Source organism: Amblyomma americanum, chromosome 2, assembly GCF_052857255.1.
Source record: "Amblyomma americanum isolate KBUSLIRL-KWMA chromosome 2, ASM5285725v1, whole genome shotgun sequence".
Lineage (NCBI taxonomy): Eukaryota > Metazoa > Arthropoda > Arachnida > Ixodida > Ixodidae > Amblyomma > Amblyomma americanum.
This window is the reverse complement of record NC_135498.1, coordinates 48,776,261-48,920,439: the sequence shown is the minus strand read 5'-3', so window position 1 is coordinate 48,920,439 and position 144,179 is coordinate 48,776,261. Positions and strand designations below refer to the sequence as shown.

Sequence of the window (144,179 nt, the reverse complement as noted above, 5' to 3'; positions counted from 1 at the left end):
GCTGAGAAGGCGAGATACAACGGCGTCCACTAAAGAAAGAGCGTACGAGAGGAGAGCATCGACTTATCAGCGCTACACTTTCAAAACTATATATATATTATATATTATATTACACTTATATATATAAAGTGTGGGTTTCGAGAGACGCAGCCTTTTAATCGGATGCAGGCAATCTGTCTATGATACGATAAAGCTACAGTTTATTTTGGTTTTCCTTAACTTTTGTTTCTTTCAGTACGTGCTCAATATTGCCAGCCGTGGCGCAGCCAGGCATTCGGACTACATTAGTTCGCACGCGACTATCCTCGATATACACGTTGAACCCTGCAAGCTTCACGGCCATCGCACAAGTGGCGGTATACCCGCATCGCCACCAAAAATGTCACTGAAAATGGCGAACTCACGGCACAAGCCGGTGCAGGAACGAAAGCGAAGAAGCCGACAGGACCTAGGCTATAGGCGGCAGCCGCCAGCTAATGTCGTCCTCTAAAAGTCCCGCGTATCACGTATACGATGAACAAAATTGGAGGTGACACTTAAGCCCCTTATGACCTCGACTGTACCAGAAGCTTGGAAGAATGCAAACATTATCTTAATTCATAAGAAGGGAGACGCCAAGGACTTGAAAAATTACAGGCCGATCAGCTTACTATCCGTTGCCTACAAAGTATTTACTAAGGTAATCGCTAATAGAGTCAGGGCAACGTTGGACTTTAATCAACCAAATGATCAGGCAGGCTTTCGGAAAGGATATTCCACAATAGATCATATTCACACTATCAATCAGGTGATAGAGAAGTGCGCAGAATATAACCAACCTCTATATATAGCTTTCATTGATTACGAGAAAGCATTCGACTCAGTGGAAACCTCAGCAGTCATACAGGCATTGCGTAATCAGGGGGTAGAAAAGACTTATGTCAAAATACTAGAAGATATATATAGCAACTCCACAGCTACTATAGTTCTCCATAAAGTCAGCAATAAAACTCCAATAAGGAAGGGCGTCAGGCAAGGAGACACGATCTCGCCAATGCTGTTCACCGCATGTTTACAGGAGGTATTTCGAGGCCTGAATTGGGAACAGTTGGGAATAAGAATAAATGGAGAATACCTAAATAATCTGCGATTTGCTGATGACATCGCCTTGCTGAGCCACTCAGGAGGTGAACTGCAAATCATGATCAATGAGTTAGACAGGCAGAGCAGATCGATGGGTCTAAAAATTAACATGCAGAAAGCCAAGGTAATGTTCAACAGCCTAGCAAGGGAACAACAGTTCACAATTGGCAGCGAGAGCCTAGAAGTTGTGACGGAATACGTCTACTTAGGGCAGGTAGTGACAGCTAATCCGGATCATGAGAGGGAGATAACTAGAAGGATAAGAATGGGGTGGAGCGCATATGGCAAATTCTCGCAGATCATGAGTGGTAGTTTACCAATTTCCCTCAAGAGGAAAGTGTACAACAGCATAATCTTACCGGTACTCACCTACGGGGCAGAAACGTGGAGGCTAACGAAAAGAGTTCAGCTTAAGTTAACGACAACGCAGCGAGCCATGGAAAGAAAAATGATAGGTGTAACGTTAAGAGATCGGAAGCGGGCAGAGTGGGTGAGGGAACAAACACGGGTTAATGACATCCTAGTCGAAATCAAGAGAAAGAAATGGGCTTGGGCAGGGCATGTAATGCGAAGGCAAGATTACCGCTGCTCCTTAAGGGTAACGGAGTGGATTCCAAGAGAAAGTAAGCGTAGCAGGGGGCGGCAGAAGGTTAGGTGGGCGGATGAGATTAAGTAGTTTGCAGGCAAAGGGTGGATGCAGCTGGCAAAGGATAGGGTTAATTGGAGAGACATGGGAGAGGCCTTTGCCCTGCAGTGGGTGTAGTAAGGCTGATGATGATGATGATGATGATGATGATGATGATGATGATGATGATGAAGATGATGAAGGGTGTGACGTGATGTTATAGTGGGTTAATTCCCATATGTGCAGAAGGTCATTCTCTACTTTACATCCGTAGATTCCTGGGAGTCCGAATACCGCTCCTGGCGCAGTGGTGCAGCGGTTAAGCGATGTGGCACTGCCCTGCGATTGCAGGTGCTCTCAGCGTTGGGCCTTGTTCGGTCCAGGTCGCTCTTCCCGAGCGACCAATCATTAACTTAACTGCCACAACCCAGTATGTTCACTATCAGGTAGGCAGGTTGTGATGACGTCACAAGGTTACGAGACATAGGTGGCTCACCTGCATCGTAGGTTGCTTCTCCGGGGACCACCTCCCAGAGCCGTGCCCGTGATTTTACGCTCACAACGCCGACACCGACACTGCCGACACCGAGTTTTCTGGTGAACAGGAAATTTAACGCTATCGCGTTAAATAGGCACGAGCGTTAACAATCCGGCAGTGTCTATAACGCATACAAAAGATACTGTCAGATATAGTTCTGAAATAGCGTTGAAGCGCCACTCGACGCTCCAACCCTGAAAATTTTCTTTAGACAGTCTAGACTTTTCATAGAGTTCTGTCTGTAAAGTCTATAGACTGTCTATAGACAAAACCTTGAGAATACTGCATAGGCAATACGAATCGTATGGACAGTCTACAATCTATTGAATAATGGCCATACACTTTTAGTAGACTTCTGTATATAGACTGTCTATAGAGCATGAACAGACAAAACGAAATATCTATAGGAAGGCAATAGAGTCTATAAGAAGTTTATAGACTGTCTATAGACCATTTTTATAAGGGTTAAGAACGCATTCAGCGTTGTCTCGCGCTTCTCAACAGCAGTCTGTGTCGGTAGACTGAGTGGCCCGAGTCATCAAGTGCAGCAGTTGAGCTCCGTTAAGGCATATAGTTTCAGGAGAAAACTTTGTCCTGAATATTTTATTAAACTTCTCCAACACTTTACTAATTATTCGTGCGCACGCGTGAAAACTGTTATTGCTTTAGATGAATATGGCCCAGCGCTTACAGTTTTGGTTAGTGGAACGGTTATCTTCAAGACAAGCGAACTGCAGGCGTTAAGGAAACGTTGAGCACTGCTCCATCAATTTTTTTTCTTAGTTAAAATTGATTATATCACTCTTTATGTGTATGTTTATATTTGTTCAGGCAGCAAAAGACGGATTTTTTTCCTTAGCAAATTTTAATTAAATGTATTCCCTCCTCTTGCTTGAAACACTTTACGTGTGCATGCATCGAAATGACTCCGTGATAACCGTCTTCAAATGCATGCCTATATAGCCTAGCATGTGTTATCAACGTTAAAAAGAAGTGTCGACAAGGGCGGATTTATGGGTCTTCTGCAGTGGACGGTCCCGTTTACAATGAACAATGTATTTCTTGGACATCTTTCGTATGGGTTTCAGCATGCTTTTCTTACGTATAAGATTCCTCGCTTGTCGAGCCCCCATTCGACGGTTAGCGAGAGAGAAACCTTCCGTTAAAACAAAAAAAAAAAAAAATGTTGCGAATATTGCAGGAAATTGAAAAGAACCGCGTATCCAGGCTACACGCTAAGATTGGCAGCGTGAAGTGCCTCTGTAACGGGTCGCATATAGAAAAAAACAGTTCTGGTTTCTGTCCGGGTCACGGTGGAAGGAATCATTCTTCCATCGTTGTCTGGATGCAGCGTTTTTCATGTGGATAAGCTTAAAAATATTGTGTTAACGCCCATGCAGCCACTTTCTTGTGCATTGGCAACAAAACTGCGTAACATCCTAAACCCGCGGTGTGACAAATTGCGACGATTTTAGACTTTTAATCATTAAAATTACGGACTTCCCAAGTCCAGCTTTCCTGGGTAAAAATTTTGAATATTGGAATATTGTAAGGTAATATTATGGAAATAATGAAGGTAATGATCCACTTTCTGATGCGTAGCAAAATCTTTCAAGTTTTTCCACCGCTCGCATGGAGTGATTAACACTGCCATAGAAAACCAGCAGGGAAGTTTTTTGACGATAGCAGAAACGTTAATAGCAAAGCAATGCAAACCTGCCGAGGAGATTTCCGCGGATTCAGTCATGCCGCGTTAATATGACCCTCGGTAATATGGACGACTCGAATTATGTACAATTTTTCTGGGGACCAAACTTTTTCAATGCATTTCATCATCATCAGCATCATCATCATCATCATCATCATGTATTTTTGCCCCGCTAATATGAACGATTATAACAAAATCCCCAGTGCCACTGCCAGATGTTCCGCTCCTTGAATATATAGTGCAAAACACCGTCGAAAGCCGAGGTTAAATTGAAAATGCCGTATTATTATTATTATTATTATTATTATTATTATTATTATTATTATTATTATTATTATTATTATTATTATTATTATTATTATTATTATTATTATTATTATTATTATAGTTATTGTGATTTCATGCTTTACTGTGGCAAGGCGCGTCAGCGGGGCGCATTTTTACATTTGCCGCATTGCATCAAAATTTTTTTCTGTGAGCTACCTTGAAAACCACTTTCAGCAGGTGAAAGCCACGTCAGTACAGAGTTCTTGGGATGCGAGCAGTCATTAGGAGATGCTTCATAACACCAAGAGGCGCTATCACGCGTCTCAAGGACCACTAGACCCTCCAAACGTTCTAAAACGTGAATCCCATTTTAAAGATAAAGGCGACCCAAATAATGGACCTGGAGTTTGCAAGATTGCCCGATTTCCACTTCACTGTCCGCTACTATGCAAAGGAATAGTCCGTAATCAAAAAACTTGTTTTCATATTTTTTTTTTTCATGATTCGTTATTACGGACGGCACGCTATATGGACACTTTTGCTCGGCAACCAAGTGTCCATATTAATGAGGCACGGTTGTACATTGATTGTTACAGTGAAATCCTACAATATATGAAAAAAAAAATTGCGTTCATAAACTATTTCCCGTTGAAAAATGCTTTTGCCCACAATTTCTGGGTATGTAGTGAGCACAACGCCTGGACGGTAACAAATGGTTCTGCGCCATCTGTTTGTTGATGTCTGTGAATAATAAGATTACCGCGATTATTTGCAAATTTGTGTCGCGTTTTGCCCCACTGATATCCCCTCCATTCTTGATGAAATGGTGGCTGCATTTTTATTCTTGTATTCTTGCATACGGATCTCCTAATTTGAAAAACAAAAACTTAAATCACGCGCACATCTGTCACATACAATTAACGGTTTCAGCTCCAGCTGTATAAACCAAGCGACGCGTATGCATCTGCCTCTTAGGCGTCGAGGGAAAGGCGTACACGGACACGTGTACTGCCAACGCCCAGGTCGAAGCCGCAGCTCGGCCGAACGACATTAGCCGTTACGGGATAATGACCGCGGACAACGCGAAACCCGTTTAACCGGCGGAGCCGCTTGTAGTCATAGCAGGCCTGTGCTCAGCCGCCGCGATCGACACTGCGCAGTGCACGCTATTGGCTGCAGGATCGAAGAGGCGTGCGTATGGCGACCGCACGCGAATAAATTGACGCAGGAGTGCCGCGGTCGCAAATACATATCACTCTCGCGAGAGGTCAAGCGGCTAAAGAAACAGAAAAAAAAGAAGTGCACACATTGAAGGTTCGTGAACTGCGGTGCACAACTGCTGTCACGCTAAGCCCTATGCAAAATCCCCCCCATATGCATTTTGCGCAGCGGAGGTTGTGCAGCTTATAGTAAATGTACAAGGAGAGGTATACTCTAGTGTTTATGAAACACAAAATTAACGAAAAAAAGTTTATCGCCATATTTGCGCACAGCCTGGAGTAGGTATGTGGAGGTTTTGAGGGATCCAAATTTACATGCATATATGGTACATCTTTAAATGACAAGTAATGGGCCCCGGAGGCAAGAAAATTAATTTCGTCACCAAAGTGACACCGCACACTTTTATTTATTTAATTATAATATGTGTACGTTCGCTCATTCGTTTGTTTGTTTGCTTGCTTGTTTGTTTGTTCTTCAAATGTTCGTGTACAGGGGCCTTAATATAGTTTCGGGTGGCGGGTGTAGCACCGCCGCGTATGGGAGACATATCTATTCCTGGTCCATTCTTTCGTTTCTGTGTCATTAGTCAGCAGTTAACACGTCTTCGATCAGGAGCCAGCAGCTCACGTTTGCTTGCTGGATATGTCGGTCCTGACGCTCAGCGCAGCAAGCATTTATAAAGACACTGTATAAAATGAATCGGAAAAATATTGGCTTTCAGGAGGCTATATAGTGCCTGCCTGTCCTATACGTGTATCTCGAACACGCGCACGCACATGCACACGCGTACGGCCTCTCTTGTTAATGAGCTGTACAGCAAGTTCATCCTTGTTTACACGTGAAATGAGGCGGCATATATAAGAAGAAGCGGCGCGGCACCGTTCGCGCTAAGCGCGGGCCTCCTCAGGCGCGTCGTGGAGTCTTCAGCGCGCGGGTTTTGCCGTTGAGGGGCATCTGCAGTGTGTGTGCGTGAGTTGCACCCGCGAGGCTTTTTGCCGTTGCGCGGCCATCTGCGATTGTCGATATCGATAAGCGAGCCACAAGGGGACCATTCAGCTGCTCGCCTCTCCCTCCTCTCCCGCTTATTACACGGACGCGCGCTCTCCGAAATCCCAGCATGCCCAGCGAGAGCGCGTCCTTGTGTCTGCGCGCGCTTCAGCCTATCGGTTATGATATTCGGCCCACAGCGCAATGAGTAATGCGGCACATGGATTAGACGAGGGGGGGGGGGGGGGGAGCTATTGAAAAAGCGAATAGAGAAAGAGAAAGGGAAAGAGGGATAGATAGAGCGGCCAAGGGATAGAGCCAGTCAATGGCGCGGTTGAATCGAAAAACGCTGGAAAGAAAGAGCGTTTGAAAGAAACGAAGAAATGATGTAATCGCGACGGTGCACGACTCAGTTACGCGTATAGAATGTCCTCTCAAATGCATAAAAACTGTTGTGCCGACTCCGAGCTCGTGAGAATGAGGTTTGAATCTCGGAGTGCGTGGGTGTGATTACGAATCTCTCACTAGGCTCAAGAGACGTAACGCAACCCGCACTCGCACATGGTTATGAGCAAACGTTGCGACAGCTGAAGCAGCGCTTCGTATGAGGTTTGTCAAAGCAATATGAAGTCTGTTTTAAGATTGTCTCTGTTTGAGAAGAACTGACGCACGCATGGCTCACATTCAGTTGCGCGATATCTAATTTTGGCCGTAGAGAATGCAGTCAGTGCTTCGAGCGCTTTAACGGTTCCTTAGTATTTATAGAGCCTTAGAGCCGGTTCCTTAGTATTTATAGAGTCTGCGCAAGCGTGTTCAGAGCATGTGTCCCGGACAATGCACACTGTATCGAAATGATGCCCTTCCAAATGTGGCTTCAGCTTGTGAGACAAAACAAAAAACAAATTAAAGATTCACGGAGCCCCTCCGGGGCTATATGGGGGTTGACAAACGTCCTGAATCGATATTCCATTAAAAAAAGACTTTTCGCCAAGCAGTCAAATGAGAATCACCGCATTCTCGTGATGAAGGGATCGGTAAAACGCCGACCTACCTCACCAACCATGCGCGCGCAGTCCTAGTCCCCAAATGATTAAGAAACTTCAACTATAACTTTTCTTCTTTTGTTTAACACACACTTATCGTAAAATACTTTGTCGAGCACCACAGTAAACGGTCACCACAATTTCATTCTTAATCCGTTCAGGCGGGTGTCTTTCCGTGGTTATAGGAGACGAGTCTGTGTGGTACTCTGCATTTTGTCTTACCTTCTAACAATGTTACGCAAATAGCCAAAATTCATTTCGAGTGAACACTTGGCTCGACATATCTGCTTTGAGAAATATGTTATGAAAAGTGATGCTTAAACTGTCGAAAATACTGCTATGAAGGACTCACTCAGTACATAGCGGACGGGTTGCGGATTGATTTCGGCCACGTGGAGTTCTTTAACGTGCACTGACACCGCAAGCCAGCACGCGGGCGTCTTTGTATAGTCGCTACTGGGACGTGGCTGACCACCGCACTTCACTGATGACGAAAAATTAACGACGCCGACCAAAAGAGCACGGACGCTGGATGAAGTTCCAGACGTTTCGTCATCCTTCGCGGCAACGAATCTCGATACCTGCACCGTAACCTGCGTCATCCCAGGAGAGCGCATTCTGGACTTATGATTAATGAGCAGGTGAATGTCGCAGTTTTCTACAACGACATAAGACACCAACTGCAATGCAGTTTAGCACTGTGAATGTGTGCTTACAAATTTAAAACCAATGTGCCAGCACCATGTCGTACACTCAAAACAGACATGAGTACTACCATATGACATGACATAGACATGAGTACCCTTTTTACTACCATATAGGCCTACTTGTGCTTAGAGTCTATATAACCGGTTTACAATGCAACTCAGAGCCTTCGCTTGCTTTTCTCCATGCAAAGACGGCAGTCCAATAAAGGTAACCTCTGCCGTTCCGGAGCGGCGTGATAGGGGGGGGGGGGGGGGGGGGAGGGGGGGGAGACATTGTACAAATGTCTTCGTTTGTTTTAACCACACAGAACTGAACGAACTCATCGCACAACCCGCAGCGCATTAAGTGCAAATCCGAAGAAAACAGGCGTATAAAAAAAAACGTGAAACGACGCTATACATAGAAGCACAGCCGCGCAATGGCGGAGTGGGCGGCGGGAGGCCAATTAACATGCGGACACGCCCACCCTGCTCGGCGGGAGATAAAAGTTTAAAAATTGGTCCCTCCAGAGAACACGCGCGATGACAAGACGGCGCGCCCGGCGCGTACGACGAGCGCGTGTGCCGCGCATACCAAAACTTGGCCATCTGCCCGACAGGTGGCGACTCTCATTAGCGACGGCGCCTCACGTCAACGCCTCGGCTGCCCACTGGGCACTCCTGTAGCCTCGCAGCGGAGATTTTTTTTACGGCTCTGAAAAGTGCCCGTGTACACCAGGACACTTAAAAACGAGTATGAGCCGGCCATTACACGAGCGACGCCGTTATACTTGAGAGCGGCGCGGAGGCGATCGAGGGACGGAAGAGGAGGAGTTCGTTTTCCAGCCTCCTTCCCTTCTCGCCCTTTGCTTGAGTTTTTTTTTTCTTCTCGGCATTTAGTTTTTAGAAGCGGCGAGTAGAGGGCTGGCGTATATGTTTATTGCCTCCCCTCTTCCACTCAGCTTTCGAACGTCCTCGTATACAAAAGTCAGCAGAATTTGATGCTGTGTGTGTGTTTTCTGAATGTGCGAAGATCCGTTATCTACACTAAGTATCCGAATTTTTGCTTTTTGGTCACAATGCCATTGTGTATTTGCATGCAATTTTTCCTGCCCCTCCATGGTAAAGTCTGTATGCCAGTTTAGAACGGACTTCTGGCAAATATGCAGTAATTTTCACTAATGTGTCGCCCATGATGGAAGCTTCGTAGTATCCCTTTGTTACAGAGTTACTGGTGCAATAAATATTACAGAGCATATTCGCTATCCGCGCATAATGCTGGCTATGAACAGCTTTCATAATTTGTCAAGCAAAGCCTTCCTCCCAGCCTGTCTAAATCATCTATGACGTCACATGGCCATCATAAAACGAAGAGTTAATGCACTTCCTTCGGGAGTCCAGTGTGTATCTATATTTGTAAATAATAATTTTTGCCAGCAGGCGCACTGTCGCAATAAAAAAAAAATAAAGTGCTTCACCAGCGTGATACTGCTTCACAGACGTACGTAGCGTTTTCATAGGAACCACATGAACATATTCCGCTGGATAAAATACATGAACTACGGCAATAATTTTAAAAATCTGTTGTTCCTACATTAGTAAGGCAAGCAGAATTGTGGTGCAGCCGACTTAACATTATGAAGGGGTCGGGCCCTTCTTCGGCTACGTGCCGGATTATGCTTACTAATCCTGCGTGGTAAAGCCTATATTACATGTACGTTTATATTACTCTTTCTTGGTATGAAGTCAGTTTCGCCATTGCGTTGCTCATGATTAAGTTTCCGTGTACATCCAATCATGCTCAGTCTACCTTCATCGCGCTATTGTTATCATGACAATGGAAAATAAACGCGTCTCGTCTGCCGGATGTTGTCCAGACAAAAAAGCTTTAAATTTGCTGCCGCCTCTATAAACAACATAAACTGCGTCGCACGCCTTACTTGCTAAAAATGAGTTCCTTTCATAAGTGTCAAGGGTTTCAATCCGCAAACATACCTCAGCATATTCCTCAAATTGAATAATAATAAAGTGATTCGTATCTGGTCACGCCTTTGCTCCGTCACTCGTGTTGCAGTGTTAATAAGCAGGAAATAATGCGTCTATGAATATGAAATGCGATGAGATTTCTTTATTTTTCAGAACGTCCATATTCCATTCTAAAATTTTGTGCTTATTTCTACTTTTCACTTTAAATTACGGATGAAAAGGTGATTTCAGTGGAAAGGGATGATAAGGTGATCAGCATGCATGCAAACAATGCCAAAAATACATGCCGAATTTATACGCTTCCCGAGCGCTCGCAGATGCTTCAGCAGTGTATGTATAACAGTTGAGAAGAAGGCTAATATGTGTGTGTATATATGGGTGTATGTGTGTGTGTGCGCGTGTGTGTGTGTGAGTGAAGCCAACAGGCACCGAAACCAAGAGAAGCATAAATAGGGGAATATTTCTACCTTTTTTCGACTTTCTAGCGCCAATCGAGGGGAAATTAAATGTAATTATTTTACGGCTCAAAGATAATTGCTTAAAAAGTAGTAGAAAAAGCAACCACATGCTGCCGGTGGGATCCGAACCCACGACCTCCGGATTTCGCGTCCAGTGTTCGACCAACTGAGCTACGGCGGCGGTTGTCAGGTCTTAAGTTCGTGTGTGATAACTCTCTCTCTCTCTCATATATATATATATATATATATATATATATATATATATATATATATATATATATATATATATATATATATATATATATATATATATATATATATATATATATATATATATATATATATGAGAGAGAGAGAAAGCGACTAAAAAATTTGAAGTTTTGCTTCCGGGCTTTTTCCTACGATTAAAGCGTCGTCGGTATTTAGCTCGCAGTGGATTCTTTGGCAGTGTCGCATGCAGTGGGCCGCGTGGCCGGCGCAGTGTTGGGTTTAATTAAATTTCATTTGTTATAGGGGAACGATTTAGGCGAGTGAGACGTCGCAAAAAGGAGCACAGCAAAGGACACAGCGCTTGTCGGGTGTCCCTATGCCTGTCCCCCTAAGTTAGGTGAGCCTTAGGTCAGGTGTCCGATGAACATGTGGCACGGCCAGCACACGCCTTTTCCACTTCCTTTCTTATTGCAGGTATTCTACTTAAACCACGACCACCAACGTCACCCGACGGATTGGGAACGCTGGCACTTACACTCTTCATAGGGTGACAAGTATACGCAATGAGCGCCGCGCAACGGAGATTCCCGAACTAATATATATATATATATATATATATATATATATATATATATATATATATATATAGGAGGACCAGCCTTTTTCGAGGCTGGTCCTCCAGCCGAAACGGCGTGAATTAAATCCTGTTATGTTTCTTCAATTTTTGGTGATTTTATATATATATATATATATATATATATATATATATATATATATATATATATATATATATATATATATATATATATATATAAAATCACCAAAAATTGAAGAAACATAACAGGATTTAATTCACGCCGTTTCGGCTGGAGGACCAGCCTCGAAAAAGGCTGGTCCTCCTATATATATATATATATATATATATATATATATATATATATATATATATATATTAGTTCGGGAATCTCCGTGATTTTATATATATATATATATATATATATATATATATATATATATATATATATATATATATATATATATATATATATATATATATATATATATATATATATATATATATATATATAAAACTGCGCTCAGGACCTCCCGCGTGAACTCGCCCTCCGCAGTGCACTCCTCGCCGTCGCCGCTTCGCTGTGGGAAAGCAGCCCCGGAAGACGACAGGCAGCTGGCAGCGTTTAAAACTTTTACTGCCGGCAACAGATTTCGCTACATCGGTCCAGCGGCGCGGCAGAGGGGCCCCGTTTAATTAGGGCTGCGCACATGCGCTCTCTCGTTCTCTCGTGTGGTATCCGAACCCGCTCGTACAGGCACACACTGCGCACGCGCACAAACTAGCGGACTGCGCGAGTCGTGCAGCGGTGAGGCGAAATTGGCCCCCATTAAAACGCGCGCGGGGAGAAAGCCGACCAGCGTCCATACACGAGAGAGACAGAAAGAGGGAGAAAAGAAAGATGCTATCTGGCTCGATTGTTGAGCGCCCGCCTAAAGCGGACGCGCTCTGGACCCCAAAAGTGTTCGAGGGTCGACGCACAAACTGCAAGCTCGAGTGTCGAGTTTGTGTGTTGCTTCGTCCGGTCGCGATCGAGGGGTGTTCGCTCGCATGCGGGGCTTCGTGGGCAGTTGCTCGAAGCGTCTAAAATAATAATTGGTCTTATTAAGTGCCCAGTTTGCGATGAACTAGCTAGTATAATAATACAATGCAGGAGTGAATAATTCACCAAGTCGAAAACAATTCATGTTACTATTGCAACTGCGCAACGCAGGATATGCTCTAGAATTTCTTACGCCATTCAAAGTGTAAAAAAAGGTGTCCTGCAGTGTCTCAAGGTTAGCACCACAAGTGTCGCGATTTGGGATCGTTGGTTACTGACCATATTTGAAACAGCGTAAGGACGGGACACAGTAAGGAGCGCTCGTGGTGTCTCCTTACTGTGTCCTGTCCTTACGCTGTTTCAAATATGAGGTTAACACCCTTCAGGGGGGTTATAAACGCTCTTGTGGTGTCCATGAACACCCTTAGGATTTTCATGAACGCCCTAACACCATAGAGTGTTCAATAATACTCTTAAGGTCTCATTAAACACTGTTAAAGGGTGTTAACCATGGACAAAGCCGTTACAAGGTTAGCACCACAAGTGTTGCGATTTGGGCTCGTTGGTTACTGACCATATTTGAAACAGCGCAAGGACCGGATACAGCAAGGAGCGCTCGTGGTGTCTCCTTACTGTGCCCCGTCCTTACGCTGTTTCAAATATGAGGTTAACACCTATCAGGGTGGTCATAAGCGCTCTTATGGTGTCCATGAACACCCTTAGGATGTTCATGAACGCCCTAACACCATAGGGTGTTTAAGAATACCCTTAAGGTCTTATTGAACACTTTTGAAGGGTTTTAGCCATGGACAAAGGCGTTACACCTTTAGGAATGTAAAATACTTTAGAGTGCAGTGGTGGAGAAACGCGACGGCTGCAGGGGTGCTGTCTCTGCAGGCAAAGAGCACGTGATCAATGATAACTCTGTGATATACACTTTTGTCACTAATGCAAGTGACCACCGCATGGATTCTTTGTTAACAATGAGCACATAGTGTTATGACCCAGTTGGTAATGCTGCGGGGTGATGGGTGTGCAGTCGCTTTGCTTTCACGTCGTATAACCGTAACTATACCGCCGCTTGTACTGTATACGGTTCCTGTATCACATTGCCAGCCTCAGTCAAAAGTAAAGAGACCGATGGGGTTTACTCCTAAGTGGTGTGTAGTGAGCTGTCGTAGAATCTATCTCTCGAATCTTTCGATGGCGAGAGAACTAAGCTGCTTTCACATTTAAGCTGAACTGCGCAGGTGAGGCATAACCAGCAACGCAGTGTGAGCGAAGCAAACCCGTTATCCCCTATACTTTTGACAAAGGGCGCACACGGCAAGATATTAACAATCGTTACGAAATACTTTTTTCAAGTGCATGTATACATCCGGCCAGAAAAGTTCAGAAGCCTTGAACGCTTCGAAAACTAAAGAAAAAAAGTTATTGACCTTACCGTGCATCTTGCATGTATGCAGTTGGCATTTGAGTGCCGTGCACTCACCCCACCTTTCAATTTTCGATATAAAACCGCTTATGTACAGTAGTGAGCGAAAAGATATGGTATTTCAGTTTTCCGAACTTCTTTTTACCGCACTAAAACTTGCGCACGTTGTTCGTCGGAACACAATTTCAGAATTTTTACACAACAGCAACCAATATTGATCATCGTATTAAGCAACAATTTGTTCCCACAGCAAATTTATCGAAGAACTGCTTTCTGCGCAGTGTTTTCTATTACAAAATGAGTTAACAATGTCAAGAATGCATTTTCACAACAAACTAATGTCGTTTGTACTTTTCAAACAAGCCTTTTCCGATATCACTGCTTCACATCTCTGAAGCATGAAGTATGAAGATGTCAGTGAACGTCTGCCGTGTGCTTCCCCACTTGAGATGGTCAACTTTCACCTCGGCGATGATGGCTTTTTGCCCCTCGGACGACACGCAGTGCTCATCCAGAGACGTGTAATTAAAATAATCTCAGCAGGCTGGCTTGGCCGTTCCACGAGGTACACCAGCCTCTTCTTCATCCAATTTTTCGCAAGCATAGAACAGCGCTTCGGATCTTAATTCTGTTAAATTACACACCCAAGTCCCAGATTCTCGCATGCATATGAAAGCGCAACATTTTCAAGAACGCCGTGATAAAACTCTTAGCTCATGGTAGTTTAAATTCAGCCGAGGAGGAAAACTCCATGAACAGAGAGTCATACCAGTGCCGTTACGTTCCCGCCTGTGCGGCTTAACGTGGGAAGGTGATAACGAAGTCCACATGAATTGCGTTTGGGGCGACGTGTGCAAAGAATGCCATCTTTCCTGCGCCACAAGAACTTCGGTCTGTCTAACGAAATCCCTTTTCCATTCGTCACCAATTCACACCACGTGTTCCTTTACCGACGTCATCCTGGAAACCGAATCATTTTCACAGATGTGCGACGTTTGAGCTGGACTCGTGCGGTTTAGCTTAGCACATTGCACATGACGTCTCACAGGTGCATGTAGTCATTCTAGAGCCTGATAAGAGTGCTCAATCTTCGGAAATATCGATAACGGGCAGTCTAGAGGGGTCTAGGCTTCTTTGTCGACAACTGATTGGTCGCTCAGGTGTGTCTCCTCAGAAGACTGAAAAAAAGACTCATCTGGTACTACACGTCTTCAAAAGTTGTGAAGGCGTGGACTGCGCTACTCTGAAATCCAGCTAAATCTGATGGGTGTTTCAATCCATAGCTCTGGCCGCGGATAATTACCATTTGATCAGTCTTGATGACGTTATGTTAACCTCACACTCCAACCATTACTTATAAAAATACGTTATAAAAATACTCAGTAATACCACTGACCAAAGAATATGTCACTTGAAAACGACAGCAAGTTAATAATAATTTAGACCAGACGGAAACTGAACGCAGTGGGAAGCGGCCATGAAAGGACAAAAATGAAAAACGAACTGGAGGTGAATAGTTACTCCCCCAACAACTCCTGGAGCAAAAAGGGGCCATTATTGCATCAACATATGCTAAAAAATAGCAAATAGGTCTTTTCCGCAGCGGCCGCGTTTCGATGGAGGCGAAACGCAAAGGTGCCCGTGTGCTGTGCGATGTCAGTGCACGTTAAGTATCCCAAGGTGGTCGAAATTATTCCGAAGCCCTCCACTACGACACCTCGTTCTTCCTTTCTTCTTTCCCTCCCTCCTTTATACCTTCCCTTACGGCGCGGTTCAGGTGTCCGCCGATATGTGAGACAGATACTGCGCCATTTCCTTTCTCCAAAAACCAATTTTTCTTTCACATCTCTGGTATTTTAATTTATGCGAAAAAATTGAAAATAGCTTGCTGTTTTGTTCACTACTGTATATGCATGCCACTAGGTCTGAGGAATATTAGGTTTTCCGAATTAGACCCCAGTAATCAGTTCATCTTGTTTTTCTTTGGGAGGAGGTGGTGTAGTTGGTTCGTACCCCCAGAGACGTCTTGCTGAACATCTCAGACCAATACCTCCCTCTACATCCACCTCCACCTCACCTCCCCCCCCGCTCAACAATTAACGGTTCGCTCCTTCCTCAAATTTATGCCCAGCTGCGGGCGATTTCACAAAGCGCGCGCGCCATGTTGCCCAATATTTGCACCCTACTCAGAACTGCGAAGAAGTCCATCCACGCTTGTGTGCGTGTGCGCTACACAAGGCCACAGCGGCCGTTAAAATGAAGGCCCTTTGCGTCCAGATAAATCAACACAAGGACACTCTAAGCACAAATAAGCCTATATGGGTGTAAAAAGAAAGTAAGCTGTCCTCTAGAGCACACCCTTTTATAAAAGGGAGTGCTCTAGGGGACATACTTCCCTCTTTACACCTTTCTGTTTAGACAGCACGGTGCGCTACGCTGGTTTCTGTCTTCTTTCCAAATGTGAATCGCAGGATTAAAGCTCTCCCTACACAGGAGTGAAAAGGCACGCTACCAATAGGAAGTCACAAAAGTATGAATGCGAATAGGAAATTTAACTATCGAACTTTTCCTTATAATCAACGCGCTAATGTGAGTTAGATGTGCTTATCTTCCAAAACATTGTCATCTCCGATATTTTAACAAGTTAATAGAAATTACTACTTAAGCAAGGCGATTTAGAGTAGTCGACGCTTCTAGATGAGCCAAAACCGGCTACAACCTATTAATATAAAAAAATTTCCTCTAAACTATAGTATTCCTAAGCCGTGTTAATTCGGCTGAATGCTTATACAAACTGAAATGTTGTGGGGTATTGTAAGGACGTCACTTGCCTATGGTTATGTAGGGTGCTGTAGCTGGACCATGCACAAAACTGTAATGTTTCACGCTCAGAACACCCGGCCGTGATCAACGCAGTGGCTAAAGATTACATACCGATGTAATGACGTCACATGTAAATTTATGTGCATGCTCGTGTTTGCAGAATGTACCTCGCCACTCAAGACTTGTCGAGATTAATGCAAGCCACAGTGTACTATGTATGCCGCCAAAAAAAAAAAATCATACAGATTGATTTTAAAAAATTTCCATCCTTTTCCTCGTACTCGTTAATTGGCGTCGAAAGCCGAGGACTCCGACCACCCACCTAATAAAGATATTTCAATTAAATTTACTGCATGTATAGTCGAACGGCATCATAAAATTACAAATATAAAACGGTGCATTTAAATACTCGATGGTCTCTGAATTATTCAGGAGGGTAGATGCTTGGGCTTGTTACTGCATGATTTAGGGAAAAAAACCCAGCACAAAAAAAAAAATGACAAGGACTGTGTCCGTCTTTCACAGCCCTTATATTTTTTGCACTACATTTTTATTACCTGGGTCTCTTTTGGTCACCCCTCCCCCCTCACCCAGCCTTTTATTTCTCTTTACTGTTGTGTGCATTGTGTGTTTGCACACAGCGACGCCGTGCGTCACCAATGTTGCAAAAGTTTCAGCTCTAGAAATTTCAATCACCATTTGCAACATTCACCATGGCAAAATGTTTTCAACTCATCAGTTGAAAGCGTGCTGATGACGCAAGTTGATTAACTGGAGCGTTACCGGATTTCCTTCAAAACGGCGCAGGCAGCCGTTGGTAAAGGCGCATACGCTTCCTCTCGTACACAGTAATCGACCTCCAAGGAAACGTCACCACACTGTACGAGAATAAAATGAGTGTTAACTGTTTCTCCAGGGAAAGAAACAACTATGTTGTCATAATAATTGGTTTTTTGGGGAAAGGAAATGGCGCAGTACCTGTCTCATATATCGTTGGACACCTGAACCGCGCCGTAAGGGAAGGGATAAAGGAGGGAGTGAAAGAAGAAAGGAAGAAAGAGGTGCCGTAGTGGAGGGCTCCGGGATAATATCGACCACCTGGGGATCTTTAACGCGCACTGACATCGCACAGCACACTGGCGCCTTAGCGTTTTTCCTCCATAAAAAAGCAGCCGCCGCGGTCGGGTTCGAACCCGGGAACTCCGGATCAGTAGTCGAGCGCCCTAACCACTGAGCCACCGCGGCGGGTTACTATGTTGTCATTGCTGAAAAAATAACCCAGGTCAACCAATCATCTTCCGAACCACTCCAGATACGCGCCAACTTAAAATACGAATTGTTCAAGAAACTCTACAGTTCCCCCCCGCCCCCCCAAAACCCGATTTTAAAAAAGAACAATGACGCAACACGCATTGTGAAAAAAAAAAATTACATTCACCGTCCCCTTCGGAAGCACAGAATTCAGCAAGGTGCGACGTGTCCAGACACGAATTCGTGTCTACACCGCGTCAGAAATCGCACAGCAAACTGTTAACATTCCACTAACGTCCACTGAGTAAAGTTCACATGCCGCTAACGTTTTTCGAGGGTATCCGAACGCGAATAAAGAGAGAAAGAATTACAGAATATATACACACGCCATAAGGCCATATTATATACATACCAGTGCTCTCTCATCGTGCCACCATCCATCTCTCCTCCGGCGCAGTCGGTGACAGGTCAAAGGGATCAGCTGCCACTGCGGTTACGTGTACACTATACCCCCTTGCTTCTACGCGCCATCCGTGATCGATGCACGCGTCAACGCGACCCGGGGTGCATATCGCTCTATACCAGCGCTCCCTGCAACCAGCATGTGCGCACCGTCTTCACCGCCAGGTGTTTCTGCGCCGCGGGTGATTCGTGCTCCCGTGGCCACGACAGCGTACACGGGGGGCGTATGCGAACACACGCACGCACAAACACACGCGCGCTTGCCACCGCGTGTGCGTTGAGCAACCAGTCGGTGTTGCAGGTGCGTTCGACCCCTCAGCACTTGCGGCTTGCAGCGGCGCACATACGGGTTTTTCCTGCATGTACCACAGTTTCATCTTTGGGCTGTCATTCGGACCACTGCAGGCTGCCCTCGTTGTTACTGTCGCGCAACGTGTCGAGGAGGGAGCGGAGGCGAAGCACTCGGGTGTTGTGCAGGGATCGGTTTCGCGCGCCAACGAGCTTTCTAACGGTGTTTATTCTCTCCTCCTGTTCCCAGCAGTCGTGGGTTACGGATGCGGGCGCATCATAAATTTTGCTGTTCGCGTATATATATGCACATTGTAAACGGCCGCGTACGCATGTGGACCGTGCGAAGTGAATACTTGCGGGGTGTAGTACGTGCGAGCAGTTGCAAATTGGAGCGGTGAGAAATGCGCGCGTAGAAAGGCGACGTTTTCGCGAGGCTGTACACGCACGTGCAGCTACATGTGCGCGCCCTGTGCATATAACTGTATACGGGTGGATTGCCGATCTGTCTTTGCTGGAGCGCGCGACGAGTACACCCTGCTTGTTCAGGGTGAACTGAGTTGCGAATGTTGCAATAATTTATCAGCGATCAAACTGGCCCCCGCCGCGGTGGTTCAGTGGTTAGGGCGCTCGACTACTGATCCGGAGTTCCCGGGTTCGAACCCGACCGCGGCGGCTGCGTTTTTATGGAGGAAAAACGCTAAGGCGCCCGTGTGCTGTGCGATGTCAGTGCACGTTAAAGATCCCCAGGTGGTCGAAATTATTCCGGAGCCCTCCAGTACGGCACCTCTTTCTTCCTTTCTTCTTTCACTCCCTCCCTTATCCCTTCCCTTACGGCGCGGTTCAGGTGTCCAACGATATATGAGACAGATATTGCGCCATTTCCTTTCCCCCAAAAACCAATTATTATTATTATTATTATCAAACTGGCGGCCGGAGATCTATTAGAGTGCCTGAGGGGACGCCGATGGAAAGAAAATCTGTTAAAAAGTGGTCAAGGGGCCGAAAGAGTCGGTGAGAGATAGTGAAGTTTGCTGGAATAAATGGCTGTATACAGCTGGCCCGGATAGGACAGGAATTATTGGGAGGTCACTCTGCCCCTTGCCTTGTAATGACTCAACGTGCCCGGTGATGACGATGTTGATGACGAAGAAAAGAATGGGAAAATAAGAAGAAAGATAAGGCGTTTGCATAAATGACTGTCCGTGGGGATTTAAATGTCGTCAATGTATTTTGTCGTCACGAAAAAGTTTCTCGTTCTCTTTTTCATTAAACAGAACGTATATATGCATGCAGTTGAGCCTGAGCTTATCAGATGACACTCGCGTGAATGTGCTGTTATGTGCCCCCTGTGTTCTCGTGATTTAGCTGAATTCCACGGAGCAGGCACAGTTATGGAAGAGAGGATCGAGATAGAGGGCGCGCTGCAGCCGTCGTTGCCGCTTCTTCGAAAATTGGGAGTTTTCATGACGGTTGGCTTCTCCTAACCTTCTATCAAGCCATCGTGAAGTTATGACCACGTTTATTATGCCACCTTCCCAATGGTGATAAGCTTCGTGTCTATTAGACTGGTGATCCGCCATATGCATAGACTTTTCGCGTAATAGACAACAGTAGTTGTTCGCTAATATATGCTCCAAGAGTCGGCCTTGGTACTCACGACAGTTTCTTGTACGGCATTCTGAAACTGGGGCAAGGCGCAGTCTATGTGTTCCGGTTAGAGGCGAGCTGCATCTACAGTAGTTGCTGCTGCGCGGGAAAAAGGCGTCCGTAGTTCAGGCTTTCCTACAGAGCTGCCCTTTACAATACGTGCATGCAGCTATAGCAAAGAATGCGCACAAGCCCATGCACCGTATACAATGATTCGGCGGCTATGGCGATCTTTGGTCCTCGCCGCGAGGACACCCGTGCACCAGGTCTCTCATGCCCGGATAATTCCACGGCATGGTACGTAGAGCTCGATGAACGACCGAAGAAAGGAAAAAAAGACTGAACACATTGTCAACGCACGCCGAAAAGCCACTAAACGGGCAGCAAGGAAACCCACCGCCCGCGGCATGTATCCGTTGTTCACGCCACCTCAAGCCGAACATATTCAACGTGACAGGTCCCATTTCCTGCTGACCACAGCAACCTACTGCGTACAAGCCGGGCCGCAGAATACCTGCTTTTGAGGGGAAAATAAATAAAAGAGAATAGGAACGACAGGGATAAAGTCACGGACCGGCGCCAAACAAACGATAAGGGTATACACTGCAACTGAAACCCAAACAAGTATAGCGGTCAGTAGGAGACCCTCTACGCGGTTCGTCTCGTACGAAAAAGACGCGGGGCTCGCGCGAGCGGTGTGCGGTCCCGAGAACAGAGACGGAAGACAAGACTGTACTTTCTCGCTCACTTCTACCCAATGCGCTCAAAAATAAATAAATAAATCAGCGAGTGAACGCACGCGGAACCTTCAAAAGATTCCTCTCTGAGCCGAGCCGCCGTTCGGGCGATCCTACTGGAGCCTCCGAGTCGGCTGGACATGCTGTACGGAGATCTGCGCGCATATAGTCTGTCTCCAGTGACGCATATGCACTGTGCGCCGCCGGCCACACATGCCTTTCTCGTCGTCCCCCTTCGCCGGCGGAGAGTTTTCGATATCCTCTTTTTTTTTTTTTCTCGAGCCCTTTTTCTCTGTCGGACAGGGACGGCAGGGGGCGCCACGCACCGCCGTCGGCGTCTCACGGCGGCTGCCGCTCCGCTCGCTGTTCAGCCAGCCAAGCGATGTCTGCTCGAAGGTCTCGCTTCGAAAGAGATTCCCCCCTTTCGTTTCTTCCGAACGGGGTGGTCATTAGGAGACGACGACTCTCGGGGCGAATTACTCGGACAACGGGGCATCTGAAGAACCCGACTTCTAAGCCGGCCCAGCGAGTCGGAAAGACAGTGATCCGAACGAAAGATTAAGAACCCCATCTCCACCGGGACCATCCTTCCCCACTTGTCCCGCGTAGCGCTTCCCCCTCTCCCTCGCTCGCCTTCACCTTTACAAGCGTCTTTCGGACTTGAGAGCCGCGCTCCATTCCGCCAGTGTTTCCAAATCCTCTCTGGTTTTACCTTTAGACCATTTCTTCCCTTCGGCCTGAGAAGTGAAGCGCCTAGCCGTCGCCCCTTCTGCACGAGCAGTGCGCGTATAAATATACACACATAGAGCAGGGTACAGACGCAGAACTCCTATGCAGGAAACTATATGCGCTCTGGTGCATACGTTCGGATACTACAACGCATACACGTGCACGCATGAAATGCGGCTCTTTTGGATCCATAGCGCCGCCCTCGCTGGTCGCTGTAGTTCACATACGCGTACACGCCCTGTATATTCACATGCCATTGAGCTCTGTTCGGACAGTGCACATAGTGCCTTCGCAGGCTGGTCGAGGCTTCCGTTTCACCTGACTGGAATTAGTTTTCTGCTCCTCTTCTTTTTGCGTACATTTTCTTTCTGTCGTTTCTTTTTCACCACGACAAGACTTGTATGTGAGGAGGGAAGCTCGCAGTTAATTGCTGAGCTCGCTAACTCACTGTGGGAAGGAAAATGTGTGCTTTGAAAAGAAGATAGCATACGAGGGAAGCGACGAAGAAAGAAAGAAAGAAAGAAGGAAAGAAAGAAAGAAAGAAAGAAAGAAGGAAAGAAAGAAAGAAAAAAAGAAAGGAAGAAAGAAAGGAAGAAAGCGCTTCCGTACACACGGAGGTGAAACCATGCGGAAAACAGAAGATGCCGAAGACACTGCCCTCGGCTCTCTCTTGTGTCCCGGGAAGACTTGACTATACAAGCCGTCAGACTGGGGACTAGCCGCTTCTTTTTGTTCGCTGTCGGTGGCCTCCTTTAAAGTCTGACTACTTTGTTATCTGCATTATTATTTTTCTCACTATTACTTTTTTTTCAGACAGAGTGGGAAGATGATTTCTTGGTAGCTGTTTCTGTCCCTCCCTAGGTCGCCCCGTTCTTATCTGGTACCGACGGGGGAGTCCGAAACGAGCCCGCGAATTCCTCAACTGCATTGTGTCTCCCTGCCGCGCTCGAGCAACGCCACCTAGACGCGAGTCGATGTTCCTCGAAGCTATGCATATTGCCACCGCTGCTGTGTCGGCGGGAGGCGGATATCCGTCTCGGTAGGCATACCGCCGGTTCGAAGCGGTATTCCTCCTTGGCGTAAGGTGGTCTTGAAACGCGATCTTTAGAAGCTCTTGTTGAAGAGGAAGCACCCGTGACTGACAACTGCGATAGCTGTATGCCGAAAACTGAGCTGTTCTTTCACTCCCTCCTTTATCCCTTCCCTTACGGCGCGGTTCAGGTGTCCAACGATATATGAGACAGATACTGCGCCATTTCCTTTCCCCAAAAACCGATTATTATTATTGTTTATAAGTATTTCGTGAGTACGAGGGAAGCTGTTCGAGACATACAAGGCGGAGACTGATTGCAGCCATTACAAAAAAAAAGTGCAGAGCTGCGTTAGATTTTGCAGGATTTAAAGATAGCGAATCTGCAAAACAGTTATCACATTTGCGATAAAGACTGCGTATATATCATACAACGCATGGACTTGACATTCGCTATAGGCCTTGTTCGCCGGCTAGCGAGCAGCCGCTGGTGACAGTGCCCCGATGCTTTTACATGTAACGAAGCGGTGTTTTTTTTTTTTTTCAGCACAGCCCTATGCATTTCTCCGCTGCATTACGTAGACTTCCGAAAATTTCGCTCGTTGCGCTATCGTCCCGTATACCTTTTAACGCGATAGAAAATCCGGCGTGTGCGTCGCTGACAGTGAGGGAAAAATCCATGAAAAATCACAAGAAGCAACCTAGGTGACAGGTAGGCCCCCTAGGTCACGTGGCCTTGTGGCATCATCACAACCTGGCCCCTGGATTGTGGGCAACTGACCATCATGGTAGGTGGCAGTCAAGTTAATGACTGGTCGCTAGAGGTTGCTCGGCAAGAGCAACCTGGGCCGCATAATCCCCACAGGTGGCAGCACCTGCCATCGCAGGGCAGTGGCGCATAGCTTAACCGCTGCACCACTGCGCCAGCAGTGATATGAGGACTCCCAGATATCTGTGAACGTTAAGTAGTATTAATGACCACTTCTGCATATATGTGCATTAACCCATTAAGCTATCGCGCCACCCCCTTAAGGTGTAACGGAAGTGTCCGCTCTATTTTTGTAGCGGTAGCTACATAACGGTAGCATTTCGAACCTTCAGCGTGGCGGCGCCGCCACCCTGTGGCTGCGCTGCCACGTGGTTGGTCACGTGGTGATGTGGAGCAGCTGCCGGCGGCGCGGCGCCGTGGCTGATCACGTGGTTGGTCACGTGACCAGCCACGTGGTGCGGAGCAGCTGCTGCTGCCGGCGGCGCGGCGCACCGGCGAAACCGAGCAGCCAAACAGCTGTGCGCATGCGCCGTGTCAAGTGGGACGAAGATGAAGAAGGAACGCCCAGTGAAACGGAGTGGCGAAAGACTGACTTTGGATTTCAACTGAGCAAGTTCCAGCTGTAGCTATCGCCTCACTCCAGGTTTAACCACAGCTAAACCACCGCCAATTTTTTTTTGTCTCCGCTCGAGCGTACGCAGTGCGGTATACAGGATGAGATTGGGACGACACAAACGACCGCCGTGAATTGCAGCGCTTATCGTAAAGTATCGGAACGACCTCTGCGAGCTATGGCTGTTAAAAACTGGTCGAACGTGCTTTGAAGATATCTTTGTACATAGTCTGTAAATAGCATTTCCCTCTCTCTTTCTGCTTCCCGTTTTCCCCCTTCCCTCGTTCCGATGTCGTTTTACTCATGCACTGTCTCTCCACGTGTCCTCCCCGTCGACCGCCGTTCAGGCGACTGTCTTGCATTTGTTTTCTTTAATCAACCGCAAACTACGAACTCTGCTATAGCTGAACTTAACGCGATTCAACTCTGTTTTGATTCTTAAATCGCGCTACCATTAGCGCCATGTGTGTCTGCGTGTGTAAAATAGCTGCCCCGTGGTCCGTCCTGCAGTGCTTCGATTTGAAGTTCAAAATACTGCCACAGCACGCACAATTTACTGCACTTGTGACACATTTTTACTGTTGGTGCGGTGCATGCTGGTCTAAAGTTCATTTTTATTATTCGGCGCTTGACGAATATTGTCCTTCGGAATTCGCTTATTTCAATAAAGAAAATACGGAGAGGTGGTCTTTTTCACTCACATAACGCACAGACCTCGGAAGCTGAAAAATTAAACGAACCAAAGCCCTGGTCTCAACTGAATAATACATTGAAAACATAGCTGGTCAAAGAGAAAATTTATTATTGTTCGTATTAAGCGAACTTTCGAATTATCCGAACTTGAATTATTTCGAGTCGACTTAACATGGAAACTTCCTTCCAAATGTGAACCCGAGTTAGCCATTGTCCAACGCCCCGGAGCCAACCGCATTCGCACGCACTTTGCACCACACACATAAGCGCGCATAAACAATCTATTTCTTTATCTACGCGCACGCAACAACAGCCACCGCACCGCGCAACTAGCCACGGGGTCACGGCAACGGCCAGCAGCGCAAGCGCGGTGGCGGCCAGCGACATCAGCGCACTCGTGTGTGTATATATGGCGTGCGCGCCTCCATATACACGCATATGAACGCGCAGCCCAGCAAGCACCAACGGCGCCCATAGAGCGACGCGACGAGATAAGGCGCGCCGCCGTATTCACGGCTGGGCTTCAGCGCAAAGACCCAGCAACCAACGGGTGCTGCTACTGCCCATTCTGCTGGCAGGGGCGCCGCGCAGTACTATATACCTCACCTCGCCTCCTGCGCCGCCGCCACTAATGGTTTGTCCAAATGGGCTTTACATGGAGATGGAGCAGGTGCGGCGCGCGTCCCCCCCTCCACGCGAAGAGAGATGGGGAGGGGCCATCATTCGGCAATAGCGACGACGGCGACGCTATTGCAGCAACGGCCCTCATCTATATACGCAAGGGGGGAGGGGGTGAAGACGGAGGTGCCCGATAACGGCAGAGAACCAATTTGCGAGCCGCGACGCAGGAAGTGTCGAAATCGACGGCTCTGTCGCCGCTGCCTGGGCCAACTGAACGTGCTCCATGGTGCAGCCGTCCGCCCTTCTCTTCCCCCCTGTCCTTTTTCCTTCGTTTTAGCTCTTTTTGCTTTACTTCTCGTTCGTTTCCACAGGAGCTTCCTTCGAGCGAATAGACAACATCGCCAGGCTTCTCCGAGTATCTGTCTTTCAGTCGCTGGGCCCATGGCAGTGCGCTATAGCAGAGTCCTGGCTATAGCTTGTGCGTATACGTTCAGGATTGCGTGAGTTGAGCCACGCTCGGGCTGCTGCTGCCTGTTTGTGCGTTGGCAAAATACGTCTTTTGTTGAAGCCTTCTTTTCTTATTGTTATTGCTTTTGGTCGTTCAAACGCGGACGGCCGTTTGTGGTGGCCGGCAAACGGCGGTGACTACACGGGCAGAGATTAGGCGCCGCATGGTTCCTGCCGTCTGCGAGGTACTGAACATGACGACGGATGAACGCACGAAGATTCCTGTCAATATGCACGGACGCGACGCTGCAGTGCTTTGCACTGTCACGTGTCTGATTCTTGAGATTCGCCGCAGAGGCACTATGGCGATGGGTCCTTATAACGACCCGCGAGGAATCGATTGCTATATTGAGAAGAGCGAACCTGTATACGCATGCTGAATGAAGTTTCGGCACGTATACCGAGCGCTGGGGATTGCCGAAACCACGAAATTGAAATCGATTGAAGGTGTCGCGTTATTATCAGCGTGTTTGCTTTAAAGTGCAGGTGGAATTAGTGGCGGGAACTTGAGCGTATCAGTCGCACTTGCAGTTTGCGTCGCAACAGAGGCCTCTCGCATGAATGCTTTTGTTCACGGGTGTCACTGTCGTTGTCACGGACAGTGACGCATAAAATCAATCGCTAAACCGCTAGAAAGATAATGTTCATTCGCATTGGCTATTCATGCATCCGCCGAAACGTATAATTGTAGATTTGAGCGTGACTGCACATTACTCTGTTGAAAGCTGTCGATAGGCATATATATATATATATATATATATATATATATATATATATATATATATATATATATATATATATATATATATATATATATATATATATATATATATATATATATATATATATATATAGAAAACAAACAGAAACAAGCTAGTGGTTATGTCCAACGTCCTTAGTTATCGGTTAAAAGCTTACTTTTTTCCCGATTTCTGCACCTCCAGTGTGCCTTACCGTAGTCGGTCTAAACCGAAATTTTGAGCAAGTTAAGAACTGGCTCATGTTGCTTCAGAGCTCTTCTGTATTCCAAATAGCGGCTGCGACGCGAGTGTACGAAGCCAGAGTTCATATACAGTATACACGCAGGGACCAGGAATGCCCATGGGCGCTCATATGCTTTGCATGAATGAGAAAGAGTTTTTGAAAACAAGAGAAGTGAGAAGTGAATATGCATATCAAGAAAATTAACGCAGGCAAAATGTGGCTGAGTAATTTTTATTTCTTTCCCGCTTTGATTTTGCAGGTTTTATATGTAATTAAATAAAGTAATAAGAAACATTAAATGTTTAATTCATGCATGCTCCACGCTTCTCTTCGCTGTAAAAACCACCCCCCTAAAAAAAACAAAAACAAAACGACGCAATAGTGCATTTCCTGCTTCGGAGATGCTACTCGAAGACACTTTTTCCTAAATATATTAACAATGAAACTACAGCTATTACCATTGTTTTTTATCATGATTTCAAATCTGCAATTATTTTTATTGTGAGTTGCATAGTTTTTATTCTGTGCCACGACAAAGTGCAAAATGTGCATATTTTTGCCCCTACTCTTTCTCACACTAAACCTCCATAATTACAGGCCATTGATGGCTCTTATCCATATAAACTGTAGAGCGTTGAAAACTATTTATGAAATGCATACAAAGTATTATAATATAATGCCCCGCCGCGGTGGCTCAGTGGTTAGAGCGCTCGGCTGCTGATCCGGAGCTCCGGGGTTCGAACCCGACCGCGGCGGCTGCGTTTTTATGGAGGAAAAACGCTAAGGCGCCCGTGTGCTGTGCGATGTCACTGCACGTTAAAGATCCCCAGGTGGTCGAAATTATTCCGGAGCCCTCCACTACGGCACCTCTCTCTTCCTTTCTTCTTTCACTCCCTCCTTTACCCTTCCCTTACGGCGCGGTTCAGGTGTTCAACGATATATGAGACAGATACTGCGCCATTTCCTTTCCCCCCAAAACCAATTATTATTATTATTAAGTATTATAATACGTAATAAAAATTGGAACCTGCCAAGTCTACATTGCCAAGACACCACTGAGTAGAACTTGAAATTTGTTGGCAAAAATGTGATCAATATTGATGTGTAAAGGAGATAACTTGAGACAAACTGGTGACTCCGGACGTCCGCTGGAACACCCGCTCCCACCATGGCCAGCGCCGACGACAACGCCTCCGCCATGCCCGGTGACGAACCCTCCCTTCACCTTCCCCAGTTCTCGAAGGGCGATCCTCAACTATGGCTCGCTCAGGTCAACAGCCAGTTCTCTATTGGCCGCATCACCATTCAGGCGCAGAAGTTTCATCACGCCCGCGTCACCAGTTTGTCGCACCAATCAGTATGAGGCCGGCACGGTGAAGGAAATGATTGATTTACTGGCTGAAGTGCTAGAACGTCTGATGGCGGGGAGCCGAACGGCGCGTGACGCCGGCACAAGGAGGGAGCTCACTTCCGCTGCCCTTCGGCGTCCCCATCTTCGGCGGCTGGTGCTGCTCTTGCTGCGTAATTCCGCTACTGCTGCTACACTCCTCACACCTCAGTTCATGCAGATCTGAGCATCAGAAGTACCAAAAACAAGGCGGGCAAACTCAAAAAGTTGCCCAAATTTTGATGGTGAATAATAATAATAATAATATTTGTTTTTTTGGGGGGGGGAAATGAAATGGGGCAGTATCTGTCTCATATATCGTTGGACACCTGAACCGCGCCGTAAGGGAAGGGATAAGGGAGGGAGTGAAAGAGGAAAGGAAGAAGGAGGTGTCGTAGTAGAGGGCTCCGGAATAATTTCGACCACCTGGGGATCTTTAACGTGCACTGACATCGCATAGCAGACGGGCGCTTTAGCGTTTTTCCTCCATAAAAACGCAGCCGCCGCGGTCGAGTTCGAACCCGGGAACTCCGGATCAGTAGCCGAGCGCCCCAACCACTGAGCCACCGCGTCGGGTTTTGATGGTGAGAAAAATGCATTTTAAAGACAAATTACATATTTATTTACAAAAGGAGACTTACTTCCTAATCAAACTTTTACACAAATGAGGAAAATTGTCCCTAAAAAAGCCGCTGCCACTAGAACCTTCCTGCACCGTAAGTTCCTCCTTCATGGTCCTGTCGAGCGGATTCCTCGACACGCGGGTTTTTCGCCTGTGGTATGCGACGATGTACTCGTGCTTCTGCTGTCTGCTTGATCGACATTTCTTTCTGCCGTCTGCTGTCTCTGGACATGCCAAGCGCAAGAAGGCCTTCAGATGGAAGCTCGTCCAGCTCTTCAAGGACGCTCTCAAAGCTCGTGTGCCTCCTGTTAAACCTGAGGACAGCTATGACAGTAGCCATTTCCACTACTTACCTAGAGGCAAATCTTGTTTTCGAGCAGAGAAGCCAACTCTTGCTACTGAGCAATTCAGCAGCGTTTCTGCCTCTTTCCCTGACGTACTGCGGGCCAGCAACTTGTCGTCAGTGAGCCGCTTGCAGATGGCAATCACTGCCTTTCCCTGGGCTGTATGGGCTGGTGCAAAGGCTTCAGCACGCCTATGCATGCTTACACCAGGATGTCGCTCCTTCTGGGAAATACTTGTCGCTGCTAGCACCCTCGGACGAGCAGGAATGAAGGTACGAGTCCCAAATTGCTTGATACATCCTTTGGACGTGGCAGTGTGATAGTATATCTCTGGAGTTTCTGAATTTTAGGCTTGTAGTTTTTCTCTTCTTGGCAGGGGCTCCTTTATTTTCCGAAGAGCTGTTCTGAGGCGCTTTGCAACGTGGTTCGTGCAGACTTCGATGCTTTCCGATATAGGCGCCACTGTACACATTGGTGTCTACAACTGCTGCATAGGCTTTGGAGTCCCCATCGCCGCGTAACTTGCTCAAATGCAGCGTTGTACTATACGGTTGGCTCATTCGCCATATGCGCGCTGCAGCTTCAGTCTCCGTGGCGTGGGACAAGCAGTCCACTTTTTTTTTTCGCATACAGGGCGATCAAAAGCCTGCCAGATTTCTTCCTCCTCTGGCAGGGCACTGTGCCGGCTACAAGCAAGGCAATAATTTGACAGGGCCTCGAAGTCCAGGCATACTCCGGAGTCAAGAGAAACAACTGTCCCAACGCCGTTGTGGCTCTTGTGACCACGTTTCTGCCACGTACCATTGCACATCACGCAATTTTGTCCCCGCCTGCATCACTCGTCGCTGCCTCCCGCGATTTCCGAAGATTTTCGGCGACGGCACTCATAGCAGCATCGCGAACTTTACGGCTGATTGCAACAAAATATTTACGACGCATTGGTTTGCCCAGTCCAGTAATTGTACAAAACCGCGTCAGCTGCTCATACCTAATTCCGATGGAACGGGCCGCTACATCAGCTTTCACATTGACGGAGAAGCTTTCACGCGAGCTCCGGCTGTCGTAATCTGAGTTTAGTGGCACGGGCGGGGACACTTTATTTTTCGCTCTTTTTATTGCCCCACAATAATTTTTTGTCGTTATCTCAGAAGAACGAGCGCTAAATGACAACGGACAACAATTAAGTAAGGCATTTCTGTGCTGTGCTAAGTTCTGTGCTCGAAATGAGGCATTTTGTCTGTAGATTTTCGCTTCCAAAGTGAAAATAGATGGTAACCGTCAGAATTTCCAAAGGGCAATATATTTACCTGCATATAACCTGAGCCGAATACACTGGTGGATGCCCTATATACACCCATGCACCACAAACAAAGCAAGAATTCCGCGATAATATGCTGACTTACCACTAACGTGCATATGGGTAAGTAGAATCGTTTATGTAAAGGCCAACTTTCTCAACCTTTAGTGTATCGGTGCCCCCCAACGGATTATCGTCTTCGCTCTATCTTCTAAAAAACCGTGTTTTATTCCTTTGCATCAGATTTTTCTGGAAAGTTTTTGTTTTTGTCATTCAAAACGTACCAGACTGTAAAGGTCGACTCTTGTATTTTCAAATTCATAATTCTGAAAAAGAAGAGAAGGTCAAGCTATACGCGGATTAATACGCTAAGACTTGAAAACGAAGGCTAATAGCATTTAAAACTCCACCGTTCGCATGCCGCGCGACCCTTCTAATGAGTGAGGGAAATAGCTCGTAGACGAGACACAGCGCACACTGCTTTCATCAAAAATGCGAGTAGTATCGGCCGGCCCAGATTAACCTTATCACATGTGTACACCATCGGGTCAAAGTGTAAGCCTTTATCCTTCGCGATGGGCTATGTCGTTCTTTTAATTCACACAAGCACGATGTTATCTTGGCTTTACACATTTAAATGTCGGGCATGTTGACTGCTCAATTAAGGTGGACTCCGACGGTGGATGCGCATTGTGTGCGCACTTAGTTGTTGACAGGCAATGCATCCACTTAAGCTGAAAAGGGTAAAATTGGAACTGTTAATCCACGGGGAGATGATTCCTTTGCAATCAGTCGTTATGGAAGTAATGGATGCTCTTTGAGGATCTAAAGGTTCATGGCAAAGCAGTTGTTCTTCATAGGGGTAATGGTTGCTCTTTGGGGGACTAACGGTATGTGGCAAAGCAGTTAGCCTACGGGAGTAATGGCTGCGCTTTGAGGAATAAAGCCTGGACTCCATGTACGCGAAAACTCACGCGAACGCGAAGGCGACGGCGGCGGCGACGGCTGGCGTTCGCTCCGTCGCTTGTGGGCAACCTCCATGCAAGCGAAGGCGGCAGGCGACGCACCCGCGACGTGCGCAGCGGACTCCGTGCTTTGCGCACTCAAGCTCAGAAACACGCCCGTAACCTGTTCTCTCTCTTAAAATTTTGTGAGTGTGCCTCATAGTCAGGGCCAAAGGAATATTTCCTCTACGGCAGCGGTGTAGCGGCAGTGGAGATAGCCAAAGGCGTGCTTGCGGAGACGAAGTCACATCACGGGGGAGGTGTGCTTTCGTTCGGTGCCTGTGCACTCCTGCTTAGTAAAAACTCTCCCATAAACTGTCACCGCAACCTGATTGTAAGTGAGCAAACTATAATATACCACTGAGAATGCGCGCCGCGAGTGTTTCTGCACAGTTGGAGCGCAGCGGCACGGTGGATCGAGCGCCGGTACCCGCGGCTCGACACGCATCTCTCCCTGCAGTACGCCCGCTCGCGTAGCCCGCTCCAAATGCTGCTAGCCCTCCGCACCCAACAAGTAGATTGTTTTAATTATTTAAATCGTGCGGGTCTGCCTCTCAGCTACAAAACCAAATATTTTCTCGGCGGTGGCGATGACCAAGACGACGGGCTGGTAGGGTTTCGTGAGATGTGCCCGTGAGAAACCGTGGACAAACCGGAAACGGCTTTGGGGGGCTCTGATTGGCCAGTCGCGTGGGGGACTTCCGGGCGACGAGCGAAATTTTCTGTGGGTGCAGATCCGAGCGACACGGCAAGCGACACATGCATTTTGCTTCGCGCGACGGCGTCGCTCGTCGCTTGCCGCCGTCGCCTTCGCGTTCGCGTGAGTTTTCGCGTACATGGAGTCCAGGCTTTAACGGTATGTGGCAAAGCAATTAGTCTCCATAAGAGTAACTGTCGCACTTTGAGGGACAAACATCATGTGGCAAAAAAGTTGGTCTCCATTGTAGTGGCAGTTGCTTTTTGAGAGACTAGCGGTATGTGGCAAATCAGTTAGTCTATGGGAATAACGGCTGCGCTTTGAGGAATTTACGTTATGTGGCAAAACAATTAGTCTCCATGAGAGCAACTGTTGCACATGGAGGGACAAACATTATGTGGCAAAAAAGTTGGTCTCCATTGTAGTGGCAGTTGCTTTTTGAGAGACTAACGGTATGTGGCAAATCAGTTAGTCTATGGGAATAACGGCTGCGCTTTGAGGAATTTACGTTATGTGGCAAAACAATTAGTCTCCATGAGAGTAACTGTTGCACATGGAGGGACAAACATTATGTGGCAAAAAAGTTGGTCTCCATTGTAGTGGCAGTTGCTTTTTGAGAGACTAACGGTATGTGGCAAATCAGTTAGTCTATGGGAATAACGGCTGCGCTTTGAGGAATTTACGTTATGTGGCAAAACAATTAGTCTCCATGAGAGTAACTGTTGCACATGGAGGGACAAACATTATGTGGCAAAAAAGTTGGTCTCCATTGTAGTGGCAGTTGCTTTTTGAGAGACTAATGGTATGTGGCAAAACAGTTAGTCTACGGTAGTAATGGCTGCGCTTTGAGGAATTTACGTTATGTGGCAAAGCAATTAGTCTCTATGAGTGTAACTGTTGCACTTTGAGGGCCAAACGTTATGAGGCAAAAAGTTGGTCTCCATCGGAGTAACAGTTATTTTTTGAGGGACTAACGGTATGTGGCAGAGCAGTTAGTCTCCATGAGAGTAACTGTTGCACTTTGAGGGACTAACGGCATGCGGCAAAGCAGTTGATCCCGAAGTATAACTACTTTTATACCCTGTTTAGCACAAACTGCAGGCGTATCAGCTTGTGCTTCGTAGCTCTCGCGCATATCTGTCATTTGCCATTACTGTGATATGACTCTACGAAGCTGTCCTCGCGCTCTAGCTTCTTTGGGTGTACTGTTGTAACCCTCTGACTCACCGCGGTGGCTCATTTGGCTACGGCGCGCAGTGCTGATGAATAACTTCGCCTGTGCAAGAACTCAGCCACTGCGGCCGCATTTCGACGCACGCTAACTGCAAAAGCGCGCGAGTCTGTCCTCTTCAGGCTTGGCCGGCGTCAGTGAACATATATTTATCGTGCCTGTGTGTTCCCATCAAAGTATAGACAAAAGAAAACTGTAGCCTTGGGTCAAACGATTTTTTTCTCCATATATGACCTTTCTCCACACTGTGTGCTAAAAGTAAATCCATTCAGTTCATAGTGAGGACTTCGTCTTGTCCTTTCTTCTGTCCTTTCTTGTGGTGCTGCCACATAATGGACAATTAATTTGCACAGCACTCCCCTACTGCATTCATTCGTATACCTCATATCGCTCATGCTGCTGCACCCACGGCGAGCAAAATTTCATTAATCAGTCGTTGCCGCGCGCAGGGTCCAGTGTAAATTAAATTTAACTTGCGCAATATCTCTTTGTTCATGGCTGCAGTGCGTATAAACTGGAACATAATGCGAGGGTTTTATTGTGGATTATTTCTGAGACTGTCGATATCCAAATCGGTGCCTCGTATATATCAGCCGTTGGTGACTGAGTGGTCAAACCGCTCGGTTGCTGACAACGACATTTTATAGGTTGAAATCCCAGCAGCTGCTACATTTTGACGGAAGCGAAATTCAAAAACGAATTTGTGCTGTGGGATATGTCTATAGTCTCAATACCTGGGTGGTAGAAGTTGAACATGAGCTTTCGACTATATATGGCGCCCGTTTCTTTCTGCCTCCTTTCACTCTCTCCTCCATCAGTTTTCTCACTGCGTTGCACACAGGTGTCTACCTAGAGTGCGGTAACTACTGCACACGCCTTTCCTTTTCTAATGAAACATTTACATTCTGCATTTTGGCCTTGTAAATGCTGTATTTGTCGACCTAACGCGGGATTTCCAGACGGCAAGCATAAACGGAAGATGAATGCACCTCATTAGCATGTTACAAGAGAGGCGACAAGCAGCGACAGCGAGTAGTTGTGGAATGCGGCGATGATTAACGTTTCCACACAATAAAAGGTTTCTGGTTGCCTTACTTTTATTATTATTATTATTATTATTATTATTATTATTATTATTATTATTATTATTATTATTATTATTATTATTATTATTATTATTATTATTATTATTATTATTATTATTAATTGTTTGTTGGGGAAAAGAAATGGCGCAGTATCTGTCTCACATCTCGGCGGACACCTGAACCGCGCCGTAAGGAAAGGGATAAAGGAGCGAGTGAAAGAAGAAAATAAGAAAGAGGTGCCGTAGTGGAGGGCTCGGGAATAATTTCCACCACCTGGGGATCTTTAACGTGCACTGATATCGCACAGCACACGGGCGCCTTAGCGTTCCGCCTACACTCGTCAAAATGTTTCCTTTGGTTGATCCCCTGTGTCAATACGGAAAGTCACATGGTGCGGTAGACGCAATGTTCTAAGATAGAAAAGAAACGATACTTTGCATTTAGTGCCTTTGGTTAAAGTCAGCACGAATGCAACAGGCCTTCGTGCCTAAACGCTGCCCATTGCAGTTACGCGTACGCGTTCTTAATTCTTAATATATTCAATTTGATTCGCTAGTTTACAGAACTCCCTGCCAGCCAACGTTCACTACAGAGCTTTGTGCGCTTTGCTAGGGAGAGAAATAAAGGGTAAACAAAAATTAAGCGGCACTGAATCAACCATGACCAGCCACTCATTACGCATGCGCAAATGCTCACTTCTCCTCTCCTGTCCGGGCATACATAGAGCAAGCAGACACTGGCATGGAAGGCAGGCAGGCATGGCAGGGCCGTCCACAGGTGAAGCCCATGGCTTCGCTGCACAAGAAGCCCTTTCCCTGCCACCACCCCCCTCCTTCCAAAATCCCGGCCGGCGCAATTAAGCTGACTTTTCCGCTGGGAGCGTCCACGCCCGTCGCGCGGTGAACGTCGGCGGCGCTGCCTAATCCCCGGCGCGTCGGCGCTGGCGATTTGGCGTCGACAGCGCTAAGGCCCCTGCCGACGAGAGAAGCGCTGCTGCTGCAGGGCTTGTTGAGTCAACGCGCTTAGCCGAAACTTTCCCGCTGGCGCTGAGGAAGGATGGAGGGGATGGGGGAGAGGTTGGATTTAGCGGGACTGTCTCGCGCCGCGGGCTTCAGCGCGCTGCTCTGGCTGCTTTGAGCTCCCTATAGGCGACGGCTGCGCGGATTTCGTTAAGCCCGCTGAGATTTCTCAACTGCGACGTCACCGTCTCGCCGCTGCTGGGATTCCATGTTTACTTCGTGGTGCCTGCTTCGTGCTGTGCGAGAGCCGGAGAGAGAACAAGGAGCATATCGGCTCTATACCACTGCTGGATGCCCACCCTTTATTTTGTTCATCGGCCTTTCCTTTCCATAATTTTGTCTGCCTTTATTTTTTTTTTCTGGGGGGGAGGGGTGACCTATAGGAGCGCAGTGCCGAGCTTTACGGAAAGACCGCGCCGCGCAGTATATAGCTTGTTAGAGTGCGCTTGTATACTTAAGCCCACTATACGTGTGCACTGGTCAAGGAGACTTTGCCGGAGGATTCCAGGGATGGAGGATTTTGTGTCTCACGGAGGCCTCCGCCTCGTTCTTCTTACGTAACAGGCCGACCAGTGTGCCTGAGCTATAAGTCGGGTGCAGAGCGAGAGAGAGAGAGAGACTGCTGTATCTGTATAAGTACCAGCCTTGTTAAAAACAACCGGGACCATGCTTTTAAGCAAGCTCAGAACGACGGCGCGTGCTACGGTTAAACTCAATTCGTGTCCATCGTGCTCTTGCAGAGCTCTAGCCAATTAGGTGCTAAGCTTGAAGTGGCCCCAGATGGACACAGTTTGTTTTTGTGCGCCTTCATACGTCCACGCGTGCGTGCACGTGCATTGCATATGTGCATCACTTACAGCCCAGTCCGGTACAGCAACATCGTCATAGTACTGAAAATCAGGAAGAGGAGTCAAAAATTAAGGCTTCTAGGCTAATCCACGCAATGCATATACCGGGTATTTCACCTAATGTTCTGCAATTTAATAAAATAGGCTTTTTTTTAATTAGAAGAGCGCTTTTTTGGGCATAGCTTTATCAGCTGTGTAGCGCATAAGAATACAGCTAAGACGTGCTAACCAGTAGGCTGACTAACTAATATTGAGTAGTTAAATTTTAACTATTACTTTTAGTATCTTAATTATTGATAGGAATGTAGCCCACCGTAAGTAATATCCATATCAATTTTCAGAATTTCGAAAACGCAGTTACCCTCGGGGCTGTGGCTCAATAAATTTTGCCTACGTCGCGTCAAAATGCACGCCCTTTCGAAAAGCTTGCGGGCAAAGCAACCCCGCAAGGCTTTCACAAGCAAACTGCGGTGCGTCAAGAGAGGCTTTCACGCGGATCTCTGAGGCTAGCGTACGCCACCATTTCTTTCAAAATAGTGATCACGGAGTCATTTTTCGTGTCGACGTCACGAGTTTCAATCGAATGGCAGCAAAATTTTTCGCAAACAAATTTCACAACAAGAAATGCCTATTGTGCAACCGGAAAAAAATCATCATTGCCAAAAAGAGCCCCAGAATCTATTTTTACTACAAAAAAAAAGGATATAGTCGCCCTCGGGGTACCTAGAAAAGTAAAATATCGTCTGCCGGGAATAATAATTAATGCAGTCCAGACTTATTTTATAATAAGAGGAGATTCGGATTTAAGTCTTAACTTAGAGGCTCGCGTTTGTGCAAGCGGGCCCAGATTTTCCACCTTCCGCCGGAACAAAGAACTGACAGCAAAAGTTATATACTCAATCCCCTTCAATTTACGCAGAGGCCAATGCACCAAACGTGGCAGCTAGCTAACCTTTTGTGAAGACAAGGTCAGCCATACGGGTTGGGAATCGCCTACCTTTACTAATTACGCTATTAGTTTTCTGCTCAAATCAACACCTCCAAAAACAGAAACATTGCCCGCTGCTTTTCATATAGTTTGAGTGATTTGGTTTCTCCTGTCACAAAATGTGGCAGTCTATGGTGCACTTGCAGTGGCGATGGTGGGATGTGGTGCAGCGGCCATCCTTGTTAGGTGGCAAGCAGAGCCATCAGGAATTACCAGCGAAAACCAATGAGTGCGGATCACAGAGCGGTTACAGGCAGACCGCGAGAGTCCAGGGGTCGAGGAATGCTGTACTGGATACTTCAACCACATGTGTTTGTTGATCAATCAACATACATCCACGTTCAACGCACCGGGCTTAATTTTACTGTCTGGACATGGGATGTATAGTAAGGCCTTCTCCCGAATCCGGGATGCCTACCTGTCGCCAAACCAGTGAGAGACGTGCACCCTTAGAGAGGCGTACCTTTATATTTGAAAAAAAAAAAAACCAGCAAAAAGCACGTGTTTTTCCTCGGGAATGTTGTTTAACTCTGCCTTGGTGGCCCCTTTAGAGGGAACCTGAAATTTCATTAAGCGTTGCAGCGCAACTGCGGCTCAAGGTCGTTGATCCCGTCCCAAGGAAAAACTAGTATTAGAAACTCGAGCCCCATTCTGGGCCTTGTGCACGCTAAACAAATTCCGCAGAAATATGGTCACTTTAAAAAAGCGTTTTCGATAGGAATGAGTGGAAACCTGTGCGGAGACAACGGCAGACTTCACGGACATTTCATATACTACACATAAATCGTGCAGCCGTGGCAGAAGTTGCGGAAGAGTGCCCCAGGAACGTAGCGCCGTCCTCTTAAGTATACCAGGATGTATGTCTCGAAAGAGTTCGGGCTCCTATTATTCCTCGAGGTGTGTCCACTGTGCACCTCGCATAGAGCGTGGGGTGTGTGTGTGTGTGCGCAAGCCGCAGCCAACACGAGAAGTTCCCGCATTTGGCAGCCGACGAATGGCAAAAAAGGAGAGGGACAACCTCAATGGACTCACGCCACGCCATTCTGTCGTTCGCTCCCCCCAACCTCTTTCTCCGGTCCCGCACCCTTGCGCGCACAAATGAGTCACGCCGGCCGAGCCTCGACTACGGCTTCTCTCAGTGCAATGTTTTTTTTTTGTTTTTTTTTCCTATTCGTCTTCAACCCCGCGGCACCGTCCGGTGGCGGGGCCGTCCTCGCAGGTTCCACATGGCCGCGTCCCTGCAGCCAGCGGTCTCGGCCAATGGCTGCCCTCCACGTTCCGCCGGCCTCGGCCAATGGCGGGGCGAGAACGCAGACGCCGCGGGTAAAGCGCCGCACACAGACACTTTCGTGCGTTAGTGCGTCGGTGTTGGTGCGTGCGTGCGTGTCGCGGCCGCGCGAGGAGTGCGTGTCACACAGCCAGCGGCGGCGGCGCGCCATTGTGCGAGCGCTGGCAGCGGCACAAAGGGCGTCGCGCCGCCGCTGCCACCAGCGGCGGCTGCAACCTCGGCCGTAATTGCCTCGCTCGCTGACGCAGCCTTTGAAAGGGGGGCGCTCGTGTGCCGCATTTGCCGCAGCTTAAGAAGCTCTCGTTTTTATACACTCGAAAGGTGGGGGTACACGATCAGCTAATCAATACGCCGATGATTCATTCGCAGTTGACTGTAGGTGGGAGAAGGGGTAAACAATGCGCAGGTGTACTAGAGAGATGCTGTGACAACAATCCCAAACTTTTATAATGTTGTAAGACGACACGTCGACTTGGTTGTGACTATAGCCTAGTACGCTGCGGGCGTTCATAAAGGGACACGCAATGCAATGACCGCCGGACTTCAGGAAACAGAAAATCCGCAGAATGAGGGCTGTTTTTTTATGATCGTGTGTCGTGGTTGGTCGTGGTCATCCATCCAGCATCTTTACTTCGACAAGACACTGTAAGCGTGACAGTGTTAGGGGCGTAAACGTAGAGCTTTTTTCGTAGTAGACCTCTGTAGCGTGGAAATGACGTCAAGATCGAAGCAGCAGAAAAATCAGTTCAGCTGCTGAGCCATGGTGAACGCGGTGGTATATTTAACCATTTTTTTCGGTGCTGCGTTATGATGTGGCATGCCCCATCTTGTGGCATGACTTGACGGGAGGCATACGGAACGCGCCCATCAAGAAGCCAACGCATTGTGCCACAGCGGGTCCTCATATAGCAGCTATTGAAGCAGCCTCTTGCAATATTACCTAAAAGCGACAAGTGGTTACGTGAGAAGCTTTGCAGAACCATGAATGATACGATCGAAAATAACGATTAGCAGATGACGACACTTGAACTATATCTTCCATGCATAGAATACGGCTCTGAATTACTCATGAACGCTACAGACCTGTAATTCGCGCAGTGACGAACAAAGCAATTGAGACCCTGCCGTAAATTCAGGCAGACCGGCGGGCCCAATAGACTGCGTGCTTTAAATAAGCTCGACGTTAATTTATTTGCTTAGCGCTCTGCACGTGAGCAACCACGGACAAAAGAAGGGCGCCTTATGAGCGATGGAATGCGGTACACTAGGCCTGCAGCGCCTGTGCAGCACGCTCTGCGGACGCCATGTCGTTCTGCTTTTGTGCGGCGCGTTTGCTCTCCCGCTCCTTTTTTCTCTGCGACGAGGCGGTCCTTTCTTCCGCCCCGCGGACCACGGTCTTTCTCGTCTCTCTTTTAGTTCTTCCCCCCCCCCCCCCCCTCTTTCACTCGCGCGACTCAAAAGGTTCGGCGCGGACATCATCCGGGACGGACGACCAGACGACAGGGCACAGGCCGCCATTGTTCCGAGAGGGTCGCAAAAAGCAGACGAATAAGAAGAAAATGAGAACGGGTACACACACACATACTCGGTGTGTCGTCTGCTACGCATGCGAGCGAGCGACAAAGTGCGAACAAAGGGACCTGGCACGAAGGTTGAACGTGACCGCTTTCTTGATCTGTGTTTTTGTCGGTAACCCATATAGACCCAGTGTCGGACACGTTGTTAGAAACAAGACATGGAGAGATGAGCTGTTCACACGGTATGTCATTCTTTCAGCCGGCCTTGTTCCGTGCGTTGTCGAGTCTCTCCAAATTGCATTGAGGCAAATGAAAAAGAGGCGCTGCGGTCGTTCGTCCACAGAGGGAATGCCGGGAAGCGTGAACCTCGTACTTGGCTTGGCTAAACAAGGATTCACTTGCAAAAATGCAAAAGTGCGCTGTTCTCGGGGCGAGCGTCCAAGTAGTTTCTTTAGGGGGTACTCACGTGACGTCACGGGCGCCATTTTGTTCCAGGGATAAAAATGAATGCAAATATGAGAATGACCTTCTACTTATATAGGAATTAACCCATTACCCTTAAGTGCGAGCTACCCCTCCAATTTTTGTGTTGACCATTAATTTTGTATTTACTGTCCATTCATTCCTCCCCCGCTCATCGAGATTACGTAATACCTTGTCAGGAACCCTCGAGGGTTACGTGTATCGTATGGGGTGAGGATAATTTTATGGGGAAGCAACGATTGTAAAATCCCTTACAAAAATTTCTTTAGACAGTCTATAGACTCTCCATAGACTTCTTTCTGTAAAGTCTATAGACTCTCTATAGGCAAAGCCTAGAGAACAGTCTATATGCAATACAAATCCTATAGACAGCCTATCGACAATCTATAGATATATGGCCATACACTTTTAGTAGACTTTTCTGTATAACAGCCTACAGACTATGAATAGACAAAAACAAATATCTATAGGAAGGCAATGCAGTCTATAAGAAGTCCATAGACTGTTTATAGACCATTTTTGTTAGGGATATGTTAGTCATATAAAGCTCAAAATGCACAACACCAGACAGAAGTGCGCGTCATTGATTTCGCATGCGCGCACTGGATGGGATGGCGAGAAAGCAGAAACAAATTAGCATATAGGCTATCGCTCATTGACACACCATCCAAGGACAGGTCATAATGGAAGGAAGAAGCAGGGTGAATGGATCGCTGCTTCCTGTGTTCCCAGGCAGCGCTCACGCCGGAGCTCGAGCTTCAACCCACCGAGCACCGCAGACAAAGGAATCAAGGGGGCACATAACGTCTATCTATACCTCTATATTTATACCGACCTATACCCACCACTCTGTGCGTAAATCGCTAGAAGTTTGCTGGCGACAAATTGAAACCAACACCCTTCGATCCTCACCCTAACTTACTAAATAAAATCTGCCCTCCCTAACCGATCGATGCTGTGTATGCATCAACTACTCTAATCTGCTACACACGACACAATGTCACTCCCAAGAGAATACTCTCACTAACAAACAGTGTGATACCTTGCTGCTGAGCGCGAACTCGTCTGTACAGAAGAAGACCATGAGCCGGGCCCGGGCTGCCGCTCAGGCCGAAGAACTCCTTTAATCATGCCGCACTGTAATAACCAATAAACGAATTCACCAGCACCTGTGTTTATATGCTCTTTTCTGTGTGTCCTGTGTGTGCTGCTGATCAAGTAAAGATAAATTCCTGTAAAACCTATCCAAGGCCATGAAAAGACAAAGAAAACCCAAAAGGAAACAAAATAAAAGAATGTTAAAGAAAAACTAAGCTTATATACGTGAGAATCGTGTATACTTCGCTAGGCTATAGTTCGTCTCGCATCGTAGCACAGTGTGTGGAGTGCGTGCACGACGACACCGAATGACAAAAAGTAAAGAGAGCCGAGCATAGCGCCTGCGGTTGTGTCGTTTTTTCTAGGTTTGTGCCTTTAACCGCTGGAAGTATTTTATAACATAGCCGGTATCCAGAACACGTAGAGGCTATAGTGACGTACGTAGAAGCAGCTGATGATCACAGTGAAAGCGCATATTACCATGCCGTGCGCTTGACAACTTTGCGAGTGATTTATAGCTGTATTTCTAAATGTCTCGCGCTATACTGGAAGGAGCTCGCTCTGACCAAGCGCATTAATGGGACATGCGAACAAAGCGGGCGGTGGTGCCCGGATGTCACCGTCTCACCACGCTCTTCCTCACATCACTTGACCCCCCCCCCCCCCCCCCCTTCCTTTTCCACGGGTTAAGCACAGGCGGCACAAGCTTTCCATCGTGGTCCGCCGCCTATCTTCAGTCGTTTGTCCTAGGGGCTACAGCTGCCAGGCTAGCCGCCGCGTCCATGTTCTCCTATACGTATACAGGAACATACGTGCTCTTTTACATATTGTAGCTCCATATAGACACCCATATCTATAAGGGTGTCTGTATCTATGCGGGTGTCAGCGCAGCTTTTGTCTTCCGTGGAGCCGACTCGAGCTATTTCTTCGCACGACGTGCACGCGTGCTTGCACTGCCTCTAGCGAGCGTGCTATGCTGCATGGGCGCTCTAGCAGGCCTGTATGCTATTCGTCGCATGGATACCGCATGCATACAGGCGCAGCCATACACGAACGCGAAGGCACGCGATATGCGAGATATGCACGAAGACACGCGTGCGCGCATCTGAGGCGACATGCATGCCCGGAGAGGAGTCAGCTGCTCGTTCTGTATACATGCACGCGCGGTCCGCTGCAGCTTGCGCACAAAACGGTGCTCCTTTGTGTGGCCGGCACAAAGCCTCGCGTGGCCAACGCTCTTTGTCTTCCTCTCTCCCACCCTTCTCTCTCTTCTCCTTCTCCTCCTCCCTCTTTTCCTCGCCGCAGAGTGTCGCGTAAACGGAAGCGTATAGGCGGTGGCACCGAGAAAACGCGGAAGCGCTGTGGTTCACTGCGGGATAGCGTCGCGACAAGGAAGGCGCCCGAAGGCAGTGCATATATCAGTACTGACGCCTCGCATGCATGTGCGACTCCCGCCGGGTGGCGCGTGAGCGACTTGCGCGGGACCCTATACCTCGCCCTATTGCATGCGTTATCCGTATACTACGTTTAAACGTGGCATTCACGCGCAAATACTTGCACTTAATAGGACAAGCGGACTCCCCGGAATGTACCACATGTGGCCTGCTAGAGACTATAGAACATGTTTTAGTGGCGTGTCCAGCGTATGCACGTGAAAGACTCATACTCGCATCTGCTCTGAAGCCTATGGACACATCGCTCCTCTCTGAGGATTTGATCCTCGGCGCTTGGCCAGATAGTTTTAGAACTGTAAAGGCAACGCGAGCGCTCTCACGCTTTTTGAGCGACACGGACCTTGTCTCGCGTTTGTGATGTCAGAAAGTGTGCCTTGTTTTTTCAAGTAGTTTTTCATCTGCCTCCTCCCCTCATCATCGTCCCCCATCGTGACCTTCTTTTATCTCCTCTTCCCGTCCCCCAGAGCAGAGTAGCAGGCCAGATATTTATTTTTCAGGCCAACCTCTCTGTCTTTCCTATCAATAAACCCTCTCTCTCTCTCTCTTGCGCGGGACCCACCGCTTCCAGGTGTACCGTGTACGAGCGATAAGAACGGAAAAGGATACGCCTTCAGAGCCAGGTACACACGCGTGCCGCACGATGGCTAGTCAAGAGGTGAACAACTCAACTACATGGCACACGCGACCGTTCACAGAGCATTGTGAAGGCCACCTTTACCTCTCCTATAACATATACTAGCCGCCGCGGTGGCTCAATGGTTATGGCGCTCGGCTTCTGACCTAAAACACGCGGGTCCGATCTCGGCCGCGGTGGTCGCATTTCGATGGAAGCGAAATGCTAGCGGCCTGTGTACTGTACGTGCGATGTAAGTACACGTTAAAGGACCCCAGGTGGTCGAAATTATCTGGAGCCCTCCACTACGGCGTCCCTCATAGCCTGAGTCACTTTGAGACGTTGAGCCCCATAAACAAAAGCAAACCTATATATATATATATATATATATATATATATATATATATATATATATATATATATATATATATATATATATATATATATATATATATATATATATATATATATATATATATATGGTAACATTTAGTGCACTAGCACTAACACTTTCAATTTCGAAAAAAAAAAGTTGTCTAAGATTGGAGTGCGTTGTTGGGTGAGCCGGTCAGTCATAATGAACAAAATGTGCAGTGCACATGCAAACAAGTACCAGAAGGGTACACAACAAGCGCAGATGGTTTGTTTTTCTGAAGCCAGCTATACCTGCAGAAATTATATAAACATAGCCGTATTGAAGGCTATGGAAAGACAATGGCAAGACAAGAGGAAACAAATAAAAAGAATGTTAAATAAACACGAACAAAGCCTATATACTTTAATCTCGCATCGTAGCACAGTAAGTGAAGTGCACGCACAACGACACGGAATGACAAAAGGTAAAGAAAATCGAGCTCAGCGCCTGCGGTTGTTTCGTTTTAGTGCAAAAGCTCTACTTCACTAGCAATCCTGAAAAAGGTGATGTCTCCTTGAAGCCTCTCAGGTGCTTGCCTGCAGAAATAAAATTGCCGCGACTGGGTTTCCAACCCGCGGCAGTGCGAACAGTCGAGCTTGGCTGGCCACTCCATGAGAGGAATATGCTATCGCCTTTTTTATCTTTTTCAACATGGTATATACTACAGTGACGATAACATGTTTTATACAGATGAACTACATTCGGAAAACAGTGACAACCGATCACGCCTCGTGTTAAACTGCAACACACTTCTTCTTCTTCTTCTTCGTCCTCTTAAGGCATGGCACATACAACACACTCTCGCGCTGTGCATTGCACATCGTCGTCTTCATCAACTTCCATCTGCGGCGCGAACAGTCGAGCTTGGCTGGACACTGTCCGAGAGCACTATATCGCCCTTTTTTCAACATAGTATTCCCAATAGTGACGATGCTATGTTTTATATAGATGAACTACATTAGGAAAATAGTGACAACCGATCACGACTTGTGTTAAACAGCGACACTCTCGCGCTGTGCATTGCACACTGTTTTCATCAACTTGCATCTGCGGTGCGAACAGATCAGCTTCGCTGGCCACTGCACGAGAGCACTATGCTATCGCCTTTTTTTCAACACGGTATTCACTACAGTGACGATGCTGTTTTATATAGATGAACTACATTAGGAAAAAAGTGACAACCGATCACGCCTTGTGTTAAACAGCAACACTCTCGCGCTGTGCATTGCACATCGTCGTCTTCATCAAATTCCATCTGCGGCGCGTACAGTCGAGCTTGGCTGGACACTGTCCGAGAGCACTATATCACCCTTTTTTCAACATAGTATCCCCTATAGTGGCGATGCTATGTTTTATATAGATGAACTATATTAGGAAATAGTGACCACCGATCACGCCTTGTGTTAAACAGCAACACTCTCGCGCTGTGCATTGCACATGGTTTCATCAACTTGCATCTGCGATGTGAACAGATCAGCTTCGCTGGCCACTGCACGAGAGCACTATGCTATCGCCGCAACCGACCACCTCTGTTACCTCTGTTTAACTGGCACTCTCTGGCGCTGTGCATTGCAAGTAGTCATCTTCATCAATTTCATCCGTGCGCAATGGATCCAGAACACACCGCGCCCTCTTAAGGTAAGCTAAGCGGCCCAAAAAATTTTGTAGTGCTCTACCACAATGGTCACCAATCACCCATTTCGCCGATCTTTGCGTGAAGCTTGCCTTTGAAACCCTAGCCTCGAGCGTAAAGCGAAATAAACTCTCCCGTGTAATCAACTGCGAAATGTAATACCCTATACCAGGGGCCTTTGAGGCATCAAATAAAGAGAAAACGCCACGTGCTAGCAAACATATTTTGCATTTGGCCAAGTAAGCTATAACGGCTAAATTTTTTTAATCTGTAAATATTTTTATTTCAAAAACTGACAGATACGTCGGTGCGGTCAGTTGCGCTGGACTGTACCTCAAGACAGTTATTACGTACTTCATATAGATCAATAATTATACGATTAATTAACTTAATAAAGTTTCTTATTTTTTATTTTAGGGGGCAAGGTTTTGTTGTGAAATTGATGGCCGTCAACATCGAAGGTGAGCTGAGTTTTTAAATTTTCTTAATCGGCAATGTGTTTCAATATATCGAACTTCAAAAATACGCATTTGATTGCTCGCTGAGTTGACTTTCCCGCATTGCATACTAATAAAATGGGGTATCTCGCAGTTGTTATGCATCAAATACAGGCGCAGTTGGTGTATTTGACGATGCTGAAGAAGTTCACTTGATTTCAGCGACGATACCGCGCACAGCGACGCCATTTTATAGTAATGTAATGCGGGAAAGCCAAGTCAAGTTTTCGAATGTGTTCGGTATTTCGAACTGCCGACTAAAAGAATTATAAAAACAGGGCCTGCCTTCGATGTTGACGGCGATAAATTTTGCAGTAACCTTGCTCCCTAAAATAAAAAGTTTATTAGCTAATTTCAGTTAATTTTTCGCCTAATTATTGGCCCAAATGACGCATACAGAACGTTTCACCTAAGAATTTACACAATTTTTAAGAATAGGCTCTTTGAGTTAGAAGAATGTTTTTTTTCGGCGTAAAATTGTCAGTGGTGTAGACCATCAAAATACAGCTGAGACATTCTAAGTAACAGGCTGGTTAACTTATTGAACAGTTAATAGCGCGGTTACCCTCGTCGCTGTGGCGCAACAAATTTTGGCTATTTCGATGGTCAGTTAGGAGCACTGGAGAGGTTGCTTTGCCTACAAGCTTGTCGGCAGCGTATGTATTTTGGCATGATGTAGACAATATTTGCTGGCTACAGCGCCGAGGGTAACCGCATTTTCGGAATTCTAAAAACTTACACGGATATTAAATACGGTGGGCTACATGACTCTAGGTAATTAAGGTGCCTAACAGGAATAGGTAAAAAGTTAAATATTCAATATTAGTTAACCACCTTGCTAATTAGCACGTCCTAGCAGTATTCTAATGTACTGCACAGCTGGAAATGTGTGCCGAAAAGCACGCTCTTCTAACTCAAAAACCTTTTTTTTTTAATTTTGTAAAGTCTCAGGCGAAACACCCTGTATGTCGACTTCATTATGCCCACAGAAGCATACTTAGTGCATCCACATGCAACTGAATGCACGCAACATGAAAAAATTGGCAGCGGATTAGCTCGGCTATGCCAGGATATACGTAGCGAGAGGTACGTTCCCCTGGCTGAGCTTGTTGTAGTCACTGCATAATATTTAGCAATGAGAGACATTGGGCTCCATCTCGGCGGCTATGCGCCGTCTATTACGCTCGGCAGTCTGGCATCTCCGTTTGGCAAGGCGTTCCCCTCTCTGTTCGGGCGTCTCCGCTGCTCTCTTCGCCTTCTGATGCTCATTCTCTCTTTGTTGAGTAGCCAAGTGCCAGGCGACAACCTCAGGGTCGGAAGAGTTAATCTTCCCTTGTCTATACAGCCGTTTAGCAGCGGCTGGACTCATGTGAAACGTTGTGATACGCCCATTACATCTCCGCCTTTTATACGCAATTCGGCGCATACGACGCGCGGTGCGGGTGACAGAGCGGCGAGGCGGCGACGAAGCGCGCGGCGCGCTTCGTTGCGACGGTGGAGCGGCCGCGGCGAAGCGCACACCGCACTTGCTCCTCCTCTCCGGTTGCCATGGTAACGGCGCATGCGCACAACTGGCCTCTCCCAGCCACCGGGAAATGCTCGACTGGTAGCCCAGTGTAGCTCTCGCTACAAAATCTGCTTTTCTCGAATCCCCCCTTCCAAATGCACGTGCGCACACTGCGCAGTCGTCAGTACGCCTGTCAATAGAGCGGTGGAGCAGTGTGCTACGTAACAAACCGAAATCAGCTATTGCTGATACAGTGTAGTTGTCACGGCAAATTGTTTGCATATACTTCTTCGCTCCGACGCAAGCATTGTCTCTAGAACCGTATACCTGCTTTAAAATTTCTCTTCCTTTGTTCGACTGGGTGGCATTCGAGCGCTCTCGACAGGCGTGCTGACGACTGTACAAGGTGGGAAACTCTGGTCTGTTGCACTGAATTCCTTTCCGTGCGCACATCCGGCCGGCAAACATACCGCGGCCGTGGATAGCTTGGCGTATACATATGTAAACCGAGGCGCCATGGCAGATGACACAGCATCGGAAGTGAGCGCGTGTTTCTACGGTTAAAAGCGTTCCAAAAGACTGCAAGGAGACACAAGCAAAATATGAAAATAAGTATATCGAGTATCCCTATTGGTATACGCGACAAACAAGCTTGGGTTCGTAAACTCACTAGCACTGATAACCAGACTGCCAGCAGGCGCAGATGACGTGAGGGCCCAGCACGTTGCAGTGTTTGTTTGCATATGTTCGTAGGTGTTTTCATGTTCGGCGTTCGTTAGTGGTTACATTGGCTACATTAGTACTTTTGGTGTCTTGTACTGTAGATAAGTGCTGAAATGTCCAGTTTTTCGCAGTTAAGTCGTTACATATCATGCGCGCATTTTTAGGAATGCTGCTGCATTTACTTCATTTTATTTCACTTTGTTGTGCAAGAATTCGTTATTGTAGAGTCGTGCACCGTAACAACGGTTGCCCAAGTCAATCGGGGACCATTCACTCATCAAAACTGAAAATAAAGCAAAGTAGCCTATAGCTGCCTATAGATTATTATTATTTTTTACCATTTCTTCAACCGTATATGTCAGGCGTAAGTGAGCAAAAAACAGCCGTGTTACTTGCTGATCAAAAGAACTGTAAGCAGTTAAGTATACGAGTCATTCCATGCAAAACGCACCAGAGTTTGCGCTCGACCCCCTTTGATCTTCTCAATAAAATTTGTGGCTCTTTATTGAACCGGGTAAAGCAATTACCCTTAAAAACTTCGGCGAAAAAAATTTCCTGCTCATTTGACAGCCCTTCGAATTCACAGGAGTGCAAAAAGGTAATGTCAGAAAAAAATTTCCAAGAATCAAATATTTTACTTTTGGACTAGAAAAGTTTTTAGAGATAATGAATTTGCGTTGTGGTTTTTATTCGCACAGCAAGAAAAATTTGTAGCGCAAATTTTTTTGTGTTGCTTTGTTTCATTATTTTCACCAGAAAACACCGTTATTGAAATTTTTTGTATACTATGTCGCGACATTGGAGAGCAACATCACATGTTTCGCCTCTTCTCTATAGGTAATATGTACTCTCTCATGAAATGGTTTAAAGTATGATACAACACAGTATATTTCAGAAAAAATGCCGAACTTAAAAAAAAGTGAGCTGTGCAGCATCTTCGGGCATAATTTTACAGAGGCGTTCCTAGTAAAAAATAAATAAATTGTAGCTCAATTGGTAGCTAGTTGCAGTGAAATTTCGCTCAGCGTTTTTATCGAGCCATTTTTATCGAGTTTTTTTGTTTTAAGCGAGAAAAAAAAAATTGAAGTTCAGCGCTACACTTCGAGCCATGGTTGCCCCGTACCGCCACTGCACTGCAGAATAGGACACCATAATCACTCAGCCAACACGGCGGCTAGTAGAAAGAGAAAAGATGTGTCCTATATCTCGATCAGTTATTAATAGTATCAGCAGCTTAAAAAATAGCGCCACTGCGCTTGTGTATTATCAAAGAGGAATTTTCATCATTGACTTCATCAATCCTGCTGGGGTACTAGTGGGGTCATGCATTCTTGATAACGCGAGGCGACTGAATATTGAAGCGGTAGCAACGGATGCTGCAATCCAAACGCGCTGTCCTATAGCCAAGGCCCCTCGTTTCATGGCGTGTGCTAGCGTCGCAAGCCCACCATCGCACGTCGCGTCGCGAGGAGCATAGCCTCATGCAATTCCCGTTTAATGTATGGTCTATATTACGCTAATAGCCGGAGGATAACTGAAATATGGTGACTTACCTCCATGACGATTGAGTTGCTTGGATAGGTTCTCGTGTTGTCTCCATAACCACTGCCGAAGTCACGAAGTAGCTGATGTCTTACATACAGCGCACAGCCTACTAAAGTCACCTTTCTGCAGATATGTAGTAGTAGTAAGTGTCACCGCTTTGGCGCTGCCTAGCGATCGGCGCACGTAGCACTGGTGACGGCAGAATTTCTTTTACCTACGTCATGAGGACTCAGCCACTGCGATTAAGCCGTCGCGAAAGTTGTCACGGCGCCGTGGACCGATTTTGATTTTCCAGCCAGCCAACACACAGGCTCCGTTGACGACACAGAGCCCCTTGGAGCACTCTTATCTCTTTAACGCTCGCTGCAGCGCGTTTCCCGGACAGCCTATGGCTCTCGGGAACCGGAAAAAGCATGCCGAACAGTGCAGTGGCGGTACGGGGCAACCATGGCTCGAGGTGCAGCGCTGAACTTCAGAATTTATTTTTTTTTCTCGCTTAAATAAAAGAAAAGGCTCCGATAAAAATCGCTGATCAAAATGCCACTGTAACTGGCTATCAACTGAGCTACAATTGACATCTTTACTAGGGTTAACGCCTCTGTATGAAAATTAAGCCTGAAAACGCTGCACAGCATACTTTTATAAAAGTTATACACTCCTTTCTGAAATATACTGCGTTGTATCATACTTCAAACCATTTGATGAGACCGTACATATCATAGAGAAGAGGCGAAACATGTGACGTTGCTCGCCAATGTCGCGACAGGGTATAAAAAAGTTGTAAAAACGGTGTTTTGTGGGGGAAAAATAATGAAATAAAGCAACACAGAAAATTTACGCTACAAATTTTTTGCTGTGCGAAAAAAACTATAATGCATATTCTTTAGCTCTAAAAAAATTTCAAGCTCAGTAGTTAAAATATTTGATTTTTTTGTAATTTTTTTTCTGCCACCAACTTTTGCACTCTGGGAAACTCGAAGGGCTGTCACATGAGCAGGAATTTTTTTCGCCAAAGTTATTAAAGGTAATTACTTTAGCAATGACGCGACCCAAATTTTATCGAGAAGATCGAAGAAGGTCGGGCGCAAACTCTGGTATGTTTGGCATGGAATGACCCATACACAAACGCCAAGATACATATAATGTCTGCAAAACTCCCGGGTATACACCAGGTGTTACAGGGAAGACTAAGTAATATTCAAAAATAGGTTTTTAGCGGTAAAATATGGTTGTTGGCGGACACCAGAAAGCAGAGGAATTTTCTTAAGCAGTAAGCTGGTTAACTAATTTCTGATAATTATCTTTTTAACTATCACAACTAGGCAACTGGTTGCTACTAGAGATTTGTGGCCGGTCGTTAGTAATAGCCATATCAGTTTGTAGAATTTAGAAAATGCGGTTATCCTCGGCGCTGTGGCTCGACAAAATTTGGCAACATCGTGCCAGAATACATGCGCTTTCGAAAAGCATGCAGAAAAAGCAACCTTTCCAGTGCATGTAACTAGTAAAACAAAAAGCCAAATTTTGTCGAGCAACAGCGCCTAGGGTAATCGCTTTTTCTAAATTCGAAAAACTGATATAGCTATTACTAACGACCGTATACAGACCCCCAATTGCTACTAGGCGCCTAACATCATTAGATAGAAGGTTAATTATTAAAAATTAGTTAACTAACTTACTACTTAAGAAAATTCCCCTTTTTCCGGTGTCCGCCAACACTGGTAATACTATGTCGCAAAAGCCACATTTTTACTCCAAAAAACCTATTTTTTGAAAATCACTTAGTTTTCCCTGTGACACCTGGCACACGCTGTATATACGAAACGAATAAATCCTTGAGTGCTCAAACGTGGACACAATGCGACATCTCACGGGAGTGCACGGCAGTGCTGGCTGCGCGTCAAGCCATTCAAATGCACGCGTAATGCACAATAGCGCGTTCAGTGGTGCCCCCCCCCCCTCTCTCTCTCTCTCTCTCTCTCTCTCTCTCTCTCTCTCTCTCTCTCTCTCTCACGACAGATGGCAAGCGGGAGTGGGAGCCTGAAGCCCCTGTGCATGATGGCCGCGCGAAGCCTATTTCCGAGCCTCCATGTTATTTATTTACTTATTTATTTCATAATACTGCAGGCCAATAGATTGGCCCATGCAGGAGGGGCTATAAAAGGCATTGAAAATGACAAATACTAAGAAAATACATGGGGTTACAAACAATGAGCAGAATAACGAAATACAACGCTCATTTACTCGAGAAAATGCTTCTCAAGAGCTGTACTAAAATTTGAGGACTGGAAAATGGCCTCGGGAAGAGAGTTCCAGTCGGAAACAGTCCGTGGAAAAAAACTGCGCTTGAATGAGTCAGTCTTTGCAAAAATGGGTTCCAGCAAATGAATTCGTGAATGGTGTGTTCGGCGCGACAATTGTTTGAGAATTTCAGGGCGGGGTATGTTTAGTTTATTTGTACATACAATATATATATACATACATACATACATACATACATACATACATACATACATACATACATACATACATACATACATACATACATACATACATACATACATACATACATACATACATACATACATACATACATACATACATACATACATACATACATACATACATACATACATACATACATACATACATACATACATACATACATACATACATACATACAATCACACAACAGCAACGAAACTTGCGGGTGGAGAACGCTCATATGACTGCGTCCGATTTATTCATGAGAATGTGTGCAAAAGGACTGAACTAAGTCTACGTGTGCTATAGAACAGTGACGATGGTGATGTAGCGAGTGTCGTATTTAGTGTGCGGCGTCATGAGAAGCTACCGACTCATAATGTTTATAATCTTGGGCACGAATAACACTCGAGAATTATGTAAGACTTCCAAAACTATCCGAGGTAAAGTAACTTGCGTGCGTGGCTGATAGGGCTAGCAGATGATTCATGTCAGCAAAGGAATACACCAAAGCGCAACTTTTAGACAACGACGAAGAAAAGAAGTGGTGCGCCATCTTTTCAAAGTCCTCGTCTAAAATTTGCGCTGCGTTGAATTCCTTGTTGAAGGATTTGTGGTGCGGTTTCAAGCCGCGGAAAAGTGTTGAACTCCGTCCAATCGATGGATATTTTAAACCGGTGGTGATGTTTCGGGCATTAAAATGTAGGCTGTTAGAAGCACAATTCATACCAAGCTTGCGCACGCCCCCCCCCCCCCCCCTTTTTTTTTGAGCGCACGGAAATATACAGCGTATATGACAGTGGACACATCGGCGCTCTACGCCCGAGCATGCAGGCGCATTGATGCGCGTATTCTAACGCGATAGCGTTAGAGCTCCCGTTCTGAAGAAAATTCGGCGTCGTCGGTGTCGTCGCCGTCCGCGTTATGGGTGAACAGCAGGCGTCCAACTTGCGCCACCTAGGACACGTGACCTCGTGACGTCGTCAAAACTTGCCCACCGGATTGTAAGAAAACTGGCCACCGTGGCAGGTGGCTGTTAAATTATCGATTGGTGGCGAGAGGTTGCTTGAGAAGGGCAACCTGCGCCTCACAAGCCCCACCAGTGGCTGTGTCTGAAACAGCCACTCGCTGGGGCAGTGGCGCATCGCTTAGCCGCTGCACCACTGCGCCAGGAGTGGAATGATATGGCTCACCGCAATCCAATAATGATAATTGGTTTTTTGGGGAAAGGAAATGGCGCAGTATCTGTCTCATATATCTTTGGACACCTGAACTGCGCCGTGAGGGAAGGGATAAAGGAGGGAGTGAAAGAAGAAAGGAAGAAAAAGGTGCCGTAGTGAAGGGCTCCGGAATAATTTCGACCACCTGGGGATCTTTAATGTGCCCTGACATCGCACAGCACACGGGCGCCTGAGCGTTTTTCCTCCATAAAAACGCAGCCGCCGCGGTCCTGCGTTTTATGAATCTAAATTATATAATGACCGATTCCATATATATGGGCATATATGGATGTCTACAAAGCGATATGACAAGAGGAACCCTAGGTCGCTGAAGGAACCCATTAACGAACTCGCGTCATATATCTTTCAGCGGAGCTTTAGTGTCCCCTCAAGTTTTTCGTGTTCCTTCTCGAACGCCTGGCTTTCTACAGAGAGTCGCATCACCTTCATATTATTTCACCCCAGGAGCCGCTTACACAAGCACTGTTACACGACAATGCTTTGTGGTACTTGTGGAGCACTTGTGTATAATTGTGATGCATGTAGGTGTATCCAAAGAATAGAGATCGTTATGAGTAAGTTCAGTGGCCAATGGGATCTTATTTACACGCCACTTGTATTGCATGCATTATAGGAGAGCACGAGAACTCCGTAAACCTCCGGCGGAAGCTAGAGAATAATATAGCTTCTTTTTTAGCACCATAAACGAATCGCTTCTCGAGTACTGTCGGAGTGCGTACTAAACTCCATACTCCAAGCTTTAATGTGTGAATAAGCAGGCAGAAAAAGTTATCCCGAGTACGAAAAACCTGAACATGTTCATGACCAAGGTGAACACCAGTTTAATCGGTTTATAAGAGTGGTTAAAGCCTTATAGAGATAGGGCAAAAAAAAAAAAAACGGTTAACGCAGTCTGCCAAACCCTTAAGTTCTAAACGCTCAGTCTGTATTTGTTGCGCATGAGGAAGATAAATTTCAAGGATAATTCCTCAGTGTTATCAGCATTTGAGGTATTGCATCGCGATCAACAGTTTACGGGATGCGTGTTGTCGCAAAAAAAGTTTAACAGTTCTGCCTCCAGACCCAGTCGCGTATAGGCTATATACTGGTTGACTGAGCATGCAGATCCCCTGATACCTTGGCACGTTTCAGGATTTACGTGATTACGTCACCGCGCCAAAATAAACCTTTTTCCACACACTTGTGCCCGTAAACTTTTGATCGCGATAGTATGTATAAGCAGAGTGCTTTGTCCAGAGCTTACAACAAACGCATTTCCTCACTTGTTGAGTGGGCTGGGCGTAAAAAAACATGCCTCAAGTTCCGCTGCAAGCGCATAAAATTCACGTTTTTTGAACGAGGTGAGCAGAATCCTTTTCGTGCCGTTCTGATAATACTATCAGTCAACATGTGCTATGAAAGGGAAACACCGATAAACGAGCGTGCTTCGCCTCACACAGAGATCAAGGCAACATTTATTTATTGGTTCGTTAGTTAGTTAGTTAGTTAGTTAGTTAGTTAGTTAGTTAGTTTGCAAACCGCAGCGGCTGTTGCAGGAGTGGGGCAGAACGCAAAGAAACAACATTACTAAGAAATAAATAAAGGAGTGATACAGCATTAAGAAAAGGCTTGTAAGAAATCTTCTAATTATAATGAACGGATGTTGCTACTAAGGAATTACAGACTTTAATGGTATGGTTTGGTTTATGGGCGTTTAACGTCCCAAAGCGACTCAGGCTATGAGAGACGCCGTAGTGAAGGGCTCCGGGAATTTCGACCATCTGGGGTTCTTTAACGTGCACTGACATCGCACAGTACACGGGCCTCTAGAATTTCGCCTCCATCGAAATTCAACCGCCGTGGCCGGGATCGCCGCGTCTTTCGGGCCAGCAGCCGAGCGCCATAACCACTCGGTCACCGCGGCGGCTTAGACTTTAATGGTATGAAGGAAAAGCTGGTACTTAAAGAAGTGCGAGCATAAAAAGGTGAAATGTGTAGGGCCTGGTGGCTCCTTGTAGATGAAGGTTTTGAAAATGTCAGATGATTATCTAGCGAAAGAAAAAACGAAGTGAAATGGCTTCGTAATCGCAGCAGCGCACATTCGTGGGATGTGCCCCTTGATTGCAGAAAACACGTATTAACATGCAGATCTAGAGTTTCAGACATCGCTGCGAAATATAAGGGTTCAGAAATTGTTCCAGACGTCTGCGCCTAATCCTGGCATTTCGAAAGCGCTTATTAAGTTACTTAAGCTCGAGGCTGTTAGTTCAATGTTATCCCATTTTACATATCATTGCGTTTCTGGAATGAAATATCGATGAGTTTGATATTTCTGCTTGCATTTCTCCACGCTGAAATGAAGCGGCTATAATACTGGCGCGACGCGAATTCGCGAAAAATGTGCGCAACTCGAAAGCTTTAGGATAATTAGCAAAACTTATTTCTTATACAGAAACCTTACACTCATTTTATTATACATCATTGCTCGACTGCACTAACTGCAAGAACAGAATACAGGTCAAGCCTTGACATTTTTCATAATTCGTGCAGGATGTCACGAGCATTATCGGTATACCCGAGAACGGTTTCCATCTGCGTATAGATATGCGTGATCAAAGCATAATTCTTCTTTCACGTTTATAAAAGGACGACAATGTCTTCAGGCCCTGTCGAGCCACTGACGCAAGCGTATATACTAGATTTCGAATTAGAGGCGGGACGTAGAGTTCGAAATGTCCTTTCGAAAGCGTCTGGTTAGTTGAGCAACCAACTCACGGTTCTGTTTTTTGGCTACACGCGTGGCACCGCTTGCCTAATGCGTCTAGACATTTCTCGTCTACACGTGCGCCGCGGGGCTGTAAAAGTGCAGTAATGCTGTGCGGTCATTCATCAGGAATACGCAGTCGCAAATACTGCGAGAGCAATAATATCTGAAGAAAAAACAACGATATATTGTATCACGCTTTGCGCAAGAGCATTAATCTCTGCATGGTGAACACAAAGAGCGTTTATTATGTATGCAGTCTGGCACGCAGAGCATTGTTTAATTTACACAAAAAAAACATGGTCTATCTCTGCAGGCATTTCATGGCGTATACCCCGTGGAATAAATAAAAAAAAACTTCGGCGGCTTCATTTTTCTGCCTACTCATTTTTCTTGCTAAGTTAGATCCCTTTAAAGACCCAGAAAACTCACTGTAGCACTGAAATACCCATACGCTTAACATCTCGCTGTCCACTTTAGTTGTTTCTGAGGGAAATGCAAGCTTCTATACCGACCGTCTGATATACCGCGCAGGTTACCGAAACCAGAGTCCTGCTTGTTTTTTCTTTTATTAATTTGAATAGCTATACGCATTCATGTGATCGACGAGTATTGTGTATTGACCCATACAAGCACAGTGCCACAGAAATAAAGGCTATTCCTTAGTCGCCTCAATTTCAGTGCATAGGACCGCATAAAGAAATCAAATAAAGGAAGCATATATGGCGTGCATTTCAAGATTTAGAAGCTGTTTTCTTTTTTTTTCTGAGTGGGGGATTTGCGGGGGGGGGGGGGGGGGGGGGGGGGGGGCTCGTAGAAATTTTGTTTTAAAAGCCGTGAAAGGTGAGTCCCTGCTGTCTGTTTCAGGTGCACTGTACGGCAATGCGAACGATATATAGAGTGCAATTAAATAACGGTCGATGAAATAAACTTAAACTGACGTGCTTTCAAATTTAGGTATCGGGGCGCAGGTTGATATTGTGGAATAGAGGCTCGTCAACAATGAAGGCCAGCCCAGTGTTTAAAGTTTGCATGAGCATCGTGGTTTGAGATGTTGAACGTAAAATTATGCGCACGAAGCCAGCCGTTATGCAGAAATCAAACGCGCGAGCTTAGCCCGGAAGTACTATAGCGCCGCATCACACCAGGATGGTGAGGAAGGGGGGGGGGGGGGGGGGTAATGGACGGGGAACAAACGAAGTTGACTTGGACATCGGGCCATCATGTCACCCTTGAAGCTGATGATTTGCAAGGGTGGCGCCGCGAAACAGAACTAGATAATTTTACTTACTTTACCGTCTTTTCATACTCTATCACGGGCCTACTGGCCCCCTTCCGTATAAGCCACCTGCACATACCGTACAGGCGTACGTTTCACGGCTTCTAATAAAAAAAAAATCTGCAGTAACTACAAAAAATGGTAGGGTTTTAACGTAGCACAACGGAGCAGACGCGCGAAAGCATGTGTTTAGCTTGATTGGCTCATGCATGGTTTTGCTTTGATACGTCGTCGGCACATCTGGCGACGATATTCGACTCAGGTTAATTAAGCTCTGATCGAGGTTAACCTGATCTGATCTGTTCGCACCGCAGATAGAAGTTGATGAAGGCGATAATGTGCAATGCACAGCGCGAGAGTGTGTTGCGGTCGAAGCGTGATAGGCTGCGTTGATAACGTATATAGTGCCCTCGGGCAGTGGCCAGCGCAGCTGGTCTATTCGCGCCGGCCTCGGGTTGGAATCCCAGTTGCGGAGATATTTGTTCGTTCATTTATATAATGTCAATGTCAGGGTAAAGGCTTCAGCGATGAATCAGCTTTTGAAGCTTTGGTCGTGATGTAGAGCTTTCGCTCCGAAAGTAAAAGAGCAAGACGCAAATTGGGTTAAGATGTGAGCACCTCGTAGATGCGCGATGTTTAAAGCAGAAGCAAGTGCTCTTTGTTGTTTTTTAGCGCTAAGCCGCTCGTCCGCTCATCACCGGTACAGAGTGTCATGAAAAATGAGTCTGTGGTGAGGTGGTAAATTAGCTGCAACGAGGCTAAAGAATGGGAGCAGTTAGGCACGCAATCTAACAGAGTACGCGTGAATGATAGACCATGCTCACGCGGATCCACACGTGGCAGCTGTTGTATAGGCATGCATGCATGCGGACAGCCTCATGCGTTCAGTGATATAAACTTTAACCCCTGATTATGATAGCACACAAATGAGCAACACTCTGCCACGGTAGAGTAGTTATATTCAGATACAAGTTAAGAACAGCATCGCCTCGCCACAATGGGCCTTGACCGGCCCTATACTCGGATACAACTCAAGAACGAAGCGGCAAATGCCCCTCAAAGGAGGTCCCCCAGCCAAAGGCGTCGACCGATTTTCATGACGCCGCGGTAAATGCGATTGAGTGGTGGTCATTCACCATTCATCTGCAACCCCCTGTGATTTCACTCCAGCCGGTCCAAAAGAATCGGTCAAGGGAGAGAATCAGTCGACGCCTTTGGCTGGAGGGGCTTCTTTGAGGCGCATTTGCCGCTTCGTTCTTGAGTTGTATCCGACTGGTTAATACGCCAGCCAACTAATGAAGTACGATAAAACAAGCAAACAACCGAAACGGCCGGTGCTTTCGTCACTTTTCAATAAGCCCAGACACTTAAAACATCATTAAAGCTGCATTTAGAACACGCGTAAATGCACTATAATTTGCTTGCTGTGAAAAAAAAAGAGCTTCACTAATGAAATGTAAGGCATCGCGGAGGAACAGCAGCATGTATTTAAGAGTACTGGTTATAACAGGCGCATGGCGGTTAGCTTGATGCGGTTCTAAAGTTTGTAGCTGGGAGCTCGCTGATCGCGGCAGTTTGTCCTGCAGAGAGGTAGCGGGGGCCATTTGTGCGACGCCACAAACTATAGAATCCTATAAAATTTGGGAATAAATTTCAATACTCTACCAAAAATGCTTGAAAATTTCATTGTTTTTCATAGTTTCTAAACGAAAGTATACTCCCTCCATTCATCGATTCAAATAGGCGGTTATTCGATTAGTTATGTGAAATTTTCGAATATTCGCATATCCAAATTACTCTCCTTACACGCTGTTATGTTGAGAACATACTCATTGCTAGAGTCCTGGTCTGGACGTGCGCCAAGGGTACTGCACGGCTGTCTGGTTTTTTGCATTCACGTTACGAATGATTCATCGGGCTGGCTGCTAGTGTTCTAAACAAACTCTGATCACATCTGGGGCTCGAAAGGGGTTCAATTAATACGCTAAAAAAAAAACGGGAGCACCAAATCCAACGTCCACACACGATTCGGAGCGAACTTTATTATCCTGGGCGCAACATGCACAAAAGTGAAAGTGTATCTCGCCCTGCACCGCCTGGACGCGTTCCTCCCAGCCCGCTCGACGACAATGCCGAGCTCGGCAGCCAATCGGCACCTCCGAAATGACGTCATTTCCTGACCAATAGGCGCGAAGCGAGCGTGATTCGTGCCGGCGGCGATGGATCACGATCGCCCTGAGGCGCCATTTTCTAAGCCCTCCTCCTCCCCGAGCTCCCATTTCGACCGCCTTTCGGAACCGCTTCCTTCGGCGTCTCTTTTGAAGCTGTGATTCAGCGGACGGAGGGCAGGAACTCGGCGGGCAGTGATGCGGGAGGACAGGGGGGGGGGGGGGGGGTAAAGGACTGGCGCGCACTCATCCCTTCGACGGGGAGCCGCCTTTTGTGCGAAGAACTGCGCCCCAGGAGAGAAGCCTGTCGCGCCGAGCTCAGCAGTGGAAAACGCTGCTCTGGCACGCACACAAAAACGCACACATAAAAAGAGAGCGCAGCCGCGCTCACGTCAAGGACAGGCACGTCGGCGGATCTCGTTCGTGTGTTTGTACGGTTCGTGCGCAGTTCTCGCGCCCCTCGACATTTGCGAGCGGTTGCCGCGTTCTGTGCGCCGCGTTTCCCCTCTCGCGTCCAATGGTGGAAGCGCAGGGTCCCCCGCTTTCTCCGCCCGCCTGCTCGTATCACATCACGCCGCGTCGACGACCGTCCGGAGCTGTACACAGGCCGCGTGAGGAGGGGGATTGAGCGCGCGCAGCGCCGGCGGTAGAAGAAAAAAAAATACAAAAACGAAATATTAAAAAGAGTCAGAAAGAGAGTCGCGGGTTGGCTGAAGAGGGAAGCAGTAACCGTTGGGAATTGGGGAGAGGGAGGGAGGGCGTTGCAAGCGGCTCGCGCTCTAGTATTTCGCCCCTGCACATCGGTACTTTCCTCTCGGGCTGCTGCACAAGCACAGCCCGTCGTCGCCGTGACGAGTGAAGAGAGCCCCTGTCGCAGCACCAGCAAGCTGCCCGCGCGTTTATTTCTGGCGTTATGTGCTCCCTCCCCATTTGAGCCAGGCGCTGTCCCTTTACCTTTTTTTTCTCCATTTCTTTTTTTCTTTCCCGTCGTCTGTCGCTCTTTGCGTCGAGGACCGCCGTCATATTTCCACTTCTTTCCAGCGCCGCCATACCCGTCGCTCGAGGCAGCAGTAGCAGTTCCAGCAACAGCAGCAGCAACCGCGGGTCAATACAAGAGGATGGATGGGGAGCGGGAGGGGAAGAAAGGAAATGGAGGAGCCATCCAGCTCTGAAAGCGCTACTTCTACGTCACCCTCCCCCATTCTTTCCCTCCTGTCCCCTCCTCTTTGAGACGCGCTGACGTGCCGGATTTGATGCCTGCAGCGTTTCCGCGCTGCCTCTCAGCGCGGGTGATTGGGTCTCCTCGGGTTTCCACGGCGCCCCTGGTTATACGTGGCGTGGGTATGGAATAGGGAGGGGAAAAAATGGGGAAGGCACAGACGGCGCCGTGCCTCACCGCGCTCCCTCGCTACAGCGCCGCGACACCGCTTCGCCAGCTTCGGTGATGGACCGTCGATGCAACCAGAGATGGAAAAGAACGTTGAAGCGCGTGGCCCAGCGACCGAGAAGTTCCTGCAGCTCGATCCGAGCCTGGGGAAAAAGGCAAAACGGCAAAGCTAAGAATAAAGGGAAAAAGGAAGTGAGGTTGGGGAGCACAGCAGAGAGGGAGGCAGTAATGAGGATGGCGAGGGAAGACGGGATAGAGGCAAGCGGGGAGGCGGCGACGGGATTCAGACGCGACGTTCCGGTGTCAGCGGCGCGGGTTCCTGGAAGAAAGACCTGGCCCCGGGGAGGGGGGAGCCATAGGGACCGGCTGCGCTGCCGGTGGGAGGGTGAGTCGAAGTCGACGCAGGGCTTATAAGCGCAAAGCGGGATCAGCGACGACACTGATTTGCTTTTTTCGCCTCGCGGCGTGCTTTCCTCCGCATCCTCCCGTTTTCCCTTTTATCATTCCTTTTTCATCCTTCCCCATGCATCCAGGTTACTTTGTCCCCTTTTTGTTTCCTTGCATGCTCTCTTATTCTTCGTGCCTCTGCTGCTGGCGATAATCCAGAACATGCAGGCGTACATATATAAGAGCTGAAGGGAGGTGGTCGGCCGGGGAAGGTGACGGAGAGTGGGAAGAGGTCTGTAGATTGGGGGCAGAGAGAGAGAGAGAGATCGAGGCTTGAAAGCCGTGAATCATCCTCCTGTGCTCGCCAGGCATTCATCCCCACATTTTTCTGCCTCAGGAGTCCCGAGTGCCGAGCCAAATGAATAAGAGAGAGAGAAAGAAAGGGATATTGAGAAAGAGCAGACGGGAGCTTGCCTCTCATTATCTATCCTTGCTCTTCACTCTTCTTTTTTTCTTGTCTGCGCTTATCACTTTCCTCGGGTTCCACTCACCTCTCTTCCCCACCTTCGCTTCGCCATTTCTTTTCGCCTTATGGCGCCAAACCATCGACCGCGTCCTCTCTCTCCCCTTCCTATTGATCGCTTTCGGAAAAAAAAGGAGAGAGAGTGAAAGGCGTACACGGACATTCATATTTCTCCGGCATTCAATATACGCCACCGCATTGTGCCTGTATTCTGGCAGCACAAAAGCTAGTCTGTGGCAACGCCGTGAGAGGGCCCTGATAAAAGGCCACTGAAAAGGGAGATACTTTCTGGCTAAAGATTGAGGGAAGGGTGCCGGCATTGTCTCTTCTTCCCCCGACTCCTCCAACCTTCCCCAGAGGCACCAGGACGAGCTCGCGAAGTGATTCGGCTGTACTCACAGGAGATTGGGGGGGGGGGGGGGGGGGCTCAAAGAGAACGCCGCGTACATGTAGGCCGAACGAGATATGACGAGCAGCAGGCGGCATTTACTTGTTGTCAGTCAGCTATAGGAGTCCAAATCGCCGAGGTCCTTCTTCCGTTTTGCACGGCGGCGAAACGTCGCCTCGTCGTGTAGAATTTCGAGCCAGGCGGTGTGCGCGGCGCTTTTGTAGTTGAAGCCGTGCGGCGCCGCCGCTCGACTTTCACAAGAAAGCCGGCCGGCCGACCGGCTTCGCGCGGTGAGCCTCAGCAAGTCGAGCCAAGCTGAGGTTCGTGCATACGATTCAGAGGAAGTCCTTTGTTGGCCCTACGTCCGCGCCCTGTCGTCTTCTTCTTCCTCTTATAACCTGTATGTCGCTTTATTCGTTTCTTCTTTCTCTCTTTCTTCGTTTCTTCTTTCGCTCTTCGCTCCTTCCTTATTTCTCTGGTGAGGTAGTGACATGGTGACGTCGTGATCCCTGCATATTGTAATACGCTCGAAGGCTACAGACTCAATAGAAGGAAATCACCACCCCCAGACAAATCGCTCCGACTAAAGGAAGCAATGGCCTGGAGGAAGGTACAAATCGGAACACGTACTTTTCGCCGGAAATCTTGGGTATGTATACAATCAGCGCAAGGTAGAGGGCAGGGTTTGTAAATACTGTGGAGCTAAAGGTAATTTGGCACGCATAACTATATAGAATATGGCAGCTCCCCAGGGGCTGCGGAGTCCAATCATAGACAATTTGCAGCGAAGCTAGGATCCCGCTACGCGGAAAAAAAGTCATCAGCCTGGCGGCCGAGGCTCCGGCCCGGTAGCCCAACCCCAGGGCGCTCGGGTTATGCTGAGGCCCACGGGGGAGCAAGCTACCATCCTTTGGATAAATAAAGTTGATTGACTGACTGACTGTAATAGGCTCATTATCCCTCGATGCTTGATGCACTTACTAATGAAAAAAAAAAAAATTGACAGGCCAGATTGCAGTCGGTGGCTTCACTGTTTTTAAGTTGTGCTTTGCGGAGAAGAACGCACTTTCAGACTGTGAAAGGGAGACTGTGCTGAAAAGATAGTGTGCGTTCCCATAGTTTTATTTTAATGCGCACATTAAATTTAAAAAAATTGGCCTTTACAAAGATGCGAACGAAGTAGGCAATGACATCCCGTATAGAGCAAGTAAATAACCTCAACTAGAACAGCCGAGGTACAAGTGTGTCGAAAATAACAAAATAATCAATATGTTGTACCCATAGTCAGCTGGTAAATATACAGTCGAGCCCGGATATATCTAAACCGGATATTTGGAATTATTGGCCATATCGAACATACAGATTATCCGCTTAAAAGTCCCTTCGACAAGTATGGGAAAGTCGCGCGATATACCGAACTCCAATTTCGCCGATCGTTCGATATATCGAACGGCGCCCCGCGCATCTGCACGTGACGCTTCTCCATACAGCGCTTGTCGACCATGCTTCGCGCGTGGAGACGGGTCATCTGGGCAGCTTTGGCCACCTGTTGGCAGCCCTTGTGTTGTGAAGCCGCATGAGGATGTTAACGTAGGGTGTACCTGAGTGTGACCTTCGGTCTCATGTATTCATTTTTCACAACGCATTGTCGTCATGCCGTGAAGACAACCTAATTAACTAAAGCTAAGCGGCAGCCCCTGCTTAGCGTGCTTCGCCGCCGAAGAGGTTGAGGGAACCAACTGTCCCTTAATTTAATGAGCGATTATTCTATTTATATCGTACTGGTAATAGGATTAGAGATCCTATTATAGGCAGTGACTAGTTCCAAAAGCACTGACCGCTGCGCTGTCTGGCCGGCGGGCGGTACGGTGTTGCAAGAAAGGCATCACTAGCCTGGATGCAATGTATAATTGCTTCTATAGGTTACAGGTGGGCTTATCGACTGTCATATTTTATATAACGAATTATCGATATATCCAACTATTTCGCCATCCTCTTCGAGTTCGATATATCCGGGCCCAACTGCATTACAGATAGTTAGTAGTATGCGGAGTTAAACGTTCCGAAGGTGAACGTGGGGTATGAGGCACGGCGATTTTTTTACGCCACCTGCGTGGAGTCCTTTAACGTACACACTGACATCGCACGGAACACCGGCGTGTTTGCGTTTTGCTTCCATCGAAACGCGGTAGGGACTGAACCGGCGACCTTGGCTCAGGAGCTGAATGCCACAAAACGTTGCAGACACGTGAGTGAAGTACGGCTTTGCTTATTAAAGCACGATCGATGCCAAGGCACTTGAACACAAAGATAGTGACGTTTAATGCACTTCCTGTAGACATCATCACAACTTTTTGCGGAGAGTTCTTTGTACGTATATGTGGAGAAAGCCGGGAAGTGAAACGAATTCACCTATACTGTCTGTACGATGCAAGGCGTAAGGAGCACATTATAACGGTACATGTATTTATGACTACATACCCCGAATCATGTCACGATTGTGTGAGAGCTGCTCCACACGCGAGTTTTATTTTAAAGATTTCAAGTTTTGGAAATGACCCCGGCTGTAATTTGGAGTTTTATCATCGTGTTGGGAACGGTCAGTTATGCTTGTGCATCGATTTTAGTGTATATATAATTATAATTGGTTTTTGGGGAAAGGAAATTGCGCAGTATCTGTCTCATATATCGCCGGACACCTGAACCGCGCCGTAAGGGAAGGGATAAGGGAGGGAGTGAATGAAGGAAGAATGAGGTGCCGTAGTGGAGGGCTCCGGAATAATTTCGACCACCTGGGGATCTTTAACGTGCACTGACATCGCACAGCACACGGGCGCCTTAGCGTTTTGCCTCCATAAAAACGCAGCCGCCGCGGTCGGGTTCGAACCCGGGAACTCCGGATCAGTAGTCGAGCGCCCTAACCACTGAGCCACCGCGACGGGTCGATTTTAGTGCAAATCGGCAAACTTTGGTGGTGGCCTGAGCCAAATTTTGGAAATGGCCCTGGCCAAATTGGAGGTCACCATCGTGTTGCGCATGGTCAAATTCGGGGGTGGCCCGGCTAAATATGGAGATATCTATGTGTTATGCTTTCTTTTAAACTTACCATGGCGTGTCGGCACAAGATAGGACGGGCAATATTCTTGGTCGGTGTTAGCAAGAGTACGAGTGCTTTTGCACCAAAACATTAACCAAGCTTTCCTGTACAGCTCCTGCGCGTTACACGCTCTGTACTGCGTGCGCTTCTTAACGCGGAGGCAGCGCCCGCCGCGACAGACCGAATGACAATTCATGTTCGGCCGACGGGTTCGAGCGCTTCTTCCCAAGTTTGCTCGTTAGCGGTGTCGTTACGCCGGCTGTGCGACCCGTCATAACATGCACGCAAGGCCTTTCAGCCCTGCCTGCGTTCATTATACATCGAACCGTTGAAACTTGTGGGTTCGAAGACGCACTCACCGTTGCATACAAATGCAAATAGAAACTCAACGCTTGCGCATACTCAAGCAAACTATGTACGCGAAAAAACAAGCAGGAGTGAGGGAGCGAAAATTACACAGTGTACACACCACACAGGGTCAAGGTTTTTTGAGGCTTGTATGTTATTCTTATGAGCCCACTTTCAAATAGAGGGGAGAGACATGCGCCTCTCTGCAGGAGCGGGTCTGCGAGCAGGTGCGCAGATGTTCGCGCGAGGACCCAGCGTGTCTGCGCTTCTTGTTACGAGATCATTAGCGCAGCCGGAGCGCTTGAGGAGGAAGGGAGGCTGGAACGCGTCGAAAATGAAACAGGAGAGCTGCTAATTAGCAGAAGAAAAAGAACAGATAGGAGGAACACGACGCTTCTTCTGTGCTACATATACGGCCACGTATATAGAGATGTATAATATACCACGGTAAGAATATCGCGTGTTCGCGCCGGCATGGCATGCCAGTATACGGCAGAATGTGAGTGGACTGTGTTTGTGTTTGCGCGCGTTCTACGGCACTGGAAAGTTTTTATATGCTGTTAAAGTCCACGGGCCTATTAAGGGAAACCTTTTTACTGACCTTTGCTTTTTTTTTTCCTTTTCCCATTCAGTACGCTGTAATCATTCCCGGCTGATGAATTGAGTGTAAACTACGCGTTCCGTATTTCTATTACAAGACGAATTCGCTTGGAGTACCCAATAGCAGTACGTTCAGCCTTGCCCCGATTCGTTCCCAATTCACGAGCGAAACAACACTTTTTTTTCACTGGAGGTAGACAAAATTTGCAGTCGTCTACTTACCTTAGTGTGCGAGGCTACATAAGGATAGCACTGGTGACATAGGCGAGCCTTTCGATCTCTTGACCTCCCCACTCCATTGTAAGGCCACGGCTATATACAGCGATACACTGCCGACGATTATTTGGAAGCGATGAACGAAAGACTGGCGAATGGCGAAAACTACGATTCAATATATATATATATATATATATATATATATATATATATATATATATATATATATATATATATATATATATATATATATATATATATATATATATATATATATATATATATATATATATATAGCAGACAATGTAAAGTAAATGAGGGGCCCGTTTGACAAACTTATGAAGGGAGCCAACAGTCACCGAAACCAAGGTGCATAGGGGAACGTTATTTTGTTTTAATGTGTTGTGCTTATCAGTGGGGTAATATTACTTAGATTAATAAATCGCTTAAAGAAAATTACTTATAAAGCAGCAGAAAAAACAACCATGCCGCCGGTGGGATCCGAACCCACGACCTCCGAATATCGCGTCCGGTGCTATATATATATATATATATATATATATATATATATATATATATATATATATATATATATATATATATATATATATATATATATATATATATATATATATATATATATATATGCGCGTGTGTGCCCGTGCTGCGGCGGTGTCCGTATGGTCTCATTCATCAGAGAAAGAACAATGAATCGAATTCCGCTTGGGGCTATATAGTGCGGGAAAGCCTTTTCCAGCTGGATTTACTATTGGACGGAAAGTTTCGGAATTTTTCGGAAATGTACCGCTCTAAGTTCGGTATAAAGTTCGCTCCAGTTTGAAAAGAACGCCAGCTGAAAGCCTTTCATGCTAAAGAGAAAGAAAGAAGCCGAAGAAGCAACTGAACGGGTTTCGCACGTATAAACGTGAAGCAACGCAGAAGGGCTAATTGTATGCACTGCGGCTTTGCACGCGTACGCAGGTACGCACGTTCTTGAAATTAGGACATCAGGATCTTTCTGAGAAAATAAAAGAAATAACTGCAGGAAAGGCATAAAAATGCACCAACGGCGTAGCAGGTTCCAGGCGCTGTGTAAAACTTAAAGACATTAATAATAATAATAATAATAATAATAATAATAATAATAATAATAATAATAATAATAATAATAATAATAATAATAATAATAATAATAATAATAATAATAATAATTGGTTTTGGGGGAAAAGAAATGGCGCAGTATCTGTCTCATATATCGTTGGACACCTGAACCGCGCCGTAAGGGAAGGGATAAAGGAGGGAGTGAAAGAAGAAAGGAAAGAAGAGGTGCCGTAGTGGAGGGCTCCGGAATAATTTCGACCACCTGGGGATCTTTAACATGCACTGACATCGCACAGCACACGGGCGCCTTAGCGTTTTTCCTCCATAAAAATCTATCTCTGAAAAATTTTTTTAAATGCTTCCTGGCATGTATAGACGGTCATTTACGTTTTTGTTTCTCATTTAATAATACTGCCGTTGTACCCTCTCACGCGACCTATTATTTTGGGTGTATTAGTAGACTGAAATTCTGGTTACTTAACATGTCCACCGTATTTATGCAGTCATGCTTACTTCTGAGGGTGTATATTGTAGGCTTATTATACGCTGCAGGAACTTTATGAAGCAGAGCAGCTTGATTCAGTGAGCCCAACGCGCGGGAGCTGCAGGAATACTTGTTCCGACGGGCGCTCCAGGTAGTGGTTTGGTTTGGTTTATAGGGGTTTAACGTCCCAAAGCAACTCAGGCTATGAGAGACGCCGTAGTGAAGGGCTCCGGAAATTTCGACCACCTGGGGTTCTTTAACGTGCACTGACATCGTACAGTACACGGGCCTCTAGAATTTCGCCTCCATCGAAATTCAACCGCCGCGGCCGGGATCGAACCCGCGTCTTTCGGGCCGGCAGTCGAGCGCCATAACCACTCAGCCACCGCGGCGGCTTCCTCCAGGTAGTGACCACTTCTGGAACCCTGGGCTCAGCACTGCACTCAAGTCCAGGCTAATCCTATCTAATCAGTGCAGCTTCTTTCTCTCTCTCTCTCTCTGTAGAGAATCTTTCTCCTGGATGTTAAACTAAACCGACAAGTACACACACCTCTTGAAGTGTCCTCGCCATTATCCCACAAAGCTGTCTGCGACCAACATAACTCTTCGCTAACAGGAATGAATCCGCCCCAACGCAGAGCTTTGGCCGATGTGATAATGACAGCAAACTTCCATACGAACCGCCTGCATAAATAGCGAATCCACGCTGCATACACTTTGCCACACTCGCGTGCACGTAATGAGGGTGTTCCAAACCCTCGGAGCCAATGCGTGCGTTTGCATGCTGCACGGTTTAAGTCAACAATCGCCCTGCAGGGCACTTGGTTTCATCGCGTAAGGCTGCAGCATTAACCAAACGCACTGAACGCGTTTAGTTTATGCGAGAACAACGTGAAGGCACGCGTTGAGAGCATAAAACTGCATTGCGAGCGTTGCCCAAGCGCTTGGCCTGCATGGCTACCGACGTCAAGTGATAAGCGGCTGGGACATGAAGAGAGCGATAAATGCATTAAAGAAACCTAGTTGGCATGAAGCGCAAGCTACTCAAAGTGGAGCTTGCACGCACGCATACATGCCCCGTGCACTCCGCATTTATCTTTCGACACACCTGGTCTATAGATGTACACATGCGTGGTATATGCACGCAGTCTCCTCGGATTAACGATATCAGAGCAAACTATACTTTATGCGGCTTCTGGATGTTGCGCTTTAAACGGTATCACAGTGTTATCGAGCTATACACACAAAACTGTACGTAGGAATGGCCTCACTGCCTTATCTGTTCCTTGACTATATGCCTCCCTAGAAAAGCGGTAGAGGGGGTTCTTTAACGAAGAACCGCGAGGAAGGAACTCATGGAAAACAAAACAAATATAAATATACATTAAACATCTGGCCCACACAGACGCCGCGGGTTGTCAGCAGCGCGTGCATATTGTCGAGGACAAACGAGTTCCGAATCGTTAGCGGCGAACGTGCAGATAGGACACACAAGTGGCACGAAGCACACAATTGTAAACGCACCTATTCGCGAACTCACTGGCGACGCTTTCGCGTGTACCCACCACGATGCACTTAGCTTATCGACGTTCCACCGCTGCGCTTACAGCTGGCAGCGTGCATGCCCTCGAAGCGTGTACCGTAGCGACGCGTGTATAAGCACCCCCCGGGTTACTGTACGCACCGCGTGCATTACCACAAGCACCGCTCTCGTGTTGACGATCGTGTATCGAAAAAACGAGAAATATTGACGGACGATCGTACCTACTTATGCGGCGAAGCTTCGACAGCATGAGGCTCTTGACCTTCGCTTTACATTAGCCGCCCTCCCGTTGGGTCTTTGAATTGGATTTCACCGTCACTTATTCGCTCCACTGCTGCGTAGGCTTTTGGTGGGTGGCAATGGCTGGAGTGAAGCATTTGTTCTGGTGCATGCAGCTTAAGGGTGAAAATCGAAGCTGCTTGAGGGTGTCCGATATGTAAACACGAGGACATTGAGGCCGATATTCATCACTTACTGTGGGACTGCCCAGCTCTCAAGCCTACAAGGATCCGGCACCCGATGGTAGCAGGTCTTTCACCAAGCAACCCTGCTTCATACACTGCCTGGACGCAGGGACTGTACCATCGTTTTCTACTAGACTCATCAAATCAGCTAGCCTTTTTTCACTCATTTAATCACTGCTACATATTTCATCACACCTTCACCCATTATTGACGCCCTGCGGCAATAAATTTCGCTTTAAAAAAAAAACCGCAATTTGACTTAAGAAAACTAAGAACGAAATGGAAGTGAGGGACTGGCTTCTGTTCATCAAAGGCGCTGACAAAAAGGCTGAAAAGGCGTGGCAAGGGGGGATGAACAGACGGTATTGCATTGCGTTTGCTGCATAACAGATGGCGACACCGTGCAGTTGTGGCACTTCAAGCCCCCAGTCATGCCCGCGGACTCCAGCTTCACAACTGAACCCCACAACAAAGTGAACTGCGCGCCCACAATTGCTGCGAATATAATTCTATCTAGGTCCACTTTAATGCTTCGGGAAGCGATTGTGGGTTTGCGAAATAAACAAACAACCGAATGCGATCAACAGAGCATTAGCTGGCCGCATCTTAAATGCAAATTAGATGCTGGGAGCGTTACTTCGACCGAAAAGTTGAATGCGTACTTAAATGTCACGCAAATGTAGTTTACTTTACGACTTCGCAGCTACAAAGACCAAAAGGAAGCGCAAAATATTTGAAAAAAAGTAAACTATTACGTTAAATTTGCCCGTCAATTCTAATCATGCCTTCTCCAACGCGTTCCATCGTTTAACCTTCCCCGGTTTGGGCAAACAGAAAAAGAAAAACAATGTGAACGCGGTGATGTTTGTGTGGGAGGAAAGAGCAGCTGCTTAAATTCGTGCTAGTGCGGTATATGCCGCGCCACTCGCTCGCTCCGCCCGTATTTTACGATCGCGATACGGGCGGGCAGCCACTTCGTGCGCTTTTCGGAAGCCGCCGTGTCTCGACGCAAGAAAAGAAAAACTATAAAGTAGGCGACTTGCTGGGTCCGAAAGTAGTAACCGTCACGGGGATCTGTCCACACCATAAATCGCCAAGTGGCCCCCGAACGAGTGACCGCGAGGCTACGTATATGTATACGCTCTAAACGGCAGGCGAATACAGCACGCGCGATTGCGCGTGGGATGTGAAGTCGTGGAGGAATTGCACACAGTGCCAAATGCAATGCGTATACGAGCGTGATTTACGCTCCAAGAGAAAATGGCGGGCCGGTACGATGACTTCGTACTGAGGAAGTGATAACAACAAAGACGCGTGCGGACAGGCTGCATGGGACAGGCGCTTCAGCCCTTGTCTCGCCCGCGCATCTTGTCATCATCTTTCCGGTTCCTTTACTTTTATTCAGTGATAGTTGGGCTATCAATCCTCTCCGGAGTAGACGCAGTTTTTGTAACAGTACGTCGTAGCCAATACGTATCGCGTTTCGTGCTGTACAAGGAGAATGTTGCCATGTTTGGCATGGCGATCATAAAAGCGGGAACGTGTGGTTAGGTAAGGGGCATATAAGGGCCACAATCAGCATATGGTTCCACAAGGAAGATATAAGGGCCACGCGGGACCTATCACTCCATAACAGACATATAAGAACCAGCAGGTACAAGGGGCATACAAGGTCGCAAGGGAAGGCACATATGGTTCCATGCATATAACGAACACATAAGGGCCACAAAGAGGCATATAAGAAAAACAATGTACATAGAGTTTCATCACGTGAGAATAAGGCCATAAGGAACATATACCATCATAAGGAACATAAAAGGGCTACGATCAACAATGGTAGAGAGCGGTTGGTCAGATGGTTCTTGATAATCACAAAGTGAACAAGGCAAGGGAAAACCTCAGTGTGCTTGCCAAGAGGACCTGTCTCTTGTCTCAAGAGGACTGTCTCTTGAGGAAAGTACTCTTGTCGAAACGTTAGCAAGCGTATTGAGGTTGCCCTTCCCTGGTTCATTTTGTGATCTACAATCTACAAGGTAGATATAGGGCCACAAGGGACATATCGTTCCATAACGGACATACGATGCACAACAGGCATATAAAGATTACATTGGACATATGGCTCCCCACGGGGCATATAAGGGCTCAAGGAAGGGAACATACGGGTCCATAAGGAACATATTGGCGATTCTCACGAAATAGACGCCACGATGCGGCGGTGCCGCGAACTCGTCTAAGAATGATCGGGGCGTGGAACTACGCCGTTTCCTCTATTACGCGAGCGGTTCGCCGGGACACTCTAGCATTGTTGTCAGACTTTTGCTGTAAAAATACATCTTAGTCTCGAGATAGAAGAGCCGGTAAGCGTCATTGCGCGAATTTTCTGGCGCCAGCAGTACAGAGAGTGCATGGGCACGGGAAGTATGCACGCTGCAGTGGAGCGCTTGCAGGAGAGCGCAGTTCTTATCAGGCACAGTGCCTACATCTCTAAAGGGTTGATTTGCGTGGACCTGTGTGAATACGAGGAGCCATTTGTTAACAACCATCGTTGAGCACACATGTCTAACGGGCGTACGCCTACAAGGTGTGCGTGTATAGTGATTTGTTATCCACAAAGAAGGGGGGTCAGGGGGCGATAAAATGCTTTATTTCAAGTCCATTTTGTTACATTTGTTTTTGCCCTTGGTTATTCTACCGTGCCTTTGCTGTGACTGGAACCATGCACTAGACAGGTCGATGGTGAGAAACAAACAGTATGGCACAAAAATAGTACATACACTTCCATTCACTGCTTACAAATAGAGTTCGCAAGAGGCGGTTGATCCGGGGAAACAGTGCACGGGGAAGTTTTATAAAATTCCCGCTTTCCATCTGCACACACAACTAGAAATCTGTATTCGATCTAAAGTAGCCCGTGGTCATTAAGATTTATGATAACGAAAAAACTCAAAACGGGGTAACTTCAGCCCTTCAAAACTCATGCGAGAGTGAGAACATTACCAGCTTGTTTTCTGCGCAAGCCGCATGATAGTTGCTCAGTCTTGCTTACCTGCAGCGCTAAATGCAAAACACTGCGCTTATAATTTTGTCAATCGCTCGTTGGAACTCTCCAACGTCCATGCTTTTATTTTAAATTCTGTCCAAAGTGAACGCCCGCCGTCGGCCGCTCCACATTCATGCCAGCCGTTTCTGTACGCGAGACACGGACTTCCTTTTTTGCCTCTTATTTGTTCCTCTCACACCGTCAATCACCGAAAGACCGATTCGCACGAGGTCACCCCCATCGACACGCAAGAGCAAGTTTATCGTGAAATTTTAAAACAAGCACTATTCTAACTAGCGTGCGCCCTAGATGCAGTCCTCCGTAGCGCGGCCATATATTGGATGAATTGAGGCGCCACCTGTAGGTCGTTAAAATCGCCATAAAGGACACAGAAGGACCATAATGGACATATGCCACCACAAGAGAAATGTAAGGGCCACAAGACACATATGCGACCAGGCAACTGAAGAGTATACAGGCGCCCTCTTGAATATGTCATATCTTGTAGTGGCCGGGAGTACGTGTGGGTGCGCTCTCGGATGTGCATGAGGAGGATGACGATCGCGTTACAACTATCGATGTCATCTCGTATCCCGGAGAAGGGCGCAAAACTTTCTTTTTGTTTTCTCCTTCCCCTGCTGTATTAGAAAACTTTCTGCACAAATCATAAAATTGTTGCCGATGGTTGTGTTCCCTATCATTTATCTGCAATCCGCGTGACATGGCTATGATTCAGTCTGACATGAACGTTGCTTTTAGGAGGCGTGCTGGATCCTGAGGTATTGAAAGGTAAGATAATTCCTCTCTCGGGTTCTCAAAAAATATTACCCACATATGTATGTATAACTTCTTATCAGACACAAAGGCACGCAGTTTCGTACAAATCTCTTCGTGTATTTGTAGCCTATATTCTTTCCTGAAAAACATGAGTAGCGGACCACGGTGATGTGGACTGCTTTTTTACTGCTAATGCAATTGTGAAATTAGTGCTCCACGAAACACTACAGTGACTTCAAAGCTGTAATTCGTTTCTTCTTTTGAGACCACTAGGATGCAACACTGTAACTTTCCTGAACCTGTTCAATAAAGGAACGCTGAGCATTTATCGTTTCTGGCTATCGCACATGCTAAAGAATCCATTAAAATAAGCTTCCGTTTCCCCGACGGAGATATGCGTCGCAGGTATTATGGTCTGTTTATATTCTATGAGTTTTTTATTATAACCAGTTTTTCAAGGACATATATGTTGATACTTTGCTCATTGCAGGTACTATTCCGCACTGGCCGTCGATCAAGGTAGGTGCGCCAACATGCTGCATGCACTTTTAAGCCGATTCATTCATCGGAAGAGCCTCGAAAGACTCAAACCACCTCCCTCCCTCCTAATTAGATGTCATGCCTGATGTCACGCAATTTTAAGAAAAGTCGCTAGATTTTATATATTTACGAAACTCCTTTCTGTAATGCTTTCTTGGCCTTCAGAGAAAAGAAAATGACTAAATGAAAACACACGCTGCGACATAATAGGATTAGTGCAATTAACTGGAGCTGTAGAGAGGGACTCATGGAGAGTCACAGCCTAAAACAAAACGGAAATCGAAAGACATGGTACAGTACTCACGGATTGAAATAGGACATTCGGAGCGCTAGCCTTGCAGTGCCACGCAGGCATGTGGTAAACCACAGGCCGGCTGATTGGCTACTGGAAGGAACAATTCTGCTTTGTAGATGTTCTCCCTCTCACGCCATACCACAATGCACCACCTTGGTTCCATGAGCGTCTACGGGCGGCGCTCCATGAAGCGACGGCCACGCGCTCCGAATGTCCTATTTCAATCCGTGAGTACTGTACGTTTCAAGTCAGTCACGTGCGATAAGAAGGCAACCTAGTAAAATATATTTGCGCAACTCGCCGCTAGTACGCAATTTCGTTTACGTCATGCACTGCTCTAAATGCTGTGGAACGTCTTTATCGACTGCTCATGTACACCCGTTGGGAGGAGCACCCAGGACATATAAAGGAAGAAAGTCTACGCATGCGCATTGATACTTTTCGATGTCATGTGACTGTCACAGCACCGCAACGCCTTTTGGGGGGCAGTGGAGAAGAGGGGGATTTAGTAGTGTGACACGGAGAAAGCACGGCACAACTAGGGTTTCTAGGACACTAAAAAAGCACATAGAACTGGGCTATGCTCAACGATCGCCATAATAGTCACAAAATGTTATCGCCATTATATGTCTGTCGTAACTACCAAGGACTGCTCCCGTATAGAGTGAGTTAATCCCCTAATTCACAATGAAAAAAAAAAGACGCTTTCAGGGAACTAATTAAAAGTGGTTTAATGAGGAATAAAATTTACTTCACTAAAAAGGACAGACACTGTCAGTTACAACTGGCCACAAATGCACAGGGCTACTGCAGTCATACACCTACCGGACCATAAGAAGCGGCCTGCAGTGATAAAGACGGAAATACACAAATGCGTTCGCCCCGCTTCTGACGCAGATTTATTTTTCTCATTATCCCTAGCCGTTGTGGCTATAGTGGCTAAAGAACACCCAGTTGAGCGCTGACTAGCGCGGGTTCTGTCCGACGGCCGGGTATCGATGGAAGGGGAATGCACGAAACGACTATGTACTGAGATTTCTGTGTACGCCAAAGAGCCTCAGCTGCTCGAAATTAATCCAGAGCAGTCCCATTACACGGCGTGCCACCTGACAGCCATCACGCGTCACGCTGTTGTTTAACTCTTCCGTTAACGCCTTGGCAAGTGCAAGATTCATTCCGCTAAGTCCTTCGCCAAGACGTGCATGAACTATCGGGGGTTAAAGTAACTGCGGTCGCCCCCTGACGATGCACTCCTTGTGTCAAGACCGGCGCAGTGACGATGCAATCTTGGTGTCGAGACCGGTACTGCGCCCCCTGACGATGCAATCCTTGTGTCGGTCTCGACACCAGGATTGCATCGTCAGGGGCACAGTACCGGTCTTGACACCAGGATTGCATCGTCAGGGGGCACAGTACCGGCCTCGACACCAGGAATGCATCGTCAGGTGGCGACCGCATGCAAAGCGGCCTGGTTCGGAACTTGGAGGAAGGTCGGTTACTTTCGCCAGAAAGCTGCAAGAAATATACGCTGGCGAGCGCGAAGCGTGGTGACACGTCTCCGCGGTTCCATAAATCCTTACGCATATAGTCATCGACGACGAAGTTTTCGTGGCCGGACCCCTCGAGCGCTGCATGCCACCTCTACGGGCCTCCGATGCTGGCAGGCGGGTCACGTCGCGTTGATGAATCACGAGCACATTTGAGGCCGAGCAGTCGTAAAAACACCTCACCGCCGCCACATGCAACTATACAGTGGAAGAGGCCAAGGAAGAATGCCGCAAAAGGCGGCCTTTCGGCTTCCCGCTCTTCAGGTCGAGCGCCACGGACATATAGAACTTCTCCCTGCCCTCACACTGCAGTCCGGCGCTCCCCGGCCACTCTCCCTTATCGGACCAATATTTTAAAGCGGCATCTGATAACAGCTCCGGATGGATGTCGCTCCGCGGGACGTGTGAAGCTGGCAGTGCCTGGCAACGGCGCCGCTCTTGGACAAACATGAGGAGCTGCATGGAGGAGAAGGCCACTGCTCGTATATGGGCGTCGTAGTCGTTTGCTCTGTCCGTGGTTGAGATGCACGCGATGATGCGACGCGGGGGGACGGGGAGCGAGGGGGCGAGAAGGCAGAGAGGTGGGCCGGAGCACGACGCGAGCACCTCGAAGAGACTGAATACTCTGTGCAGTTCGTATCGAGAGATGTTCGTGCATGTGCACGCAGCCGGAAGGTTGGAAGCGAATTGATGCGTAAAGTTGATTCTGTGTCGGCCCACAGCTCCAGCTTGGAGCGGACATTCTATACTGCATGCTGCATGGCCCCTAAGTGGTCCAGCGCTTGTGACCCGAGTGTTAGTACTTCCTTCCCCTTTCCTTTCTGTTCTCTCTCTCGCTTTCTTTCTCTCTTCGCCCTCTCCTTCCTTTCTGTTTGTTTTCCTTTTTTCCTCCCATTTCTTTTCATATCTGCCTTCATTTCTACCTTTTCTTCTTTCCTTCCCTTTTTTCTTTATCTATTCTCCTCCCTGTTCCTTCCTTCCTTTCCTTATCTATTCCTTTATCTTTTTCTTCATTTCTTCCTTTCTTTCCTGCTTTCCTTCTTTCCTAGCTTTCTCTCCTTCCGTCTCTTTTTTGTAATAATTAATCAGCACACATGTTTATATTTAGCATACGTCATGTCAGCCTGTCTCAAGATTACTTCTTTTGTCCGAAAATTCGAAACTATTCTTGCTGCCGTTCGTTGAATATGAAGAATAAGCGGCTATATAACGGGTGTTACAAGGAAGACTAAGTGATTTTTAAAAATTGGATTTTTGAGGCAAAAATATGGCTTTTGCGGCATTGTATTGTCAGGGTTGGCGGAGGCCAGGAAACCGGTGAACCATCTTAACTAGTGAGTTTGTTAACTAATTTCCAATAGTTAAATTTTTAACTATTAGAATGGCGTCTAGTTGCAATTAGAGATTTGTAGCCGGCCGTTAGTAACCGCCATATCAGTTTTGGAATTTTATATATAACGAAGCCAAGAGCCATCGAAACCAAGGAGTGCATAGGGAAATGTATTTTTTCAATTTGTTGTGTTCATCAGTGGGAAATTGATTAGAAAGAGGAAGAAAAACAACCGCATGCCGCCAGTGCACCCAAACGCACGACCTGCGAATTTCGCGTCCGTTGCACTATATATAGTACGCACTGAGCACAGCTTGTGGCAAAAAAAAAAAAAAATCCCCATGTAAACTATCTTTCTAGTGCGTCCATTTGACTCTGAGACAGTCTGCCAGATCGGGCTATTTGAGTTCATGGTAGATGTTCACATGCGCAAAAGAAAAATGGGATGCTGCGTTATCTCCTTCTTTCTTATCTCAACTATTATGAATAACGTTGCTGATACCTGATCATGGACACACCGCCAAGTGCATCTATCGGCCTCGATAAGCGTTGGAACAAATCAAAGAAGTTGAGCGTGTAAAATATATACAGTAGGTCGGTAAAATAACGCAAAATATCTTCTAGATTCGGCATCTCTTTGGCCGCAACTCCCACCGATCAGATGAAGCATTCTGTAGGGTTACCAAACAGCTACCAAAGCCGTTGCAGTAACTCGCGCTAAAATTTGACAGAACACGCGTTAGCAGTCTATTGAAGGCGGCGAAAGCCCATACATTGTGAAAATAATGTCTTTCCCCGCTATGACTCTGTTCACCAAGTGCACTGTTTTGTCGCCTGAAACCCCGCGCTATGCGGGCACGGCATAGCGCAAGCAAAACTGTCAAGGGTGCCGGCCCGTGCGCGGTCATCGTTTCAGAAAGTTCAGTCACCTCATACACGTGGGCCGGCACAAACATGTCTGGCGACGTATCAGTCATTGCCTCGCACTCCGCGTTAACGACCATCGCTGCATGGAGCATACACAACATGCGAGAGCATGCCGCTGTAAGCGGACTCCTGGTACGCGCGCCCGACAATCGCGGTGGTGGGCAGACTCACTGCGCAACTTGCGGAGTTTAATCTTTGTCTGCATAATTTGCCGTCCTTAGCTTGGCAGGCAGAATGCATCGATGTTCCCCTAGCGCGGTCGTGAAGATGACAAAAAGGAAAAGGAAAAGAGGGATGGGACCAGGTGCTTCTTGAGGCATGCCTTGAACATGCACTCGTTATTCGAAACATGCCGGACGTTTCATCGAACATTTCCTAAATTTTCAAAAATAAGCTTTTTTGGGGTAATAATGTGGCTTCTGCGGCACAGTATTTACTACCAGCGTTGATGGACACCAGAAAACCGGTGAATCGTCTTTAGTATGTAGTAAGCTGGTTAAGTCATTTTTAATTACTAACTTTTTAACTAATAGATTTAGGCGCCTCGTCACACTTAAATATTTGTAGCCGGTCGTTAGTAATAACATCAGTTTTTAGAATTTCGAAAACGCGATTACCCTTGGCGCTGTGGTTCGACAAAATTTGGCTGTTTCGACTAGTTAAGTGGACGGGAGGGGATGCTTTGCCTGCATGCTTTCGTAAGCACATGTATTTTGGCACGATGCAGCCAATTTTTTCGAGCCACAGCAGCGAGAGTGATCGCGTTTTCGAAATTCTAAAAACTGATATGGCTATTACTAACGACCGGCTACAAATCTCTAATTGCAACTTTGGGCGCCTAACCTTGCTTGTTAGAATTTATTAAAAATTAGTTAACCAGCTTACTGCTTAAGACGATTCACCGGTTTTCTGGTGACCGCCAATACTGTAATACTATGCAGCAAAAGCCATACTTTTACCCCAAAAAGCCTATTCTTGGAAATTTTTGAAAGTGTTCGCTAAAACACCCGGTATGTGTACAGTCCAAGATGTGTGCCCATTAGAACTGACTCAACAAATGCATCCGATTCGTTTAATGGGACGTTAATTCACGCCAGCCGTTATCCGAGTACGTGATGACGGACGAGGCTGAGCAGTGAATAAAATCTCAGAAAGGCGTATTGTGAACCTGAGAAATTGGACTGGTGACGGCTCCTGGAATAAGACGCGGCAGTCTTAAGTAGATAGTAAAGTTAGTTTTGTAGCCTGCAGCTAAACCGCAACAGTTTTACCGCACGTCAGCCGTCATTTGAACGATCGCAAAAGAATCTACAAATAAGAGGCGTAATTGTTTATACATACGGCTTTACTTTTGCTGTGCCCCCTACACAAGTAAATATTTATTTTAGTAGCACGGCCTAAGAAACACCACGCTCGGAGCTAAGCACTTTCAGCGATGATGAAAATGATTAAGTTGCTGCTCACGTATCTGCGATCCGTCACACCGCTCGATAGTCGTTGATCTTCCTGATGGCCGTCGCTGTTCCTTCACTAGTCATGGTGGCTAGCATGGAAGCTAGCCCAAAGGCAAGCATATGCTTTAGATTACCTAACTGCTAATATAATTGGTTTCACACTGGAACAGTTGCCGCAGTTCTGTAGCTCCTATAATTAGAACACTGTCTTTACATTATTCTTACTTAATCCTGCTATGTTTAAAACAAAGCAAGACTGATACGACAGGCTATGACTCCCACAGTGAAATCAGGTGTAAGAGTTACTCATTGCAACTCGAAACGTTGCCACCTTTACCGGTAAAGTTACTGTGAAAATCACTTCGTGCAGCAACATACTGGAACGAAAGAACAGACGTGTGGCGCCATCTAGGAACTGAGCGGCTGACTCTATGGCCAGCGCGGACATTATGAAGGCCTTCATGCAACCCATTGCACTAGGTGAATGTTTTGGTGTAAAATACGAGTCATGCAGTGAAACTGACCGTCTGCAAAGCGTGAATGAAAAGTGTCGAGAAGCTATGATGCTGAAAGGAGTTTAATGAAATTGCTTCAAAGCTGCTCAAATTAAGTTCATTTGACTTCGTTCTTCATTATCGTAGTTTTTGATAGTTTATCACACTACCTTTTGGGCAGACTGCTTTTGTATGGTAGTGAGTTTGGAAAAAGCAGATTCCTGTACAGAAGGGATCATTAGCTCACATTTGTCTTTGCTGTGGGTGGTGACATGCCAAGTTTCGAGAAGCGTATACGTTATCGGCTCTAGTATAGGACTAGAATATAAGAGCTAAAGAAGGCAAATAAATGTCAACGAACCATCGCTAATGATTTCGATCAGGCGTCACACAATGCCCCTATCTAAGTGCTGTTTCTGTAAATTAAGCAGTTGATCGGAGATGGGCGCGCCAATTCTGTATGCTTGCGTGTACAGCCGCCGTCATGCCGATGACGTCATCTACACCTATCTTTCTCTTCCCATAGACTTTTAGCTGCTAATAGTCGCTCGTTTCCGTCTTCCTCTTTTATAATCCTTCTAGGTGCTTCAATTTGAATAATATTCTTGAAACGCGCTGTTCTTTTCGGCGGTATTTGCCCCACACAGCTACAGCGCAGTGTTTCCCATACCATTTCTCAGTGCAGTGGGTTCAATTTCCAGGTTAATTCAAGCCTGAACGACCTTAGTGCGCGGAATGCGAGTAGGGTATTCATTTATGAGATTCTCTCATGAGATCGCCCATAGAAGTGAGTGTATTTTTCGAGGTTATGTTCTTATTCGTCTATAACTTCTTGTTCTTCATTTTCTTTTTCCAAGCTGACTTGGACAAAATTATTAGCCTATCTTCCTTCCTAGGTGGCCACGCGCTGCGCTTGCTTTAAGGAACACAGGGTGTTATTTTACGCAACGGTGTTCTCTATTCTAAGCTAACCTGGGTCTACGGTGTGTATCGATACTGAGAATCAAAATAAGAAAAAAATATGTGGACACCGGACAGTCGAAATGTGGACGTTAAATTCATTCCAATTTCATCTCCCAATAAGTAGAAACTCTCGTTACTAATGCATATTATCCGCGCCTTATCTTTCTGATGGACGCACCAAGGTGCAGCGCACACACTCTGCAAATCGAACTGTCTATAATAAGTGCGCACGCAAAGGTAGCGAGGGCCCATTCGTGTGTCTCCTCGCGAGGCAAAGAGGAAGGCAGTGAAGGACGTGGCAGGTCACGTGGGTCATATACTGAGACGCGATACGGGATGCTCGTCCGCATAAGAGGGGCGCAATAACTGGCCGCTTCGTCATCGGCGTAAATGCACTTGTCTCGTAGGAAACGCGCCTGATGGAACCGAGTCGTTTGCCTCGGTTCACTAAGCCACCCCTCCGGGGAAGCAGATGGGTATCTCGGCGTTTCGCCGAGGCTCGAGACGCAGTTAACCTTTGCCCCGTCATTTCTCATCGCGACGATTTCCCGCCAAATGACCGCGCCTCTTGATGGCGTTCACTTTGTTACTTATCCTTGTTCTATGCGCTCTTGGAAGTTCATACGGGTATTGAAAGGGAAGACAAAAACAACGGACGCGATGCCCACCCTGAACAGCTACCAACTACTGCCATCTGGTGGCCGTTAATGGAGGCCACTGCGCAACTTTTTCGGCCCCCGTCTTCGATTATCAATTTACTGCAGTTCTCGGAACTGTCTCCCTTCAGAAGGTCATGCTTTATGGTCGTGGTGTCAACTTAATTTGTGCAACATATGCAGAACAATACAGCAATCATGGGAGACGTTCGTGTCAACCTTTTAGGCGATAAGAGTTGTGGCTAACTATACGAAGATCGTTTTTCACATAAGGTTGTGAATCTGTAATAACTAGTTATGTTCCTGAGACTTTACGCATCCTCGTTCGCCGCTTAATTTTGAATTTCATCCTTGCTCGAGACTACGGTGTTCCTCAAGTCTGTATAACTGTCTTCTTACTATCAAATCTATAGTGTGTGCATAGCGTACCTTTCTGCGAAACATTATTTGGGAAAAGCCGTTTCATTCGCTCTATCAGTCACTTCGCTGTTTTAAAAGTTCGTACATTAAATTTTAACTACAATGGAGTGTCTATTCCGCCCCCCCCCCCCAACCCTTGAAAAGAAAGGAAATAAAGGTCCTGGTTACACATAATCCCTTAATCTCTGGTTACCTTATAACTTACTGAAATGCATTCTGTGAAGAGGAAACATGGAAAAGTTAAAAGCACCCTTTTAATAATGAACTTAAAGAGCCACGCCGAGGATTCTGTAGCATATTTTTAGTCAAATATCGCATATAATTCCTTCGAATCCCGTCTCTTTGTAACATAAAATCTTTTTCTGAAGTATCGATTACAGTAATTTTAAAACAGCGAAAACCAGCAAAACTGAAACAAAAACTTAGCTGATCGTAGGTGGTACTTTGCCTGACGCAGTTATGGCGTCATAAAATTTCTGGAAAAGTTCTGGCATGTACATTGAATGGCTAGTAACTGTAAACGATTACTCCGTTCACAAAAAGGCTGAGATAGCCTGACATAGCCTGGAAATCCTTATCAGTTAGTGAAAACCAAGTATCAACGCGCAGGTAATGTTTGTGACGTAGTAAACACAGCGCTGCCCGTGTAAATCTCTTGAACGGAGGACACTAAAATGGACAACTAAATTTGATTTTCACAGAACCAAGACTCCATAAAGCTGCGTAATTTGTCGAACATTATGATGACGGAAAGAAGAAGCTATAGTAAATGCTTTTTTTTTTCAAAATACAACAACCCTGGAAAACTCTGGAGCTGTTTTTGAATTCTCATTAGTCTGACTACTACAATGCGCACAACAAATTATAAAAATGCACCGGAAGAAAGTAGAACGCAAACAACATAACTGAACCTGCAAACGAAACGAATGAGCCATAAAGATAGGCAACTCTGCCAAGAATGTGCACACCATATACATATACTACTTATACAGCGCCAGCTGTTAATGTGAAAGCCCCTGGTCAAGGCGTGTTTGTCGTTGTCGTAGTAGTAGTAGTCAGAAAGCGTCCGTGCAGCCGAGACTGACCTATAGGAGAGGGGCGGAAGGGGGGTCAGTATATAACGCACTCCCGAATACTGGGCGCACATAGCTATTGCCTTGCTAACGCGTTGTTGAAAGAAAACTTAAAAAGAGCCCAAAGAATCATGCAGGAAAAATACAGCCTTCTTGTTCAGAAACAAGAGAAGAACGTTGAATTTACGAGCATCTCTGGGTCCAGGAAGTGACAACGATGTCTGCCCCTAAACCTCCTCCGCGCCTCGCTATATCCATTGGGGCTAGTGAATCTGCGGGTGCGCTCAAAGCGCTATACAGGGTTTAGCTCGCAATAAAAACATTTGCCGTGAAACAGCCCATAACCATGACTGAGACGTATCGCAACTACAGCAAGGCGCAGCCACGCGTACTTGACTTGATATCTACATGGTCTGCCATTCAGCGACTCCTGCCTCGTTTGACGATGTAACGGCAGACGAGCGCTAGGCGCGCAAAGGTTGTGCGAGGAGTTGGATAAAATTTCCTAAAAGTTCCAAGGGTAGAATTCATAGCGCAAAAAAACATGGACACAGAAAGACGACACCACCTCCTGTGGCAAACGGTATGTAGGCCAAACAGGCAGATGCCTGAATGATAGGCGGAACATGGGCGTGACGTTAGTGATATGCGTGGGAAAGGTTTGTCAGCCCATTGCCGTGTGTGTCATTGTATACCACTCCTAAAAAAAATGCGTGGTCTTGAAAATGCACAAAAACCGCTTAACACGAGAGATAATTGAAGCGCAATAGATTTCCTTGTTGGAAGATGACTGTGTGAGTAGCCCTTCAGTAGCTCTGTTGCCAAAGGAGATCTTATATATGTCTGATATGCTTTGCTAGCTGTGGTTTGATAGTAATTGTATGATAAGTCAGTATATAAAAAACCACCCTTCTTTTACGAAATAAATCTTTGTTGGAAGTTAGCGCTCTGTGGTGTCGTCTTTCTGTGACCCTGTTTTTTTGCGCTATGAATTCTACCCCTGAAATGAACCAACAAGCCGAAGTATCTACCCTTCCTAAAAGTGTATTTCACCTGCCATGCTGCCCGTCTGCAAACACCTGGCTTGTTTTTTCTCAGGAAGACATTAGATGAAATTCGAGGTGCAACGTGAACCCGTCCATAGTAGGTAGTCAACAAGAACTGAATAATGCGCATGGTTTAATGAAACATTACCCTTGGTAAAAGAGCGCTCCTCAGCAACAACTACACTACAGCACAAGAAGACTAATGTGCCAGTGTGCACTTTGGCAGATGCGGTGCATCTAAACTCTAAGCAAAGTCGGTCTGTTCGGTCTACAACATAGCTTTAATTTCTTTATTTCCAAGCAGTAGATTCTCGAGGCACAAATGGCAGTAAAAAGCCCCATTACACGGCTTGACAAAGTTCTCATTATCTGTGCTTAGTCGGCGGAGCAGCATGCAGCACTAAGAATGTGAGAAACAAATAAACTTTGTGCACACTGTTACAAATTAGGACGACATAAAATAGAAAATTACACTCATTATCTAAAGGAAGTTTGTGGAGAATATTATGACCGCATATTTAACTTTAAATTTAAAAAAATAATAAAAAAGAAACCAAGCAAGCATCTCGCAAGTATCACGGAATCAGGCACACCATGCGCCTGAGAAACATTAGACAAACAAGTTTTGTATACATTTAACTTAATAAATTAATACGAAACAATTAATTCGTTTCAGAATGCAAATCTGTTTACTGTAGAAGGTAGGGCATACGATAATCTTTAGAAAGCATAATTAGTGCTTGAGCTGGTGGCGTGCCAATATTCATGGTGGTGCGTCATGTGATGTGCGGTATTTGGTTCTAATTTAGCAATGTTTGAAAGAAAACAGCTGTTACGGCGCAACCGAGCCTTACACATGGTTAGAATATGGTACTCATATATGTCGGTAACATTCAGGATTCGATATATTTAAATCAGATGACTCGATTACGATATTGTTCGGGCATCAGTTATAGCTTTTAATGCGCCAATCTGCAATATTATAAGTTTGTTTTTATTTATGAATGTTGTTTTGGCCCAAACTAGAACACAACAGGCCGGCATTGAAGAAAACAGAGCTTGGCAAATCAGAAGCTTAGTTCTGGGCGGTAAGGTGCATTGGAATTTCAGAAGGATGCCAAGCATCCAAACTAACTTAGTTTCTGTATATAATCCATATGATGATACCAAGCATTAATCGATTTAAAAAAAAAGAAACTTTGTGCTTTATTAAATTTACTATCATTACTTCATTTCCCCCAGTAGGCTAGATTTTACATGTTTTCCTCAAAACATTATAGCTTTATTTTTTTTTTACATATTGCTCATTATAATAGCATATCTACAGGACCACGCATGTAGCTTGGACAACAACACATCGTTACCTTTCCTAATCATACAATTAGCATCTGTTCCGGCAAGAATTAAAATAGTTCCGTCGGCGTATATGATATACTTTACTTCGTCGTCTATTTGAATTATGTCGTTGATATAAACATTATATAAAAGTCGCCCAACTATACTACCCTGAGGCACTCCACATTTTATTGATTGGTATTGTGAGTAATAAACTCCTAATAAGAACAGATTTTGTTTAGTCGCAAAGATATCTTGTGAGTTTAAATGCTGTATTGCGTACAGGTTCGTAGAAAGTCAACTTTCCATCTTACAGCCGAAAAAACAAAATTGAACACATATGGCTTATTTCTCCCATGCGCGGCTGCTTCTTCAATATATACTTTATCATGGCACTTTCTCACCTCACTAGTGCCGTCGTGTGCTCCTCGCCGAGATACCTGCCGTAACAAGCTGCTTTGAGGATGCATTGCAACTAATCGCGGTTGAAGTGCTAAAGGCAGCTGGTGGTAGGCCGGCCTCCTCGTCATCATCATCTTCATGATATTCTTAGCAGTCGAGGAGTGCTTATATTTCGCGTACTGTAATGACTCTGCGATGTCGGCTTATCATCCACGCTAACCAAGTCATCGTGGACGACTTAATATGACACATTGCCAGAATTACAAGTACAGTCTTGGTCGAAAGTCTTAAGGTCATAGCGTTCAGCTGCAGCGAAATGAATGTTCCTAGAATGCTCCGTGTAGCGGATCATTGAAAACGCAAGTCAAGCAGGGAGCTTCTCTACCGCAAGAAGAAACCTTCTGCTAGCATTTCGTGGGAATTAGGTCTGAAATAGTGCCGTAAAGGCTCTGTTATGCAGCTCAAGCGAGAAGCCTTTGGCCTTGAGACTTTTGATCGAGACTGTACGTCTCGCGTAGCTGTTTGAGCGCGTCTTCAATCCTACCCGGGTCCATAAATATCTGCCCCACTCAAGCAATTCGGGATGCACTTCACAGTCAGTTCCATACAAGCTGCCTTAATCATTTTCACGTCGGCGAACAAAGAAATCCTAACCAGGACGTCACCACATGGTCTTTCACTTACTCTGTGCATAAGCTGTGACGCGTTGCCGATAGGACGCCTAGAGCACGTAAATGATGATCGCGTCGAGTGGCTGGGCTTTCATGTCGCATTCGGCGCCACGGGAGCTTGGTCACCGCAGTCAGAGAGGGCAGCCCGCGGTGCTCCACACTGTTGTCGAGCACGAGCAGGAACTTTTCTTTGCTTCTCTGTGCCATGTAGTGCTTGATATGAATAAAAAAACTCGGCGAACAGTCGCGCGTCATTCCTAAACTAATTGCCCAGTTTGCAGACTAATTGCAAACTCGCCGAGCAAACAAAAGTCGCTTGTCATTTGGACTTTTGTGCTGTATTTGTAGCTTACGAGAGCTCAGCCCGCAGAGCACCTCAGCCTGCGAGAATTGCCGCCGACAAACGGTAGCCGTCATTCGCTGCCGCCGATGATCGTGTATACAGAAGGACGGTGACGCGAAGCTTGTTGTTCTCAATACCAGCGCAAGCGTCGCCTTTCAACTCATACATTTTGACGGCCCTATCTGGAAAACATTTTCTTATGCGTTGTTTACATCCCGCCGTTATTACTACTTTCTCTAGTGGCTAAGTTTCAAGGTAAGTGAGGAGGTTGTGCCACGAGGATTTGGAGACGCTCCTCGGTCGCTGCCGCCGCGGGAATCGCGAGACTTTCCGGGTGGAGTTCGCGGCACCTCCTCGTTCGCTATAACCGAGCTGTGCGGCCGTCTTGTTCGTTGTATCTGTGACGCAGTGCTATGGCCCTAATACATATTTTGACGGTAGAAATGTCCTCGTTATTAATAAGCGAGCGTTCGTTATAACTGCGGCCGTTACAAGTGGGCTCGACTTATTGAAAACTTATGTCAGGACCAAATGATTCATGCTGTTAAAGATAGAGAAATCTGTGAAAATTCCAGCTGTCAATTCATTCGTGTCTATGTTTAATTATCGAATATTTTTTCTTCAACAATGCCAACTCCGTCAAAGACCTTTGGCGACATCGATATTGCTTTTCGGTTATGATATCGCGCCTATAAAAAAAGCTAGAATGCATTTTAAATGATATTTTGATGGAGCTTTAATGAAAACTGGCGGAATATACACTGGCCTATAATTAGTGACGGTATTTCTAGGACCATTTGTATGAATTAAGATCACTTTATCGTTCTTCATTGCCGTCGGATTAAATTCCGTACTTATCGAAGGATTACATATATAGAATAGTATAGGTAGTATGGCATCTATACATGAAGAACAGTAGTCAGTGATAAGTCTAATCTTGCTTCACTCTTACATTTTTTTAGGATTTATATATACTGGCAATATGTCCCCATCACAAGAAGCCAGCAGAATACTATTAATATTGGAGCTCGGAATGATTTCAATTGGAGTAGGATCATGCTGCTGTTCACAAGTGTAACTGAATACTTATTGAATTTATCTGATAGCCCTTTTCAACATTCGTGACTCCATAAATTCACAACATTTCAAACGCACCTTGTGAATGCGATTAAATAGCCCTTTCGAGTAAAGGTGGCTTTGCCCCAATAGAACTCTTCATGTGGCGAAAGCAGCTTTAACGAGAGGAAGGAATTCAAAGTGAGCGAGTGAGTGAGTGGGAATGAGTGAGTGAGTGAGTGAGTGAGTGAGTGAGTGAGTGAGTGAGTGAGTGAGTGAGTGAGTGAGTGAGTGAGTGAGTGAGTGAGTAGGAATGAGTGAGTGAGTGAGTGGGAATGAGTGAGTGAGTGAGTGGGAATGAGTGAGTGAGTGAGTGTGAGTGAGAGTGAGTGAGCGTGAGTGTGTGAGAGTGAGTGAGTGAGTGATTGGTTTGGTTTATATGGGTTTAACGTCCCAAAGCGACTCAGGCTATGAGAGACGCCGTAGTGAAGGGATCCGGAAATTTCGACCACCTGGGGTTCTTTAACGTGCACTGACATCGCACAGTACACGGGCCTCTAGAATTTCGCCTCCATCGAAATTCGACCGCCGCGGCCAGTGAGTGAGTGAGTGAGTGCAGGAGTTAGTAATGACTTAATGAAATCTGTTGTGTTGGTACTCTTCTACCCATGTAATAACTTTATTATTGATGTTCATGCTGTTCATTTTATATTTCAGGCGATTATGGGGCACACGATCAAACGCGTTTGCGAAATCGATGAAAATGGCATCAGTCTGCATCAACGGTTATAAATTCCGGTGAAGGTCTGTAGTCAGTCCGAACAGCTGGGATTCACAAGAACGCACGCGCTGAAATTCATGCTGGTTCGTAAAAAGGATATGATTCTCAGTGATATATTTCATTTTGTGTGATGATATAACATGTTCTAATAATTTACAAACAACTGACGTCAAAGATATGGGTCAAAGATATGCCCACCATCGGAAGCTTGATCGTGTTTTAACCATATTTAAAATATGGTTAAACATGAGCAAGCTTCCGATAATCAGGAATCTCAGCCGTATCAAGCGATTGCTGAAAGATGAGTGCCAGGATGCGTGATGGTTTTTGTAACTTTTAAAAGTTTTGTACTAATTTCATCCGGGCCTCGGCTCGCAAAAGTAGGCAAACGTTCAATAGTCACCTCTATACCCTCAGAATGTATTGTTATACCGGGCGTTGTGCATTCAGTACTAGATACGTGTCCAACAATAGACAAATGCTTTCCTTGCTCAAAATTGGTGCAGAAAAATAACTTAAAATGATCGCACAAATCAACTGAGTCTATTGAGGTACTATCCGGAGAAACTATGTGCGGGAGTTCCTTTTTGGTGCAGGAGAAATCACTTTCCAAAACTTTTTGGATTTTTTTTTTCAAGAAGTTCGGCATGTCAAAATTAAACAATTTATCTTTCGCTTCTTCAATTTTTTGCTAGCATGCCTTTGCAAAGCACACGTACGCGGTCCAGGCCACGTGCACTTCAGTACGCATAGCTTTCGCATACAGGCGTTTGATTTTGTTTGGACATCGTTTGATATCTCTCTTGAACCATTCATTATTCCCTGCCGTTGAAAGCCATCCTTCAGGAATGTATTTCTCCCGCAAATTGTTCAACATATAACGAAAAAGTTCCAAGTTTTCAGATACACTTTGATTAGAACGCGTAGACTTAAAGAAATAACAGTAGCTATCAAGGTCGTAATTAACACTGTTCAAGTCTGATTAGGCAAAATCACAAATCAATTTTTAGCATATACCTTCGGAGCGGCTGACTGGGACACCCGGTGGTCACTGATACATTCAAATACAGTTATAGAGGCATGTTCGGGGTGAGTTGTGAAAACTAAATCAAGTATGCCATCAGCCCTTGTCGGAGAAGAAACAGGCTGCGTCAGTCGAAATAAATGCAACAAATTGAGAAAATCAACAGACCCACGGGGCTGAATAAAATCAGCAATTGAAACAGATGACCAACTGATCCATGGGAAGTACTATCTACGGTGGGAAGTCTTGTACGTATGTCTTTTCGCACAGCAATCATGGAATCTCCACCTCTTTTATCTGCTCTGTCTTTGCGAAAGATAGAAAACAAGTTTGAAATCTGAAGTTCTGAACTGTAAATTTCTGGAGTTAACCACGTTTCTGTTCCGACGATGGCGCCAGCAGCGCAAGTATAGATGAAGGAAGCAAGCTGGTTTTGCTTATCGATAATGCATCTAAAATTTGCTGAGATGAACGAAAACGGGGTTGTTTTAGCAGCCTGTTGCCCGGCTGTAGCTTGTCATGGTTGGCTGCTTTGATTGTCGACTGCTTCGGCTGGCGATGGTTGGCGACTTTGCGCAGCGCAAAAACAGACATTATCACTCGCAGCATCATGTCGGTACTGCTTCTTTGATAGAATAAATTTGTCAAAAGAATACCTGGATTTTTCGTTTGGATCACGGCTTACACGAGTGAAATCTCGAAGTTTTTCCAGGCAAATTGGATCCCAGGTTTTTGAAAAGTCTTCTTCAATATAAACCTCAGAGTCCGTAACGTCTTTGAGCTTAGATGCATTATCAAGAATCATGCGTGTAGTTTTGTAGTTGAGGAATTTAACAATTATGGGGCGGTTCTGTTCTTTCTTTCGAACACTGATGCGATGGGCGCGCTTAATATCATTAATCAGTTCAAGATGCTTACTGCAAAAGTCGACGATAAGTGACTCTGAGGCCCTGTAACTTTCCTTTTCTTTTTCAGGTAAGCCCTTGAATATTAAGTTCTTTCGGCGCATGCGGTTGTTCATGTCATCCACAAGGTTAACAACGCTGCTTTGATCGTCACAGGAACGGGCAGGAGCCAGTACGTCTGTGTCATGTCGTCGACTGCGTCCTTAACATTCGAAACATTTTCAGAGCTAGTTCTTCCAAAGCAGTCTCAATATTCTAAAGACGTATCTTGATCTCAGATATACCGGCTGGCATATGCTTCATTTTACCTAGTAGTTCTTTTTGAAATTTATCTTGTGTTCACACAACATTTTTCAAAGCATCAAGGACTTGATCATATTTGTCGGGACCCGGGTTCGTCTCGACGTCTCCACAACAGATTAGTAGATAAGACGAACAGAAATATACCATGACAAGCTTGCCTTCAGGGCAGTATATTTAGTTAAAAGCAAAGCGCTCGCACGGTAGTGCGACGTCTCAACATGACGAGACGGCACCGTCTCATTGAAGCAGCCGATTCGTACGCGGTATGTCGCAGTGTCAACACCCATTAAAAAAAAAAAAAACGCACAGAGAATCGTCACACATGCATCGGCATTTGCGGCAAGGACTTAGAAGGAATTATATTCGGACACAGTGTTTCCACTCACCCAGAACACTGAAGGCACTGTTTAGTGAAGCACACTGTCGCCGCAAATCCCAAGGAACCACAAATTTCGAAGGCTTCTGTGGCGGTACAGTACAACCGACGCAGGTGCCACTAGTCGGTAAAAATGAGGCGCAGTGCGCTAGCACGCTGCGCCGTCGTAGTTTCCACGCATGACTGCGGCGACGAAGGCAGGAGATAAGATGGCAACTATAACGTCACCACCGCTGTAGCACGTGGATCACGATAAGCAGGATGGTCCGTCGAGGCGTTCACTAGAACAGTGAAGGACAGCTTAGTGAAGCACACCGTAGCCGCAAATTACGCGTCCGGTGCTCTTCGCAGGCCGTGGCTATATATATATATATATATATATATATATATATATATATATATATATATATATATATATATATATATATATATATATATATATATATATATATATATATATATATATATATATATATATATATATATATATATATATATATATATATATATATGACTAGAAAGACTAGCGGTTTTCCCGCGAAGCTAGCGCATTCAAAACAGTGAAGTGTTTAAACGGCCTGCTGCGTAAAGCGTTAAACTCGGCGGAAGCTGCTGCTAGTGCCTAAAACCTGCATCAACCTGGCCTGCCACAAATATCGCAACGGGCGCATGGTCACGTGACGGGATGTTGATGGTCTACGCTGTGGCTGCAAATACGACAGTGAAAGCGACGTATGGTAGCTTTCGCTGGAAAGAATTTGTCGCCATTAAAGTTTGGTTCTCCATCCCGTCGTCGTCGCCTTCTGTTCGGACTTGCGGGATTACGGAGACTAGGTAGAGAATCGGCTGCAAAGGAAATGTTCGCACATGTATTCACAACGGCTGACATCAAACGACTGTCCTGGCACCTCCACGGATATTCGCGGCTGCAACTCGGACGTTCTCCTCATCCAGGTGAAGGCAAGTTCTCCCAGGAGACATATGACGCAATGCCTAAATATCCCGTTGTACTCACTTTCGAAAATCAATCACCAAGAAAAGTAACATGAAAGGAGACAGTTATACTGCGTCCTTCCTTTTCTCAAAATTAATTTGATCTTTTTTTATTCGGAACCTGATAACGGTTTTTGAAAAGTGGCTACACGGCCTCGGCCAATCGCCTTCGCGGGTACTGACCTCGAGTCACCCCTTTAGTGACGCCACGTGCGTTCTAAATATGGAAATAAATGTGAGATGCTGCACCGCGCATGGTAGGAGTACTCGGTGCAGGGGCGTGCAAATGCTTGGTGGGGGGATGACCGGTCGCGGCCCAGGCGATGCCCAGCGTCAATGGGGAGATTTAGAATATGGGGACCCTATCGGTTAGGGGAACAGGGGAATATAGCGGGGCGCCAGTGCTCACGCGCAGAACAGTAACCCTAGGGGCGCTATTGTTCCGCGCGTAAGCACTGGCTTCCCACTAACCGATAGGGCCCTCCAATTCTAAACGTCTCTAATGGATCCCTTCAGTAACCTGGTGTCCTCTTTGCGTATCCCTTCGCACACACGGGTACTTTCGTTCACCATCACATAACTGCAGGAATTAGCCGTTTCTAACAGAGCCACCGGTGGGGCTTGTGATACTCAGGTAGGCTGACACCTGTCCCGGTGGGCACGTTGTGACGACGTCACAATGTCACGTGACCTAAATGCAAGTAGGCTACCTCTATTTCCGCTCACAACGCCGCTGCAAAAGACGCCGGATTTTCTGCAGCCTACCGTAAGCGTTCGTGTTTGCCGTGTCTTCCTTCTGTAGTCGTTATTTTGTAGCGAAAGTTACATTGGCCACGAACTCGCAGTTTCGCCGTGCTCGCACCGCACCACGTGACCAACCATGTGACTCGTCACGTCATCAACCGAGTGACGAGCCACGTGACAACAACTAGTCTGACAACCAGGCTAATTTGGACTTGCAATCAAGATTAACCAAGGCTAACCAAGCTACTTCTTAGCTTTCGCTACGTATATCCTGGCATAGCCGAGCTAAGCCACTGCCAATTTTTGCGCTACCTTTTAATTCCAGCATCCAAATCTGTTTCTGAATTTCGAAAAAGTGATTACCTTCTCCGCCATGGCTCAACAAACATAGGCCATTTTTCGAGCCATTCGAAAACCGCGACGTCCATCAAATCGCGTCACTCAATGGTGCACCTGCCACTTGACAGCCTCTGCCCCTACAGCACTGAAATAACATCCCCCGAACAGGGATGTTGGCTGGAGCGGCGAACACCGCAGCGTGGCCCTATATTTCTAACTCGTGATCCGGATCTGCGGTCACTAGCTACCTGCCCCAAGGAGACGTATTCCCTTACCACTTCCAGCACCTCGCTACCAATTGTAAACTGATGTTCCCTTAAGAGACGGTAGAACATTAGTTTGGCTTTCTGCATGTTAATTTTTAGACCCACCGTCCTGCTCTGCCTAAGTCACTGACCATGCTTTGCGATTCATCTCCTGAGTGACAAGCAAGGCAATGTCATCAGCGAAAGGCAGATTACTAAGGTATTCCCCATTAACTCTTATCCCAACTGTTCCCAATCCAGGCTCCTGAGAATAGGCGGTGAATAGCATTGGCAAGATCATGCCTCCCTGCCCGACACCCTTCATTATTAGAATTTTATTGTAGACTTCATGGAGGACTATGGTGGCTGTGCAGCCGTTATAGATGTCTTCCAAAATTTTCACATAAGACTCTACACCTGACTCCGCAACGCCTGTGTGACTGCTGAGGTTTCCACTGAGCCAAATGATTTCTCGTAATCAATGAAGGCTATATATAGAGGTTGGTTATATTCTGCGGAATTTCTCTATCACCTGACCGATAGTTTGAATGTGGCCTACTGCCCGGTATCCTTTACGAAAGCCTGCCTGATCGTTTGGTTGCTTGAAGACTAAGGTTATCCTGACTCTGTTAGCAATTACCTTAGTAAATACCTATCCGGCAACGGGCAGTAAGCTGGTACTCACCTATGGGCAGGAACATGGAGGCTAACGGAAAGGGTTCAGCTCAAGTTAAGGACAACGCAGCGAGCCATGGAAAGACAATGAAAGGTGTAACGTTAAGATACCGGAAGCGGGCAGAGTGGGTGAGGGAACAAACACGGGTTAATGACACCCTTGTCAAAATCAAGAGGAAGAAAGGGCTTGTGCAGGGTATGTAATGCGAAGGAAGATAAGAGAAGGAAAGCGTAGCAGGAGCGGCAGAAAGTCAGGTGGCCTGATGAGATTAATAAGTGTGCGGAGATGCGGTGGACGCAGCTGGCAAACGACAGGCACGGTATATGAATATATTTTCTTACACCGTGGGACAGGGTTCAATGGAGAGACATGGGGGAGGCGATTGCCCTGCAGTGGGCGTAGTCCGGATGATGATGAATGATGAACGCTTTGCCCAGACGAAAACAAGTCCTCTTGTCGAAACGTCGGCTAAGCACCATGAGGCTCGCCCCCTCCCTTGTTCACTTTGTTTTGCGCTGTCCATACTTCTAGTATAATTGAAGTCATGAGGCACTGCGTTGACAAAGTTGAAAACTTGGCAAACTCAACATCTAAGCAATTTTCCGACAGATGGCGATACTTTGGCTATTTTGGTTCCTGTACAAATAAATATTCACCTGCGCGTCATAAGGAATGGTATTAATGTTGCCACTTTCTTCGCTAACATGCAATATAAAAGTATATAATAAGAAAAAATACGTTGGTAATGCAGCAGAGAATATAAATGATTCCTTAAATGAAGAATAGAACAGAAGCAAATAAATTAACTATCAATATGCATTGTTGAAACGATGTAAAGTAGTTATGCAGGGATAATCACGCACCCTTATCAATTATCTTTAAGGCAAATCGTTCCGAATCGAACTGCAACAAGAAGTTGAAAATGAAGCCCCAGCCAAGCGATCGACCTTCCCGCGGTGATTGCTTCTCTGATTAGTTGCTTTATCTGAAGCACAGATCTGGAAACTAATTAATGAATGCGACACTTTCTCTTTTTCCTCTTTCACTTTATGTAACTTTTCATAAATCATGGCCTAAATTTTATCCTTTACATGTTTTGCATCTCATGGAACGTTATGAGCTAACAACTACCGTTTTTAGAAGGCACGTTGGATTCGAGTTTCTTTTTCAATTCCGGATGGTGGCCACGAGACAGCCACTTCCTGTGAAGAAAGTCGACGATATGTAACGACCATGATGGCGCCGATTCATTATTTCTAGTATTTGGCAAGCGACCCTCGACAGAAACTTATACCTAGAAAATTACGCCCAGCAGCAACCCGTAGAACTTCGTCCATCATGTCAGGCTGCTGGGACCCAATCCCTTTCCTGGACGAGCGACCAACCCAGCGATGCCTAGGAGCAGTTGAACGCGCCATCGAGGAGATGGACGGCTATCGACCTCGGGGCATGTTTGTCGAGCAAGAGGAGACCGATGCCACCAAGATCCACGCCGTCATCTTGGGGCCTCCGGGCACGCCGTACGAGGGGGGCTTCTTCCATTTCCTCATCAAGTGTCCCACCTTCTACCCGCTCAGTCCTCCTCGCGTACGCTTCATGACCACGGACGCCGGCAGGGTGCGCTTCGGGCCGAACTTCTACGAGAACGGCAAAGTGTGCCTGGGCCTTCTGGGCACCTGGACCGGGCCGTCCTGGACCACACGCCACAGCATCGCAAGCCTGCTGCTGTCCATAAGGTCACTCCTCAACGAAAATCCCATTTCGAGCGGACAGGCGTTCGGAGTCCTTCCGGCCGTGGGAACCTGGTGTAACGACAGCATCTGCTACAACGCGGTCCTCCGGCACGAGACCATCAGGGTCGCCGTGTGCGACGCGGTCGAAGCCTGTCTGCTGGACACTTCTCCGCTGCCGCCGGCTTTGAGGGACATCGTGTTGAAGCACTTCTCTCAGCTGTACGCAAAGTACGAGGAATCGGTAAAGCAGCAACTGCATCTCACTGGCGCATGCATGAACGACGCGTTCGAAGGCGGCGTCGCTGTGTACCAATACGCAACGTTGCGGGAACGGCTGAGAGACTTGCGCGATATGGTCATGACGAGAAACGAAGCTGCCGCCGATTAGAAGAGATTTGTCAGTGCATGCGTCGAGATTGAGACGCTAGATGCGGATTGCTTAGCTTCGTCCTAGAGTTTTTGCTTACGCACGTTAATTGATCATCAGTGATGCAACATTTAACGTCGTACCTTGTACAACGACTCCATGCGTGAAAATTCATGGTGGCGCAGAATGACGAGAAATTAATGTGATGTAGCTCTTGCCAGCCAAATAAACAGACTGCGTATAGCGCAAATTCATCACTACGCAATGCTGTCAGTTGGTTTTTGTTTATTTATTTCAGAAATACTGCCAGCCTTTGAAAAAAGGCCTTTGGCAGGAAGGGGGGTTACATAAAAAGCAAACTGAAAGGAACAAACTTACGAGGCAATAATGCAGAAGAAAATGCGATAACCGAACGCCAACAAACAGCATACTTGAGTATGAGAAATTAGCACACTGCTAACGATTATAAGCAAAAAATTATAAAAAAGGAACATGGTACAAAGAACAAAAGAACAAGAACAGAACCGAGCTAGGCCTTGTACACGGGTGATACGCCAAATGTGCACATTGAAGATTACTATTTTGCAAGTGTACAACACAGGCACAAAACAGGCCAGTCTCATCAAGCACTGCGCAATTTCAATAAACATTATGAATGCGGACGTGCACACGTAGAAGCAAAATAAGAAATCTGAGATTGTCCAAGCAAGATAAAGAATGATAGACACTTCAAGGTCAAGATCTCAAAAGAAAGGAAATGTAAAGAAAAATAATTTCCACGTTTGTAGCAAAAAACGTTTCAAAGCATCTCCAAAAAAGATTGGAGTGTTGAACATTCCATGGCATTTAAGCTCAGGCTTTTTCATTCCCAAACGGCTCGTGGGAAGAAGGAGTTCTTGAAACTATCAGTCCTGCATGCAAAGTCTTTTAGTTTCTTAGAATGATGCGATCGTGTCGAGCGTCGACTGACGTGTTCAATATAGAGATCTCTGTTTAGCTTTCACTTACCGTGGTAGATTAGATGCATGTATTTTAATCTTTCACGACGTCTTCTTTCCTGCATTGTTTCTAAGTTCACTTTATATAGAAGGACACTTGGTGATGTTTTCCAGCTATGGGAATTAAAAATGAATCTGATTTTTGTACGACGTTTTCGAGTTTCGTTGTATTGCCCTGGGTGTACGGATCCCATATGACTACTCCGTATTGCAAGACTGGCCCGACGAAGGTTTTATTGATTTCATATGTACACTTTCACAGAGACCTTCTTAAGCATCCTAGTGTAATAATAATAATAATAATAATAATAATAATAATAATAATAATAATAATAATAATAATAATAATAATAATAATAATAATAATAATAATAATAATAATAATAATAATAATAATAATAATAATAACTGGTTTTGGGGGAAAGGAAATGACGCAGTATCTGTCTCATATATATCGTTGGACACCTGAACCGCGCCGTAAGGAGGGAGTGAAAGAAGGGAGTGAAAGAAGAAAGGAAGAAAGAGGTGCCGTAGTGGAGGGCTCCGGAATAATTTCGACCACCTGGGGATCTTTAACGTGCACTGACATCGCACAGCACACGGACGCCTTAGCGTTTTGAGCATCCTAGTGTGCGAATTGATTTATTTTAAAGGTAAGTGACATGTTCATTCCATTTAAGATCTGATGTGATGGTGACGCTTAGATATTTGTACGTTTCTAACAAGAATAATTGTTGACCGTTAGCGCTATAAGAGCAAGTTGAAGGCTGTTTTCTGCGAGTTATGCTCATGGCCAATGTCTTTTTCCTATTAATTTTCATCTGCCGTATCCAGCACCAAGATTCTATTTTTGACAAAGCTAACTGCAGGAGGGTGTGATCGCTTCGGCTTTTGACTTCCTAATAAATGATACAATTATCCGCAAACAGCTTAACATTCACTGGTATATGCTGAAGGATATCATTGATGAAAAATAAAAATAAAAGTGGCCCAAGTACGCGTCCCTGAGGTATGCTGTACTGAACCGATGCTGCGCTTGAACCTACGCCTTCAACAAAGACACTCTGTTGCCGATGAGACAGGCATGCCTCTATCCAAGCAAGTAGTGCACTGTTCTTCAAAATGGCCTGAAATTTTAGAATTAGCTTTTGGTGCTACACACGATCGAAAGCATTTTCAAAGTCTAGATATACGACGTAATTTGGCCCTGCTTATCCAAGACTGCGGCGAAATCATGCGTACTTTCTAGTAAATGCGTTATTGCTGATAATCATTTGCGAAAGCGGTGTAGTCTGTAATCAGTTAGGTTATGGTTTTCAAGAAACGTCGATATGTGCTTAAAGGTAATGTGCTCCAATCTCTTAACACAGGTGGATAATAATGAAACTGGCCTGTAAGAAGCAATAAGTGAGGCGTTCGGCGATTTACGCATAGGTATTTTCTCCCCGTATTTCCAGTCTTTTGGAATGTCTGCTCGCAATAACGTTTCAGTAAACAACACGCACAAGTATTTTGAGCACCATTCCGCATATCTAACAAGGAAGGCATTGGGTACGCGATCTATACCAGACGATTTTTTTTACTGAATATTTAGCAAGAGCGACAGCACACCTCCTTCAGAGAGAGAGAGAGAGGGTTTATTGATAGGAAAGGCAGAGAGGTTGGCCTGAAAAATAAATATCTGGCCTGCTACTCTGCTCTGGGGGACGGGAAGAGGAGATAAAAGAAGGTCACGATGGGGGACGATGATGATGGGAGGAGGCAGATGAAAAACTACTTAAAAAAAAAGACACTTTCTGACATCACAAACGCGAGACAAGGTCCGTGTCGCTCAAAAAGCGTGAGAGCGCTCGCGTTGCCTTTACAGTTCTAAAACTATCTGGCCAAGCGCCGAGGATCAAATCCTCAGAGAGGGGCGATGTGTCCATAGCCTTCAGAGCAGATGCGAGTATGAGTCTTTCACGTGCATACGCTGGACGCGCCACTAAAACATGTTCTATAGTCTCTAGCACGCCACATGTGGTACATTCCGGGGAGTCCGCTTGTCCTATTAAGTGCAAGTATTTGCGCGTGAATGCCACGTTTAAACGTAGTGTACGGATAACGCATGCAATAGGGCGAGGTATTCCGCGAGGAACTGAAAAGGTCATCGTCGGATCTAGCCGTTTAAGGCGGATATCCTTCAGATATTGTCACGTCACCGATTGGAGGGAAGTCATACAATCCGAAACTTGGACTTTTTTACCATTATCATCTGTGAACACCGAAGAGCGAAAATTGTTGAAAAAAATCTGCAATACAAATTTTGATACTGGTTTCTTTCTGGGCCTGAAATGCCGTCAGAATTTTGCTGGGCACCAGAGAAGAAAATTCTTCTTTGGCACATAATGATAGTACTCTTTTGCTTTTCGTATGGCCTGCTTTACCAACTGACGTATATCAGCAAGTTGTTGCCTCAGAAGCAATGGCACATATCCACGGTGGGGGATTGGCCAGGGTTTAGTGCAGGCACAAACCGGAGAAAAAGTCATCCAGGCTTACCTCAAAGGGCTCATAAATAAAAACTGAGGATTCTGGGAAAACAAATAACGCATTTGAGAGATTTAGAGAAAATTAGAATGAAAGTGTCTGCAAGCATTACGAACGGTTGGGAGCTTCCGGTGTTTTTCCTTATCCTTTTCGTCTTTTGTGATTCGTACTATTTCGCCTTTAGGGGCGCGAATCCTTTACCACGCTTCACAACAAACTAAAAAAAAAGACACTTTAAGTAATCAACAGAGCTTTCGCTGGAATGGCAAAGGACAACAAAATCAGAAAAGGATATATCTAGCGTGTCCAAAATTGCTACGTCATCCGCGCGTGCAAGCATTCGTATCATGCTCTACTCTGGGTTGCTTTTCGTCACGGATTTCAGGGGCAGGGTCAGAAATAACATACAGTGTCAGATATGCCATACACCTTTAAGAACACTTATTTTTGGGTCGCGATGAAGAACGCTCCTCTAACCGTGATGATTATGGATTTTTATGGCGCAAGGGCACCTGTGGCCAAGAGCGCCATGACACAAGGTATTTTCGACTTCTCAAGGTGGGGTCAAAGACACATTTCCCAAGCATTTCGCCCTAAATAAACCGAGCACCAGACCAGGGTAAAGCTTGCACCCATTGTATCCCCGGTCCAGCCAAAGGTCCAAAATAGACGACGTGCCATTTTGGATCCCGGAGGGTTCCATAACTAATTGTGTCACGTTGTGGAACATCAGGATATCGAGAAAAGTTTTCCGCAGTATTACAAAGCAAGTTAGGGAGCTCCTTGTCCCACTCAATCTACGGAACATTGAAATCGCCACGAAGCTAAATGTTGCAAGAGCTTTTCATATATGATTGTTTTATGATTTGGTTTATGGGGGTTTAACAGCCCAAAGCGACTCAAGTTATGAGGGACGCCGTAGTGAAGGGCTCCGGAAATTTCGACCACCTGGGGTTCTTAATGTGCACTGACATCGCACAGTACAGGGGCTTCTAGAATTTCGCCTCCATCGAAATTCGACCACCGCGGCCGGGATCGCACTCGCGTCTTTATGGTCAGCAGCCGAGCGCCATAACCACTGAGCCAGTTCAGCTCTCGGTAAAAGCCTCCTACAACCAGGCCAAGCTCGAGTAAACTTACCTTTACAATGACACACTGGACATTAGGTATATGCATTTTTATATACATTTTTTGCGAAACGCTAGCACATGCATCTGCTTGCGAATCCGTGCTTGCAACGGATGAAGACGATGCGGCTCGCGCCTCAAGGGCCCTTTGACGGACGCACTGTATGAGGGTAACAGCAGCAACCACAACGACGCACGCTTACGGACCCTCTGCAGCGCCTCCTCAAAGCCCGGCCAGCGTTTTCGTCAGGCGAATACCCTAACGAAATGCAGGACCCGTTCTCAATCGCCGAAACATCAGGCGAGAAGTCACACGCACTAAATCTGCCCTTCTGGGATCCCATGTCGTGCCAGGACGAGGAGCCATCGACACCCTGTCTGCTAAGGGTGCACCGCGACCTGGTGTACATCTTCGACGACCCGCCGCCGGGCGTGTTCGTCGAACCGGAAGAAAACAACATTACCAAGATTCACGCCATCATCATGGGACCCTCGGGTACGCCGTACGAGGGCGGCTTCTTCCACTTCCTGATCAAGTGTCCACCCGACTACCCAGCCAGACCTCCGAGGGTACGCCTCATGACCACGGACTCCGGCCGGGTCCGCTTCAACCCCAACCTCTACGCTGACGGAATGGTCTGCCTCAGCATCCTGGGCACCTCTCCCGGACCCGCCTGGAACCCTGCCCTCAACATCGGGACGGTGCTGATGTCCATCAAGTCGCTGCTCAGCCAGCATCGCTGCTGGAACGAGCCCGGCAACAGACACATGCTACGAAGGTGGTTTGGAAAGCTCAGTGGTCAGAACGCCGTTACACGGTACGAGACAATGAGTGTTGCCGTGTGTGATGCGGTGGAGGCCTGTCTGCAGGGCAAGACTCTGTGCCCGCCACCTCTAAGGCACGTCTTATTGGAGACCTTCACCGAGAACTACAGCAAGTACGAAAGGGCGGCCAAGAACCTGCACGGTTCCTACCTGGGCAGTCTGTTTAGTGGCTGGACTGGCTCAAAACACTACGAGATGTTGCTGAAAAGACTGCGGGACTTGCGAGACCAGGTGACGAAGAGAAATTTGACCCCAGCTGAAGAGGGAAAGTGATTGCCTTTAGGCATTAGGCTTGTACCATTAGGAAACTAAGTTTTAAAATGCACAGTCCTGACTGCTCGTGCCTCCAGTGAAGACTGCTTAACCCGGGACCTTTGAAGAACAGCTCCTCTCGACAAAAGCTAATAAAGTGTGACAAACGCGAAGCAGTGTTAATCGCGGCTTGCAATTAAAAACACCTTTCAATGCCCTCTTGGGCTTATTGTGCTCAGCAAATGCTAGCGATTTCAGCCACCTTTTTCCAAGACGGGTCGATAAACAGACGCGAGTGCAGTGACCATTTCCCAAAAACTTTTTAATGCTTTATGTAAGTTTAACGTCTCAAATCGACTCAGGCTATCAAAGAGGCCGTAGTGAAGGACTCCGAAAATTTGGACCACCTGGGGTCCTTTAGCGTGCATCGACATCGCACAATACACTGGCGTCCAGCATTTCGCCTCCATCAAAATGCGACCGCCGCGGCCGGGTACGAGCCCGCGTCTTCAGAGTCAGCAGCCGGTCGCCATAGTCACTGAGCCGCTACGGCGGCTCTGTATCCCAAAAAAGTTTTGTCTTTGTGCGCTCACAGCTGCTTCTTGATATAACCTCCGATTTAATGGCGACGCGATCTGAAAGTATTGTACTATATATAAAGAAGCAAGTAAATAACACAAATTACACAGGGTCACGTTGAAACCCACGTCATCGAACCCACAGTATGTAGATAAACGGCAGTTCTTACAGCTGTAGATGCGTTGATGAATGGTCTTGTGTGTTATCCAAGACCACAGTAAACGTCATTTAAGCGAGTGCTGGTTCCGTTCATTCTTGCCCTGTGTCCTGAAAGCCCAAGAGGCAGACACGAGATGGCGCCATAGGAGCGGCACTCTTGCGTTGCGCACACCAGCTCTATTGGCCGGCGATGTAGTCTCTATCTGGCGCAGTTCTAGTTAACCGTTAAGCGATAGCTATGATATGGGTGAAAGTCAAAGATTAGGGATATATAAATAATTGGTTTTTGTGGAAAGGAAATGGCGCAGTATCTGCCTCATATATCGGCGGACACCTGAACCGCACCGTAAGGGAAGGGATAAAGGGGGGAGTGAAAGAAGGAAGAGGTACCGTAGTGGAGGGCTCCGGAATAATTTCGACCACCTGGGGATCTTTAACGTGCACTGACATCGCACAGCACACGGGCGCCTTAGCGTTTTTCCTCCATAAAAACTCAGCCGCCGCGGACGGGTTCGAACCCGCGTACACCGGATCAGTAGGCGAAGGATGTCCAGCACTTCCTTCCGTCCTCATTTTCTTCTGTACAGAGAGAAGCGACCCAAATAACGTGGTCCATTTGTGCCACTCTGAGGACTTGACATAAAAAGTCATCTACAGTCGAACCTTGTTATAACAGCCGAAATTCGCAATATAAGATTTCGTCAGAAACGCGCGCCAGAGCGACGCTCGAAATTTAGTGAATGTAGGGACGGCAACTCAGGCTATCCTTACTAGAGAAACGTGGAGATATTTACCGAAGTTTTAGTGCCGTTTCTAAGGCACTCGCAACGATTCCGTAAGTCGCAAAAAAAAAAAAAAACGAGCGCCAGTCAGGTTGCCTTCCCCGCACTGCAGCCAAGTCGCGTGGAGGATGGTTGAAGGCTACAACCGTACACGCCGCTCCTTTGGGGCACTGTCGGCGGGTGTGCTGTTCATGCTTCATATGACAAATATGGAAACAAAGCTACAAGGAAGCAATCTAGGTTATAATCTGTCGTGCAGATTACGTGGAAAGGTCGTAGAGCAACGGCTCCCCGGGCCATATTGTACTGTCAGCAGATAGCCAGGAAGATTTGCAAAATCTGGTAAATTGTTGTGAAGACGGAGGAGACGCGCTATAGGTTTCAGTTTTAGAGCAACTCATCATTTTTGAGGCAACAACAACAACTAAGTCAGGTATGATGATTTTCAACGATACAACTGATCAGGTGATTACAATGCAAGGCCGTGAAACAACACCCCGAGTGGCCGAATACAAATATCTCGGGGTATGGGTAAACGAAGGGCATATGTACACGGAAAAGCACGAGCAATCTCTCATAGCAAAAGGGCAAAGAGATGCCGGGATAATGAAACACATAGGGCGTTATGGGGGTACAACGAATATGAAGTACTGAAGGGTAATGGTGCTGGTTTTGTGCCTAGGGGCAGAAGTTCAGTCGAGATTAGAGATAAGTCAGAGAGCTGTTGGAAGATTAGCCCTAGGCGCCCAGGGCAAAACCACAAGCAAGGCAGTACAGGGGGATATGGGCTCGGCATCGTTCGGAGCACAGGAAGCTTAGAGTAAATATTGCCACCGAGAGCTGGTACAGTGCTAGAAGGCAGTACCAGTACTAGCACAGCACACCCAGCCAACCCATGCTCAAACAGAGAAGACAAAAAAGACAGGCGGGTGCCGAGGCACCGCATGGAGACGCCAGTAAACGGCCAACAGTGTGACAGCATGAAGAACGCCTGAGGAAATTGGACGATATAACAGGTGGACAGCTAAGGTATTCAAATACTTATACAGAAACAGCGCTGCTTACAATGGCGGAAAAGGACTAGAAAACTAGCCAGTAACTATGCAGGACACAAGGGCGGAGAAAAGCTTTAAACGACAGGTAAAGAGCGCAGAAGGTAAAAACTGGATTAGTCCAATGGAAAAGGAGCCGAGTGTAGAACTATATAGAAATTGGAAAAGGCAGATCAGGAAGGAATCGTTCTACAATAGCTCAAGAGGCAGTACCCTACTACTTGAAGCTAGATCAGGGTGCCTCAGAACGCGCAGCCACAAAAAGAAATATAACCAGACAATGACACATGTGCAGCGTGTGGTAAATCTGTAGAAACAATTGAATATCTTATACTCGAATGTGATGGTATCCATCCGGATGTCGACAAAGGTACAGTCACTCTCCCTGAGGTCATAGGGTTTAAAAATAACAATGGTCATGTGAACGAACCTGCGGTGGAAGTTAGCAAAAGGCGATTGGAAGACTGGTGGCTTAAAAGCACAGAGGTGGCATAAGGATAAAAGTGTAGGATTAAAACTGTATTTAAAGAAAATGGCGACTTTATAGACCGATTTATAACAATGTTAAAGAAATATAAAGACAAAATGAATGAAAAAGAAAAAAAAACAATAAATTAGAGGGGACACTTAAGCTCCACCATAAGGATATGACGCGATAGGTTAATGAGTTAATGCCCATACATTAGTGGAATTGGTCATTCTGAACTCTGCAAACATATGTACCTCGGAGTTCTCATACCTTCCTTGCGCAATGGTACAGTGGTTAAGGGATGTGCCACTGTCCTGCGGTGGCAGGTGCTGCCACCGGTGGGTCTTGAGCGACCCAAGTTGCTCTTCCCGAGCAACCTCTCGAGATCAATCATTAACACCTGGCACAGTGATAGTTTGCTCACAATCCGGTGGGTAAATTGTGAAAACCCACAAGGTCACGTGACCTAGCTTGCCCACCTGGCCTTTAACACTATCGCGTTAAAGCCGCGCATGGTGACAACTGCCACCACTCCGTTTCAGAGAGGACGTTCCATCCATACATCCACCCACCCACCGGCACGCACGCACACACGCACGCATGTCCATTTATCCGCAGGCGTGAACGCGTGTTGACCACCTAACTACCAACCCTCCATACCGCTGTATCGTCTGTGGCGTTGTTGGTGAATGCGACAAAAGCGCGAACCATTGCCGCACCACGAGTCGCATATGTATTGCGGCGAAGCCTGCCGCAAGCAACTCCTTTTTGTTAAGTTTTAGAGCGAAAGCTCTACTCCTCCTGTACAAAGCTGAAGGTCACGTGGCTGTGAAATTTGACCTTCAAACCAGGAGGAGCGGTTTGATTGATTGATTGAAACAACTTTTATTTCCGCCCCCGGCACACAGGCCTGGGAAGACAGGGAGTCGTGCGACCACGGATTAGAGGTTGGCAGGCAGCCCCTGGCTTGTTGCGGCCCCTTCCGCCAGATGGATGGTGCGCCGCTTCTGGGCCTTTTGGCTAAGATCAAAGTGTAGCAGGTGCGGAGGCTTGGCTCTGACGTCATGCCACGTGACTCACCATGCATCGCCACAGCTTCGGCGTTGAGCCGACAGCGCTCGCTAGCAACTATCGAATCACGTGACTCGCTGCGCTTCGCCACAGCTGCGATTGCGGAGCCGACGCACTCTCGCAACAGCCGGAAATCGCGTGACGCGCCGTTCGCTATATAAAAGCGTGTGGCGTGTGCTCCCCTTGGTGTGCGTACCTTAACAGAGCTTTCGCTCGTCTTACTAGGTTTAGCCAGGTTGAACCACAGCTAATTTTTTCCTCCTCCTCCTCCTGCCACCTGCCACCCTAGCTGGCAGCACTTCGTGATGGGCAGTTCGATATTACTACAGGATTTAACACAGCAGCAGGCGCAGCAGGCCACAGCCGGGAAGCACACAAAAACCAGGTCACCCCTACACTAGCTGCAACGCTCCTGTCGACAGCCCCCATGACAGTACAAAGTCCTCTTCGTTTCGAGACTTCGTGCTGCATATATGTTCATTTATGGCCAACCGCGTTCAATATTTTTTTATTTATTTATTTATTTATTTATTTATTCAATACTGCAGGCCTTTACGGCCCAAGCAGGAGGGGCATACACTTGGCATCAGCGTATAGAAGGAAGATAGCAAATAATATTTTCAAAACACTTGTTCTAGGGGCAATAGAACATGAGCAAAACAAGGACTAAACGAAATGCAAACCGAGCTCTTCATTTGGGAAAGTCAAACAGAAACAAACAGAAGTAAGCCAATGAATGAAATATGCAAAAATGAAATGTCAAACTTGCAGCAAGGCAAAAACACGATCAGTTTGGGCAACCAAAAAGCAGACAAGAAAAATATTCAAGAGCAATTCAAGGTTTCAATTGAATCAACGCTGGTTAGAAGAGGCAGAGGTAAGTTGTTCCAATCTGTTATCGTGCGAGGAAAAAAAGAATATTTAAAAACATTAGTTCTGGTGCTGTATGGCGTTAGAGAGTCATCGTGTCGATGTCGTGTTCGGCGTGCCGTAAGTAGTGTTATGTACGGATCAGGAGTCAGAGCAAGAAGGTTATTTTTAAGAAGGAACATAAATTTTAAGCGCTGAATTTTTCTTCTCAGTTCCAGTGTCGGTATTCCATGTTGTTTCATTAGTGCTGTCGGGGAATCAGTTGTACGGTACTTCGAAAAAATAAACCTGACTGCCTTACGCTGTATTCTTTCGAGAGCGTCAATGTTAGTTTTGGTATAAGGGTCCCACACTACGCATGCATATTCAAGTTTTGGTCTTATTAATGATGTATAAGCTAAAAGTTTAGTTTCGGCGGGGACATGCTTCAATTTATGACGGAGAAGGCAAAGTTTCCGAAAAGCTGTGTCACATACGTTAGTAATGTGAGTGTTCCAGTTTAGGCTGTTTGTTAGTGTGACGCCAAGATATTTATACTCGCTGACTTCGGTTAGTGGTTCTGTCCCGAGGGCATAGGGAAAAGAAAGGTTATTAAGTTTCTTGGTTATTTTCATATACACTGTTTTGTCAGCGTTCAATTGCATATCCCAACAATGACACCAGGAAAGAATATTTTGTAGATTATTATTAAGAGTTATCTGGTCATCCTCGCTTGACACTTCCCTGAACAGCACGCAGTCGTCTGCAAACAATCGTATACATAAAGTTGCATGCGTTTGTTGAACATTTTAAGGAACAGTGCGATATATCTAATAATTCATAATATTCGTGCTCGTTATATTGAAGTGCGACTAGTGCAATCGCGTTAATTCGAACTCGCTTAATTCAAACTCGTGGTCTATTTGAACTGAAAGAACAAATTCAAACAAATTTTTAGTTCCCTTTCAGTCAAAATTCTTGAAAATCCATTGTAAAAAAGCTAAACTTGGGCGTGCTTGCTTCAGATTTAGTGAGAAAACGTTATAGAATTCTCAATGTAATGTCATGTTCTTGCACACAGCATCACGAAGCAACAATAATGCATAACTTTCATGTTTCAAGAATGCAAATTTATTTATAAAATTTCATTCACCAGCATAACAGCAGGGGCTGTACATCTAAACAAAGAGCCCCCACTTTATGCGCAACATATTCTGTAATTTTTTTGTCGTTGTCCTCAATAAGATCTAAACAAAGAAGGCGAGTTCATTAAAACTTGGAATACAATACACTAAACTATGTGCGCTGGAACATTTCTCAGCAAAAAATGACCAGATTTTGTGACTACTAAACATCCAGCAATCATGCAATGTCAAAGCTGAAGGTCCTTGTCTCCCACACGACTGTGGACTTTATGTTGATGGGCTCCTTCATGGTCTTCTCAATGAATTCTGCCTTGCCTGCACCATTCACGAACAGAATGGTGTGTGTCCTGAAGAAGAAAATGCAGACAGACAACTCATACAGTTGCTTATTTTCCAGCATACTCAAAAACAACTGCCAGAAGTCAATAAGTGAATAAGAATGTTTTTTTTTGGTACAACACGTAGATGGCACCATATATAAAATTGATAAATCTAGGAATCTAACTCAGAGCACATAATTATTCTCTAGACCAGTGAGGCTAGACATGACAAAGAAAACATCTTGTCAATGCACCTGACATCACATCAACTCAAAGAGAAGGCTGCAGTCCCACTGCGGCCCACTCATGATTTCATGTGGAGGCATGGCCAGCACAAATATAGATGCAAAAGTGCGGTGTCACTGCGTAAAGTTTTGTTGAGTGTAATAATGTTGGCTCCAAAGTGCCACACGTAAGTTAAAAAATGTTTCCTGCTTGTTTTTTTTACCATATTGCTTCTTTTATGGGTAATCAAAAAACCTGCTTAATTCAAATATTTCTCATGGTACAACAGACTTTCAAGTGACGAAGTTTTACTGTCATGTTTCAGATAACTTACTCCCCAGCATCCATTCATAACTAGGCCTGTGTTAATTGTGGTTTTTCGGTTCGAAGCAAACAGTAATTTTCTTTGAACAATTTATAAGTTAATATTTCGAACACTTCTGGCACACAAAAAAGGTTGAACAGTACAACAGGCATTTTTTAAATGATGTATTTTTCTAAAACACAAGACCACTGCATGAAAAAAAACAACTAAAGAGTGCATTGAAGCATTCTCACACTCACTGAAGCTTAGCTGCATTGACCTTCTGCGAAAATCGTCACTGGAAAGGAGAAGGGGGGGGGGGGGGGGGTCGACCTACATTCGGCGGCGACATGCGGTGCGGTGTGCGAGCTATTTCTGGGACCTCCAACGGCTGGTCTCAATTGTGAATGCGTCATTGCGTAGTTGCCCCTTTTAAGCAGTGAGTCCATGAACACCTGCTAGGCCTATATACTGCGTGCCTCCATGCCAGGCGCCACCGTGCTCAGGCGTCGGAATGGAGGCACCGATCTCCACGCGCCTCTTGCTAGCTTCGTCTAGTTTCCGCGCCGTCGTGACTGATTAGCAAATTCCACGCGGAGAAGGGTGGCTGTGGTAGCTGCAGTCGGCTTGGGACTCGTCCCGCGGAAGTCAACGGAGCCGCGCGTCCCCCATCAGATGCCCGCTGCCGGGCCGTTTCCAGCACGTGCGAACCAGAGGTAGTTAGGGCGCAATCGCCTGGCAGGTGCAGATCTACAACAGGGTGCCATGCTCGCACCTCCGCGCATGTCGCGCGCACCTGGCATACGCGCGGGCATGCGGCACAGCGTACAGGCTATAGAGCTATATGAAAATTATCACATCTGTTCTGGTTAAAACAAGACAACACATTTTTGCTGGTGTGATGGTCCCTTAGGCCACAACAAGCATGACGGTGCAGGATAGAGGAATCGTTCAGCTAGCTAAGCTCATGCGTTCGTTGTTGCCCCCTAGAGGAAATAAACCGCGTTCGAGAAATTTAATCCCGAGTAGGTTAAGCCTGAAGTGGTCGCCTTCAAATCGCGTAGACTGAACGCCTAAGCGTCCGTGGTGTCAGGGCTTCGGCTGCGCACGCGCCGCGGTGACAGCCCCAAGGGGGTAGTACGCACAACCGAAACCACATGAAGCAAACGCTCCAGAAACGTTATTCACTCGTGACAGACGGCTCGAGATTTGGAATACTAAACATACGGATCGAATCGAATACATTACTATTCGAAATTATCGAATATTCGCACAGGTCTAGTCATAACTGCAATTTGCTCAAGTGCCCTTCTAGAAAGTCCAAGAAACGATTCTTAAGGACCTTGATGTTTACGCACAATGGACAGCTTTTTCAGCATAATGCATAGTGGTTTTGAAAGCAAGCTGCACTGCAAAGCTTGCGAGAAATAACGCTACTATTGAAGAGCAATAAAAAGCAACAGGACATGTTGCCTCTGCAGCAGAACGATTTAAAAGCAAGTTGAGACACCCATATGGTTAGGCTGGTATGGTAGCATAACTTCCAAATAAGTAAACCACCAAAAGCACTTTCAAAGTGGATAACACATGAAAACATAAGTACTACTTCACTGATGGAAAAGCTAGAATGAGGTAGAGCTTCAATTTAACCACCATATTAATATTAATTAAGGTATCCCGCAGTGTGTTCCTTTCTACTTGTTTACCCGCTTTTTTAGGGGTGTGCAAATATTCGAAATTTCGAATACGAATCGAATATGTTTGATATTTGCTTTGTATTCGTATTGGAGAAATTGATATTCGAGAATTTCCGAATATTCGAAAATTCCCGAATACCCGCCAGCAATCGTATAGTGCACAAACTTTCATAAATTCAACCATGGCAAAACCACAATACCTGGGCAAATTAGCCGGCGATCGAGTTAAAAATTCCAGGAAAACAATACAGATGTCCTATTCCCTTCCTTCTCCGTCGTTTATCACGCGGACCGATCGCATTCCGACGCCGCTAGGCTTGACCTCGTGAGAAATTCCGCAAGCGGGCTTTCCCACGTATCACACGTGCTGCGAACAAGATGGCCGACGGCCCGCTTCAAACAATCGCATCGCGAAATCGCGCTTTTTTTTAATACTTCCGTAATATGTTACATATTTAATGCCCATATCCGAAGAATGCGTCCTGTCGCCTTCATAACTCTCCGAGCGTGACTTCCGCCATCCCGTTTTGTAAACTACGCTATGCGGGGAAGCCTACTTGCGGAATGTCGCGGGAGCCTCCTGAAGGGACGCGTCGAGTTGTCACAATAGGGCAGGCGATCCTGCAAAAATCTCGCCTATTGCATGGTGCATTGTAACCTGCGCACCTCTTTTGTGGGCGTAACGGCAGGCGTGACAACGGTCGGAAGGCCCCTGTCGCTAGGTCAAAAAAATAGCCTTGCCGCGTAGTTTAGGTTTCTGAGCTTCGCCGCTGCCCCGCGGCAACTGCAACTATCGGCCCGCGCATTCGCCGGTATTTTATAATCCCAGCTCAGCGCGGCTTTCGGACGCCGACTGGCGCATCGCGTTATTTATTTTTCCTTTTTAGAAACCGTCCCGCCGTTCCGACGCCAGTGTGTGTTCCCCGGCCCCTTGCTTGCATTTGTGTTGTTCTTCCAGCACTCCAAAACGGGCGACTCGTCACGGGCTTACAGGTGTTAGCGCGATGGAGCCGCCTCATAAGGACTTACTGCATCTTCGCATTTTCGGCACGATTTCTTTTTTTCGGGGGGGGGGGGGGGGGGGGGGTGCGGGTAATTTTATAAACCGAGGCCTTCGGATGAACCGGGCATTTCTTCTGGTCCCTTGAACTCTGAATGAGGTTTTACTAGTCATCATGTTATTTTTGTTGCCAGTCTTGTCATTTTATAGATTTTATTTTGCATGACCTCATTATAGTCTAGATACTGTTATGCTGTCTAATCAAGTAGTATACATCTCTGTGCAAATCAAGTTTTTTTATATGGTAGATCGATTTCACTGCTATTTTTGACTTTGAGCACGTACCAAATAGTCCTGCTCCAGATCTAAAAAAATATTCAGTGTGATCTGCCATTAAAAGAAAAGCAAATTGAAATGACACTGAAATGTAGTGAGTGATGAATTGCACTTGGGACAACCTTCCATGGCTGTGAGGCAGCAGCTTTCACAAGTGAGCTTGCTGTTCTTCATGCTAATGAGTGAACCACACAGGCTTAGAAGTTGAGGGCTATGCTTATAACTACAGCTTATGCTTACAGCATTTATCTATTGAAAAGATCTATATATCTTTTCACGACCCTCGGGAAAACCGGCTTTTCTGGGCTGTGTCGAGAACATGGGGGAGCTTCATCCCCAACTCTTCCCTGAACTACGCGCACAGCCCAGCGCCCAATATGGTGGCGCCCATGGACCTCTTTTTGAAAAGGTCTGTAAGCATAGCTATACTTATAACTTCACCTGCATAGTCACACAAGGTTTTCTGCAAATAGTAAAACCTCGTTAATTCGAACTCTGTTTATTCGAAATCCCGCGTAATTCGAAGGTTTTCGGCGGTCCCAACAGTTTGCATGCAAATTTTGCCGGATAATTTGAACAGCCAGCGCGCCCTCATCCGGATAATACGTCAATTTAAGCCATGGCCTCCGTGACTTTTACATAGTGCCAGTCTCTGAGGCCAGTATAGTTGCCTGAGTGGAAGCCAGGCGGCACTTTAAATCAACTTCCTGTTTCCGGTGCTTTGCTATGCCTCAGTGATCTGCACCGGTTTTGGAGGCTAGCTTTAGGTCTCCATTTGGCTGCACTTTCTGCACTAGTTCACAAAAGTGCCGTGCCAGTGCAGCGCCAGTTCTTGCGGCGGGAGTGTAGCCCGACACTAGTGCTGTCGGTGCAGCGGCCAAATCGAGTGCAAAAGTGCAGAAACTTTCGTCTGCTGCGGCCATGTACGTGTTGGTGTTTGTCGCGTGTTTTCACATATGCGCGAGATTGTGCTAGCTGCACTGAACGCTGTGTATTTGCTCCAAGTGGCACATCTCGTGGAGCGGCTATGAACGTTGTTAATTCCAAAAGTGGTGCAGAATTTGACACCGTTCTTTCCGTTGCGTTGTTTAAAGGGGCGCAGGCCGGTCGACCGTCACTGATTCAACGGGTACTTCGAAGAAGCAACAATTAGACAGGTTATTCAGACTACCGCTCGAGACGATCTTTTACAGTCCATACGCGTGATTCAGGCTGCTTCCGTCCTATCGAAAAGTGACCACGGTTGTCCGCCAAGAGTTGCCTGATCTATATTTGAACTCAATCGCGTTCACTTTCGGCGGACGGTGACGGCAACGTGACGGTCAGAGGCTAATTAAGTGGCAGGCGAAGGTGTGGGCTAACTACCGCGCCAAGCAGTCGCGCATCGATGACTACTTCAAGTGACCGTTTTTCAGGCGAAGTAAAGGTGCAGTGTTGATACAGCCACGTTTTGTACGTTTATTTCTCGTTTTTTGTCCATTTTTGATAATTCAAAAACCCGGTTAATTCGTTGATTTTTCGCGGTCCGACGGACTTCGAATTAACGAGGTTCCACTGTACAACATATCACTCTTTTTCAAGTTGGTGGCGCCTTTTGAAAAGACAACACCTGCCGACTTAATTCCTGTCTCAGGTAATCTCCCTAGTCTCAGTTCTTCTTCATGTGCGCAGACTCTTTTGCATATTGCATGAATAGTTAGTTCATCATCTAAAAGTAATATTTTAGTGATTTTGCCTTTGTTTCTATAGTTATTGCCAGTACTGGTAGACAGCACAGATACTGAAGACTGCGCCCCCTACATGCATTAAACAAGCTTTCCAAACCTAATTACTTTAGCATGCCGATGCATCTAAATATCAGTGTGCAGTGCCTCATACTTTTTTGGAAGCAACTGAAAGCTCTTCGCCCAAATAAAGGTATGCCTGGTGTGGTGCTGAGAAACACAGCAAAACATTTTAAAGCAACATTTTTCTAGATCGGAATGTTCCTTTCAATTGGGCTCAGTGCTATTTATAAAATGTCACATATTCGCTCCTAGTGATGTAGCCTGTCTGACAGCAAAGCAACAAAGTTTGAACACATCACATTACCGCCATTTGATCAAGCCTGCCTTTCCACATTGATCTGATATGCTAATTAATGACAAAACCACCAGTACTGTGCTGGTTCTTACCACTGTAGTGCAAGACCTACCGCAATATGGTAATATTTTTTTAGTTGTCTCTAACAGTAAACTGTCCCTTCAACATGAAATGAACACTGTTGAACGGTACTCAGTCATAACAAGGCATGGTACCTTGTGCCGTAGTTCCAGTTGGGCAAGACATACTTCATCTGGTTCATCAGCTTCAAGTTGCTCTCTGGTTCTAAAGACTGCTTTCTCATGTCATCATCCACAGGGTATCTTTAAAAAGAAAAGGCAGAAAATGTCAAAGAAGTGATGATATCTCAGTGCATAAACCTAAAATAAGAGGACACTTAAAATAAAATTACAGCGCCAATCGAATAAATTTAAAAGAATTTCATAAGGAATTCCCTGGACAGGACAAATTTTCCTTCAACTGAGAAGTTTCTGTGAAAGTTGTATAGCTTCCCTTGCAGCCACATGGCTACACTTCGCTGTACTCTAATGAGCAATTATTCCCTTATTTGAAGATTACAGCAATGTCTCATGCAAAGTAGTAGTCCCTGTGCGGACACACCCCTCAAGGAAAGGGAAGCTGTAGTGGCTGACACGCAAAACTAGCCCTTGTAGGAAGAATGACTGCACGACAGGCAGTAAACATGTGTACTGAAGCAGCGTGTTGTGCAAGGGGCAATTTCGTAAGTTTGCGAGGTTTCGGAAAAGGGCGAAGATAAACAGAATTTAGAAGTAGTTATTTGCATATTTATACAGAAATAACACTTTTGTTGCCAACTCAATGTGGGGATCAGCAGTGTTCAGGCCGACCCCTCAAAAGTCAACAAAATCAGGTTCTTTCCTTGGTCATGCTTATCCTGACCTGCTTGTCTCCATTTTTTGCGTAACGCATTTAGCCAAACTCTAGCAGCTGTTGGCCTCCTCTCTTGTGTCACTAACTGTCCATAATAGCTCAAAATGCATCATATGCGTCACAGAGAATGGCAAGTATGTCAAGCTGTAGTTACTACATGCTTACAACATGAAAGTTATTTATTTATTTGTTTATTTACGCATACTACCATTCCAACCTGGACCAAGATAGGAGTGGGTACAAGCATCAAATTGTGGTATACACAGGCTACAAGTATAGGCTCCACAAGTTACAAAAAAATAAAGTATGGAAATGGAACAATGTAATGTTGAGCCTAATCTCATCTTACAGTATGCAAAGAGAAACTTGAAACTGTCTGCATAATTGTGCCTAGCACACGCATGCTAACTAAACCACCCCTGGCAGGACCATAGGAACAAGTTAAACTGAAAAATTAAACTGACGCAAGGAGACAAAATGCACAATTAAGGAGGACGGTACACATCCGGCTACAATCCAGCTCAGTGATGGGAATTGCACGATGTTAAACAAACCAAAACGACAGTAATTTTTCTGCAATCTTAGCACTCAGCATTGCTGAACACTGTACCATTTAGATTATTTTTCAGATGTGCAAGAATCCTGAAGCCTAAGTCTAAAGGCAAACAAATCTGCTTGACAGTGCCCTGGATCACGAGTCACTATTTAAAATACGGGAATAAGTAAACAGCAACTCTGTAGGCCAACTTTTACAACACACGAGTGAAAATAATGCAGGAATCAATGCATAATCCAGCCCTTCAGAATAAAGATTACTTGAATGGATAATGAATAAAAAAACTCAACTGTTATCTGTACAGTGTATTTTCATGCATGAAAAGTGGATTGATTCAATGCGAACATCTCTCAGAGCTTTTGCAACGTATTCAAGAGCTGTGTATTCACTCCCTCATTATCTCCTCCATTATAACACGTGTTCCTCTGCACCCATAATGTTACAAGTGCATTGGTAACTCATAAAGGAGCCTTAAAGCACCTCTCTGTTGATTATAAGAAACACCATGGAACCAACCGGCAGGACTCATGACGACATCATAATGACAAGATTGTCCGCTACCAAGCTAAAATAGAGGAGAAATTAACTGTACAGTGTTTTTATGGCTTTTGTTGTTCATTAAACTTGGACTCTCTCCTCTTTTTCCTTTGACTAGCGTCTGCGGGAGCGTCGTACTCCCTGTCACAGTCACTGTTGTTGCCCATGGCAACCATGCTTTTGTCACTGCACCAAGGACAGTGCCAGCAGCGAAGGAGACGACTATGGGTAGTGATGCTACATGGGTGGCTGCTCTACGACCACATAATACACATGAAAAAGCCGCTTTTAGAAATAATGCACAGCTGGCTTTGCATTTCATTGTGAACATTATGTGCCATTTGGAACCACAACTCTAAGCCAAGATTTTTGCAGCTATTAATAGTGCAGCTGCTGATAATGCTATCACGCCAAACTCTAGCAATGACTCAAGGTCCCATTAACGCTACTACAAAGTGCACAAACATCAGAGAGAAAGGCTCCCATTATCTTTCCTTAAGGTAGGGTCACAACTATCATATTAAAGTGATAGCCTTTAATGGCTCATACTCGCAGTGACTGTCCATCCGTTAAATCCTACGTCACGTGACCTTGTGACCGTCCATCCGTTATATCCTACGTCACATGAACTAGGGCCCGTGGCCTAGGCCACCTAGGTCACGTGACCTTGTGATGTCATCACAACCTGCCGACTGGACTGTGAGCAAACTGCCCACTGTGGCGGGTGGCGTAATGAATACTCAAGATCACTGAAAGATCTATAATTTGGGTAAAAATTGCTCAAAAACAAGGAAGCGTGGATGATGACGTCACATCAGATAAAAGGACGTCGAAGCAGTGTGGTCCGCTGCCAAGCAACAACTGCCGACGCGCTGTGCATGCGCAGCGTGACGTCACCGCTTCCTCTGCCACGCTCGCGCCAGCTGTTCTTCTCCTCTGTCATGAAATGAATTCAAGCACAGCAAATTCAAATCAGTGCAATGAGTCGCAAACGGCTTTTGGCTTCTCGCAGTTAAGAGATATCTAAGTGCCTCCAGCGAATTTATTTAGTTGCATGTATAGCCCCACCAAGGTCCGCCTCTCAGGTCTTCGGGTTACTGAAGGCGTTCTACCATTGTGGAGTCAGTATTTTTCGAAGTAAACAGTCGCCTTGCTGGTGATAAGAGCAACGAAAATGGTTAGCAACAGCCCTTTTCTTCAAGTGGATGAATTCATGAAAGTGTCCTCAGTACAGCCCACTGCTTCAAAAGCACAATAAGCACATGTTATGCCATCCTCCACTCCATCACTGCCAGTTTAAATAGTAGCACACACACTAGAGAGCACTTGAATTTTCAAATAACAAGACAGTTTTAACAAAAACCATAACACTTCAAGCCATGATAACTCTTCATTAAACCATACTGACATATGCAATTAACATGTTTTTACACAGTGATCTTTGCATGTACAGTCATGGATAAAACTTTAAGGGATGCGAACCTGTAGAAAAAAAAATTTATTCCTACATGGTTAGGCAAAGAAGTTCATTGAAACGTGTGAAATCGTGATGGGACATGCATGCTCTGTTTGGTAGAAGCACCAAGTGACTGTTTTCCGCAGCAACAAAGCAAAAATATTTTCCTGCAAACCCGCAGGTCTGCATGCAGAACCATGGCAAACAGATACCGAAGCATCAACTGTGCATGCAAGTTTCTACACATTGCACATGCATAGTGTGCATATCCTAGGGCATAGGCAGGCATGCATACATGTGTGTATGCAGGTAGTAGCTGCTTATGCTACAGTAGGATGCACTAGAAGCCTTACGAAGTAGAATCATCCAGGAAGTCAAATATCTTCTTAAGAAGTTGATCCCGTTGGGAGAACCGGTCATTCTGCCTGACAAGCTCCTCAAACTTCTGCTTGCCATATTTGACTTTGGCCCAGAACTTTGGAGGAACACTGTTGCCAAATGCATAAAAACCTGAAAAAAGGGGAAAAATATATACAGAACGGTATTAGTAGTAAAGTAAAATAAAAAAATGTGCGGCCTAGGGCTAAGTAAACTACTTAAGGCTTCCGAGTTCTCCAGCACTGTACTGCAAGTGCACCTCTTTGCTTACTGGGAACTATCTTAATATACACTGGTGTCAGGCAGTACAAGATCGTAAATGGTAGGATTTAACATCTCAAAGAGACACATGGGCTAAGACGGATGCTGTAGTGGAGAGCTCAAGATTAATTTAGACCGCCTGGGGTTCCCTGACGTGCACTGACATCGAACAGCACACAGGTGCCTTTTGCGTTTCACCTCTATCAAAACGTGGTCGCAGCAGCCGGTACTGAACACGGGTTCTCTGGCTCAATAGCCAAGACGCTCAATCACTGAGCCACCATGGCAGGTATTACGAGATCGTACAAGATGAGTAGATATCTGAAGATAGACCCTTTCGTTGGTCACCGCTTACATGCTTGACAGAGCTGTCTTGGCATGCTATGACAGATGATTCAGTGCAATGCTACTATGCTTTGATCAATCGCAGTACCAAATGCAAGCCAGTGATATCTTGCCTGCGTTAAATTCACTCCAGTACTATACATAAGCACACCCATACATCTGGCCCCGAAGTCTACTAAGAGTTATCTACGCTGCAAAATATTCAATGAAATCCAAATGTAGTTCACCAATTCTCCTCAAGCAGGGCCTGTGTCCAGTTGAAAGAAAGAACTGCAGTCGGCCACTTCAGTTCCCAAACCTCAATTTCGTACAAGCTCTCAAGCAGTGCCAGCAGAATGAAAAGTGCATAATGCCTACCCACGCAACAGTGGCAGAGCTCATACGTGATGCTAGGGGTGAGCATAAGCCACCAATAAGTCGTGAATTTTCCCATACGTAAACAACTGTAAGGCATTTTATTAGCAGCACTGTCTTGAAAGCGCCCACTTGAAATATTAATTATTTTCCGATTTATACAAAACACAACTTGCACTTGATCAGCCACTGCTCTTCCCACAAAAGTGCAACGGCTGTCACCAGCACAGCTACTGCAATGTTTGAAGTGAAGTGCACAGCAAAAATCGAAGCTCATTGAAGCAAAGAACCCAACAAATGCACAATACACACAAAGTGGTTCTTTCTTCACCTCCTATCACTGGATAGACAATCCCACCATTGCTGAAAAACAAGTTGCAATAGCCACAGTATTTGACATCAATGGCACAGCAGCAACTCGAGTCTTAAAGTGCCAAACCAGAGGCAGTTATTTACAATGACTGGTTTTGGTCAAATGCTGAGGACTAAACTTCACAGGCTTAAAATTTAGTTCGAGAGATGCTGCGATATTTCCACCAAAAATAAGGTATGGAATTCGGGTTGCCAGTCCTCCAGTATCAAAGTGATAAATGAGGAGAAATCTGATAAATTGCTTAGGCTGTAACAAGCTAGAACAGGGGCAGGGGAGTCTCGAAATGTAATGCTCTCTCACCTGGCTCTGTTTTCACTGGGCCGCCCTCTTGGAGGTTGCTGTAGTAGCTCATGGAGATTTCCTTTTGACAAGGCCTGCAACCACCAAGATGAAGTATGCTCCATGCATAGGCATAAGATTTAAAATTTGCAACTTACTTTGCCTCAATGGCAATGAAAAGAAATCCGTTGAACTCGTCTTTTTCCTTCATGAGTTTGGTCAGGTACGTGTTCCTGTCAGCTGCCGACTTTATGAAATCCACCACCAGGAAGCCTGCACAATACCAATGAGACAAATGCTTGACTGTAAGACTGCAGGGTCCCTAGAAAGTGTATCCATCACATGTGACACCATTCCAGGTGCATAGGCTACTAGTCAAAGACATACATTTCGTGCTAATTCAAAAGTTCTGGGAGCTCTGTCATGGGCTGCACAATGAGACCCAAGGTGACACAAGTCCCAGCGTTTCAAAGCTGCACAGTGTTAGAATAAGTGCTTGCACTACAAGCGAGAAAAGGCTCCAGGATGCTCGAGCAACAACCGAAGGAAATAAGCTTTGCTATTAGCCGGCATCTTGTCACCACACTTGTCAAGACGAAAGTCAAACTCATGCACTGCAGTGTATGGTAGTGAAATGGGATTATCATTCGTTAACAATGCATCTATACGCTGAGATCAGTTTTTGGTCATCCTAGAGACTTTCATCCCCAACAATAAGTTGCCCAAGCCTTAACAGCTGTGCAAGCATCCAGTACAAAAGAATAGAGACAAACACCTGCACTGCTTCATTCATACACTCATGTGCGTCAATGAGGCCTCACCTTACCACACTAGACCAACTCTCAGAAAAACTTTTTCCTCTTTGCTTGCTCAAGGTGGTAGGAGGTAATTATGTGAGATAAAAGGACAGCACTGTGCATCAGGAAATAAGTTTGAGATAAGTAGTGATATCTTAGCACGAATTAGGAACAAAAAGGGGACTTTGGCATAACACGGAATATGAAGAGCAGATAACTGGTGGTCTGATAACAGTGGATTCCAAGGAAGAAAAATGCAGCAGAGGGCAACTGACAGTCAGGTGGGAGATGAAATTAGAAAACTTTCTAGGTGTTTTGAGCAATAACCAAATTTTTTTTTTGCATGCAGCACCTGACAGCAGAAAGTGATTCTCAAAAGTAGCTAGTACTAAACCTGATCTAGTGACAAGACTCTGTATAGAAATAAGTAATGCTTGACAAAGCTTAACTTTCACGTTCATAAAGGCTGCTCCAAGAGAAAATTGACACTGTTGTGCTTGCACACAAGATCAATCATTTTAAATGCCGACGTTGAGAAAAGCAGCATGTAAAGCAGCTCTCTAACTCTTAGTTTCCCCAACAGCGCACAGACATGCCTGCCAGTTTTACATTTCCTGCTTGTCCCCGCACGCTTTCCAAGTATATCGCAGATAACAGCCCCACTTGATGAGGCACATTGTTCAAGAGAGGTCCTTATCTACAGGCTATCAATCCCCCAGGAGTGTTCTCCTCCAGGCCACGACCAATGTTTGTTCACACTTGAGTACACGTCAAAGTGCTTGGCATTGAATGAAATAGGTACACAGGAAACTGAGGTGACCATACATGCCCCAGTAACAGCACATTCATAGCGCTGCACACTGTGTAGAGCTCCTGCCAAGGTCCTTATTTAGCTAAATATCAGAGACAACAGCAGAATGAAATTTCAATGGCATTTTTCTCTATCCTTCAGCAGTCTATATGGTAAATGAAAATTTTTGGTGTAATACTGGCACCTTTATACAAGGGCTCATGTAAGCAACATTAGGGACACAGTGCTGAATTTTCACTGTATCCACGTGGCATTGCCGGCCTTACCCAAGCGCAATTGTTTTGTTTTAAGGGCAGCACCCTATGAGAATTTATTTGGCTACAAACGTGCATTTCCCTTCTTAAAAACCTTAATGCATTTCAGAAAGCACTTTCTAGCACTCATTCCGAGTGCATTTTAGCAGATTTTCAAAAACTTTGCCAATTTCGATCTCTTTCTTCTTTGTATTACAATAGAAGGTGTTATAAAATGAAAGCATAATGCACAAAGATTACAGAAACTACAACTTTGTGCTCACGAAGTCCGGCACTGCAGCTGCTAGAACCATGGCTTGCACCCGCCTGATGGCTACAGGACAATTAAATGGCACGTGCGGCAATGAAGGTGAGTGCCTCTTAAACAGCATTAAATAAGCAGTACAGCTACAACAATTACGGCCTGAACCTGCCTCGTGGCTACAGGATATAATAAAGTGGCAGGTAGTGCAACGGATGCCAATTTTCCTTATATAGCGTAAAATAAGCTGTTAAAGCTATCATGATACCTTTCACACAACCCCTTGAGCCATTAGCTGTCTAAAAAATCCAGAAATATAACTTCTGGCCACTCTGACAGTGGCCACACGAACATGTTGTGTAGCTCTCGTGATTCATCTTGAACATCAGTCTGGTCGCACTGGTTTAATCAGTGGACCAATCCTATCAGCTAAGTTGATTGACCGAGCCAGGCTAAGAAAATGGCTTCTGTTTCTAACACAATGGATACCACCAAGAGCTCGCCCATCAAGGTTACTGCACCAACATTAGTAATGATGTCCCGAGTCTCATTACAGAGTAAGGAATTCGAAAAGAAAAGTTTGTGGGAAGTGGGAAAAGAAAGTGAAAAGTGAATCAAATGTGAAAAAGGAAGACTGAATTCACAGTGGTAGAAATGAAGACGCAATATAGCGCTGTAGTTTAAAAGGATACTAATACGAAACCTTTAATTACGAAAGTAGACTGCAGAACTTAAGACACAGTACTGCCGTCTTACTGTGTTCTCCAGCTGTCAATCGTGCATAACACGTGGATATATATAAAAAAAAAGTCCTAGCCAGTTTAATCAGGTTTTACCGCAAACTACAGATGAGATGTTGAGTTTTAAGACATTCTTGAGCATGTTCACTTAACCGGTGGTACATATCATTAGCTAGACCAACAAGACTTAACTAAGCCGGGCAAATGGCTCCTATCACAATTAATACCTAAACCTTGTTTACAAAAAATTTTACTATGACACCATAGATAATGTCGCCAGTTTTGTGGAAAGCACATAAGATATGAGCTGCCACACTGTCGGTGGAATTCTCATGATGAAAAATAAGTCTAAAAATGCATGAAATGCAGTGAACATGATCTTTGCAGACATAAATACAGAATATGTAAAACTGCCTTCAGCATACCTTTAATGGTCCATTTCAGTAGCTGTATTGGCTCTTTTCATCGAATTGTGAAAAGCAGAAACATTAATGGACTCCGCAACATCACTGTGTTTATTTCCTTTCTTCTTGTGTTAGTTTCATCACTTTGTTAGTCTTGTACTTCGATCTGAGAACACATGCCAAAGCACAAAATTTTCCAACAAAACAAGTCAGGCTTTTCATACAAGGTATCGTGAAATTATAAATGCCCGCAATATCTTTAGCATACCTGTAACAAAAGCAGTGTACTCTCCAGTGTGATGGCCACACATTCAGATGTGCTTGTGAGGTCCTCCCCAATGGTGCACACTACGACAAGCTTTGAACTGAATTTTAAGCCAAAATTAATGGAAGATATAACCAAAAGAGCACAATTCAGCTTTGCGGCTCTCCCTGGTAGACCACTGGAGGTGCCTACTCTTTATGCCTTCTCGCAATAACAAAGAAAACGCCTAAGGTCACTAGAACACCAACGAAACCCAATGACTCAACCCGGTATTCTTGCTTCCTATGTTTTTATAAGTTAAACTAGCCGTTTAAGCTCAACAAAGAAGGATATCTTGAATAACAAATAAGCCTCCGAGAACAACAACAAACAAACCCTAAAGCATAACTTTCCAAGTACCAGGAATCAAGTCATCATTAACATGGAAGCACAGTCACACTAGCACTAGTCAATGCTTACAACAGCAATGCCCTGGATAAACGAAATGTTTGTAGAGTGCCATTTTAGTGCTTCTTGATCACTATACCTTCCTACCGACTAAAACTCGCTAAAAATCTATTGAGCTTCAGAAAAAGATGATGTCAATTTGATTCGATTTTAATGGCGCAAAGGCATCTTGGCCAAAGAGTGCCATGAGGAGGAGAAGGAGGCTAAAGACTCATTCTCTCAAGTATTTCACCCCAGAGAAGTTCAGCACGAGGCCAGGGATTTGCTTGTACCCAATGGCAAACTGGTGGGTACCAGGCAGCAGTGGGGATAGAATACCCCCTGCTTATAAGGCAGATGCTCTAACTACTAGGCCACTGCTGTCGTTAGCATCAGGAAAAGCCTGGAATGGATTTTAGATATGAAGTCTGGAAGGCTACACTGTGGATGCTGTACCTGTATTCCTCCTGCATCTCGGTTCCTTTATACAAGAATCCATTTCTAAATCATGTACCAACTGGCTCGAAGTAAAAACTTGTCCGCATATCACCTTAGTACAGACCAGCACCTAGCTCACTAACTAAAACTGAATTATGAAATTGGCCTTGATCCCCATACAGGGTTGTTACCAGAAATCTGAAATGTCTTTCAAAATTTGTTTTATGCATACTGACTGTCCAAGTTTTGTCTGCAACATTAAATTTGTATGGTGCATCCATCCCCCTGGTCACATGATACGTGGCCATGTTCTGGTCTACTTTGAGCCAGGCACCTTAGTTCCAAAACTGCCTGACTGAGCAATGCAAAGAAAGTAGTTTGGAGCTTCGGAGCTTTCTGCAACACTACACAGGTCTCATAATGCTATGCCTAGCAAGGTCTTTTTTTATTCAGTTGTTAGGCCATTAAAGAGCATGTATAAGAAATTGTTAATGTGCCGCCACTGCCAATCATCATTAGACAAGCATCCCAGCCACGTTACCTCCGTTCCAATGACCACGCACAGGGACAAACAACACCCCACTCAACTCAAAGCAAACTACCACGTGCATGTGTAGCATGTGATTTGGTGTAATATTAAACATATATATTGATTAACACAATTCTTACAACATGGTCTTTCATAATACGGAACAGTCCTTATAATAATAATGCAAGCATCATAATGTGGTAATTAGCTGAAAATTCTCACTAAATCCGGATGGAATACCAAATGGTATTTACAGGAACCAATTGGAACCTGTTTGAACAGTCTGAAAACCAAACTGGTTCAGCTGAAAACTCCCATTAAATCCAACTGGAATACCATATGGTATTAAGTGAAACCAATTGGAGTCCAGAAACCTAACTGGTTGCAGTTTGTTCCGTTTGATTCCAAATGTAAAAATTTTAATGTGGACATAATGGACTTTTTCAGCTATATGTACCTACCATTAATTACACGTCCGGAGGAAATGGTCTCACCTCGGCCACGCTTCGTTGGATCCATGAGATTGGCAGGCTGGAGGATGTTGAGTAGGGCGGCGATCCGGCCATTCTTCGACGCAGCCATCCACGTGCCTCCTTCGCGGCCTTTCTCCTGATCCCGGCCTGGAATATGGAGTGCACGAACACATAAATTCATGGAGTGCAGCCAAGCAGCTCAGTCCCGTGCTTCCCACCTTGTTTCAAAATAAGTTGCAGGCAAATGAGCATCAGCTGAACTTAACAATGCTTTTTCTTGAAAGTATCCGGGTTCTGGTCAGCGCGTAGCTGACAATTAAGCGTTTATTAAAATCCGCGAAACAAGGGAATATCAAGATCCATAGTACTTTATTAAGTACCAGGGGCAGCTTTAATTCAACGTGGGGAACGTCCTGCATCAAAATAATGTACGGCAAAAATTTTCCTTTGCATCAGCGTTTCTGTCAACAGGCATTTGTGCAACGCAATTTAGACAAAATAAGATGCAGCACCCTCTTACTTTTGTGGCAACAGGAAGTTTATTTGGGCACTAGCTAACAGCCATATACGAGGCAAGCAGATGTTATTTTTTCGCAAATACCTCCGATAATGTTGGGATCATCTTCCCAGAAAGATGCCGGCTTCGTCGGGCGATGGAAGAACTCATCCCTGACGTTGACAAGCACCAAGCTGAATCCGTCATCTTCAGGATCAGGATTAATGTAGACGAACAGAAGACACATCCTGAAAGCCGTTAGAGAGATTTGTCTGCAGACCACGAGAGATGTAACCGGCCACACAGCGTCGCGACCACTGGTACTGCAAGCACCTTCTCGGATATCGGTCCGCGAGCGCAAAACATCTGCTTTTTCAACGCCGCATGACAAACCATGGTCATACAACGCACGCGATCACATGCATGCGTACAGGGTTTTGTTGTCATTGCGACAAGCATTGTCATGTGCTTACGTGATCGACGACAGAGGACTGCAACAAGGAAAAAAGCAGAAGCCGTGAAGGCAAGCGCAACTTCTGCATTTATCTGGCAGTTCGATCGGCGATACAGCAGACAACTACCGTTTTGTGCGACAAAGGTCGCGCCACAGTACTCTTATCGTACTACGAGCACACGGCCGCTCCTGCGTGCTGCGATGGGGCGATGGCAAGCTTTTAGAAGAGCTAGAACAGCTGAGCGCGTGAGTGGCGTGAGCGAAATGAAAAGGAAATAGCGTTCACTAGAGAGCATTAATGCGCGTATGTACAAAACGGAAGTGTAAAACAGTTTACTCTACTAAAACAATATTCTTTTATTTTTGTTTATTTGTCTTTTAGGTTTTTCTAGCGGAAGTGACGAAACGGAAACGCAGCATTCGTCTCGTGTCCCTTGCGCTCCGCACGTGTTCGCATGTGTTTCAACTTTCAGAAACCTTGTCTGTTTCGTGTGTTTCGTTAGTTTCATCAAACTCAGCGGTTCGTGCTGCGAACTTTGTGATTTTTGTCGTGTAGTTTTCGACAATTTGCACATCAGCGGACTGCCGTGCCAGGATGACACCTGAGAGCGAACTCGTGCAGTTACTAGTGAAGAGCGCACCGATCGTGAAACAGCGGGCGCTATCTTACGTTGCAGGTTGGTGTGCGTGTGCCAGCGGGGGGGAAGTTGGTTGATGTAAACGATTTTTTTCTGTACCCATTTCCGAAGTGTTATGAGTACGCCGAGCAACGATGCTGTCCGCATGTGCGCATCGGAAGGGTGTGTTGAGAGTCGTCAATGGCGAGTGTAATGCTTGCAATGGGTTCAACAACGTGAGTGCCGTATTGGTAGGGTGCACTGCGTAGTATTGGAGCAGCTTTTGAGTGTGGTTGGCAGTAACCCGACTTTACTGCAACCCCATTCATATCCAGCCTGTTTTCCAAGCCCACCGATGGCTTGGCGAACTAGTTTAGTTTATTAATCTCGAAATAACGGGATACACTGTGAGAAGTTCCATGTGTAAATGAAGCTTGTGCACCCACTAATGGCAAGAGAACGCAGTTTGTGGAAATGCAAAATAGAGATCCTTAAATAGACCTCACTCGTCCGGCGTCATCAGCGCACGTGTTCGTGGCCGCGTGGACAAAACATGCGGCGTAGAAGAAAGGCAGCGGGAGAGCGCTTGTCACAAACAAAACCGGTTCAGAAGCGAAACTGGACGATTTTGCCCATCGGGCCACGACCCTTTGACGTCACATTCTTTACACCACGAAAAGGTCTATTCAAGTTAACCAGCTGCGCTCACTTCGGTAGTGCAGCTTGTGACTTGTTGAGGTCGGTGTTTTTCATGTCAAAGATGTTTTCTGTGCGGAGGCTGCGTACATATCAACTGTATGGTTTGTGCAGCCCTAAAAAAAAAAAATTCACGATGCATACTGAAGCACAGGCGCAGTCCAGGTTTTTTTGTTTTCAAACGAGGCAGGATAAGTACGTACATACATGTATGTAAAGGAACTGGCTCAATACACCTCGCCAGCTAATATGTAGGAGGGAAACGAAAATTGAAGTTTTACGGAGGAGGAGATGACTGAAAACCTCTCCTTGTTCTGCCTCTGCAACTATAGAGCCCTCAATTAAGAACTGTGCATTTTTGTTTACAGGACTCACAGACACAGAAGATGGACTTTCAATTCTCCACAGAAACTTGGATGACTTGGCCAAAGCTGTAGCTCTGCTAATACATGATGAAGATGCAGAGACAGCTTTGAAAGCGTGCAAGTGTTTGACCAACTTTACATCAGATTCTTCCATTTCCGAGCACCTACTTGAACATGACTATGGGGGCCTGCTGGAACACTTGCTCAAGATTGTGCTGTCAAATACTGACAGTCCAGCGACACTTCACTGCTGCGCCATTCTTTCGAACCTCACCCGAAGCAGGCATGGTGCAGAAAAGGTTTGGGCTGTGGTGGACAGGATGAACAAGTGTGATGACCTCCTGGAGGTGCTTGCCTCAAGATCTGACCAGAAATACGACCATATCAGCTTTGCGTTTTCAAACCTGTCACAGCTGGATAATGTCAGAAAGTGAGTGAATCAGCAGTGAACCTGACCCAGGTTGGGTGATTGTCTGGTCAGGAAAATATCAATATGGTGGGCGCATAAAACATTGTACAGTGAACATTGATAATTCGTAGACCGAAAGTTTGTCCAAATTATTTGGAGTTTGAATTAATTGAGCCTTTTCATTTTAATGCAGTTCGTGTTTGAGGCCAAAGCATAAGCTCAAAGAAGCCAGAGGTTCAAATTAATGAGTCTTCTTTATTTTCTTGCTCTTTTCATGCAAGAAATGAATGCATCTTTTTAGAAGATGCTTTAATTTTCCTTTATTGCTGTTACTCAACTACTGAAAACTGTCATTTTCAGTAGATTAACTGCATAAATTAGACCTTTTCAAAACAGACCAGGTAAATAGACCTGTGTTCACACAGCAGAAAGTTTAATGAGAACATGCCTGATACTGTGGCAGTATGTGCTCTCAATTCACACTGTTCTGTAAACTAAGAGTGGAACAGCAGTCAGGTAGTCACAGTACAGTTCCTGACCATGACATGCTATGGGGCTAGTTGGCGTTGCATCGTTTTCGACAGCATGTAGCAGCATGGGGACGGAGCACAGCACTTGTCTTTCTGTGCTCTGTTCTTGTGCTGAAAACAAGTTCTTGAGCGGCGGCTGCGTTTTTTATGGAGGAAAAACGCTAAGGCGCCCGTGTGCTGTGCGATGTCAGTGCACGTTAAAGATCACCAGGTGGTCGAAATTCTTCCGGAGCCCTCCACTACGGCACCTCTTCTTCCTTTCTTCTTTCACTCCCTCCTTTATCCCTTCCTTGACGGGGCGCAGTTTAGGTGTCCAGCCATATATGAGACAGATACTGCGCCATTTCCTTTCCCCCCCCCAAAAAAACCAATTATTATTATGAGTGATCTTGGATAGGCGAACTTTGGAAGAAAACTCGAAATTCCAATGAACCAAGAATCATTGTTGTGTACTTGTTTTTTATTGTTGTTGTTTTTGCTTTTTGTTTAAGTTCATGCTGCAGAGCGCCTAGAAACAGAGCTGGCTTGTAAACTTTGCTGCTTTTCAGGTGAGGCTGTAGGTCTGAGAGGAATCCCTGTTTTGCTAGTAGTTTTGCTCTCACTAGTGAAGAACCCTCCTACATGATTTCTAATGCTTTCTGAATAATACTTTGCCTGAAGGTTAATATAGAATGTCCCGATTATTATAGGTGGTTTCTGAATCAAGCAGCCAAGAGGATCCAGATGGTTTTCCCGTTCCTCACTCTGGAAACATCTACAGTCCGAAAACATGGTGCTGCTGGAGTATTGCGCAACTGCTGCTTTGAGACAGGTCTGTTTGATCTTGTGCATGTCTTTCATTCTTCAGCAGATCTTGCTGGCTGTTCATAACTTTCACACATGTGGAAAGATAGTTTTTGTACTTAAAACGCTGCATATCTTTTTTTTCCATGTATGTCTGTTTAGTTTCGCCAATAATGTCACTTCTGCTGCCCTGTAAACCAATGCACTGGTCAGCAAGTTGAACCTGATGAAGTGTCAACACCATGAAAGCTGCCACGTTGAATGTTCGCCGCGAACCAATAGCGGAGACAAGCTTGACCGACAGTTCTTGGTCTTGCAAAACATAGCCTCGCTGTTAATGAAGCTGAAATTTCTAACAAGCCAAAAGTGGTGAAGACATGAAATAATAACCACCATAACTTCAATACTAAAAAAAAAATACCTAGATGGAATGGATAATACTGGTAGCTTTATGTGGTGGACAAATAAGGATGGGGACATGACATTCGTGGTGGGGTGGCATGGAGAACAAGGAGATGGGAGAAGGGCAATAAATGTTGAGTAGGCATGATGCTTCTGTGGCACTGCTCTTCATGAAAATTAAATTAACAGAATGCAGCAGAAGTGGAAAGTTACACATTACAAAGAGGGGGTCCAGTGCATTGTGCCGAGCGAAGTGCTCGACAGATTTTTCTGTAGCTCGGCAAGTTTGGAGAGTGGCGACTGGCACCCTTTGCCTCCCCTTGGCACCATTACTGTACGTAGCACTGCCAAATGATGTGGATGATGACTGCACTCACAAAAGAAAAATAAAAAGCTCCTCCGTCCCCTCCCTTCTTGATACTGCCAGTATGTAACATGTCGGAAAGGGACAGCTGCAGCAACAACTGTGTTGCGTGTTTGCTACAGAACAGGTTGTTGTTGATTCACGGATGCTTTAACGACGGAGAAGACTGACCTGACTTTCCTGCGTTGTGGAGCGGAGTGGGTGCAGCCCAGACAGCTGTGTACTTCGGCCTTTGGGGACTAGCGCATGTGTGGCTTGCAGGCAGATCTGTTCAGAGTCCTTTCAGGGCCCTTTCTCCTAACATTACAGTGTATGCATTTAGGCTTTGCACTGTTGACGTGATTTGGGCAAATATGGCAGCCACTTAATGGACTTAGGTCATGGATCATTAACTCTGCCCTCTGAAGTTTGCACGTGTTTTTATGGATGGGCGCAGACTTCTGCACTTACAGTTTTGAGCTTTATGAGCACGTAGGGGTATATGTGGTCACGGAGTTCTCTGCCTAACCATTTTTAGTTTGCGGGGATCCTTAGAAAGGCAAATTGAAGTTGGCCTGCATTGATAGATTACTACATTCAAACAGCAAATATACTACTTTCACTGAAAATTGAGCTTTTATAAGCTAGAAAAGGCCAGAAATTGAAAGAAGAAAAAAAAGGTGTTTTCATCATTGGCTGATGAAAGTACACTGCAGTGCGTCAACACAGAGCCACTTTTGGTGTAGATTTCACGGATTTGAACCGAGTGGTGTGAAATTTTTTAAACGCAGTTTCCTCAAGCAACAAATGCGTCTTTTTGCTGGAAAAATATCAACATACCCGGAGATACAAGGTCACCAAGACCTCAAGAAGTGAGAGCGATGTGCGGCTGAATGATGCACAACTGGCACCTCTATTTGCTAAGACTCCATTCACACCCAAAAAGTAGTTCACCATTGGTTAAATTTATAATCAGACAGGCCAGTTACTGAATGCCTTGTCTATGATTTGCAGTGCTTCGGGTTATGCCGCTCCATGTTTTCATCAAAACCTTCACCAAGGCTTTGAGAAGTGCAAGTGATACAGAGGGGAGCGATATGCTCTTGCGGGCATGCTAGTACTTGCATAGCTTCTACAACGTTGTACATGAAATGTGATACAGAGCATCGTCATTTCAGTCAGTGGCACCTCACAAAGCAATCTGTCCTTGCAGAGAGTAACGAGTGGCTCCTGGGTCCCGATGTGGACATCCTTTCTCGGCTGCTTTATCCCCTCGTGGGCCCCGAGGAGCTAGACGATGACGAGATGGAGAAGTTGCCATTGGAACTTCAATATCTGGGCAGCGACAAGCAGCGGGAAGAGAACCCTGAAATTCGCCAGATGCTCATCGAGGCAATCACTCAGGTACAGTGAGCACTTCACTGTAATGATAACAAATTGCAAGGCATCCTTCAGGTTAGCCAACACCTAAGTGTAGTGCGAGACGTGTGCTCTGAGTAGAAGCGAAAAACTCCATGCAGTTAGCAGATAGAGCTCTCCGGCTTACGGCAACACCATGTGACAACTGTTCATACACAAATAACATGGATTTCTCATCAGTTGCTGAACTCGTAGAGTGCTGGATACTTGTAACACACATGGGAACAATGTTGAAGCATCAGAAAGCAAAGCATTCTTTAAGTGTGGAGCCAAGCAGCAACTTCAGTTCTAAAGCCATGCAGGGTTGTTTCCTGCTAACGTTTAACAATTATGAACACGGCAATTAAATTTTATCCCATTTCAGTGTTTGTTTTCATGACCTCAAGCAGCAAGTCTCTAGCAGAAATCATATCATACTGCTACCGTTGGCAAAGTTGAACCGGATGCAAAGAAGAGGGTCATGGAATTAATGTATGTCTGAAGGCACATGTAAAGACTTTCATATGGTAAACAAATTTAAGTCGGAGAAACTTTCTGTAGCGTGTGTTTTTAGCCACTTAAAAAATCGTACATTTGCAGGGGCTGTTTTTCTTTGATGTTTAAGGTAAAGAACACCAGTGACAATGCTTCTTTTACGTATTGCAGCTGTGTGCCACTAAGAAGTGCAGAGAGCAGATCAAGAACTCTGGAGCCTATTATGTGCTGCGAGAGTTGCACAAGGTGGAAAGCTGTCGCCCTGTGGTTGTGGCGTGCGAAAATCTGGTCGACATCCTTATTAGCGACGAGCCAGAGCCCGGCATGGAAAACCTCAAGGACGTCGACATTCCCGAACACCTCGTGGAGAAATTTGAGGCTTACAACAGAGAGCTGCTGAAGGAGTAAATGTAAATGTGTGCAGAGTGAAGTCTAGTCTCCCTCTCTGTCTCTCCATAAAGTCATGTATTGCATTTTTCAAGCGCTCATGAAAGCTAAACACATTTTTCTGCAACTTTGTGACAATTCTGCCAATTTTTAAAATGTATGAATGCTTTAATATCCTGAAACCTTTTCAGGTTCCACATGCAGTGCAGCTGGCCAAAAGAATTCATGAATTAAGCTCTTGAAAAATGTCCAGCCACGCTAAGCTATAAAAGTGCCGTGGAACTGCTAGCTGTGATGTGTCAGGCACGAAGCCTGCTTGGACCCATTAGGGGGGCTTAATAGCGGAAACATAGTCAAGAGGAAATCGATGCAATCCAATGACTCAATGGAATTCAAAAGTGAGAACTACTTGTTCAGTCTGTTGTAAAAAGAAATCTTGACCAGCAGGTTTTAAACGTGCAGATTGCCATGATAGCCACATAATTTGCCATCCTGTGTAGAGTCTGTTATCTGAAGACTTCAGTAATTGAAGAATGTAGTATGCACAGTATGCATGCAATAAAGCATTGATAGAAACGTGAAAAATAGTCATTGCCGCATTGGTCTCATCTCAAGATCAGGCAACAATCGGCCAGCCTTTTACCAACTAAATACCATGATACAAACACGTCTTGACAGTTTCTTTGGGGGTAAATTGAGAATTCGAACTTTCAGATAATTCAAACATTTTTTCCGGTCCCTTGAAGTTCGAAATGAGCTTTTACTGTATTTTCTGGTAAGTAGTGTGTGGATTCTCAATGCTTTGGTTGGCCGAACGCCTGCATAACTGACGTTTACACTGAATCAAATGCTTTTTGTAGCCTGCAAAGGGTTCTTGATAATGAAAAACCATCATCCATGGGTCATTTTTGTTAATTCTTTAACCGGCTATTCAGATTAGAAATTCTGCTCAACAGCTTTTTGTCATCGAACATATGCATAGCCACACAACTAGAGCTCCTGACATTCTGCAACCAAGCATCACTCCTTTTATTCGCATTCTACAAAAGTTGCAGAATGAGAAAAAAGCCACTCAATATACATAAAGAACACCTAACATTTTATTAAAAAAAAAAATCTTCAAAATGTCCAGCCAAACAAATGACGAGCACCTAGAGACCTAGTGTAAAAATAATGCTAATATGTAGTGGCATCATCAATGAACAAAACACACTAATGACTCTGCTCTGTGAGCACCACTTTTCTACAATTAAGTGGACCTGCACTCCAGTCTCAATTCACCGAGGTAAAGACGGCGAAGAGGAGTAAAAGGGACGGAAAAATTTTTTTTGATCAAGCCAGCCGGCAACAGGAAGTCCATAAATCAGTCATCCTTGCTTTCATCAGCGATGACTTCAGACAGCGTGTTTACAACCATATAGCGGGAGAAAAAGCTGTACAAGTGGCGAAACCACAGCATCTGACTCTTATGCTTGTAGAGTGCAACCTGCGAAAATCAGAAAAAAAAAAATTAATGAATGCAAAAGACTTGCTCAAATCATTCATGCAAGGTTAAATGCTTTGAACAAACTACTAGTAGTAAAAGGTACTCAGTGCTCTCGGCTATAAAAACTCGCACTCTCAAAAGGTGAGAATATAGTGTATGAACACACTTCAGTAGTTTTCCTTCCCTGTGTGAACAAAGCTAGAGCTTATTCCCTCTCTCTTCTTCTGTATAACCGCAAAACTCTTCATACATATCTTTTTTTTTTTCCTTTTAACCATAACACTTGGTAGTCCGTGTAAAATACAACTATTGAACTTGCTATTCCCAATGTATTGATTTTATCGGCAGCTTTGCAATGGTCTCAGTACATAGGCTAGTTGTGTGTTTCAAATAAACAAATGACCTGAAAGAAGGCAGGCTAGAAAAGCAGTGTCCCTATTTTTCTTGGCACTTGGCTGTCTGCGCCTTACTTTTTTTTTCCCACCTTTTATTCTTGGACGATGCTGTTTTTTGAGCGATCCCTGTTAACCCTTATTGCTTACATGTTCTTTGTGCGCATGTCAGGTTCTTGTAGAGAGTGTTATTCGTTGAATTTTGACGTACTGGCAATTGTTATCACCTTGGCTGTTCTTGTAATATTGCTCACTCTGCTTGGCCCTAGGGCTGCAGTATTTTGTAAATAAATAAACAACATGGGAAACAGGCTTGCATCCAAAACAATTGCAAAAAGGAGAACCTTTGTATACCTTTTACTGTTTTTCTCATCGTATGATTTCAGCACGACATATCACCATGCAAAGCAATAGCCAATACATGGCTAAAGTTCTCAAAGAGCCTATGATTTCGCTATACTTCTCCGGACCTGAAATTAGGCTAGACCATCAATGTTGCTAAGATGGGCAGGCACTTGCAACTTTGTCAAGTCCAACACGCGAATATACACTAGTCAGTATAGCTGGATACTGACGATTCAAACTCAAATGGTTCAATAATCCATGCCTGTGGTCAGTTAAATTAAATTTCAAAGCTTCAGTTGACCAACCATGTTTTCAATGCATTTTAAATCTGCTTAAGGAAATATGTGCACAAATAATAAATCAATTTAGTTAAGTAATTAATTGGTCTTTTTTTTTTATGTAAGAACGCTACCTAAGCTTAGAGGAATAGTGAACTGAAATATGCTGCCGAGACTTCTGGCCAAAATGGCGCTGGCAGTAACCAAAACCGCTTTTTTTGGAAGAAAAATAAATGGAACGTAATTATTTTAACGAATATTTCTCGAACCACCCCACCTAGCAGCTGCGTGTGAAAGCTCCCACAATACAAGATGAGACATCAACCCTACCCATTGCAAGCTATCACCAGCACAAAGTGCACGAAAGTAGACGCGTTTGACATGCTTTTGTTTCGATGCACAGTTCATTTCGTTCGGCTTCCTCATGTCCACGCTTCAAATTCCTCTGCCTATCTCTTGTGCTTGTGTTCTTTGGGTGACAACTTGCCTAATTTGGTCAGAATTAATAAATCCCCACTATCTGCAGCGATGGTGAGCCAAAGTCGCAACAGAGATTGTACCAGCACAGCTATCTCACGCCCACTAGAAGAACGTTCAAGGCATGAGCGATTTTGTAATGCTTCAACTGACCCGTAAAACCACATTTATATCAGGCTTCCACGTATGATACTGCACCTAAAGCACTGTTCGAGCTTTTGGACTCTCCATGCATTCTTGCAACGTTTAGTATAGACGCTTGTAAGCATGGCATGAGACAGGGAATCCGCAACTGTGCACTGCCAACCAGCTTGCCTAAGGCACTACTGAGGGTAGCCATGACATCATGCCCGCCAGCTGGTAGCCAGGAGTGAACGGAGTATGACCTGGAAGCCGCTCACAAAACATAAAAAATACACCGATCCGACCATAATAAACGGGGCCATGACTTTATACTAGGGTAATCATATCTTAAGAATGAAAACATGGTGCTTCCACGTTTCTCAATACTCTCAGATTTTTAATTCAGTATCCCTTTAAGGGGGCTCTGAAACACCGTCCGAGGACAGCACATGAACCCTCAATCACTGCATTGTGTTGTCATGAACACCTGAGCCAAGTAATACACCTCTGCATGCAGCAGAGAACCCACAATCATGTGCAAAGGCGGGCGAGCCCTTTTTGGCGACGTTTTCATGCTTGCACCCTCCTCCGTTGCACGCTCCTGCGTATACCAGTTCAGAGATGGCTATTGGTTAGAATCTTTTAGACATCAGGCAGCAACCATGGCCACAGCCAGTAAGCCGCGTAGCTTCGGAGGGCCAGGAAGCTCCGACCTTTCAGCATGCAAAAAGTGACGAGAGGAGAGGAAAAGGCACGAAGACGATGAAATTCAAAATTTGGCTTCTAGTAAGTGCATTTCAAAAATTCTTGCTGGAGGATATTCAAGAAGTAGCATCCTTTAACGTCTCATACATACCGCAACTTTATTAGAGCCCTTTCAAAGCCTCATTAAGCTATCAAGAAAGAGTGGAGAACTGGGTCGTAGTAATTAAGATAAAATGACCTATGCCCAAGGCTGATTATAACCGCAAGCGAGCGTACAAAATACTTGGGCTGACTGTCTTCGTTGACTCTCTTTCCGCAAGGCCAAAATGGCCCCTTCATTTTATCTGGCAGCAAGATAAGGATGAATCACCTAATCTTAATGGACGGAAGGACACTACAAAGGATGGGCTTCCGGTTGCTATCTTTTCTGCCAGCACAATCTTATTGGAAGGAGGGTATCTCCTCAGTTTGCGTTCCAGATGAAAAAGTGCTTTGAAACTTGAAACAGTTTGGTTCTGTGTGCCAAGTATAAGATGATGAAGCGCAAGCTTTCCTCTAGCAACATGACACCCTTGCATATCTGCATGACTGTAGTGTTATTTGCAGTACAAGAAAAATACACATGAACGAAACCCTTCAACCAATCACTGTGGAAGCAACCAATAGCATTTGCTGAACATCGCATCTGCTGTCAGATATCACCACTGTAGACTGCCGCTACTGACCTCGAACAGGAATTTTTGGAAAGAACAAAATAATAATTATGGTATGTACCCATTTACTTAGTTATTTTTTTCTGTCAAAAATTTTAAATTGTGGGATGTAACGTCCCAAAGCGACACATCGGCTATGATAGACATGGTGGACAGCTTCAGATTAATTTAGACCACCTAAGGTTTTCCAATGCATGTTGACATTGCAGCACATGGGAGTTTTTGTATTTAAGCTTGATTGAAATACGGCCACCATGGCCGGGATCAAATCCACAACATTGGGATCACCAGCCAAACCAGCCGAGCCACCGCAGCTCTTGGTATTATAATCTAATCAACATTATTAAGTAACTGAATTCTTTTTCCCTCTTCCACACTCTTAAAAGCAACCCTCAGGATATTATCACAGCCGCGTAATAACATTTGAATAAATACCGTCTGATTTTTTACACACTCATGGCTGATGAGGCATTGTCACATTCCAGACTATAAACCTACATGCTCAGTTTGTGTGGCAATGCCCCACCATGCCTCTCAGCATCTTTCCATTTCTCCATTACAGATCAACTCACCTTAACAAGGGACACCATGCTCCACGGAAGCACATAGGCATGCTCCGAGAGAATGTAGCTCAAAGGCACATCCAGCAAGCCAACATACTTCCGTAGCTTGTTTACCGACTCAAGTACAAAGAGCCTGCAGCCTTCACATAAGGACAAAGAAACAAAAACGTAAGGCAAAGCAACTCAAGAGCCCTGTCTCCACAAATCAGCAACATGGTACTTTTGTCAATACATACCAGCAGGAGCAAGATGCTTCTTGAGTATGCCCCTACAAGGAGAGAAAGTTTACGAGATCACAATCATGCAAGGGGACAAAAAATTAATCTAACATTGCATACGGGCACTAAGCATCGCTTTGAATTGCGTTCCATTTCTCTTGAAATAGTTCTAGAGGGGGAATGCAGGAGCTAATGTCATACTACATGACCTACACGACTCCCTTGTGGATTGCTATGTGATTCAGGTGGCCACTGACTCCAGACTGGTCAAACGTGATGACCTGCAGAGCAAAGAAAAAATGCATAAAATGGTAAACAATGAATTAAAAAATATATATAATGGTTCCACTTCCTTTGGCAAGGGAAAGTTTCACTTACGGAGTCAACACAGAGGCACTTCACGTATTTCTGCACAATCCTACCCACAAGGTTCGAGTTCCACATGCATTCTGGATCGTCAGGCATGTTGCTAAAAGAAAACGAAAGTAACACTCAGTATAGAATCAATGAAGTCCACGAGGACAAATTTATTGGCTATTGTTGAGAGAACGGAAGGGGGAGTTCTATTTACACAATGCTTTTCTATATATTTTTTTGTCGAAAAGATGGGCACCATTGTGGTTTACACACAAAAATTCTTTGCTTGAAAGTGGGGTAGGTGTTAATGAATTCACTGCACGTGTAAGCACAGTATCCACTGCTCTCAATGACAAAAAATAAAATATTAGTAACAGCATATGTGCAATGAACGAGATTAAATAAGAATGCAAGACATGCCGCAGGGCCACTCAAAAAGACTACTAATTTATTTAAAAAAAAGAAAGGATATGGGGGGGGGAACAGGCACAGGAAAACAGTTAACTTTTATGCTTTGTCCTGTGTCATTTCTGAGCACAAGTGGCCACAGAAGTTTGCACAAAAAAGAAACCACACACACACAAAAAAACATTCTCACCATCTGCTCGCACTGGCAGGCCATCAAGTTGATTTCGTAATTTGAACTTTTCTAGGTGCCTGTATATATCTTGCGATTCAAGATATCACAAGCTCTTTGCTCATTGTTGTCGTCTTGGTTTGACAGCAGGGTTTTTTTTCTTAAACATGGTAATAAAAGCGAGCTCGTGGCGTAGGCTTGGTGCTCACAGAGCCTTGACCCTGAACCTGCTCCCTGCCACAGTTTTCAATGCAGCTTTCGCAACACTGTGCTTAGTAAAGGCCATCGAAAACACCAATGCCACAAACCTGTGTTGTACAATGATCAGGTTTTCACTCGGGATGCCCAAAGAACAACAGCTGCTGTGCAGCTCCTCTTTTCTTTCGCTTCCCTGGCGGTAGTAGTTGCCTGGAAAATGCAACGGAAACTGAATTCATGCTTCCTATCCTCTTTAGTCACAAATTATAATCCAGTGGGAGGAAAAGCTCCAGATTTTTGTATGGAATATGCCTAGATTTCACCGAAATTCCACTTTCCCAGAGGACTAAGTATGCACGTTCTGTTGGGTCATCATAACTGTACACTACTTTCAGAGTCTCAATTATGCTTCATCTGGCCCACTTCTGTAAAATGCAGTCATGACATAAACAATCGGGCGTACTTGAAGCCTTTTGGTTTGGTTCTATAGGGTTTAACGTTCCAGAACGACTAAGGCTATAAGGGATGACTAAATGGAGGACTCCGGAAAATTTCGACCACTTGCGGACCTTTAGTGTGCACTGACACTGCACAGTACACGGGCCTCTTGCATTTCGCCTCCATCAAAAATGCAACCACCGCAGCCAGGATCGAACCAGCGTATTTCGAGCCAGCAGCAGAGACTACTCAGCCACTGCGGCGGCTGTATTTGAAGCCTTTTAAAGCACTAATACACACAAAACAAGCATACGAAATCATGCTCTCCAGAGCCACACCAGCACTTCGAAAAATGCTGATGTGTCAATTTTAAAAGCGGTTTTCTGCATTCATTTCATCTGCCTAATTACAGTTTTTCACAGAGTGTTCAAAATAAATATAAGCTCAGGCTATTCATTGCAAATTATATGGTAGCAGTAATTGGAGCCAACACAAAGAAAGTTACCAAAAGGGCGAACGAATGCATGCTTCGCAGATGTACGCATTATGCTCTAGAAAAGTGCTCAACATGCAAGGTAACTTAGGCAAGACAGCTTCTTTGCCACATATATCAAAAGCGTGATTACCACACCCTTCACATAAGACAGAGGATGGCAATAATCAGAAGGAAAAACTACCATCTTCACGTAATATGTGTCGCACCGATCAGACTTGCTCAAAGTATGTGTGTGGTCCACTGCAGAAATAAGCGATATCTGATTGTAGCTGCTGGGTGTCACAATCAATACTAGCACAAAAGTGCAGCCATATAGCCATACTGCCCACACAGACATCAGCACTGCAACTCAGAATGAGCAGGTGTTCTCGAATGTCGCGTATTTTGGTCTACACTGCACCACTGACATTCCCTAGACAAATCCGAAGGGGCCTGCAGTGATACAATCGCCGGACTACTTCAGCAAAAGTGAACGAAACCTGCTCGGTTAACCATCATGTGCCATAAGCAAAATGCTTTGACGCTGGTACTGGTATCCGAAACTGCCGGTCAAAGAAGAACGTCACACAATTCGCTGTCACGGGGTGGCGGCACCGGCAGCGATTTTTTTTTACCTCCAGCAGAGGCCCGGCAAATCATGCAATGCGTTTTCTAGTGTAATTTGCAAGAATGTCACATATATAACAAAAACAAAGAGCACGCGCGGAGCGCGCTATGCTCGTCTACGCGTGCGCAACTGCAGCCTGTCGCAACAACAGGCTACCGGCTGGTGATGTTACTTAATGCGCAGAATTCCCCAGAATTTTAGCGCAAGTGCCCAGGTCAGCCTGGCTGGACGGTACAGTGCATCACGCCCGCCGTTCGATCTCGCAGGTTTCGGGTATCGGCTGGAATTTTTTTTTTTTTGCCTGAAACAAAAGCGCTGCATTGCGTTGAAGACCGCACTCTGCGCACAGGAAGCACAGTACACCAGCACGCACGCTCACCGTTCGACAGGCACAGGACATACAGGTCGCATTTCCGCTGCAGTAAACCGAGCACCGTCGGACCGAAGAACATGCACTCGTCGTCGGGATGGGCAATAACAAGCAGCACTCTGCCCACGGCACCGATGTTCTTGCGCGTCCTTAGTCGCCGAATGTTGCACACAAACAGGTAGAACAGGAGCAGCACTGACACGACGAACACGCTGAGCGAGAGCCACCACCCGTACTCCATGCTGGGGAGGCGCGAACCACCGGCGCTTATCGCCGTACCTTCGTCGAAGGAATGCGAGGCTGGGACGTCACGTTCATCGTTCACTAGGCCTCATCGCGCACTAGAACTAGCCAGGGCACACACACAAAGACTTCGCAGCAGGCAGGAATCAGTTCGCCACGGCGAAGGGACGCACTGCAGCCGCAGAAGGCGCGCCTTATACACCGCAGGAAGGACGTTTCAAAAGTGGCAACACGTCATTCGAGTTGCCAGACGAACGAACGGTTGACGGCGGCATTGTGCATAAAAGGTCCACGTGCAGCACAGTTGCAGGGGGTGTCTACCTAATTTGACACCCGCAATGATTCCGTTGTTACTACTACCGTAAAGTTGAAGACGCTTATGCCTTGTGGGCATTATCGTACTGAGGCAACAGTTGGAATGGGAAAATGTGTTCGCTCCCACATTCTTCCACAAACTGAATGCCAGCCGTCCTCATGAAAAGGAGCGCATTAGCGGCGACTGCGAGCTCTTGGATGTTAACTCTCTGCCCCTGCCTGCGCTGGAATGAGCACGCATGGCCAGGCAATTTCTGCGGTGGTTGTTGCGGCAACGGCGGCCGTGTCACGTCCTGCACCCGGCTCGCAAAACCGAAACTATTAAAACAGAACGAACAAGATACCCGTGGAAGTCAGCCGCAATCTAATAAAAATTGGTGTATAGGAAAGGAAGGCGCAGTCTCACATGGCGATGGCCACCTCAGCGGCGCCGTACGTGAGGAAAAAGGGGAGCCGTAGATGAGGGTTTCGGATAAATATCAACTACCTGGGGTTCTTTACTGTGATGTCGCCACAAGAAGACACGGTCGGCGGCTAACACGAGGCAAGAGGAGCCCAGCTAACCCATGTGTGAGATGGAAGACGACTGATTTTGAGAAAAGAAAAGGCACACTGTCCCGGCCGCACCGTACAACGCTTTTGGCGTGTTCACCGAGAAGGGAGACAGTTACTGCGCCATTTCCTTCCCCCAGAGAGACTAATATAACCATTGGCAGTTTTTGAGGAAAGGAAATGGCGCAGTAACTGTCTCCCTTCTACTGCGCCATTTCCTCCCCCAGAAAGTCTAATATAACCACTGGCAGTTTTCCAGGAAAGGAAATGGCGCAGTAACTGCCTCCCTTCTTAATGGACATGTGTCAAACGGTCCGTGATCGAGGAAGGTGGGAGTTAACGAAGGGGAAAGAAAAGAGGCCCCGGAATAATATCGACCACCTGGGAATCTTTAAAGTGCATGACATATATATATCGCACAACAGTCAGGCGCCTTTTAAGTTTCGACACGGCAAGGAGGCTCAGTATCCTCGCGCTGGGCTGTGCCAAAGCACAGTCAAGCGCCGCCAGAACTATGGGGAGGGAACGTACACAAGGCCACGCACACGTGCCTCGCGCTACCGAGGTTGCCTTCGGGTGGTGAGGGCGCTCACCAACGTTACTAGGTTATTATTAGATAGGGCAGATATCTAGTACTGTTGGGCGCTCACCAGCAATCACGTGACCACCGTGCACGCAGCCATGCATCGCGCCTCGTGCAGCATTCGTTGTCAGTAGGTGGGACGTGCAGTCGCCAAGACACCGCCAAACACTTCGAAACGGCTCTCGGACGCTGCATGTAGCCTGGAATCACCTCCCCAACGAAGCGACCATAAGCCACAGCCCGCGAAAGGTGGTGGGTCGAACCAGTTGAATTAATTACCAATAGGGAGCACGCACTTCGCACAGTGCTCGCAAATGCGCTGCCCACAACATGCGCAAGTCTGTGCCCAGATATTTTATGAACAAAACAATTGGGCTAAGTTATTTTCTAGAGGTTTAGCGCATTACTCGGAGCTACTGCTGCTTCTTCCCTCTTCTACTTCCTCAGAGAGACAGACCGGATGTGCCTCACAGAGG

At 45.9% G+C, this 144,179-nt stretch overlaps 3 protein-coding genes and 2 pseudogenes across 5 annotated transcripts; 3 read left to right on the top strand and 2 right to left on the bottom strand.

The window, feature by feature from the left end:
- Positions 1-96,777: 96,777 nt before the first annotated feature.
- On the top strand, positions 96,778-97,905 carry LOC144118550 (ubiquitin-conjugating enzyme E2 Z pseudogene; annotated as a pseudogene).
- A 4,498-nt stretch (positions 97,906-102,403) lies between these two features.
- On the top strand, positions 102,404-103,569 carry LOC144118549 (ubiquitin-conjugating enzyme E2 Z pseudogene; annotated as a pseudogene).
- A 5,893-nt stretch (positions 103,570-109,462) lies between these two features.
- LOC144121185 (transport and Golgi organization 2 homolog) lies at positions 109,463-127,469 on the bottom strand. 3 transcript variants are annotated; one of them, XM_077654254.1, is made up of 8 exons: positions 127,262-127,469; positions 126,894-127,036; positions 126,314-126,439; positions 121,073-121,187; positions 120,936-121,009; positions 119,278-119,434; positions 115,679-115,786; positions 109,463-109,846 (listed from the first exon to the last, which is right to left on the bottom strand). In XM_077654254.1, the coding sequence occupies exons 2-8, from the start codon at positions 127,033-127,035 to the stop codon at positions 109,717-109,719; spliced, it is 852 nt and encodes a 283-aa protein (XP_077510380.1). In that variant the 5' UTR covers position 127,036; positions 127,262-127,469; the 3' UTR covers positions 109,463-109,716. The 3 variants fall into 3 exon arrangements, with proteins under 3 accessions (XP_077510380.1, XP_077510379.1, XP_077510381.1); XM_077654253.1 differs by having other exon boundaries at positions 126,281-126,439; positions 127,262-127,445; XM_077654255.1 differs by lacking the exon at positions 127,262-127,469 and having other exon boundaries at positions 126,281-126,439; positions 126,894-127,193.
- A 191-nt stretch (positions 127,470-127,660) lies between these two features.
- Positions 127,661-134,610, top strand: LOC144121184 (protein HGH1 homolog). Its single transcript, XM_077654252.1, has 5 exons — positions 127,661-127,919; positions 128,924-129,350; positions 130,549-130,670; positions 132,601-132,791; positions 133,452-134,610. Exons 1-5 carry the CDS (start codon positions 127,838-127,840, stop codon positions 133,686-133,688), a joined length of 1,059 nt encoding a protein of 352 aa, XP_077510378.1. The 5' UTR covers positions 127,661-127,837; the 3' UTR covers positions 133,689-134,610.
- A 135-nt stretch (positions 134,611-134,745) lies between these two features.
- LOC144121186 (N-acetylglucosaminyl-phosphatidylinositol de-N-acetylase-like) lies at positions 134,746-142,493 on the bottom strand. The gene is made up of 7 exons (XM_077654257.1): positions 142,020-142,493; positions 140,210-140,309; positions 139,346-139,436; positions 139,181-139,248; positions 138,986-139,017; positions 138,759-138,889; positions 134,746-135,153 (listed from the first exon to the last, which is right to left on the bottom strand). The coding sequence occupies exons 1-7, from the start codon at positions 142,249-142,251 to the stop codon at positions 135,031-135,033; spliced, it is 777 nt and encodes a 258-aa protein (XP_077510383.1). The 5' UTR covers positions 142,252-142,493; the 3' UTR covers positions 134,746-135,030.
- Positions 142,494-144,179: the final 1,686 nt, after the last annotated feature.

Excerpts from the sequence above, each read along its gene's own strand:
- LOC144121185 (XM_077654253.1), bottom strand. The coding sequence starts at position 127,035 with ATGTGTCTTCTGTTCGTCTACATTAATCCTGATCCTGAAGATGACGGA. Across the intron at positions 121,010-121,072 it reads TTCATTGCCATTGAGGCAAA|GCCTTGTCAAAAGGAAATCT; the intron begins GTAAGTTGCAAA and ends TGGTGGTTGCAG. Across the intron at positions 119,435-120,935 it reads CCCAGTGAAAACAGAGCCAG|GTTTTTATGCATTTGGCAAC; the intron begins GTGAGAGAGCAT and ends CCCTTTTTTCAG.
- LOC144121184 (XM_077654252.1), top strand. The coding sequence starts at position 127,838 with ATGACACCTGAGAGCGAACTCGTGCAGTTACTAGTGAAGAGCGCACCG. Across the intron at positions 129,351-130,548 it reads CAGCTGGATAATGTCAGAAA|GTGGTTTCTGAATCAAGCAG; the intron begins GTGAGTGAATCA and ends CGATTATTATAG. Across the intron at positions 132,792-133,451 it reads TCATCGAGGCAATCACTCAG|CTGTGTGCCACTAAGAAGTG; the intron begins GTACAGTGAGCA and ends TACGTATTGCAG.
- LOC144121186 (XM_077654257.1), bottom strand. The coding sequence starts at position 142,251 with ATGGAGTACGGGTGGTGGCTCTCGCTCAGCGTGTTCGTCGTGTCAGTG. Across the intron at positions 140,310-142,019 it reads TGTCCTGTGCCTGTCGAACG|GCAACTACTACCGCCAGGGA; the intron begins GTGAGCGTGCGT and ends TGCATTTTCCAG. Across the intron at positions 139,249-139,345 it reads AGTGCCTCTGTGTTGACTCC|GTCATCACGTTTGACCAGTC; the intron begins GTAAGTGAAACT and ends TTTGCTCTGCAG.